General features: G+C 40.7%; 2 protein-coding genes across 3 annotated transcripts; one reads left to right on the forward strand and one right to left on the reverse strand.

Annotated features, from left to right (window-relative positions):
* Positions 1-8,326: 8,326 nt before the first annotated feature.
* TAF13 (TBP-associated factor 13) lies at positions 8,327-95,185 on the reverse strand. Of its 2 annotated transcripts, none has more exons than XM_087660707.1 (6): positions 94,961-95,185; positions 71,334-71,453; positions 44,023-44,060; positions 43,637-43,696; positions 9,541-9,615; positions 8,327-8,743 (listed from the first exon to the last, which is right to left on the reverse strand). In XM_087660707.1, exons 2-6 carry the CDS (start codon positions 71,422-71,424, stop codon positions 8,633-8,635), a joined length of 375 nt encoding a protein of 124 aa, XP_087516833.1. In that variant the 5' UTR covers positions 71,425-71,453; positions 94,961-95,185; the 3' UTR covers positions 8,327-8,632. The 2 variants fall into 2 exon arrangements, with proteins under 2 accessions (XP_087516833.1, XP_087516832.1); XM_087660706.1 differs by having other exon boundaries at positions 71,334-71,519.
* Positions 95,186-120,715: 25,530 nt separating this feature from the next.
* FAS2 (Transducin/WD40 repeat-like superfamily protein) lies at positions 120,716-142,368 on the forward strand. The gene is made up of 12 exons (XM_087701548.1): positions 120,716-120,947; positions 134,382-134,490; positions 135,224-135,250; positions 135,434-135,509; positions 135,590-135,693; positions 136,279-136,502; positions 136,604-136,706; positions 136,837-136,909; positions 139,773-139,885; positions 140,357-140,498; positions 140,602-140,702; positions 140,880-142,368. The coding sequence occupies exons 1-12, from the start codon at positions 120,834-120,836 to the stop codon at positions 141,401-141,403; spliced, it is 1,710 nt and encodes a 569-aa protein (XP_087557674.1). The 5' UTR covers positions 120,716-120,833; the 3' UTR covers positions 141,404-142,368.
* The last annotated feature ends 1,811 nt before the right edge of the window (positions 142,369-144,179 follow it).

Below are 144,179 nucleotides of genomic sequence, written 5' to 3' on the forward strand. Positions count from 1 at the left end.
CCTCATTTATGTTATGGGTGAGAATTTGTTTAGGTGGTTTGTTTGGCTCGGAGATTTCTTTTAACCCTTTTTGCTTATTCTCTCTTTTATGAATAGGAAATAGGATAAAGTATAAGTTGGAGTTTGAGGATGACATGCAAGAAAACCCAAATGAAAAGATTTTTATGTTCCTCCACATTGCACACTCTCATTCCCATGCTCATGAGTTTCCATGTATGTTTACTTTGCTACTTCCTATTGGGAATGTTTTGCATGTGCTGTGTCTACATGGAGGAATACCAAAGAATACTTCAAGTGGCACAGTGACCATAGATGCACATGAGTATATTCACACATGACTTTGTGACCAACAAAGGTGCTAGATAAATTACTTGGCAATGCATACAAGAACATAGAGAACTACCCAATACACTCAAAGAGGTGTCATCTTCTACAATCCTCCTTTATATTCATTTTCTATTTGCACCTCCTATCAGATGAGAATGACTCATAAAGGACTTCACACACATCGCATGTTGAGGATAGAAAATAGCCTACCATTAGCATTAGAGAGGTTGAAGTAGTGAATGAGATGATACCCTTTGATGTAGAGGAGGAGACAATAGAAGGATGCTCTGGAAAGTTTCAAGCCCTACATGTCCTAATGGCCTAGAGCATGTGCAATCATTCGACATATGTGAGGAAGGAAGCACATCCATTCACTAGATATCTGTGAGGATTATAATCTTGTTGCCTTAGTGTAGTATAGTGAGGTTGACTGATGTTGGGAAGTGGAGGAGATAGATCTACATCTCTTGCCTAATTATGTGGTCAAAGATGCAAAGTTTGTTACAAGTGAGTAGATCCTTGAAAGCATTGAAGTAAAGGCTAAGGCCTATGAGCGGTGGCAATTTATCCTAGTGAAGAAAAAAGAGTTGCAATAATTGAAAGGTTCAACTTGTCCAATACGGGAAAGTATGAGGTGTCAATTGCACACAAGGATGTGTTGAGAGTATGAAAGCTCAACTACAAAAACAATCAACAAAGGAAAGTCTTTGTTTATGCAAATGTTGCTTTCTTCTTATAGAAAAAGGGTTCCAAAAAGAAATTTGCAAGCAAGAAAAAATATAACAATGGAAGAGCTTTGGTGAACATTTACATAGGATTGAGAAACTATTAAAAGAGAAAGTTGATGGAAATTTCACTAATATCGAGGGTATTTATAGTGAGTGAGAAGAAATAAAGGGACATTTGGGAGAAATATATGAACTCATTTTGCACTTCTAATTAAGATGGACTTTAGAAAGTCATAAAAAAATTATGAGCTCACCAATAGTAGTGGGTTTATAAAGGAGGGTGTGCATTAGTTAGTTGCTTACAAGAATCCAAATGCTTGATCATTGCAACTAATATGTTTCTCATGACAAAAGGCAAGCAAAGTCCCTTGATGTACAAGTTACCTTCTTAAAAGTTTCTCTTGATTAGCTTTTCAATGAGGTAAATCTGATGAACCATAACATGGATTTATCTTCCAAGCCATAGTTAACTTTACATTAGCAATTTCCTTAATTCTCTTCTTTAATAAATTGTCTAAGTCTTCTTCATATAGCAATTAGAGCTTTCCTAATGTTTTGGGCTATTTTTGTCTGGATAGTGCTTTAATACGCTTATGGGTTCAATGACGCTTATGATAACATAAATTCTATTCATGATTTTTAGTTCGTGTTTCCTCTTGATTTTCCTCAGTTATATGGTGCCCTTGGTATATGATTATGGCCTTGATTATGTTAATTGTAACAAACTATTATATTGATATTTTTGTGCTTGATGTTTTCTTTTAGGTTCTCCTCAACAATGATACTCCCCATACATGTTTTAAGTAGAGGTTCTGTCTTAATTATATACAAACACACTATGAGATGCAAGCACATGAATAACATGAGTTAGAACACAAATATAATGCCTACATATGGTTGATTCTTCATTATGATAATTGCAATCTTCTTTTGTTTATTTAAAGAAACTCTCTAAATTCATAAATTGAACTCACCATGACCTCATGACATGCATGTGGGGGTAAGGCACCTATAAGAAACCATCCATATCATACACATTCAAAGGGTATTGAGAAAACCCCTTTACTTACAAGTTGTAAGATAATAACATGAGCTCTTTTTCTTAAGAAATGTATGGATTTGTTCAAATCAAAATAAGAAAGTCTTGTAAATGCAATCCTATAAACTTACCCTAATTTTTGAAATAAATTAGGTCTTATGTTATTGCATGTGTTACAATTACATTTTTGAATTGCTCCCTACAAGTTCAGTAACAAGGTCATTCCATGTCTTCATTACCTTTCGATATGAGCATGTATGTGCTTAATAATTACAATCAAGATAACGCATCTAGTATTGGTCAATAAGACACTATAAATGTAGATAATGTTAATGTTGCTATTGAGGTAAGCCATGTATGAATAACCCTCTAGTATTTCTCTTCTAAATGAATGATTTGTTTTATTATCTAGAGTTGGATGTGTATCCAATTATTGATTAAGACAATTGACCTAAATTTGGTCAACAGGGCAATGTAAATCTAAATAATATGATGTCATGATGGTGAGTGAGACATGTAGGAATACCCATCTAGTGTTTCTAAATGGAAATGGTACATTTGGTTTTATTTTCCATGAAATGTTGATCTTACAAGTTTATCCATCAACATTTATTCTTATTTATGAAGAGCCTTGCCAAACACACACAAGAAAAATTCTTTGCAAGGTTTTGAGAGCATTGCATGGCTAAGTTGTGGTACTTTGAAACAAAGAATGTACAATATGTTCTAACTGCAAAGCATTGTGGTGGGGGTGGAAAAGTATTGTCACTATTTTTACAACAACCACTACCTCTGTGTTTTATTGAATGGATTATGTGCACAAAGTAAAAAATTCAAACATTGTATCCTTGCAATTGGGCTTTGGCATCTATTTCAGTGGGCACAAGAATTAATGAGTTTTGCCTCATTATGGAAATGATCCTATTTTTCCAATTCATGTAACAATATATTGATGTACAAGGTTGCAAATATAGTTAATACAATGGACGCAACACACGTCAACATGGCCATTCTAGGCAAGTGACTAGTAGTGTTATCTTCTTTCACAAAGGAACCAAGGTACATGTACCGAAGTTAATATGGCAATTGTGCAAAGCACGGGAATGCCTAAATTAACCATGACCTATAATCTTATTAGGTGGATAGAAACTAATGTTGCATTTTTGCCCAATAAATTTGCTTATGATAATCCAAATAGTACTTTAATTTTCCTTGAGAAACATAAAGATATGATACAATTTATAATAAAGAAGAACATCGTTACCAAGGTTGTTTGACATGTTTTTTGTGATATATTGCCAACAGAGAGAATTGTCTCACTCATAAACTTTCGATACTAGATCCTTGTTCTAAACCAACAAAAGTAAATACTTACGATAGATTTGGTATGTGTTGATAAAGATAATCTTCCATCTTTCTATTAGATATCACTAAATGAAACATGCACGGTCCATCATTAAGGGTGTTCTATATGGATGGCAAGACAATGGAAATAAAATCAACTCAAAGGAAATTCTTTTAGATAATCATTGGTGTATGTCTAATACTCATTGAGTTTATAAGCTTGCACTTATTTAAACTTTTTTTTCTCTAGTTTGATATTTTGTGAGTCCACACAATCTGGTCAACTTTAAGAAAAGATAGTGTTGTTAACAAATGATATACTACATCATTTTCACCTTGCAAAATAATGCTTATCTACAACATGAGGCTACTAATGAACCTATAGTACACGGGCAAGATATTTTGTATTAACATGGTTAATGCTTTAGTTTACTACCCTAGGTTTCTTGAGCAAAGAATACATCCATATGCAAACTCTTTGCTCCAATATAATCAAGGCTATTTCTTTCCTATGGAAATGATGCTTTATGCTAGACAAAAGAATGTTTTTCTAACAATACATACATTAATCCCTTAGCCCATGTGCTTCAAAAAAAAAATCACAAAAAATACACTTCCAAAGTTATATACTTAAGCTCTCATTGCTTGGCCACATCATCCTCTCAAATAGTTGCATTGCTTTCATCAAATGGTTGGACAACCCACTCGAAATTTAAAATAATATGATGCCAAGATTACGTTTCTGGAGGCTAAGTGCTTACTCAAGGTTATGGCTTAATGATAATGCAATTCAAGATTTTGGACACTTTCCTTCTTGGGTTTCAAGGAGTCCCTAAAAGAAATTTGTGAAAGTGCTCTAAGCATTGTGAGAGCAACGGTGACAATCTATCAACGGTTGAGTGTGGACAAGGCCAAACACTTCAAGGATGGTATTTCAATTATTTAAGCCAAATTTTTGGGGGCAAGTTCATGCCTTAAGCCTTAATAAGTATTTCAAGACAATTTATGTGGCCTCTATAAAACATGTAAAAATGATTGTGCCCTAAAGATCAACTAAACTTCAACTTGAAAATGAGATATTTATAAGTAAATGCCTTATTACCCTTAGATTGTAAGTTTACATGTCCATAACAACTAAAGGAATCCTTGATTAGCATGTAATGAAAGTCTAAACACACTTCTATTTTTGCAACTAGTTCTTACAATGATCTTTCTCTTTGGCATGTGGACAAATCACAAAAGTATCAAATTCAAGCCTCATCAATATTTAACCATGTCAAGTACCTTTTTAGACAAGCAAAGCCAACATCATTCTTGAAAACTCAAATATTTCATATATATAATCCTTTAAAGCATTTGGCAAGAGTCCTTATGTAGAATTTATAATTTCGACTAAGCCCAACCTTCTTAACCATTAAGGTTTGTAGAATCAATAACACAAACATGTGATGCTTACACATAAGTAGGGGATTAATCAAATTAGAATAAGGGATCTCAGGGTTCAAATAAACTAAGAAATGAAGTTATGATAAAAAAGTGTACCTCCATGGTGTTGAGAAATACGGATCTAGAGCTAGTTAGCTATGGTGGATGCAAATCAAGCACACGATACATGATAGAGGGAAGAGATTGTAACTCAAGTGAATTAGGTTCCAAGATAGATTAGCTTGGACTCATAAAAACAATCTTGAGTAACTCAAATTGATAATTCTAATACATGTTATGAGTGTCAACAAAGTACATGGTTATATAGTTTCTAGATAGTACCATTCTTCCTCATTGTGCTTATGGGATTTTGGACATCTCTTTTCTAGAACATACAGAGCCACTTACAGGCAACCTCTTTTAGGCATACATTCAGCCTCTATGGCATACATCATTTGATTTCTCAACACCCCCCCTCAAATGATGAGTTTCTACCCTTGCTAGCTGGACCAGGAGACTAGCTCTTTGGTAGCTTAGTCAAGTTAAGGCTTAAAACTTCACATTTTGGTAGGGTTCTTACATCCACTATGGAAAACAAGATCCACTAAGGGAAATTCTGTCATTAGCAGCAGAAACAATTTATTCATCTTCTTTTTGGTAATTGTCTTCTTCTTGGTCTTTTGCTCCAGTCTTCGATCTTAGTGAGTTTGAGATGGATACAAACATGTACATTGACATAGCTTGACACGACTTGTTGAGTCTTGGGATACATAGATTTGGGGGTTTCATGTGGCTTTGCAGGATAGATACACTTCTCTTTGGATAGCTTTGGGACTTGCTGAAATGCATTGCTTGATAGTACATTATGATATTAGGCTTGGATACATAGAGTTTGGAGCTTTGGCTCAGTGGCTAGATGACGATGTTTACTGAAATGGATTGGCATTATACTGGCATTGAACTTTCTTAACACTTATGCATAAAACATATCCCTTTCAAAGGCATGGGAAGATCTTACCATTGAGGAAATGCTCAAGGCAATGTCTAATCCCGATTTACAAAATGCTTTAGAGTTATCGATAAAGCACACAATGCTAATGTCAAAAGTCTAGATAATAAATGTTGAAACATATAATGTATGTGTGAGTTATCTTTAATTTAAGAAGCACTTTAAATATGCAGTGACCTTTGTATTAAGGCAAGGTGTGAACAAGGGTGATAAGGAACCAAGTTTGAGCAAAGGCTCAAGTGTGAATGAGCCTTCAAAGGTAGTAAGATTCAACCCTTAGGTTTTTTTTTAAAATTCGTTTGAAGCCTTGGATCACTATGTCGACTTGCTGGAACGTCGAATCTAAAACGAAGGCTTGGATTACTATGTCGACTTGCTGGAACGTCGAATATGATTACTGCCCCGTTGACTTGTGTTAGATCTTCTGTAGATTCCTTTCCGTCATTCTAGTCCTACAGATCTCTTACAATGATGGAGTCTTTGCAATGTTGAATGCTGCAAGTGGACAATCCTTGACTGAGTTTTTCTTTTAGTTAGATCAAGACATCTTCATTCTCCTCCCCAATGCTTACAACAACGATGCTTGACGATGGGAGCCACAGAGCTTGCACCGGGCCTCGAAGGACTTGTAGTCTGTGTGGAGTCGGGACAGACCAATGACCTTGGCAATGGGGATGTTCTCGACACCGAGCCGTTGCTTGCCTTTGGGCTTGCGGTGGGGGGCCCCTACAGCCAATGACACGGTCAGCGACTAAGGGGCAAGCCTCATGCGTACCGTCAAGTGCGAAGATTGGGATGTGGTAGGGGTTGGTCCTGCAGAGCTCAGGTATCTTCTTGAGAGAGACCACAAGGTAGAGGAGCTGGTCGTCCTCGAGCAAGAGGGATCTCTCTCTCTTCAATTTTTTGGAGTGTTCTCATTTGAACAGGGAATCCACAGCCTTGACCACCACGTCCCTCACCGCACACTCTACAGGGGAGCCTTTCTCAGCCTCTACTGTTACCGGCTTGGCTTAGGCCCCTAATGTTGTGATAGATATGAGATGAAAAATAAGCCTAGATATGGATACGACAGAGGGCCTTAAGGTAGGTTTATTTCCTACTATCCATTCATATGTACAACAGGGCTAAAAAAGGACTCTACTAAGATCGAAATAGAAAGGATTTAAAGAGTGCAAGAAAAAAGTAAGGTGCATCCACTAGCTATCTAGCTCAACCATGGCTCTGATACCATGCTGAGAAATACAAATCTAGAGCTCGTTAGCTATGGTGGATGCAAATCAAACACACGATAAATGATAGAGAGAAGAGATTGTAACTCAAGTGAATTAGGTTCCAAGATAGATTAGCTTGGACTCATAAAAACAATCTTGAGTAACTCAAATTGATAGTTCTAATACATGTTATGAGTGTCAACAAAGTACATGGTTATAGAGTTTCTAGATAGTACCATTCTTCCTCACTATGCTTATGGGATTTTGGATCTCTCTTTTCTAGAGCATACAGAGCCACTTATGGGCAACCTCTTTTAGGCATACATTCAACCTCTATGGACATACATCATTTGATTTCTCAACACATGGTAGATTGCATATATAAACTAACTAATTGGAAGTTAGTACTTACACACATCTTTGGATTAAATGATTTTATCTCACTTTCAAAATAGATCACAATTAGCTTAGAAGTCAAACCATTGCATTGAGGATTGACAATTGAAAATGCAAGATGAGAAACTTCCATTATAATCCTTCCATTATCACTTTTACTTTTGTATTTTAGTTCATCTATTACAACTATTTAAATGATATGATGATCTATCTTTTTGTCATGCTCATTCGAAGTATCACCATTTCCATTTTCTTGACAATTGTCTCCACCTACCTATGCCAATGTATGGTTGCTCCTGTTATGATAGTGATACTTGAGTTTAACTAACAACACAAAGTTTACAATTTATCTTTCACTATCTTTACATAGCACATAAAAAATAACGTAATGCTTAAAATCCATTGCAATGGTTCACATATTTAGCATGTGGAATAATCCTTAAGACAACATTACAAACCCTAATTTTGGGTGTTCTTGCTTCTACATGAAGATGCATATCAAATACGATAGTTAGTGCTCTTGGGAAATAGCTTGGGTTTTCTCCTAAGACAATTATCTTCTAAAATAGTTATCCAACTTCCAAAGCTCAGTTATGTACTAGCAATTGTGCGAATCACCACACTCCAACAAAGAAAAAGGTCTATTCATGCGATTTTACAAGTCTGCAAACTTTCAAAATATTCTATTGCTTTTAAGTCAATCCATCTTATTCAAAAGGCTACTCAAGCTTGTCCTTTCCAATGCCATGCAGCTAAGCATATATAATTCAACTTGCCCCACTATACTACTATACTTGCTTGTTGAGAACATCTTGCCAATGTTCTATTTCCTAACTTAACACAACACTAAGAGATGAAACTCGTGACTTACTTATGATGGGTAAAGAACATTTTCTGTACAAAAGGGGCATACAACTCTCACATTCACTCTTGAGGGAAGATTGTGTACGTACATATGGTTTCCAAGAAATGCTTGAGGAGTGGCTCTACCGTAGCTACTAATGGAAATGTGAAGGGAAATGCTTAGTTGGGACTAGATGTTTGTGGTAGCTCTATGCTTTTGAGTATGATGACATCCCATCTATTTCAAGCAATGAATGGTACTCTTATAAATCCCAAATCGTGTCACTCTTAAGGAAAAGAATGGTGGCCTTTAATCTTCCAAAGCCAATTTCTCTTCATCAACCTCGAAAGCTTTCCTTGCTCGCTTGAGCTCCTCATTCATGGCAAGCAACTCTTTCACCCGAGCAAATTTCCGAGCATCCTGTTTCATTCAACTAGCATTAATCTCTCTCTCTCTCTCTCTCTCTCTCTCTCTCTCTCTCTCTCTCTCTTATTATTTGTTTGTAGTCTCCCAAACCCACCATTGAGCCTTGAGGTTTTCATATAAAAGTATCCCAAAAAAAAAAAAAAACATTGGCATTATAATATCTTTGATATTCTGCTGTATGGGATTTCCCACATTAATATATCAATATTCTGCATCCAACAACAAATATCTGCTCTTAAGCACAGAGTAGAGTTACAAATCAAACATGACTCAGGTTGATCAAATATGGTTGAGGAATGCAAGAACCAGCTTGAAAAGCCACTACCCAATGTCTTCCTCTCAAGTTTCTCACAGAACGTATAATAATATAATAAAACAGTAGACTGATTCATATAATATCATTCAAATACATTCATTATGTGTTACATGTGCAGAAGGAGACTCTGGTGCAAGACGCTGTTCTTTAATAATCCAATGGATTTACTGAAAATCCAAAATATTGGGGTCATGCAGGTATTTAAGAAAGCCCTTGTAACAAGTGCTTATCTATGTTTTTGTACAAAGGATTATCTAGATGCCCATTGGATGCTAGCCACCTTTATGATAGATTAAAAGTGTGTTTCAGCTTGTAGACTACATTTTTCACTTTCTTGTAGACCCCAACAGAATTGTTTTAATTTACCAACAACTTATCTGTTTATGTATCTACAATGTGCTGTCCTATCACCATACATAGCTTAAAAAGTTTCCTATCCACAGTCAACCATTCAAGACAAACGAGAATGTTGTACCTTTCGAACAAGAAACATGAGATCCTCTGTTGTGAGCTTGCCTCTTCTTGATGCTATATCTTGTGCTTTGTGTACCTACAACCAATATAAACAAACAATCATGTGTGGAAATGTCATATCTAATTGTGCATTGAATGCAGCACTTTGCCACCAAAGAATAAGAGGATAATAAGGACGACATCAATGAGGATCATTATGAAAATTGAAACAAAGATACATCCTAGAAACTAAACCAGATTGTTTCAGTTTATCTCAAGAAAGAGACCACCATAATGTAGGGTTATGGCAACAAATCACACATCACCAACACCCACTGTCCTCATCTCATGCCCATAAACTGAGTTTCACATTTATGAGCAATCACTTGACCTTTTTAGCACTTTACCCATTTGGCTTTAATTGTGAATTCCACTGTTTCTCCACTGCATTAAGCTATAGCACATAGGGAAGCTCACATGAAACCAGCCTTTGGAAATAATCTAAAGGGCAATGAACATAATTTACCTTGCACACATGAAATAAATCACCAAATAAACAAAAGAGTCATCCAGCAGGAGAGGTAAAATGCTGTTACACAGTACACCACATGATAGGCCCCAAAGATCAGTGCCTCTTGCAGTATTTATTTATTATTATTCAAACCTTACACGAACCACAAGTGACTTGCTGTTACAAACTAGCACTCTCTCAATACTAGACATTCCCATATGCCACGCTCTTCAATCTTCTCCAACACACTATCCTCAATGCTCTCATCAACCTTGACCAAATGCAAGACAAATCTATCTATTCACTCTGACAAGTGCAATGCATATGAATACATACTTTTTTTGAAAGAAAAGAAAATTCAATTAATAACACCTAGGAGAAAAACCCTTCAAACGTTCCATTGGAGGTGCAAACTTGGTCCCACATTGCCACACACTGCAAACAATGTATAATACACACAAATCTCAGTTCCAAACGGATCCGATCTGCTATACAAGCCTTAGCCCTATTCATCATCAACCATGTGCATTGTTTTGACGAGATTGCATACCCAATTTACTATCAAACTGAGTAAATTCAAACCAACTTTGCTGCCACAGCAAACTACCATTCAATTCATGCCCATAACCAACTGGCAATTCATTCAATTCATGCCCATAACCAACTGGCAATTGCTTTGATCATTGCTATACACATTCCGTTAGGTCATGCCTTGCATTTCCCTAATTTTCCCAGACACGTTCCACAACAAAAGTGCAATAATCTCACTTTCTTCATACCGAACTTGTCCAAAGATGTTTCAAATGATGAAACAATTGAGATGAGAAAAGAAATCTGGCAATTAATTGTTCACAAGAGCCAATCCATATGTTGCACTAATTATATAATATAGAGCATCCATGTGATAGATTGCTGCTATCTAAACTGTTCAATGAAAATAGTGTCTTTCCATGTGGCCAAGAACTTTGTCACCTTCATTGTTGGACTAAAACCAACTTAGACTCTTCACATATCCATCCGTAGACTTTAGCATGTCCAAACCCTAGAAAACACAGACAGCATTAAGCTCAAGTTCATGGAGCAAACTGCCAACAAAATCTGCCATGCACAATTCCCATAAAATCACACACTATCCCCCTCACAAATGAAAAGATTCCTCCTGATAGAATTGTGAGAAAATCACTCTTCATGACGGATTGGTCCCAAAACTGCACAAGGCCTGAGATCTCAAAGAAAAGAGAGGAACTCAGCCCATATTGTTGTAATAACTTGTTTCGAGGAGAATTCAATCAAAAACGACAGCACCCTACTGTTAATGGAGTTACAAGCTGCCAAAAGAATTCCCCATGCTAGGAAGAGAAGATCAATTGTAATCCTAAATTTTTGTAGCAAACAAGAGAGGAATGGTTGTTTCCAAACTCGTATTGCTCAAAAGAGAGAGAGAGAGAGAGAGAGAGAGAGAGAGATTAGTTCGAATCTACTTTCATATTCCCCGAGGCTATCGCAATTGGTGTCACATCATCTCGACCTCTCTACGAACCATGCAGCCTCTTCCCTCTCTAGACCAGGAAGCCCCTTGGCATGATTGGATGATTCATGGTCTGCTGCTTTTGGGTCGTGCTTCAGCCAACTAAATATATCAGTTGCTTCAGCCAAGTGTGGTAGAAATCTATAGTACTAACTGGTTGGCTTAACAAAATGCCTTTCTAATCCAAGGTCTTCATTTGGCGAATGTTAATCGGTGCGCTTTCTCTTGCCTCTGCACTCTCCAAGGAAAAGATTTCCAAGAGTTGCTACTCCTTTTATCAGACATCGGCAAAAACCCCCTACCATCAATTTCTTATTTGCCCATTGGTTTGAAACGTTTGGTTACTATTTTCGACCATTTGGTTCCGAGTGGTTGGGCTATCGATGTTGTGTGCAATGAAGCCCAAATGGACTACCACCAAGTGAGAGAGGCATGTTCCACTTGCAAAGAGAGCCGTGGTGGTCGCCCCAGGTAACACATCGTTTGTGGCAGCGTCTCGCAGGGCGCACTGATCTTTTCTTCCTCTCAGCGAGAGGCAGCATCCTCTGTTCATGCCTGAGCCTGTGCCTCTGGGTTCTGCGACCTGCACACGGAGACAGTGCAGCCTTGCCTTTCCACAGACACCGAGAGAGAGAGAGAAGACAGCAGTATGGCTGGCCTGGATATGGATTTTCTAGACCAGACGGTGGTAGCCCTTGGCCCTGATTCCGATACAGAGGAGCCGGAGGATATGGTGCCGTGCACGGAGGAGATGCCTCCGGGTTCTGAACTGCCGCCTGCAGGCAAACGCTCCAAGCATACTTCTGACGAGCCAATGGGTCCCCAGGAACGTTCCTATGCGCAGGTTTCCTCTGATCCTGTGGATTCGCAGGAGATTGACTGGGAGCATTTGCTGGACTTTGCCAATACTCTGCTTGGCGATTACGTCCAGCATAATAATGAAACTTTTTCTAATGCGGGAACTGATGATGTGCTGGAAGCCACGGTGGACCCAAAATCAGTCTTGCGGTCCTTCTCGGTGTTTTATGACCGTGCAATTATACTTTTCTTCACTGGCAGGATCCCAGTGCTTTCACATATTCGCCAGTGGATGCACCATTTATTGCAAGGGGAGTGTGTTGAGGAGATCTTCCTTGGACCTCGCGGCTTTTATGAGGTGCTGTTGAAATCGGAAACACATCGAGCTGAGCTCCTGTCCAAGTTGCCATTATTTTTTTATCGCCGCTTGGTCCATGTTGTACCATGGCGCCCTATGGGCGACTTCCAGCGTCTGCTTCAACGAGAATGCCCGGTGTGGGTGGAAGTGGAAAATTGTCCAGCGGTCTATTGGCCATTGTTGAAGGATGCAATGGCAGTTGTGGGAACAGTGCCGGTTCCCCCAAGCCTCAGGGCTATGAATCGAAACCGTTTATGCATGTTATGGGACACGGCCAGGAAAAGGCCTGCGTGGCTTTGCCTCAATTGTTCTGGCATGCATCCTTTGCATTTTCGCTTGAAATGGGGCAACTTTGCAGGACACTACTTTTCATGTGGTAAATTGGGGCATTTTATGGCCGAATGCCCTGAAAGGCAACTGTCTTCTGAGGATGCGCAGGTTGTGCTGCCTAAGGATGACATGGTGCTTGATGCCCCGACACAGGAGGCCCTTCAGCCACCTAATGTCGTGGATAAAGGCAAACAACAGGTCCTGGGTTTGGATTCTCGTAGCACTGATTGGATTGAGGCATATCAAAAAAAAGGTAAAAAGTTGGATGCAAGCCTGGCGGATCTTGGGCCTAATGCTTCACAGGATTCCGTGCGCACGTATACGCGCAGGAAAGAAATGGTCACTTCACAGCAGGCTGCGCGTACTATGGCCCCGTCTGCCCCCCGTAATCAATCTACAAAGAAAGTCTATACAGACAGCCCCAAGGGCCCACCTACTAAGCTGGCGTTTGATACAAAAGGTAATGTGATTACACCCTGGGATCGGCGTTCTCCCCGCCCCACTCCCAAGGCAGTGGATTTTCCTTCTACCTCTAAAGCAGGTCGCCAGAATTCGTTTGCAGTATTGGCTGATTTTCTGGATGAGGGTGTCCTGGATGCTCTCGCAGAAAAGGTGAAATCGAGGCAACAGGCGCCTCGTTCCTGACTCCCCTTTTTTTTGAAGATATATGAAGATAGCCACATGGAATGTGCGAGGCATTTGCTGTCACCATAAGCAACATGCCATGTGGACTGTCTTGCATGAGAACCAGTGGGATGTATTGTGTGCAGTTGAGCACAAAAGTCACGGTGAAGCAGGAAAAGTTGTGGATTGTCATGGATTCCGTCTGTTTTATGCAGGGACACATGCTACGCACTATTTGGGTGTGCTGATGATTGTCCATGAGAAATACCAGCCTCTTCTTGTTAAAAATGATGTGCATGGCTGCTTTTTGGTAATCGAAGTCTTATTTAAAGGAGAGATTTTATGGTTGTTGGGCCTCTATGCTCCGAATGATCCCGCATCCCGACAGGATCTTTGGTCGACTTTGCAAGGCTCCATGTCACTTGGCCAAAGGGGGTTTTTGATGGGAGATTTCAATATGTGTGTTGACTCTTCTCAGTCCACTTCAGGGCATTCGGTAATGGATACGCCGGAAAGCCGGGTGTGGAATTCCTTTGCTTTGTGCGTACTTAAGCAAGATCTTTGGTCGTGGCTTCACCCTTCTTTTTCAGGGTTTACTTTTCATTCTGCACAATATGCAACTACTTAGTCGCGGTTGGACCGAATGTATATCATGCAGGGTGATGATTTTCTTCCCGAGATGCTGGAAATGAAGGTCTTGCAGCAATATGCGTTGTCGGACCATTTCCCCCTCCAGCTTGAGATGCGGGCACAATCTATTGCACCTTTTATGCAGTTGCTGGATAGGCTCCCTTTACGTTTCAACTCCTCTTATTTGAAGCATCCAATTTTTCAGGGCTATATGCAGCAATTGATTGAGAGGTTCTTATTGGACTTCGCCTCTGAGGGCATGGCTTCATTTGCACAGCTGCTCTCTAATGTGCAGCGGGTTGCTCGACAGTATGGGATTCATCATGCCTCTCTTTGTCGCCGACGTCGACATGCAGCAGAGGACTTACTGGCTTTGGTCCGTTCCTTGCTCCTGGATTCCCCAGATGATGATTTTCTGCTGTCACTGGAGAGGCATTTGGCCCATCTTATTCAAGTGTTTCAGTTGAAATCTTATCAGCAGGCCAAGCTCATTAACTTGACTGACACATTGCAAGATAGTGCCTGCCAGTCTCATAAGTTCTTTCGAGCCTTGCATGCTTCTCCGGCTCGCGAAAATATGACTAGACTCCAGGATTCGGAAGGTCGCATGGTCACTGATCCGCACACCATTATCAATATGTGCAGAAATTATTTTATGAAACTTCTTGGTTCTTCTCCCTCGCCTTCTAGCCAGGTTACGCATGCCCGCTCGGTCTTCTATCATCTGGTCCGCCAGCAAGTTCCATTTGATATGCAAGCCACTTTGGAGGCCGATATTTGCGAGGAGGAGGTTATGGATGTTTTGTTGAACCTGCCTAAGGATAAAAGTCCTCGTTGGGATGGTCTCACTAATGAATTCTTTGAGAACTCGGCCACGCAATTGGTGAAGCCATTGGCAGTCATGTTTCAGCAGGTTTGGGAAACAGGGGTCATGCCTTCCTCATGGAAAGAAGGCCTTATCAAACTGATTCCAAAGGTCCCTTCGCCGTCAAAGCTGCAACACTGGAGACCAATTTCTTTGATGGGCTCGATGTATAAAATTTTCTCCAAAGTGCTGGCAAATCGGCTTCACAAGCACCTTCCAGCTATTGTGCATCCTCTCCAATATGGTTTCATTAAGGGCCGCAACATTCTGCATAATATCTTAAATGTGCAAATGGCTATTGACTATGCGCGGCACTCCAGTCAGGAAGTGGTATTGATTCAATTGGACTTGGAAAAGACGTTTGACTATGTGGACTGGTCTTTCATTGCAGATCTCATGTCTGCTATGGGCTTTGGTACCCGGATGTCCCGATTGATCTACACCATTAGTGCTGCGGCTTCTTCAAGAGTTATGCTCAATGGTGGGGTTACAAAGCCATTTGTCCTGGCACGCTCGGTCAGACAGGGTTGCCCTTTGAGTCCTCTCTTCTTTGCCCTGGCGACTCACCCGGTCCTTTCAATGTTATCCTCAATGGCGACTTCTGCTCAGCTGGCAGGATTGTCTCTTCCTTTGGGGCAGCACTTCATTAGCCAATCTTTGGCTGATGACATCTTTATGATTTTGCGGGCGGGCAGGGACAACATTCGAAAGGCATTAGATGTTTGAACGCTCTTTGGTCAGGCCTCTGGTCTTCGCATCAATGCCTTTAAGTCAGCCATTCTCAGTTACACGAAGCCTGATTTACGGTCATTAGGCTGGCAGGGCCAGGTGGTTTCCCGTGGCTCCATTGTCAGGCATCTTGGATACCCATTGGGGGTGGATGTACGGCCAAAGGACCTGCTGGAGTGGATTTCACAAAAATTGGCGGCGAAGTTTATGTATTGGAAGTGGCAAGCGTGGCCATTCCATGTCCGCCTCAAAGTGGCTCAGACAATTATGCTACCAATGCTAACGTATTTCCTGCCATTGTTGCCGTGGATGCCTACTACTTTGAAGGCTCTCACTCATCCCATTCGTTTCATGCTATGGAAGAAGGATTCACTGCAAGCAGGCATTTCGTGGATTTCATGGTCACATACATGTACCCCTAAACGCATGGGTGGTGGAGCTATTTTGGATGCAGAAACTCATATGCTGGCTCTTCATTGGTCTCTTTCTCGTGCCATGTGTGTGGATCATCACCCGTGGACAATCATAGCCCGTTATTTTCTTGAGGACAGCTGGCTACGCCATGGTAACACACGGCTTCGGGCCTCCTGGTGGCATGTCCTTAATGCTGACTCTCGATTTTCCAGTCCCTCTTCCTCTTTGTTACTGCACTTGGTCGGCTCTTGGAAAGTGGTGCTTCAAAAGGCCCGTTGGCATCCAGTAGGGGACCGCTTGCAGACTAACTCCTTTCAGCTGGAATTGTTGGCAATATCGAGATTACTTTCATGGGAAGATAAACATCAGCTCAGACCGAGATTTAACCGCATGGCCCATTTAGGTGTGACTTCGATTGCGGATGCTACCCTTGCCACTCGCAATGTCCTCGCATCGTTTCGGACTGCTAGGAGACTTTTCAGGATCCCGCGCAGATACCGTGATTTATGGGGAAAGCTTTTGTCGGAGCTTCAGGGTAGGCAACCCTTTCCTGCCCTGGCTGTGGATCGGTCCTTGGCAGGACTGGGACCTTGCAGGCCGGTTGAGTCTGGAAAAGGCCTCTAGTAATCAGGTGTATCATCTTCTCATTCAAGATCACCAATGGCTGGGTGTGAAAGCTAATACTGTTTTGGGACTGCGGAAATCGTTGTCATGGTGGCAGGCAACGCTGATGGAGGGCTGGCTGAATAAGGCCCTTTCAAATGCAAGGCCTTTCTTTGGCCGGTAATGATTGGTGGTCTTCCTCTTGCCTCGGCCCTTTCCAAGCGTCGAATCTCGAATGGCAATTGTTTCTTCTGTACCACTACGGCGGAATCGGCCCGACATCGTTTTCTTTCTTGCCCGCTCGCCAAGAATATCTGGTCACTCTTGTCACAAATCTGGCGCGCACTGGTGGGGTCCTCACTAACTCCTTTCGATTGGGTTTTTGTGCGCCCAAAGTACCCCACACCACCACAGTTACATTTGAAGATCTTATTTCACTTTTTCAGCTACTGGGGATGCTGGCACATTTGGACCACGCGCAATGCTTTTCTCTTTGATTCGGCCTCTAATGTACCGAGACATATTGCCAGGCTTAAAGGGCTCTTGCATTGGCAGCTAGATCTCATCCGGCACTCCGACTTGCTCCCTCGAGAGGATTTGCATTCCTGGCATATGGCAATTGCCTCTAGGTCGTTGCCATGATTGGTGTAACCTTTTTAGTGCATTAGTACAGGGATTTCCAACACGTTGGCCTAGGGCCCTCGTGTCTCTTGTAATCATGTAATCATGTAATCTTGTACCTTTTTTCCGTAATTAATACAATTACCTTTTACGGAAAAAAAAAGAGAGAGAGAGAGTCTCCAAATAGCCAACATTAATTTCTAAATGATTAATCAACTGCTCCTTAATCCAATTTTGAATTTGATTAAGGGTTAATTAATTATTGGCTGATTGATCATAAACAAGTTGCTTATTGCACTAAACTTAAGCATTGGACCTGCTTTATAACTTAAGTCAACTACTTACTAGGCAAAACTTTCAAATGATCATTAAACCTTAGAAAATTTACACATTATCTAGATTCCTTTAGAAATTGCACAATTACCATATTCCTTTTGCCCTGCTCGTGTACCACATAGCATGTAAACTTGTCCACTGCATGCTTAGTGTCAAATACTTCACAATCAATGCAATGTCACCATGCCAAGGGCTAGGGATATCAAATTAGAGTTCATTGAAATTAAATCGTTGGTTTCATGTCTCATTCTAGTGATATTCAAGACTTTGGTCTTTCTAATTTACTTCTTATGGCCATACATTGTGACTTGAATCTCACTTTCCTTTTATTTTTCCCAAGAAAGGAATGATTCTATTTGTAAATCCTATCAGAGTGAAGCAATGTGAAAGTGAATGACCAAGACAAAGAGTGAAAAGAGAGAGATGAGAGAGAGTGAAACGTAGAAAATCTCCAATGAAGAATGTTTATAAGGATGCAGAAATATACATGGATGGAGAGAATATATGTGTATGTCTCCACCTTGAAGATCTCAATCTCTGTCAGCCCCGACTTACTAACTCTAACACCCCCTCTCAAACCCTAGACACAACAGAAGGCTAAGGGATTTGCAATGTTGTCAAAGTAAAACCCGGGGAAGCGCCTTGGTTAACAAGTCGGCAAGATTGTCCTGTATCTTGCAATAGACTAGGAAAATGGTCTCATCCAGAATCTTCTCTTGAATGAAATGGTCTGGATCTCAATATGCTTTGTCCGAGCATAAAACACAAGATTTTTAACCAAGGCAATGGAACTCTCATTGTCGCACTATAGAACAGTAGAACTTGTCTGTGGATAACCAAGCTCTTCCACGAGCCTACAAAGCCACAATATCTCACATGTAGTAGAAGATGCCGCCCAATACTCTGCCTCAATTGAAGAGAGGGAAACTGTGGGTTGCTTCTTATTGCTCCGTGAAACAACACTAGCATCCAAGGTAAAACAATAACTTGTCATGGACCTCCGATAATCCACATCACTAGCCCAATCTGAATCACTCCATCCTGTAAGTACCAAGTCCGTAGCACCTGTACCAGCAGAATAATAGATCCCAAGATCAAGAGTCCCCCGTCAGAACCACAAAATCCTAGGCAACCTACCAATGCATCATCTTGAGTTCACTCATGAATCCGGCCAACAAATCTACAGCATAACATAAGTTAACACGGGTATTAAGAAGCCAAATCAAGGAGCCAACCAACTGCCTATAATGGATAGTATCCGCCAAAGGAGAATCGGAATGAGCTGTAGCCTTCCAATTCGGGTCCATAAGAGTTGTAAAAGACTTGCATCCCCCCATGTCACATGTAGTCAAAAGCTCCTATACATACCGTTGCTGGGAAAGAAAGATCCCCCTCGAAGTCTAATAGATTTCATGACCTAAAAAGTAGTGAAGAAGTGGATATCATCTCAAACTTCTCATGAAGTGCTTCCTTCATCTGTTCAACTATCTCAGTATGGTCAACCGTCACAATTAAGTCATCCACAGAAAGAACAAACAACACACGACCTCCACTTGAGGTGTGTACACACAACTTGGGTTCCGCGTTGGAACACCAATACCCTAATGTCTCCTAGAGGAACGAGTCAATCTTCTCATTCCAAGCATGGGAAGCTTGCTTAAGGCCATAGAGAGCCTTCCGCAACCTGTATACCTTACCATCACAAGAATTGAAGCCTGGAGGTTGCTCAACATAGATCTCCTCCTTCAATTCCCCACTCAAGAAGACACGCTTCACATCCAACTAATAGACCGGCTATCTCCTATGGCTAGCCAAGGCAAGAACTATGCAAATAGTGGCCATCCGAGCTATAGGGGCAAAAGTATCATGGAAATCAATGTCTGAGCGCTATGCAAAACCTTCAGCAACAAGACATGCATTTTGCTTGTCCAATGTGGCATCACTCTGGTACTTGGACTTAAAGATCCATTTGACTCCAATGATCTTCTTATGAGAAGGCTTTGGCACGAGATACCAAGTATCATTCCTCTCAATCGACTCCAGCTCCTAATCCATCGCTTTCCGCCAATGATAATGCTATAAAACCTCCTTCATGAAAATAGATTCTCGATCTTGCATTGCAGGAGTCATCAAACAGTAATTAGTGTAAACAAGCTTACTGTGGTGTCCTTCATTCATCCAAGAACGCCATAGGCCATCCTAGGATTGTCATTCCACAAGGACCCCCTTAATCCCTACATCACAAAGAGTGTCACGAGACCAATGAGGAGGAGACTGGATCTCGCCTTCATCGCTCTCCATCTGCTGAATTTTTCGAAAGGTCCACTAATGACGTGGGAGAAATTAGTGAATCCGGTGGCTAAAACTAAGCTCCTCATCTAAAGAAGAGTCCTCAAGAGGCACAGGCTCCAAAGGAACAGTCGTTGCCACCCAACTATCACCAAGATCACCAAGAGCAGGGTGTTCCTCACCCCCCTCTAAGGATGAAACTTCCATGAACCGAACATCACAGCTCGTGTAGATATCCCGCTTAATAGGATCATACAATTGGTAGCCTTATGACTGTGATCTATAGCCCACAAACACATGGCATTTGGAAGCTGCTTCAAATTTGTCACACTATGTCTTCAAGATGTGAACATAGGCATCACATCAAAAACCCTGAAATAAGAAACATCTGACTTAGATCCAAAGTACACCTCATATGGAGTCATACCAACAAGAGTGCAAGTAGAAAAACAATTAAGGATGTGAACTGCGGTAGCCACTGCCTCAACCCATAGACATTGAGGTGTCTAACAATGCTCCATCATGGTACGAGCCATCTCGATCACACTGCGATGCCATTCTCCTGAGAAGTGTTTGTATTGGCAAACTCCTAGTGAATACCACGATCTACACAACAACGAGCAAACTCATTAGAAACAAATTCTCCGCCCTTATCTGATTGTAAGATCTTCAACTTCTGGCCTGATCGGTTCTTCTTAAAAAGCAACAAATCCTTAAAGTTGGAGAAAGCCTCTGACTTTAACTTCAAGAAATAAGCCCATGTCATCTTGTTGTAATCATCCAAAATTAGCATGAAATACAAGCTCCCTCGAAGGGACACCATCTGCATCGGGGAAAGATTGGTAGAAATAAGCTCTAAGGATGCTCAAGACCACCGCCTCGAAGCCTTGTTGGAAACAACATCACGAGTTTGCTTTCCACGGATGGAAGGCATACAAGGCTGCTAGCTCACCACAATATCCAACAGACCTCGAGCAAGCTATCCCTATGATGCCTTCCGAAGGTAATCATAATTGAGGTGGCCAAGCCGAGCATACAAAAGCTCTCGAACTAAGTTTGGGAGGTACAAAGAAGAAAAGTCAAGGCAGAAAAATACCGCAACTTGTAGACTCCACTCTCCTCATAACTTGACAAAAAATCCTATCTTGATCCACAATCAAGAATCCTTATCAAACTCAACCAAAATGTCGAGTGTACAAATCTTGTGCACCGAAAGTAGATGCTATCCCACACCATTGTCAACAATCCACTCTCGAGTATATGGGGCCATCAATGCAGCATCAGAAACCGTCAAGGTAAAATACTCAACCACCTCCAAGTGGAGGAAAGCAGCTAATGAGGGAGCAGCCACCACTCTAGAATCCTTTAAAGATTTCTCCTTCATCTTCTTGTCCTTGTCATAGCAATCCTTCTTCCAGTGACCTGTTTTGCCATAAATGTGACAAGTAGACTCCTTTTCTTTGTCCTTCTTAGATTTGTCCTCCTCCTTTTTTTAGTCCCTTCCCTTCTTCTAAGAGGACTAACCAACCAAGGCCTCAAATTTCGAAGCATTGGTACCTTTCAATTGCTTCTCTTGGTCCAAGACCATAGAAACCAACTCTTCCCACCGAAGAGTCTAAGACCACCAAACCACTAAAACAGGGCGGTAACTGTAAAAGGAGAGTTATCGCCCTGTCTTCATAAGGTATCTGAAGCTGTCTCAACTTGTTGATATGCTCCCACATGATGACTTGTTGACATTGATGGTCCATATCTGCACTTTCAAAGAAACTCGCTTCATGACGATCACCCGATTGTATATCTGATCAAGCTCCAACTATATCTCCCGAGCCATCGTTAAATGCTCAATATGAGAGAGAACAATTGTAATGCATAGGAAAAATAAAAACGAGTGAATGTGAGCATTGAGTTTATTCCAATGTGCTTGAGCCTTTGCCAACTCCACCTTATCACTGGTAGAGAATTTGGACTCATCTTACGAAAAAGAACAATGAATAGCCTCTGTAACAAGCTCCATGAAAATCATAAGACTCCAGAATGACAAGCATTATGATCCACCATATACAGTAATTCTCACCATCAAGATTTTGATTTAATGGAAGAGCCGGTAGGATAGGCACCTTCCAAATCCATGATCGGATAAAACTCAGTCTCAGTCTCAGAATGTTGGGATAAAGGCCCTTTTTGACCTTCATGTATGGTACACGTATATTACTTAACTGTACATGTGAACGCACCTTTACATGCCCAAGTATAAATACATTTTATTCTTTGTGTGCCAACACATTGGTTGGTATACTCAAATCTAATCGTACTGGTACACATTGGTTGGTATACTCAAATCTAATCGTACTTTCATTCTCTCTGACTCTCCGTCACTCTCACTTTTCGAACTACGGCTCACCTCTCCATCTGAGCTCCAACAAATGGTATCAAAGCACAAGTTGTACACATTTTTTAAGATCAGACCACCTGACGGCATGGACTGCCTGACAAGTCTAATCTGACCTAACAGGATCAACTGAAGGGGCTGACGACAGGCAGAAGACGTGACAAGAGCTGAGCAATAGCGAGTCGACAGGAACGTGGACCAAGTAGCAACTGCTCGCGACTAGGCAACGGACATGGACCCAAGCACCTGCTACTGCACGCGGGGAGGACTCCAGGCGACAAATGTGAGGAGCAGGGAGGCGCCGTGACGCCAGCTCACTACAAGATGCAACAACAAGGCAGAAAATGAGCGTGCGAAGGGGACCATCGTGGAGAACTGTCGACCAGCGGACAGGTGTGAGACAAGCGCGCATGGGACAGACGCCAACGAGCCGTCAATCACGCGAGGTCAACGGACCTCCTCCTCCTCCCTGTCTTTTTTTTTTTGGGAATTTCTCATAACCTCAATTATTTCCTTCCTTTGAAACAAGGTTCACGCATTGGAAGAACAATCTTCAAATCTGTCCAAATTTGAGCCTGAAAATTTGGGGCTTTTCTCAGATTTAATCCCATCTATGCCTGGCAACCACATTTAGGTCAGAATTGCAAACATTACGTGTGGTGACCTCAATCAAATTGGGGATTTTTCCAAATTTGTCGGAATTTCACTCTTTTGAGTAAAATTTTATGACATTGGATCCCACAAAATTGGGGCTTTTCATATATTGGTAAAATTTTACTCAGCTGGGTCAAATTGGCTACATTTATGCACTATTAGACCTGAAATTTTGGGGCTTTGTGCAGAATTTGATAAATCTTTGCAGTTTTTGCTCATGTGGTGGCTGGTTCATGCATGATGGTTCATACACAAACAACAGAGATTTATTACTCTTTAACGAAGAACAACAATGTATATGCTGGTTCAACTTGTGCTTCTGCAGCCCAAAGCATTTAATGTTGTGTTTGTAATAAAATGGCTGCAACTTCTTCCTATTCAAACATCAAGAGTTTGATGGAAATCAAACGATTTGATGGTCATGGCTTTGACCTTTGAAAAGACTGTATACAGGGCATATTATTCCTAAAGGATTGTGAGGATGCTTTGCAAGAAGATAAACCCAAACAAATGTCTGATGTAGATTGGGCCAAAGTTAACAAAAAGGTTGTGGCTTACATAAAGATGGGTGTCATTGATGACATTTTGACAAACATTAAGGGTTTAGATATAGGTTATGCAATATGGGAGAAGCTGAAAACTACCTATGAGATCACCACACCTGTTAATCAGGTGCATTTAATACACAAGTTGGTGAAAATGCGACTGGATGAGTCAAAGCCTACAACTAAGCACTTGAGTGCATTTACTGGCATTTTAAATCAACTCAAGGATGTAATTTAGGATTTTGATGATAAGTTGGGAGCGAACTTTTTGATCATGACACTCCCTGATTCTTCGGAGACCTCAGTGGTTTCTCTCAACAATAACCCCAATCTCTCATATGATGGGGTGAGGGGTTCAATCTTGAATGAAGAAATTAGACGTATGTCTAGTGGAGAAGGCAACAACTCAGCTTATAATGTAAGATACACGGCTGCAAAAAAAAAATGCAAATGCTGGACAAAGAAACAAAAGCGAGAGCAAAGGAAAGAAAAAGCATAACATTACTTGCTATCACTGTCGTCGAAAGGGCCACAACCAACCTGATTGCAAGTATTACAAGAAGAAACAAGAGAGAAAGAAGAATGCAAGAGACAAAAAGAAGAAAGAGGATAAGATAGATGTATCTGAGGCAGCCAAAGGCAAGGAAAAGGCCAATGTGGCCTCCAATGTAGTGATAGAGAAGCTTTCGGATACAGCAGCTGATGTATTATGTGCAATTGATTATGATGCCCTTCTATGTCACATGCAAGATATGCAGATTACCAAGGCTGATGTAATTGATGCACTTTTGTAAGTTGATGATGGTGTCACTCAAGCTTGGATTGTAGACTCTGGTGCCTCTTTCCATGTAACTCCTTGCTTGGAGTGTTTTGCTATGTTCAATGCAGGCAGTTATGGAAAGGTGTATCCTGAAAATAACCATACTTGCAGCATTGATGGGATTGGCATTGTACACTTGTCTTTAGAAAATGGACAAGAGCATGTGTTGAAAGATGTCAAATATGTGTCTGGCATCAAAAAGAGTTTATTATCTGTTAGTCATCTTGACTTGCATGGTTACACTACACTATTTGGTGGTGGTTTGTGGAAAGTGAAAAAGGGTTCCATACTGATTGCAAAAGAACCAAGAAGAGCACTATGTATTGTTTGTGTTGTAAAGCTTTGAATGGCAAGTCTCTTGCAGTTATTGAAATTGACTATCATTTGGAATTATGGTATAAGAGATTAGGCCATATGAGCAAAAAAGGACTTGATGTCCTTACCTCTCTAAAGAGGGTTGATGGAAAAGACTCTAAACTTGACTTTTGTAATTAGTGTTAGTTTGGAAAGTAAATAAGAAATTCATTTTCCTTTGGTGTCTCTCGTAAGTACAATGTCTTTGACCTAATGCATTCTGATGTATATAGTATGCCCGTGAAATCGTCGGGTGGTGTTGTATACTTTGTCTCCTTTATTGATGATTATTCCAAAAATATTTCGGTACCTTTTGAAAAAGAAAAGTGAAGTGTTTGCTGTCTTTAAAACTTTTCATGCATTTGTGACCAATCGGACAGGTAGAAAGCTGAAATGCTTGAGAACTAATAATGCCAGTGAGTTCACATCTACTGAATTCAAATCCTTTTGTGACTTGCATGGAATTAAGAGGAAGCTTACGGCTCCTTACAACCCTTCTTCAAATGGGGTGGCTGAAAGATATAATAGAACTTTATGTCCAACAGTGTGGTGCATACCGTCCACTGCTAATCTCCCTCATGAATTTTGGGGAGAGGCACTCAAAACCGCAGTTCACATTTGCAACTACTCTCCAAACATGTCCTTAAATAATGGCTACCCTGAGGAGGTTTGGTGTCTCAAATCGGCCTCATATGACCATTTACGCATATTTGGCTATGATGCTTTTGTGTATGTTCGAGATGAGCTGGGGAACAAACTTGACCCAAAAATCCATCAAATGTATATTCATGGGCTATGGTGATGAGGGTGAATTTGGCTACAGAGTGTGGTTACCTCAGTCCAAGAAAATTATTCGCAGCCGTAATGTTGTGTTTAATGAGGCAATTTTTTTGAAAGGTACTTTAGCCTCTAATGAAAATATGAAAAATGTCAAATTTCAGAATTTGCAGCCACCTATTACTTCAAATGATGAGCCTCATGGTGCTGTACCACAGGCTGAAACTGATGATCAGCCAGTTATTTTTTAGCCAAATGATGATGGACAGCAAATAGAAGCACAAGGAGGTCATGGACAGCAAGATAGGCTTGCTGATTATGAAAATGCACGTGCTGGTAGTGAAAATGAAGATGCTGTACAGCATGAACAGCATGCTGAAAATGGCTTATAGTACACAAGTCTACACGCGTAAAAAGGCAACCACACAGGTTTGACCCCTCCTTCCATTATGTGATGCTTACAGATGAAAATGAGCCTCTTACATACAAAGAGGCCAAGTGTGTAAGAAGAGATTAAATCTCTGTGTGCTAATGATACTTGGAATCTTGTGAAAATGGCTTATAGTACACAGGTCTACATGCGTAAGAAGGCAACCACACAGGTTTGACCCCTCCTTCCATTATGTGATGCTTACAGATGAAAATGAGCCTCTTACATACAAAGAGGCCAAGTGTGCAGGGAGAGATTAAATCTCTGTGTGCTAATGAACAGCATGCTGAAAATGGCTTATAGTACACAGGTCTACATGCGTAAGAAGGCTACCACACAGGTTTGACCCCTCCTTCCATTATGTGATACTTACAGATAAAAATGAGCCTCTTACATACAAAGAGGCGCTTTTCTACATGGTGACATTGATGAGGAAATCTACATGAAACAGCCCGAGGGCTTTGTAGTTCGTGGAAAAGAGCAGATGGTGTGTAAACTAAAACACAGCCTGTATGGGCTGAAGCAAGCACCATGACAGTGGTACAAAAAGTTTGACACTTTTATGCTATCTCATGGGTTTACACGCAGCCATGCAGATCATTGTTTGTACATGAAAAAGGATATAGATGGCAGCCCCATCATACTTGTTTTGATTGCCGATGATATGTTGCTAGCTGGGAAAAGAAAGACTAGCTTGGATGCTCTCAAAAATCAGCTGAAATCAACCTTCTCCATGAAAGATTTGGGGAATGCAGAGCATATTTTGGGCATGAGGATTCGCAGAGATAGAATGCAGAAATTGTTGTTTTTATCTCAAGAAAAGTACATTGAAAAGGTACTAGAAAGATTTAGCATGGCTGAAGCTAAGTCTTTTCGAGTATCCTTACCTCCTTATCTTAAGCTTAGTAAAGCCAACAGCCCAAAAGACGACGTGGAAGCCAATGCTATGAAGGGAGTCCCTTATGCATCAACTTGTGGCTCTCTCATGTATGCTATGGTTGGTACTCGTCCAAACATTGCTCATGCACTGGGAGTTGTTAGCAGGTTTATGTCAAATCCTAGCAAAACATATTGGGAGGCTGTCAAGTGTATTCTTCGATACCTAAAGGGTACACAAAAAAAAGTGTATCTGCTATGGGCAAGGTGCACTTAGTTTACAGGGTTATTGTGATGCAGACATGGCAAGTGACTTGGACACTCGTAGGTCCACCAGCGGGTATGTCTTTACAGTTGCTAGTGGGGTTGCTTCTTGGTGTTCCACATTGCAAAACATCGTAGCACTAAATACTACTAAAGTTGAATACATATCAGCTCATTTAAAGCTTCTGAGGAAGCTATATGGTTGAGCATACTTACAAAGGATCTGGGCATGTCTATGGGTACTACAATATGTGATAGCCAGAGTGTTGTGTATCTGGCTAAGAATGCCATGTATCATTTACACACCAAGCATATAGATGTGTGATATTACTTTATCAGACACATTCTGAAAGATGGTCTAATCACATTGACCAAGATCAAAACACAGGACAACCCTACAAATGTTCTCACTAAAAGTCTAAGCAAAGCTCAGCATGAGCATTGCATACAACTAGTGGAAGTTGGTTAGAGGTTCACTTCAGACCTTTAAGTGGGAAGTTGTTGGGATAAATGCCCTTTTTCACCTTCATGTATAATACACGTGTATTACTTAACTGTACATGTGAACGCACCTTTATGTGCCCTAAGTATAAATACATTTTATTCTTTGCATACCAACACATTGATTGGTACACTCAAATCTAATCATACTTTCACTCTCCCTCTGACTCTGGGTCACTCTCACTTCTCGAACTGTGGCTCACCCCTCCAGCTGAGCTTTCACACAAAAGACATCTTCACCTACAATGCTTGCACAAAACTCAAAAAGCAGTCCCCCTTTGATTGTGAAAATACAGCCTGCTAGAGCTCTTGTTCACTCGTCTCGCTCCTTTACTCAGCAAAGGCGATAAAAATGTAAAATCTGTACTTGAAGGCCCAAAATGCAGCCTTCTTCCTTCTCTAACAGCAAAAACCAACAGTAGCTTCAGTAAATCTTCTCTTTTCTCGCACGTCCACGCTCGCCTCAGTCTTACTCTGATACATAGTCCTCCTACTCGCACTTGAACGATGAAAACACAACCTTGTTTCATGCTAAAATCTCCTCTTCAAATGGGTCCACCTTAGGTCAATCATTCAATGCTCTGATACCATGTCAAAGTGAAGCAATGCGGAAGCGAATGACCAAGACAAAGAGTGAACAGAGAGAGAAGAGAGAGAGAGAAAGAAAGAGATAGTGAAACGCAGAAAATCTGCAGTGAAGAATGCTATATAAGGATACAAAAATATACACAAGTACAGAGAGAATGTTTGCGTTAGTCTCCACCTCAAAGATCTCGGTCTTGGTCAGCCCCGAGAGCAATCTCCACGATTTGCAGCCTGAAATCTGTGAAAACCAACTAAGGAAAACTGCTGAAATCAAGGCCTATAAATAGGCCAGGAAAAATGCAAAAAATAATGCATGTCTGCAGCATTATATGCAGCCGACTCGACAGCAAATCTGTCCGACCAGCTATCCGTCTGCAGTCTGCTGTCGCCTAACACGTGGCGACTGCCACGTGGGACTCCTGCACCAATCGCTACCTAGGAAGACCTGCTGTACTTGTTGCTTGTCTGGGGAATGACCAACTAATCAGCTCTAACAAATCCCCCCAAGACAAAGTATCCTAAGGCAAGGTAAAACAATAGCCCTATAAGGGACTTTCAAAACAAAGATATACAACAGTAAGGGTAGCCTATTACAAGGCTTGAGTGCATAGCTAATCAAGAGATCTATAGTGACATACCATGTGTGACTGAGAATAAAATAAAGTGCCAAAATCCCAGGTTGAATCTCCCTTTCCTTACTATTCATGCCCCTAACTCATTAAAGCACCATAACATCAATACGTAAGGCCGCAACTATAGCTACAAAATTATAAATACAATTTCCAAGTACATTTTGATTTAACCCCCCAAAAACTATAGGACATTATCCCAATTCATGTGTCCATAGAAGCTGATCAAAACTACAATTGATGTTCACCGCACTTTAAAGATGTACTCAAAGCAAAAATTGCTTGTATAAGGTGTCATAGAAGCATTTTGGAGTTGATTTGGAAGCTCATCTCAATGCAAAGTAGATGTGAAATGAAAGGACTTCTGCAAATTAGATGCATATTGACACTAGCCTTCACAAATGCAAAGAAGAGTGATTAAAATATTAAAGGACAAACACCTCACCTAGTCACAATTCCAACAAACGATTCACAGGAAGGTGGGAGCTAGAATGCTCCTATTCAAAGACAAAAGACACAAATTGGCCCCAAAGCTTATCGCCCCTTGCAGTATTTCTTTAACACTACTAGATCTGTCAAACCAAGTACAAAGAACCTCATTCAGCTTTGAAACCCAAAGTTTCAACCACTAGAAGTCTCTAGCCAGTAAACTCTTCCTGTACCTACTCTTTACAAATCAGTTCGGCTCTACTATCTCACTAAACTACAAGCTGCTCCCACTGTTTGTGATTTAACAAACTCCAAAATTGACCAAATTATTTGCCTTGAAATTTTTGCATGCTCTCCTTGAAAATCACTTGCACACATATCAAGACTACTATCAACTGCAAATCATATGCCCTTAGGAGAGAGAAAGTGTTGCAAAAGCCTGCATGCAACTTTAAATAGAAAGTCTACACTGAATAGAAAAGCTTCAAGCTTTTACTAGTGCCAAACACTTCAACCCAGCCTTGCACATTGATCCGGATCTACATGCACACAAGAGAGAATTCTTTTGTGACAAACTACAAGATAAGAGAGAAATAGAGAATCCTGCAGATACATAGAGGACAGCAAAGATTGCCAGAAAAGCTTTTGCCTCTTCGTCGAACTACCACAATTGCTCAGGCAAATGCCACAGCTGATGCAAAAGCTGCCACCGTCAGTCCCAAAATATGCGAAGTTTAGCCTTCTTTTCTTTTTCCCAACTTTTCCTATGTTGTTGCCCAAAAAAGCATAAGAAACTTCAAAAATCATTAAATGTAGTATCTAGAACACATTATGGCCTCCTTCCCAAATTTAATGATTTTACCTTAAGTTTCACACTATAATGTTCAAAAAAACACAATTAATTAAATGTGCACTTTGCACTAACTTCATAATTAATTATTGGATTTAGGGTTGCGAGAATGCAAATACACAACTTGGAAAAGAAGCTTGAGAGAGCGCAACTCAAAGTGTATAGAGAGATATCAATAAACAAGATTTACAAGACTAAGTATACCCTAAAAGTGAATAAGCATACATACAAGGCCATGGCAAAAAAACCTCCTCATTATGTTCACACACATCACTACCAAAATATAGTAACAAATCCCCCCTGGGAGTGATGTAATGAATGAGAGTTGGCACTCATGTATAGAAAAGTACCATGCCAAGTGGATTAGATCAATCCACAAAGGAAAGTAAGCCCAAAGCTTTGCAAAAAGCTTCAAACTTTTCATAAGGCAAAGCCTTCGTGAAAAGATCTGCAAGATTGTCCTGCAAAAGTCTCTCCCTGATATAATAATGGTACACCTCAATGTGCTTCATACGTACATGGACGATTCCGTGCAACTACCAATGTACTCTGACTATTTGTGAAGCTGGTCGTGAGAGATGACTATTCAACATCCAAATCAACCAAGAGCCATTGTCGGAGGGGATTTTGTCGAAAGGTCGTATCCACCGAGGATCAGAGATAGAAGAAAGTAGAGATAGGAGATGGAAGAGAAGAAAAAGAATAGACAAGAGGGGATGATGAAACCATGAAAGGAAAGATACGCATCCCCACATCTCTAGCCCAGGTAGGACCAAAGCAATGTGCAAGTTAGCCCTATACTGAAAGACAAAACCCTACAAAAGAGATGAGAATCGGCAAACACGGAGATTAGTGGTGAGATGCTCCAAAGCAAAACAAAACAGAAATAAAATCTAACTCAAAATAAATGCAATGAATGTGTATGTGTGTGAGTAAATGCAACGGAAGACAAAAGAATGAAAAAGCTAAGAACAACGAATCCTATGGGCTCGACTCTAAGAGTGCGAAAAATGAATGCTAGACTGACCTAGGGTATCTGAAAGGACCTAAAGATTTGCTAGTCTAAGAAGATGGCCACCACCATGTGCGTCCATTAGTAGGGCTGTGCCAAGGAAACGACTGACGACGTGGAGAGGAAGGTGAGATGGATGCATGAAGTGCAACGGGGTCGAAACCTACAAACCAATCAGCCAATCCCTCACGGATAGTGAAAGAGATAGGCTGTTGAGGCTATACTCGAGCCACATGTCTAATAGCAACAACGGGTGCTGAAGGAGTAAATGAACCAAGAGCGGAAGGCGTAGCCCCACTAGACTGTGTAGTGGTTTACTGAGGCTTTTTAGGTGGAAGACCTTGGGCCTTGGAGCGACACTCCTCGTCCACATAGCCTACTCTCTAGCACTGTGTGCAAAACCGGTTTTTCTTAGGGAGTTGTTGCCAAATATATCTAGATTCTTTGGTTCCATCTGAGGAGCCACCCTTTGATTGGCTTGCCTTCGCATCTTGCGAGTTCTTGCCACTAGTGGTTTTTCCTCTCGAAGAAGAGGCAACCAACCCCCTCTGCTCTGAATAAGGCTAGGATGAGGATTTATTGTGAAGTTGATCATGCAACCTTGCGTAACACAAGAACTGGCACTCAAACTCGTAAAAGTTGGCAATCAAGGTTGGGAAATGATGTGTTGAAGAAATACTTTTCAGGTAACTTATTCAAGAAGAATGTAACCTGACCATCATCTAACTTTCGAGAGCCAATAGTGGCGAACTCGGCAAGTAACCACCGATATTCAGCCAGCTTGACTTCCAAATCATCCCCTTCCTTAATAGAGAACTCTTAAAGCTCAAAGTCGAGATTGATGCGTCAAGTACGATCACAAGCCGCATAGCAGTCAAGAAGATGACTCCAATGCTCTGACGCGAGCGGGAAGTGCTGCAGCTGAGAGTGAAACTCAAGAAGCAATCCCTGCATCAGCTCAAAATTGGTTATGGCATTGCGGCCTCTCCATTGATGGATGTAGTCAGGGTGAGCTAGTCAAGGATCCAGCATAGGCTCTCCATTGACTGATGTAGTCAAGGTGAGCTAGTTGAGGGTCTGACATAGGCTCTAAACCAATGACGAGGTCCCAAAGACCCTAAGACTCAAGCACTTGTTGCATGAAATTAGACCAAGTGGTGAAATTTGACATGTTAAAATGTGTCTTGTTCGTGAAGGCATTCTTGGCCGTTGCAACATGAGTGGTAGTGCTCGGAGATGAATAGTGTGAAAAAGTGTAGTGGAGGTAGGATGGGAGAGTGGAGTACACTTGGAAATGGGCCCCAAAATGCCCACCAAGCATGCGGCTAGTGTGCAAGGTGGATCCATAGATGGAAATGGACTGACTAGGAATGGGCATGGTAGCCACATGAGGAACCCAAGGAGATGAGATGGAAATAAGGGAAGGAGAAAATGGGAATCCTTGCATAGGTGTAACCCAAGGAGAGTGTGAAGACGCACCATAAGCTGAGGATGGAAAACCCTGTGTATGAGTGGCCATGTGAGATGTGAAGCTTGGGATAGTGAGGGGGATGCCCATCACACTCGACCCAGGAGTTATGGGTGTGCTCATTCGCTGAAAGATGAGAGACGTTGTGTTAGAGGATGGCATTCCCCCTAACGAAATACCATAGTACAAAGAGGTAGGGAATGGGGTGGAGAAGGAAAATGTACTAGGAGCGAAGATGGAAAATCCAACCCCTAGGGTGTGTGATGCAGATGTGGAGTGTAATTCAAGGTTTTGGAAAGATGATAAGAGGTAATCAAGGTGTAATATAGAAGAGGATGGGATGGGAGGGAAGTGAGAAGTGTGTATGACATGCTCAAATGAAACAGAAGCTGTAGATATACTTGAATTTCGTCCGCTTCGTGAGCCCCCTCTATTGAAGTTCATATACGCAAAGCCATACAAATCATGTACCTCAAAAGAAGAAACAAGCAAGGATTTTGATTCATGCAACTCAAAAGAATTGTATAAACCTGACATTGGACCTGGTTAAGATGATGAAGATGGATTGCCAAACATTTCGAATGCCGTATATCCTCCATGATTGAAGAGGTGGCCAGCCTCACCAACCGGTCTGAATGTGGTAGCAAAACTGGTAGAAGAGGTGTAAACATCACCGTACTTGTTGCCATAGTACTTCTCAAAGTCCTCCTCTGTCATGTTAGTGAAATCTGGTAAAGGTGGAGTGTCGTCCTCCTCACCGAGTCCATAATGTTGTCTCAGGGTGTTCAATGATGGAGAAGCGTGATAACATATTATAGGAATTGGAGAAGGTGTTTAGGACATTGTGATTCGGTTACGAGTCGTATTATGTGCCTCGCACAAAGACTAGCTCTCCACAATATCCGTAGGATACTCTTTATAAGAGCACCAGCTCTAATACCATGTGAAGAAAATTGCTAGGGTTTGCACTGAGGACACACAGAGTGTACGACCACGACAGAAACACAAAGAGACAGATGTAGACACGGAGAGCAAAACTCAAAACCTAAATGCAAAACTCAAAACTCAAACACAGAAACTTTAACACAAACAGAAGAAGGGAAAGAGAGAAGACAACTCTGAAGTGAATGAATGATGTAAATGAATGTAAGAGTGTACAATGTGCTCAAGGACAGAGCAATGTCGGAGTGTGACGTCCACCGAAGATGGATCCCAAGTGTTGTGACCACCACTAGGAGTAACGAAGTAAGAGAAACACCAAACGCTGATCACCAAAGTGTGAGGAGACTGAGGTAACTGCAGAGGATGATGCCTGATGATGTGAGTGTAGCAACAAAACGTAGCAATAGAATGCCGCAGTAAAATGTCGCAGTAAAATTGCAGCAGTAGAACGCCATAGTAAAACATCGCAGTAGAACGCCACAATAAAACGCCGTTGTAGTACACCGCAATAAAACGCCACTGTAAAACCAAGTGATGGCAACAGTCGCGAAGGCTGGACTGCCACGTGGTGGGAGATTGATGGCTGAGATATGCACACAAGGGTGAGAGACCTACACGGGAGGGATGAGGTTGAATGGGGGCAGTCTATCTATTTATAGATGTGAAAAGGTGCCCCAAAAATTAGGGTTTCCACTGAACTCTCTCGAACTGCTCCTTGTTTTAGGGTTTTACCCTAAAAGAGCATTTTTTAGTGTGCTTTGGGACTATTTAAGAGGGTAATCAGCAAGTAATGCATGTTTTAACTCAACAGGCACAACATCCACTTCCTTTGAATCTCCACATCCTTCGGTATGTACCAAAATCCTAGTTGTCACCAGATTCTAAGTCCTCCTCATCCTCTACAACCATATCATTTGCTTCTTCATCTTCCATATCTTCCTGGCTAGCCCTTGTATCATGGCCACTATTTTCTTCCGATTCTAGCAACTCAAAGGCAGTAGATTCCCGTCTCTTGAATAATTTCATTCTTTTTCCTACTACCGGAAGTTTTATGGCTGTCCCATCCAGCTCATTTGATGCATAAGTAGCATTATCAAACACCTGTCTTACCACATAGGGTCCAAACCATCTTTTGGAAACTTTACGCATGGCACTATGCTGGTTGTCTAAACTGCTATCATAAACCAATACCCAATCTCCATCTTGTATGGTTCTTGGCCTCAATCTATGTCTTTTGTTCAACCGTTTCTTGTTTTGTATCCTTACTACCCTTAACTTTGCAATTGCTGCCTCTATGTCTTCTAACATTCTTTCCAACTGTCTAATGCGTAAGTCCAACAACTCCTCTCGATTTAACTCCTCCTCCCAAGGTAGCACACTCTATGTGATTGTCATCTCTTCCATCAACATGATAGATTTTTGTCCATACATCAATTCTGCAAGCATATATCTTATAACAGCACTATGAGTTGTTCTATCAGCCCACAAAGCATAAGGGAGAAATCATGGCCACTCTTTTACCTTCTCTCCATATGCTTTTACCAATGCCTTCACAATAGGTGGATGACCCCTTTTACTTTTGCAATTTCCTTCAGGGTTATAAGCCTTATCCCCAACAATGCAAAGAAATTATGAGCTTCATCTACATCCAACTCACCCCTATCTACTGTAATTTTTCCCACACCGCCATACCCACAAAAGATCTCTTCTAAGAGAAAAGTACACACGGCATTTGTTGTCTTAGTATATAGAGCTCTCCCTTTCACTTGATAAGTCAAGTCTTCACGGAAAACACAAGATATCTCATTTACCAAAGACCTGTAGGCATCGTGACTAAATCCACCACCCACTTGAAATGAAAAGACAGTGGATATGTGGACCGCAATCCATCCCAATGTCTCACATATGAATACATTTGACATGTCGTACATGTTTTCACAAAGTAAGCAACATCCTTATACATACCTTGCCACCAATTTCTTTCTTTGATCTTTGCAAAAGTACCCCAAACACCTCGATGGCTAGTCCACAACCTTTCATGAAATTCTTGTATAACATTTACTCGTGAAGCTCTATCACCCAAAACTCAAAATGGCATACCCTGTTTCTTTTTAGCATGTTTCCATAAGTATCCATCTTTTAAGAAAAACCCATGGGCTTTCCTCTTGATCTTCTTAAACTCCTCATCTGACCCTTCATTTCTCTTTGTTAATGTACTGAGGTATTGACCAATTCTTAGTCACTCTCCTACATATTTGTCTTCTAGAAACACTTCTACACAAGATGCAAAACATCTAAAGTGTCTTCTTTTTGTTGTCCAAGCTTTTGTTAATGATGTAGCAACACCTTGCATTGCTAAATTCACTCTTACAACATCATTTTCAGCTGCAAGAAAGTCATATTCTTCCTCCTAATCTATCATCCCATCTTCATTCTCATAGCGTACCCGAGATAACATGTCTGCCACTGGGTTATCTCTTCTTACAATATGCTGAAATTCAAGGTTCAAAGATTTGATGTATACAATCCACCGGAGCATAGCAATGTCTGGGTAGCACAACTAGTAATCATACCCAATACCGGCAAACAATCGGTCTCAATGACTACACGAGCACCCATAAAATACTCCTTATCACATTTAAGGGATATCACAATTCCCCATAATTCTCTTTTTACATGTGGATACCTCCTTTGTCGTTCAATCAATACTTTAGCACCAAAGCGAATTGCATATCTTTGCCCTTTCTCATTATCTTGCCCAATTGCCCATCTAATCCCGATTGGGCTTGTATCAACAGTAATAATGATAGGCTTTCCATGTGAATAGTCAATCTTTCTCAATATAGGAGCTGATTTTAAGAGTTGCTTCAATTTCTTCATTGCTTTCTGATGCTTCCTTTCCCAGTGAAATCTCCGACCTTTTCTTAGAAGCTAATATAGAGTATCAGCTACATGTGCAAAGTGAGGAATCCATATCAAATAGAATACACATGCACCCAAGAATCTACGCATCTCTGATACATTCATGCATACATCTTGCATTCTATCAATCCCATCTATTTTTGCCGGTGATGGTCTTCGCCCATAGGGCCCACACATATGCCCAACAATCAAAACCTCCTCAACTCCAAAGACAAACTTTTATCCAAAAAGAGTTAAATGCACCTCTTCTAGACGCGTCAAAATCCTTTCACAATCCACAATATGGTCTGCAACAAACTGTCTGTACCCATGACCATCCATCTCTTCATTCTTTTCATCCACTGCACACCCTTTGATTGGAACATCATCCAAGAAGGGCATTATCAATTGTGGTATAAAATCCCTGAGTACCCTATTCATAGCATTTGTCATATGTGCCACTGAGTTTGTTACACCCTACGAGAGAGTACACATCCATACTAATCCCAAGGGAGTCTTCATGGTTGTGATATCCTTGCTTTCAATTGCAAGCTGAAATTGATTATACCCTAAGTAAAGATCACCCAAAGAATAGATCGCTATGCCTGCAAAAGCCTCTGCAAATTTATCAACCACAGGAGCTGCACTCACATTTCTTATGGTCACTTTATTAACCGGTTGCATGTCTTGAATAAATCTGAAAGCCCCATTCTTTTTTGACACAGTAAACCAACAATTTGAGTACGAGGCTGAAGAGGGCTCCAAGATCTTCATGCGAATCTTTTCATTTAGCAAATCCATCAGCTTTAGCAAGTAAGCTTTAGGCATTGGAATAGGCCTCAAGTTCCATGGTACATGTGGCATAGTAAATATTACCATAGGAGAGACAACATTTGGATCCACACAACCTATTTCAGTTGGCTGAAATGCAAATGCTTTTCCATGCCTAGCCAACATCTACATAAAACAGTCTCTTTCAACAGGCAAAAGAAACCCTTTTGCACTAACTTTCAATTCCTGTAATGTTTCAAATGTAAACTGATGATCTATATCTTTAGGATCTCGTAAGCTTAGCTGCCTTGACACTTTTTCATACAAACCCTCACTTTCTAGTGAAAGTGGCAAAGCAATTGGTTTCACCTTTTTGTCAATTGTCTTATATTTTATCTCCACAAGTGCTTCAGCCCATTGTAATCCTTTCTGCTGAGCAAACAATGCTATAACATCATACATATCCAAAGAACATACTGAGAACACTCTATTTTCAGCCTCATTTTTTGCATGTATAGTTACTGAAATTTCAGCCATAGTGTCATTAATATTTAGTCCATAAAAGATACTTGAAATGCCTTCATTTTCAGCTAATAGTCCCAATGCTCTCAGTTTCTTAGTAGCCCATTTCATAGATATGCGTTCAGCCTTGCACATAGCTTCCATAGGCTTAAACCAACATAAACTATTTGTTGTAAACTGAGAATAACCACTAGTAAATACATGCTTCATTCCATCAAGAGGCGAGTACATCCTCTGAACAGCACAACTATAGCCCTGCATTACAGCAGTGCTTAATGAAAATCCAGGTCTTTGAATTCCCTTGCATTTGGAGCCAAAGGAGACTCTTGAAGTGTATCCTGATTTCTAGGATGATTAACACAAATAGTAAGAAATTGAACTGCTTTCCTCCCATCCTTACTTCTGACTCTTGCATAAGCAAAACCATTATCGAGCACCTTTGTTTCCATACGCACTCCTGTAATATAGGGCTGTTCCAAAATCGCTACATATGAGGAATTATCTTGCATAAAGAAGTGTTGCTCGTCTTGTACATTACCAATCATCACTTTCACATTAGGACATGCAGCATAAAGCTCTCCCAAAGAATTATTTGCAGCCCTCATATGCCAACCATGATTAATATCCACAGGCCATGGACCATTTTCATACAATCCACGCTCAATGACATTTATCTCAGACCCATGGTCAAGTAAAGTAACACAAGGAGTTTCACGTTCTCCTATTTTCACTACCGTTTCAGTGGTAGCTTTGGCCCAATGATTTCTTGTATAATGACTTCGAGGAATAAATCCTAGAGTTTCTTCCCCATATTGTTGCATCTGCCTTACTCCACCATGCATATTGCTACAAGACTGCATTTTCAACCACTTTCTTCTCTTTTCCACATGTTGTTCACTGATTAGGAGCATCCTGCATAGATAATCGAGTACTTACTTCATGCTCATATTCACCCCGAATACCCAACAAACTAGTTTCCTCTTTAAATTGTAGCAATGCACTAGTGGTATCACCAAGAAACTGACGCTTCCTCTTAATTATGTCAATGATCTCATCATGAAATTCTCGCTTGGCAATGCCAAGCACATCTCCCAAGGTGAATTCCACCCGACTATTTAGGATCCGTTCTTCAAGAACCTTCTTAAGATCTGTGGCTGTCTCAATGTCAGACTGCAACTTATATACTAGCTGCTTGCCCTTCTTTTTACCCTCTTGTTTGTTATCTTGTTTTTGCTCTTAACTAACCTCTTCCATAACATGCTCGGGAGGTGGCTGATTTGTAGCTTTAGGCTGATCCACACTTCTTCTTGTCACTCTTTTAGACGAACCTGCATTATCTTCATCTCATTTTTGTTTCTCTTCCACAAGTATATCCGTATTTTGTACATTTGCTAAATATGCATACACTAAATATACATCTACCGGTGATTCCCAACCAGTTATGTCACGAATATCTTGCCTTGCATGAGACATTTCACTATCAATAACCTTTCTCTTTTCTGTTGCATGTAAAGCATGTATCCATATTTCAGCCTTTGAATCAACCATCACTTAACCATGCATTCTATCCAACTGTAGACCAAAAGTAAAAGCATGTACCGCCGCATAAGCATTTCGGACAACCGAGTCTTCCAACAACTTCTGCATACCTCCCTTTCCAAAATTCAAAGCAAGAGGCAATCCCTTTTCTTGTGCATGGATCTTGCCATCTTTCCAAAAGATAAGCTCTCGTGCCAAGGCCTCCTGATAGGCAGCACAATCCTTTCTCTCGTGCTGCAAACTATCACACCACATACATCTTTTTCCTAGCTTAGGGGCTGCTCTCCGTTCTCTTTCCTCTTGTCCTTTTTCATCCAATTTTGCAACCTTCAATTGAAGATCCTGTATGCCTTTGACCAATTCATCTAAGACATCTTCCCTAACAGAGGAAACAATAGCACGTACAGCGATAGGGTTAGCCATAGAAGCGGGTGGCTTACTGGATACTTCAACTTTTTGCCTGTAACAATGGCCAAGCTAGAGACATGCAATCTTTCTCTTCTTCTATGCTTTTTCACAAGTGCAATAACAGCTTCTTTGACATGTCTCCACTCTGTTTTCAAACCTGTCTCTCTAGTCTGATCCTCTAGCAAATCATCAAGCTTCTCTTAAAGCTCAAAATCTGTTGCTTGTAGAAACAATTCAATTTTCTGACTTGCAAGAGGTTGTTGTTCTGCAATATCCAACTACTTAAATAGATTTTCAAATTCTCTTAACAATTCTGTAGCCACAAGACCCTTATTGGGTTGTAAAACCCACTCCTAAAAAGTCTTGCGCGTAATCAAACTAATATCTTCAATATAAATTTTTTCCCTGAGTGTCTTCTTGAAAGCTACCCAGTCAGCATCCTGCATGTATAATTCAGTAATTCGCGCTTTCAATTCATGTACAGTGATCCAAACAAAATACCGGCTCCATGCAAGTTAAGCCACTCCAAAAAATTCCATCTTTTGAGCATAGGTATGTACATATGCAGACACATTCCTACCATCGAATAACTTCATCTCACGCTCAACTACTTGCAGAGCATTCATCACAATACTTTCTGTTTGAGCAAAAGCTTGCATCACTTGTTGTTGTACCTGCATAAGCATATTCATATTTTGCATCAACTGTTGCAAAATATCACTGAAGATTGTATTCGAAGGTTCTCCCATCTTGTCTTTTCTTCTTCTGACGACCTTTCACGTCAGATTCACCAATGTCGCAGGGGGTTTTGTCAAAAGGTCGTATCTACTGGGGATTAGAGATAGAAGGAAGTAAAGATAAAATATGGAAGAGAATAAAAAGAATAGACAAGAGATAAACACGATAAAGACAAAGCACAATGAATTGAATCAATATGTATTGATAGAACCTCGAATCCTTTGTCTGGCACTACTCAAAAGCAATCTCCATGCATTAGATCTCTTGAAGCTCCTTCATAGACCAAAAACGTGCATCAAAATAACAGCTTCCTCTCTGTTACTCGGAACCCAATTCTGATGGCTCCGTTGGCTTCAAAAGGAGAGTAAAACTCCAAGACACCTGATTAGGGATCTCTTCTTCTTCTTCTTCTAGTTCAAAGTGTCGTTTTCTGCCTGTCAACTGCAATTGCAACGCGCGTGATTTCGCCCTTCTTTCTTTTTTATGAAAAATCCCATAACTAGCTTAAAAAGCCACTTGCTTTTTACATGTCATCCTAATCTAAAAGCTTTTCTAACTTTTTAGGATTTTTACAATAAATAATATCAAAAATAGGCTAAAATTATCCAAAAATCTAGTATTTTTGGACAATCCATGCCACGGATACTAGCACTAATGGTTCAAATCACATTGACTCTCTACATTAATAAGAAAGTCGGATGATAATGCACTCCAGAGTTTTTTACACCGTGTCCGCGTAGAGGCACGACAGCGTCTGAGCTAAACACACTCAAGTGCAGTTGTGAAAGCTACTCTATACTCCATTTCACAACTACAAATGGCCATAGTAGACTGCTTCTTGCTCAACCATGATATACATGAGCTACCAAGCATAATAGAAAAACCACTTATGGATACAAGAGTATCGTAACAACCAAGACAATCAAGATCTAAAAAAGCATCTAAATCCGACAATAATAATCCCCACTTAAAATAAAACCTAAGGTCACTTAAAATAAAACCTAAGGTATAGAATACAAACTGAATATCACGCCTCGTAACACATATGAATCAAGCATCCAACAACCTGTTGATAGAGGAAGATATCAAACTCTCTCCAACATCATGAAGGCTCAACTTCAAACTTGTGCCCATACGAGTAGCAATAGACTTGTAGTCTTGAAGCCCAAATCTTTGCAATACCGTCTCAACATACTTTACTTGACACAAAGTAATACCTCCATCACACTACTTAAATTGAATGTCCAAATAATAATGCTATGGACCCAAATCTCACATGTTAAAAGTTAATTCTCAATCTTAAATTTAGCAATATGTGTCTCATTAGGATCAATGAAGCAACATGTCATCAACATAAACCAAAATGATCGGAGACACATCAACCTCATATCTGGCATATAATGTGCTCTCAATGGGACTATTCTAAAAGCATGTGCAATCAAGTAAGCATATATCTTCTCATACCAAGTCCAAGATACTTGCTTCAAATCATACAAAACCTTTTTGAATTTGCATACTTTGTTTTCTTGCCTCCTCTACACAAAACCATGAGGCTCAAAAATATATACTTCCTTATATACATCACCATTCAAAAATCCAATTTTGATATCTAACTAATGCACATACCAACCACTATGAGCTGCTAATGCACAAATGCTATGAATAGTTGTTACACAACAAGTGGAAGCAAAGGTCTCATCAAAATCAATGCCCTTCTGTTGAGCATAGCCCTTTGCCATAAGTCTAGCTTTATAGTGATCGACACTACCATCTGAGCTGCAGTTTACCAACAGCTCTCATTGAACCTTCTTTTGGAAATGAAACACATTGCATTTTACCTTATATGCAGCCTTCACAAATGTGGTGTCTCAAGAGTAGACAATGAAAATACCATGTTAGATTTTTGCATACGCAACAAACTAGCAAAACTCAGATGACCAAAAGCCACATTTTCCATCTCTTGTGCAAATTGCTTATGCTTTACAACTTAACATGCCTAAACAAAGAAATATGTACTACTTTTTGAACATCCTCCATATAATCAAGAGAGATTATTTAACTAACAGGAGCAATACTGAAATCAGCCCAATATCTTAGGGTTGTGGACTTTTGTCATCTAGTATAGATTAAGATACTTACAACCTAAGAATGGCATAAGCATGATCTATGGATGCATCACACAGCTCAAGTTGTTCCTTAAAGGGGCTAGCTCTAAAGAATAAGAATGAATGATCCAACAAAAAACATCAAAGAAAATCGGACTACAGCATTTTGTGCATCGGGGTAAAAGACAAAGTTTGTCATACCAAAGCCAGATTATGGACCAATGTTCCCACTTGACTCCACCTAAGATATGAAAATAGTTGATTGTCTCTATGACCACAACAGCAAGGCCAATAAGAATTTTACATAGACTATGATAACAGTCGGAAAAATAGAAAGTAAGGGTCATGTGGGGAGCTTCCAATTCGGCACAGATTTTCTGTGATATCCATTCAGGAACCTCTCTGAATAATAATGCCAGACCAAACATACGATGTCAATTATCATCACTCAACTCCTTATAGAATTGCCAAGAGATTGTCCTCTGCCAAGGCTGGTAAAAAGAGCATGCACCTCCCCACAAGCGGATGGAACTATCATCTCTTTCTAAATAAAGATGGACTGCTAAAGATGACCCTCACAAGACATTAGACAGCTCTTACATACTTTTGTGACCTCCTCAAGCTTCAAAGCCCATTGTGAGCTTTCCAACCTGAAACATCCATCCTCAAGAGGAAAAAGAAGAAAAGGACAAACCATCACATTCACTTCATACAAACATAGCAAGTTATTGGACACCTTTGAATAATGTTCTTCTTAATGAAAGTCTCATTCTTATCAAAAACCAAAAAGAATCAAAGCATTAGCATTCACTTCAGACGAACAGATAGGTTTTCACAATACAGTGACAAGGTGAACATACTGAACTTCACAATGAGGCAAAAAGCACATGAAGTCTTTCAGGAATGATAGCAAAACTGTTTTAATGGCTGCTGCCACTTAAATATCATGACACAATCATTCTGGACTTACCATTTCTGTGACATATTCGATTAGTATATCTTCAACCAAGGAGACAGTTTCAGGTATTGGCTGGAAAATGTCAACAAAAAGAGGATTAGAATTTCACCTGGACAGAGAATTGCTTCCTTTCCATCTTTACTTACTACCATACCCTATTCTGCTCACAAAATGTCAAGAATGACTAGTGACAAAATCTTCACAGGGCATCCAAATGGAATGACAGATTGTTGCAGGATTTTCTGGGAATTCAACTGTGAGCATATATTGTCCACAAACATTTAGCAGTGGCCCAAGCTGAGGCATTTTAGTCTTTGACTTTTCTACCAGTAGTTATCCAGCCTATTTCCCTTGAAGAGTGCATAAACTGTGTATTTTCTTAAGGGATAAATACTTACATCTGGATCATCACCGAATCCATACATCATAAGCCTTACTGCCAAGATCAATAACTCTGGTTAGTACTTCTAGTCATGATTGTTCAGTGTTTCTATAAAAACCCAAAAAAAAGGACACTAAACCTATGAACTTTTGCTATAAATTTTGGAGAGAGAGGAAGAGAAGGAGAGAGGGAGGGAGGGAGGGAGTCCAAATTTTAACAATGTAATGTATTTCACCTATCCATAGTAAAATCACCAAACAAAAAAGTTTTAAACACTTTTTTCAAACTCAACATAATCATGACAAAACCACTAAGAATTTTAAACCACTGTACTTGGCCGTTCAATAGATGCATGTTTCCATTAAACAAAAGATAAAGGAAATGAGTTGATTTAGTAAGTTTGTCATGTTGTACATCTCATGTATTGTCCTCATAACATTGTGTCATCTGGATTTTCCAGTTAAGACTGCATCTTGCAGTTTGCAGTGTAGATTTCAATTGCTCATGCCTTTACAATATAAGCTTTGCATCTTATGCGTGCTTTCTCGTGTTCATGATTGTAGCCGAGGTCTTATGTGGTTCACTATAGTTGAGGTGTTGGACATGATTCTGTAAGTAAATATTGGGCTACACAGCCTGAAGATTTTATGCTATACTTAGGATCAAAGGATCTCCTTATTGGAAGATATAGCATTATTCCTATACGGACTACCTTACATCCACATTAGATAATTACTGGGTTGAAGTTTGTAAGTGCCCCATAACAACACAATATGCTTAAATATATCAAGGAAATTGAAAGAACGATCAATTGAGTCTGACAATAACAATTATTCAGAAACAATTAGTGAGCTATTATTCAAAAATGATTAGTACCGTAGATATATAAAAGAGAAACACGTGTTACCTCCCCCCAAACCCCCCCACACACCCCACCCCAAAATAAAACAAAAGGAATAAATTTCAGCTCAATAAGTCCCTTAGGGATGAGAGAGTGAGAAGTATTACTCACTCTTGCCAATCACACAAAATGTGCAAATGCACACACACATGCATGTAATTACTGTGTGACATAACCAACTAGCTCTTTAGAAATTTTGGAGCAAGAGGTCAACCGTTCTTCACAGTTGGTGAGTATATAGGCATGGCTTGCCTCACAATCCTGCAATGGAAGAAGAAAAGTAGAAATGCTTCAAATGAGGTGCTGAAAATGTATTTACAGATCTGTGGTTCAAAAAACAAAAGGGAGAGAAGAGGGAAATTGGGTGATTTGATGATGAGGGAGATTGGGTGATTTGATGATGAAGAGACAAAAGATGATGAGCGAGATGGCCATGACGAACTATGGGAAGATCTTCAATTGTTGTACAATAGCTATTAGGAATGGTGAATGCAATTAGAACAAGGAGGCCCCATTTCAAGAATGGGGAGAGAACATGACTCATATCCATAAAGCTTCGCCTCTTGGGAGGTAAGAATCTTGGTAAAAGCAAGGGTGAAATTCTCACAAAATTGAGAGCACAAAAACCTTGCTCCTTATTGATATAGGTTAAGAGATCACAAGGCACCCAACCCTCCCTTGAATCCTGAAAGAAGATAGTGTACCATTGAAGGTGATGTTTTATCAAATATATGGGATATTCTAAGCTTGGGACATGCCAAAAGCACTGGAAAGAGCATTTTAAACTAGCTCATCCAACTGTGAATATGACCATGTTTCATGATAATAACATGGCATGATAACATGGTAGGGTGTAGCTTTGCCAAACATTGCATATGGTTGCTACTCTCTACTTTTTAAATTTTAAGAAATGTCTCTTTTTCGGTGAATAACTCTCTAAAGAAAAGCTAAATAAATCACAAATACAATGGTTGTGTGAACAACCAATCTAATGGGCTATAATACTATATCATCTGAGGGGTGGTGTGAAAAAAAGTGCTTGTCTCAAGTCCATGAGAAGGTCTCTCTTCTCCTCATCCTCTCAGGGCTGCAGTGCATCATCTCCATCTTCTGCAGAGAGTGTGGATGACCTCTCCAAATCCTCGAAAGAGTCTCCATTATGGATAAATCTTGAAGGTCTATAGCATGATTGCACCTCACGGTCCAAATTTACTATGCTATGATACTAGCAATCAACTCCCGTACATAGCAATGTCCCTAGGTCCACTATGCCTAGGAGAAATCTAGAGTGGGGATATGCTCTGACATTGTCCAATGACAAGGAAAGAATGGCTCCCCTAAACATCCTCATAGCCACATGTTGGGTCTCTATGTGTGACCCAAGCTACAATCCCAAGTCGCCACTATGGTCTCTATTGTACCATGGAAAATCATCCTATGCCTCAAGCTACAATCCCACAAACAATGTCTCTATGCCTCCATTGGCGCACCCCATCTTGTGCATATCATTGGGTCCCCACCATATCCAAGCCAAGTGCCAACCACTAAGCTCCTATGAGCTAAATACCATCGAAAGAGCAATATCTTCATCAGCCTAAAGCTATCATGTAGCCACCTCCAAAAATCAAATAAGAGCCGATCTAAGATGCCCTCTATGTACAAATAGGAGATTACTATCAAAGATGTTCCAATCCTGGTCATTTGAAATCCTCCTCCCCAACCCTAGTAGTGTAGCCATAGAAGACCACATCACATGGCCTATCAAGAAATGGATCCCTCCACATCCACTCTCTTGGATCCCATTGTAATCTTTGAAGAGGCCTCCTTTGACAAGCCAAATATTTCCATCCATCCAATAGGGTTTGGGTTGATATACCACTTCCTCTCACAATGTGCCACTACTCTAATCCTCTATCTAGAACATCCAATGAACATTGTCTTGTCAAAATCCTCTCGCTAGAGGTAGCTATCCTCAACCATAACAATGAAGATTTTGTCTCTGATAGTCACGTTGACCGCTAGAAGTATATCCCCTCTAGAAAAGAGACCAACCCATGTCTAAGAAGTGTCTGTATCAATCTTCCAAATTTTACTTGTAAATCTCCTATGGTAGCTCCTAAAATGCAAACTAGTCTCTCACTGCGGTAGCAACCTATAAAGAGAATCTTACCCAACATAAGCCCACCTTCCATCCGAGAGTGCAGCCTAACTCTGACCTTGAATAGTGATTGAAGAGAAGAGGCCACCTCTTCTCTACACCTATAATCAATGGTAGTAACGTAGGTCGAATGATACACATCTCCATCCTCTGATAATAGCAACTATGAATCTAGCCTCAAAGCTCCTCCCTAAGTCTCTGGCCTAATCTCTTGATAAATCTAGTAAATGTTAGGCTGCCATGGTCCTCCATGTGTAGGTGTGTTGCGGTCATCACTCCAACTACCTAGTGTCACATACCCAAAATCCATAGGACTTGTGCCAATCAATTAAGACATTGATGCTTTAGAAAATATCTCCCTAGCCACTACAGTGTCAGCAATACTACGAATACGGAAGCGTATGACTAGATTGAAAAAAAAAAGTAAACAAGGCCAGGGGAGGGGGAGAGAAAGAAAGAAAGAAAGATATACTAACGTCTTTTGAGGTCAAAATCTTCCTATTGAGAGAAAACCATATACAATGCTAGTCATCACTAGATATCAAGGTGTGACATACGAAAAGATAGTCAGTGTAATATATGTGAAAAGAAGCTAAGGTGATGTACAAAACAAAATAGTGCTCATATATGGATACAGCGAGAGGATAAGGTAGTACATGTCTAGCTATGTGGCTGAATGATATCTCTATATCTAGTTCCATCCAATCACGATCGGTGCATAGAGTATGTCATGCATCTTGGATGAAATAGTATGAGGTAGCATCTGGATTGCGCCCTCCACTCAATCAACTACTACTCATATCGGTGGCGGATCTCCCTCAACTCTCTTTGATATAGCATCCCCTCTATCCACAAGTGACGTGCTGCTCTCATCTCCTCAACTCTTAGGATTGTTACCCCTCTTTGTGTGGGTGTTGTGTGTATGGTTGGAAACCAATCTTCCTCCTTGGAAAGGCTGGTAATTCCCTAATTAAGCACTTAATTACAAAAATCAACAAATGAACATAACTTGAAATACACAAATTACGTTAATAATCTTGGACATTGGACACCCTATTGGCCCCAAAACTAACACCTCTTTCGGTATTTCTTTAACTTGATTGCTAATGGAAATGAGTACAAGTTGAGATTCACAATCTCCTTTATTGTTCCAAAAACCCCTTGTTGTAGTAACAATCAGCAATCAATTCGAGCCAATTGCCCCTTGATTTTTCACCCACGACTTGCATAAATGGAACTACCAACTGGTCAAATGCTGCCCCAATTTATAATAAATGGGTTGGCATCTGAATTCCATGTAAATTCCACAAATTTTAGGTGTTGAATTCAATGTACGATGCCTTCACCAATTGGCATGGGTCTTGGGGTGGTTGGCTCAAACTCTAATTTCTACAAAAATGTAAAACTTAAAACAGAGATCTCTTTGCTCTCCACCAAATTTGGCTAAGATCTGATCCAAATGGCTGAGAAATGTTGAGAATGACTAAGCACAAGCTCAAGAAGGTGAGAGAATGCTAGAAGAGAGAGAATTTCCTGATTTTCATGCGAGAAAGGTTTAAAATCTGATTGTTGCCTGTATCAAACAACATTTAATGCTGTTGCAAGCTGCCACGAGACCTCAAATTGTTGTCGCCTATCTCAATCAGCTTTCACCAGCTCCAGAAGGTCCCAGAAATGTTGTCGCTTGCATCAAATGCTACTTTAGCCTCCAGCAAGTCCTCCAAAGCAAAAAACTCAAACTAATAGCTTGTTCTCTCTCTTTTCCTCATCCTGAATGAACTAAATCTCTCTCTCCAACCTCCAAAAACGTTTTCCAATCTTGTATGGGCATTTTTGCCAAGTGGCAGCCTTCTAAACCCATTTTTCAACATTATCCAACCATTTAATTAATTTCAATATTAAATAATCTTGAAAATTAAATTCAGCCCTTCTGACCCTGCCCAAAATTAAATATACCCATCCATAATTAAATTGGCTAGGCCATTTACAACTTGAAGTGGTTCCCAATCTTTGTTGACCCTTAGACTGGCATTAATTAATCAATTAATGCTAGTCCCTAGTCCTACCACTAACACTTATTGGCCAAACCGCTGTCCTAGGGTCAAATCTAATTCCAACTGACCAATAAAATCGAGTCGGCATAACTTATCACAACTTTTGCCTTTGACACCCACTGTATCCTTGTGGTCCTTGGCTTGTTACAATGAAATATATGCCATGTGCATCACATGTGCTTAAGCAATCTTGCACATTTGATTAATAACTTAATCAAATGTTATCAGCAAGACTAAAGCATCTCAAAATTTCAGATCCCCGTGGCAAACCTCCCCCTTGAAATCCTTGCAATCATCCTCGATTACATTTCATTGTGCCAAAGAAAAAGCATACCGCACTGGAATTTCAATAAGGTATCACACTCACAACATTGGCCACTATTGTCCAACCATGCTACATGCCTCAAACCTGTTGAAAATTTCCAATCAACATATACATAACATAAAATTGAAAATCACTCCAAAATTGTTGCTAGAAACTCATTGAATGCATCCATAACACATATTTCTCAACTGTTCTAACTATCAACCATACAAAAGTGTTAATTCAACATAAACCATGGCTAAAACTATCAATGGCATTTACTAACATGCTATTGTTCATGGAACCAGTTGTAAACCATTGAAACTTGAGCATAATCTGATCATAAACTGATCATTTTCCGATCTGAGAACTGATCACAAACTCATTGGATTCATCCATAGCATATATTTCTCAATTGTAGCTAAAAGCTCATTGATGCATCCATAACACATGTTTCTCTACATTTCTGACTATCAACCATAGAAAAGCATTAATTCAGTATAAACCATGGTTGAAACTGTCAATGGCATTTATTAACATGCTATTGTCCATGGAACCAGCTGTAAACCATTGAAACCTGAGCATAATCTTATTATTTTCTGATCTGAGAACTAATCACAAATTCATTGGATTCATCCATAGCACATGTTTCTCAATTGTTGCTAAAAACTCATCGAATGCATCCATAACACATGTTTCTCTATTGTTTTGACTATTAACCATAGAAAAGAGTTAATTTAGTATAAACCATGGCTGAAACTGTCAATGGCATTTACTAACATGTTGTTGTTCATGGAACCAATTGTAAACCATTGAAACCTAAGCATAATCTGATCATAAACTGATCATTTTCTGATCTAAGAATTGATCACAAACTGTTGCAAATGTGACCTTAAATTGATCAAAAACTAAATGCAAAAACTGGCCAACAATTGATGCAAAAATTGATGCAAAACTAATCCCAAAAATAACCATAAATTGTTCTTAAACCAATTAAAAACTGAGCTGAAACTGATTAGAATCTTTGTCTCAAAACTGAGGTAAAATTCATACCAAACTCATTATGAGCTGATGCAAAAGTATGGTTCCAGTGCCCAAGTGAAACTCATTCTCCTCTACATATATCTGACACTGACTACTATACTAACAGCGACCTCATGGTAGACATATTGTCGATACAGTACATGTTGAATACATCCAAGATCCACTATATACGAGAGCTATCCACAATTGGTGGAGTGGAAGTTTTACCTCCCCTTTGAGCATTAGGAAATACTCTGAACCCCTACTTTGTTGAACTTGACTAAGCCCAAACTAAAATCGGCTCTAATTGAAAGGCATCTAGATAAAGCTACAACAACTTAGAATTGGTCTCCCAAGTCGTCCTCTTCCATTCATTTGGCATCCATTGGTGAATAATTCTAAAATTTCACCAAGTATCTCTCGGAAACTTTACCTTTGACCTTTCTTTCCTTCTGTGCCTAAATCTACTCAGGTATCAAAATCTCATCCAGCTCCTTAACCTCAGGCTGAATTTCAACAGACATAACCGCTAGCACATCGTCATGAAAAGTCTCAACAAACTGACATGAAAGGCATGTACATCCGCTAACCTCGAGGAAATTCCATCCCATATGCCACATCAGTAATCTTCTCCAATACCTAGAAGGGTCGATAAAATCTCATACTCAAGTTTGGATACAATCTTTCTCTTCCTTTTGTCTTTTTCACCCTTGCCTTTTGAAAACACAGCAATGCATAATCGCCCTTTGCATGTCTATGACGATCAGCTCCCCACTTTTGCTTTTATTGTGATCTCTGAAGTGCATGTGTTATCTTTATATAGGCTACATTTAAGTTTTCCACATAACGGTCAACCTCAAAGAGATTATCCTTAGTTTGCAAGATAGGTGGTGCTTTCTTGCCACCCTCAACCACCTCAAATGAAGCTTTGCCAATGAAACTATACATTGTGTTATTGTTAGTAAAACCAAGGGTAAATTCTACTCCTACTATGTCTTGTGGTCTGAAACATAGCACCTCAAAAGATCTAACACTATGGAATTTGCATCCTAGAACTAACCGTCTATCTACAGATGGAAGGATGATGAGAATTTCAACCCGGTATCCATATTCTCAAGCAACCCCTTCTAAAATAAACTAGTCATCCGAGGGTCTCGATCACTAACGATCGAATCTAGCATACTATGATACTTAAAGTTGTACTAGAAAAACAATTGTTCCATATGATCACCCTTTATTTTCTTCCTCACCGGAATGAAATGGGCTTGTTTGCTAAACATATAAATGATAGTCCATATCCCATCATTCCTTGTATATGTCCTAGGAAGCTCAAAAATAAAGTCCATTGCAATGCTCTGCCAAGGCCTATCTGGAATAGGCAAGGGCTGCAATAAACCCGGCATCTTTTGTCTATCGTGCTTTACCTTCTAACATACGACACATGTCTTAAAAAACCATTCTATATCATGCCTCAAAGCTAGCCAATAAAAGAAATGCTCAATTACCTTGATCGTGGCATCAATGCCTCTATGTGTCCTACAAGTGGAGGAGCATGACTTTCAATGATAACTCTAGGCCTTAATTGCCTTGTGACATACTCGTCCATGCATCATCAAAAATCCATCTCTTACGACAAAGTGCTCATGCCTCTAGCCATTGCAAAGTTTATCATAAACATTAGCAAAGTCTAAGTCAGCAACATATTGCTCTTTCGTGGTATCCAACTCACTCTGATAAACCATGTTGACAATTGAAATTTATAGCTTACCTAACAATGCATCAGCCACAATATTCTTTGCTTACATCAACAACAAACAAAGACAGATTTTTGGGCAAGCTGCCCCTCTTTTTTGATGGGCAATTGGTGCATGTGGTACTATGGAGGCCCATGGCTCATTTTCAAACAATGTGGGTTGCAGTAGAAAGCTGCCCCATAGTTTATTGGCTTCTGTTAAGGGAGGCAATGGTAGCTATTGGTATTGTATTGGTACATCCCAATATGAGGGCAAGCGGCAAGAATCGTTTATGCATGCTCTAGGACACTTCGAGGAAAAGGCCCATTTGGTTGCACCTTAATTGCATTAGCATGCACCCACTATGGTTTAAGCTTAATTGGGGCACCTTTGCACGTCACTATTTCACTTGTGGCAAGCTTGGTTGTTTCATGGCTGAGTGTCCAAACAAAAAGAATGCTACTCTTACTAGTAATGTGGATATTGATATGATGGTTGAGACAATGCTTACTCAAGAATGGCCTCCACAAAAGGATATAATCCAACATAAGCCACCTGTGTTTTCTTTAGATCCATATGATTTGGGATGGTTTGATGTTCAGTGTAGAAAGGGTAAAAAGGTGGAAATTCAGCAGCCGATGGATTCATCCTCAAGCACTCAAGATTCCTTCCATATATATATGTGTAGAAAGAATAAATCTTCTGAGATGCCACGTACACCTATCATGAACCTATCCAATTTGAAGCAAGCTGCACAACCCAAATCACAAGCTCAACACCCTTGAGAGCATCCAAGGGATCCTTCGGCATGCCTTGTTTTTTATCATAAAGGCAAGGTGATCACCTCGTGGGATCGTAAATATTCTCATTTTCTTGCAATAAATGGAAGTAATCCTTCCCTTGTGAAATCTGCTCGCGCGGGATAGAATGTTTTTGCGGTTTTGCCAGATTTTTTGGATGAAGAAATTTTAGAGGCTTTAGTTGAGAAAGTTCTCAGAGGCTTTAGTTGAGAAAGTTCAATGGAGGCATGAACAACCTCATCCATGAGTTCTTTCATTTCACATATACAGATTGCCACTTGGAATGCTTGTCGGATTTGTTCCTATAGTAAACAACATGACATGTGTCGTATTTTGCATGAGAGACATTGGGATGCTTTGCGTGTTGTTGAACACAAGAGCCATAATGATGCTGGTCATATTTTGGCTTGACATGATTCTGTCTTTTTTATGTTAGTTGCAAGGCTAAACACTATTCCAACGTCCTCATGGTTATATATAAGTAAATTCCAGCCGATGCTTGTTAAGAATGATGTCATGGACACCTCATGGTGATTGAGGTTGTGTTTGAGGGGCAAGTTTTATGGCTAGTTGGCCTTTATGCACCTAATGACTCATTGCATCATAAAGCCCTATGGAGTCGACTTTTCGGAACACTCTCTAATGGATAACACAGAAAGCAAGGCATGGCAGGCTTTTGTGATGGATGTCCTTAAATAGGATCTTTGGTCTTGGCTTTCTCCATTGGCCTCAAGATTTACCTTTCACTCGCCTTGATACTTGACCACGTGATCTCAACTAGATCGTATTTATGCCTTTTTACCAAAAATCTTGGAAATGCAAGTCTTGCAGCATTATGCATTATCCGACCATTTCCCTTTGCAGCTTGACATGATTGGCAGCATGTGGATGCTTTCTCTGGTCTTCTACGTAGGCTGCCCTTGAGATTCAACTCTTTCTTTGCGAGTCGTGCTATTTTCAAGGGCTACATGGCCTGGTTGCTTAAGGGGCTTCACATGATTTTCCACTACAAGGATTGGACTTCTTTGACAAATTGATTTCCAATGTATATGGGATCTATCATGCTTTGCTTAATAGGCAGCGTTTGCATGCTGCAGAAGACATGTTGGCCTTGGTCCATTTACTGTTGCTCCATTTGCTGCATGATGATTTTCTAATCTCATTATGGGTGATTCAGCTTGGTTGTGTGAACTTATTCAAAGCTTTAAGCTGTTGTCTTACTAACAAGCTAAGCTAAGGAATTTTTTTACAGTCTTCAAGACAGTTCTTATCAGACTCATAAATTCTTCTAAGCCTTGTATGCTTCCCCAACGCACAAGAATGTGGTGAGATTGCAAGATGCAAAAGGTCACACTCACAAATCCCTCATGTATTGTATGTATGTGTCGAGAATACTTCGCAAATCTTTTGGATTCATGCCAAATATATTCTTCTCGGTGGATTGCTCAAGCCTGTGTACACTTTTATGCTTTGTTCAAAGATCAAGTTCCCCACGATATGCAAGACTTTTTTGAAAGCTGATATCCATGAGGACAAAGTTGTGGATGTCTTGTTGGGTTTGCCAAATGATAAAAGCTCCAACTAGGATGGTATCACCAATGAATACTTTGGCACCTATGCATCTCTTTTGGCAAAACCTTTGGCTGCCATGTGCCAACAGGTTTCGGCTTCATGTAGCATGCATTTATCGTGAAAAGAAGGGTTGATTAAGTTGATTCCTAAAGTTCCCTCCCCATCCAAACTTACAAAATGGAGACCGATTTCATTGATGGGCTTGATGGATAAGATCTTTGCGAAGGTGTTGGCAAATCATCTCCATAAACACCTACTTCATCTTGTTCATCCTCACCAATATGGGTTTATTAAGAGCAAAAACATTCTTCATAATATGCTAAAGACACAAATGGCCATAGACTATGCGTGGCACATATAGTAGGAGGTGGTTTTGGTGCAATTGAACTTGAAAAGGCCTTTGACTTCTTGGAACGGTCTTTTCCTGTAGATCTCAAGCAAGTTATGGGTTTTGGACCTCGCATGTTTGGGTTGATCTACACCATCTGGCATCAGCATAGGTGCCACCTCCCATGTTATGCTAAATGGTGGAGTCATTAAGCCTTTTTCCCTTGTGCACTTAGTGTAACAGGGCTGTCCTCCTAGCCCACTCTTCTTTGCACTTGCTACTCACCTTATTTTTTCCATGCTATTGCATATTGTGGACTCGAGGCAGTTAGCTAGTCTATCTCTACCTTTGCAGCAACAATTTGTCGGTGAAGCACTGGCTGATGATACTTTTATGGTTTTGAAAGTAGATGCTTCTAATCTTTAGACAACCTTGGACGTATGGGAATTATTTGGACATGCGTCACAATTGCCAATCAAAGCTGCCAAATCTTCCCTTATTGATTGCACACACTCCAATTTGCCAAATTTCGGGTGGCAAGGTATGCTTGTCCAACAAGGAGACATTGTGAGGCATCTCGGTTACCCCTTGGGGGTTGACGTGCAACCAAAAGTTTTGTTGAAATGGATATCTCAAAAGTTGGAAGCCAAGTTTCTTTATTGGAAATCTCAAGCTTGACCATTCCATGTGCGCCTCAAAGGAGCCCAAATTATTATGCTTCCCGTGCTCGCGTATTTCTTACGATTGCTGCCTTGGACCAATGTTGCCTTGAAGAATCTCACCTGGCACTTCTGTTTCAAGCTATGGAAGAAATATTCTATGCAGGCAAGTATATCCTGGATATCATGGAGTCATGTTTGCACCCCAAAATCCATGGGAGGTGGGGCTGTTTTGGATGTGGGGACCCATATGACAGCCCTCCATTGGTCCTTGTTTCAAGCGTTGTGTATTGGTCAACCACCCTGGACTCTTATTGCTTACACTTTCCTTGAGGACCGGGACCTTTGGCATGGTAATACAAAGATTCAAGGTTCGTGGTGGCATGTGCTCAATGATGAGGCTCACTTTTCTACGTCTGCCTTTGTTCTTTTTAACTGTTTAGTGTGTTCATGGAAAATGGTCCTTTCCAAGGCCTGACGGCATCCGATAGAGAACAAATAGGCGGCTAATTCATTGCAGATGGAAAGTCTAGTGATGTCTCCTCTTCTTTCTTGGCAAGGCAAATATGAGGAGAGACCAGAGTTCAATCGCATGGCTCATCTTGGATTGACCTAGATGGCTGATACTGTCAGAAGTGGAGCAGCGGTGGAAGCATAAACATGTGCTGAAATAAACTGCTGAAACACAAGACAAAAAGAGAAAAGAAAGAACACGATACAGATGAGAACTCAGATGTATGCACGGGAAATGGAATCCATATATCTGAACACGAGACAGTCGCATACAACAGTGAGTCACTGGCTGCGTGGGCACTGGCACTGGCTCCTCTCTCCACAGAGTTTGCAGATGGTGAAGATGAAGTGACTGACTGAGGAGGAGCCACTGAGTATAAATAGGCTGAAAAAGTGGGGAGCAATAATGCTGGTCGGACAGCATTTAATGCTGGTCGGACAGCATTTAATGCTGGCCGACTGGTGCATAAAATGCTCCACTGGCATAAAATGCCACAACAGAAAAATACCTAAAATACCTAATAAAAAATGCCTAGCCCAGATCAAGCTCAGACTCACACATGAGCTGACAAATACTCTGCTAACACCCTCTCTCAGATCATGAGTGATCTGATACAATACAATAGTACAATGAAAAGGGATCAGAAACTATACAACATAGAACCACCAAGTAGAACCATGGATACCCAAGCAGTGGGTGATCAAGCCACCACCAAGGTGCCTCGGAGAGAACCTGATGTCGATGTCGATCGTACCAAACATCTGAAAATAGAGAAGATCATAGCATGTCTCTGTGTCCATCATCAATGTCTCGCAGGAGCATACAAGACCATCCTGTCAAAAATGCCTCTGAACATATGTGACCATGGAGTCCCTGCCCTTGGCCAGACCGCCAAAGTGTCCCCTCATGTGAGCTCCAGACGAAAGCCTCCCGCTCTCTGTCAGAGAACCAGCTCAGCATGAACCTGGATGTCAATCCCAGCTCCAGGATTTGATTCCGCCAGACTGAAGTCGATGCGTCAGGGACGTCCCTCTCTGGAACCTGTGCACCTGTATAAAAGTATAGATGAGGCGCGGCTGCCCCATCTGAACACCCGCTCACACTCCCTCTCTGGCACAAGAGAGTCGTGAGGGATGACCTCATCACCACCACTAGAAAGCAGCCGAGGAAGGGGCCACCAAGCCCTTCCCGCGATCCGAAGAAGAGGATCCCTTCCGCGCCTTGGACTTCACCTTGGTCGGAGGATCGGAGTCGGAGTCTGATGAAGAAGAGGACTCATCGGTAGAGTCAGCATCCCGCTTCGTCGTCTGCTCCTTCTTCCTGGAAGCCGCTAACTTCTTGCAGTCCTTCCGCAAATGTCCCTTCTTGCCACAGTGGTAACATTGGGCCTTCGACTTCGCCTTCCCGTTACCCCTCTCTGAAGCTACATAAGCCTCACCTCCATAATGTGCTGGAAGCCGCCCCTGTAATCTCAAGGATGTCTCATGGTTGTCCTCATCAAAGTCTTCAGGAAGAGGAAAAGGACGGAGAGGAGGAGGAGTAGCTCCATAGACGATGTACCATAACCGCTTCTGCACAAACCAAGCTTTCATGACAGCACTCCATGTGAGATAATCAGGTCCATGTAACTTATCATCAGTGGAAGTGCACGGAGGAGCCATATGGAGAGGATAAGAAGAGAAGTAGAGAAGAGATGGAATTTAGAGAGGAAACACAGCCAAAACACAAGCACAGACTACAGAAAATGAGAGTTCACATGCAATATAACCCAAAATCTGATCAATAGAAGACAAAATTTGCTGCAGAAAGTTAAAAAATCAGTCAAAAACTGCCAAAAACAGCAAAAACGGCCTGAAGAAACAGTCACCCAGCCACGAGAGACGCTGAATCAGCAAAACGCAGGCTGTAAACTGGAGAAAAACAGGTAGAAAACTGTCGCCAACAGCTGCAGATGAAAAACGCAGGCAGTAGAGGGTGCGTAGGCAGCAGGCGATGGCAAGACTGCAAAAAACGCAGGCTGAAAACAGCCCCAAAACAGGTCGCCTGGCTGCGACAGCAGTCGTCTGATCAGCAGGGGTACAAAACAGTCCTGAAATCAGCAAGAAAACACAGCAGAAACACAAATCCTGAAAACTGATACCATGTCAGAAGTGGAGCAGCGGTGGAAGCATAAACATGTGCTGAAATAAACTGCTGAAACACAAGACAAAAAGAGAAAAGAAAAAACACGATACAGATGAGAACTCAGATGTATGCACGGGAAATGGAATCCATATATCTGAACACGAGACAGTCGCATACAACAGTGAGTCACTGGCTGCGTGGGCACTGGCACTGGCTCCTCTCTCCACAGAGTTTGCAGATGGTGAAGATGAAGTGACTGACTGAGGAGGAGCCACTGAGTATAAATAGGCTGAAAAAGTGGGGAGCAATAATGCTGGTCGGACAGCATTTAATGCTGGCCGACTGGTGCATAAAATACTCCACTGGCATAAAATGCCACAACAGAAAAATACCTAAAATACCTAATTAAAAATGCCCAGCCCAGATCAAGCTCAGACTCACACATGAGCTGACAAATACTCTGCTAACAGATACCACTCTCTTGCCCCAACGCACTCTAATGTCCTATCACACCGTGAGATGAGTCTTTCAAGTACCTCACAGCTACAATAATCTTTGGGGTAGAGTCTCCGATCTATTACAAGACCAACAACCCTTTCCTATCCTATATTCTAATTGCCCTTGGCAAGATTGGGATCTTCTAGGGCATTTGACAGTTCAGCCCTCTTCAATTGATCAAATTTATCATTTCATGATCAGAGGTTGCACATGGTTGACCACCAAAGCCAGTACACTTTGGGGATTGCGCAAATCGAATGCCTGGTAAAAGTTAACAATAATGGAGAGATGGATCAATAAGACACCATTCAACGCAAGGTTTTCATTTGGAGGATGTTGGTGGGGGGGACCTCCCCCTTGCCTCGACTCTTGACCGCACAGATATTTCTAATGGGAATTGTTTCTTCTATACCACTGTGGTTGAGTCTTCCCTTCACAGATTCATCTCCTACCCTTTCACACGGAAGATTTGGGCTCTTCTCTCAAACATTTGGCATGTTGTGGTGGGGACTACAACGTGTCCTCCTATATTGGGTTTTTGGTAAAGCTAAATATCATGGTCTACTACAACCTCATATGAAGATATTGTTTCAATTTTTCGGATTTTGGGGTCGTATCCATATTTGGGTCTCTCGCAATGCATTTATTTTTTATGCCAGCTCAAGCATTCAACGTCATATTGCGAAGCTTAAGGGACTACTTTGATGGCAATTGACCTCACACAACATGCTAATATCTTGGTCAGAGATGGTCTAGTTTCTTGGCATATGGCAATCAATCTTCTAAGAAGATGAAACCATGAAAGGAACAGCGCGCACTGTTGACCTAAAACAAGCATTACATGCTGAATTAGCCTCTGAAACAGCCCCAAAAATGCTTAATTAATTAATTCCCTAATTCGGTGCACAATTCAAGAGAGTTCTTAAACTATGTGTGGCACGAGGTCCCTAAACTGTCTATAAATAGGCTGATTGCCCTCCATTCAGCCTTAAACTCGCTTTTGCAAGTTTCAAGCCCTCTAGCTTCACTATCCACACTCGCTCACGAAGGACATCTGAATCAAATTTGTCCCTTGTTGTGCACATGCATTAGGCGACTATTTTGAGCCCTACCTTTGCAGTAAACACCTCTAGAGGCTCTCCCCCATTGTCGCCCACCTTCCACCCCTTGCATTTGCAGCCTAATGGCATCACAACCTGTGTTTGCTGCTCACACGTCATCCTCATCAGCACACGCCACTCCTCCAAAAGGCTGCATTTGATACCAGCTTGCTGCATTTGACAGTGTTCCCTACATTTATCACTCCTTGGTGCTCTCCTGCCTGTCGCCTTGCTTGTGGAGGCTACATTGCAATTTTTCTCTCTCATCCACTACCTGTCTACATCAAATCAAGCTTCTTTGGCTGTAATTGCTAGTGTTTTACTCTCAGAGGCTGTGTTTGCTGCGTTTGGGAATCCGTAAGGAGTACAGCACACTCTCCCACTCAGCACCTCTGCCTCGGTCCTCAAGACACGAGTTCAATGTAGGGACCAATTACACACGGAGATCGAGGCAGACAGTCATTACACGTAGTGAGAGACAAAGAGAGTGCAAGAGAAAGCATAGTAGAGAGTAAGCACGTTTTTCGATACAATGACGAGTGTACCACTTTAGGTTTTTAGATAGATATATATATATAAAAGTACAATGTGCTAAGGGTGTGTTCACACACGTACACATATAAAAGGCACGATAGCCCTTTATTTCCAACAACCTCCCACCTAAAGGCAATGTGCCTTAAGAGGAGAAAAGAATCAACTGAGTCTAGGTATGTACAAAGCTAAAATAAATATATCTATCCAACTCCCATTATCTGTCAGCAATGAGCAAACCGCTCTGCTGGAAGACCCTTCGTGAGAAGGTCTGCAAGATTATCATCTATATGCACTTTGAAAAGCTCAATGCTCTTGCTGCCAAGTACATCTCTAATAAAGTTGTACTTCACCTGTATGTGCGTTGTCTTTGTATGACAGACCGAATTCCGTGCTAGCATGATAGTACTTTTGACTATCACAATGGAGAACAAGTAACTCTATGATGCCAAGCTCTCCCACCAGCCGTGAAAGCCATAAAGCCTCCTTGCATGCCTCAGTGGCAGCCACATACTCTACCTCTGTAGTAGACAATGCAACACACTTTTCTAGCCTGCAGATCCAAGAGACTACTCCTTCTGTGAAAGTAAACACATACCTAGCAGTGAACTTCCTACACTCCGTATGTCCAGCATACTCTGCATCCGTAAAGCCAACAACAGATGCCTTCTGCTTTTCAAAGCAGATGCACAACTCCTTTGTGCCTTTGAGGTATCTCATAATACCTTTCACTGCATCCCAATGCTTCTTGCCAAGGGTTGCCATGTATCTGCTAACCACTCCCATTGCAAAGGCAATGTCAAGACGTGTAGCAACCATAGCATACATCAAACTGCCAACAGCTGAAAGATATGGTATCTTGGTCATTTCAGCCTTTTCATCATCAGATGTAGGGCTGTACTCTGCACTAAGTTTCACATATGGAGGCAATGAAACCCCAATTGTTATCCCCCCCTACATATTGAAACGCTACAAAACTTTGGAGATATACTCCTACGTAGATCGATAGAGTAAGCCTTTTGATCTTTCTCTGAGTCTTCGCATGCCAAGAATGTGATTTGCTTCACCAAGATCCTTCATGTCAAAGCTGCCATAAAGACTTTGCTTCAGTGAGTCCAAGGCATGAGTATCTGTGCCAGCAATTAGCATGCCATCAACATACAAAACCAAGATAATCAGGCTGCCATCTACTGCCTTCTTAGTGTACAAGCAGTGATCCACTTGACTTCTATGAAAGCCTTGGAGCTGCATGAATGTATCAAACTTATGATAACATTCTCTTAGTGCTTATTTCAGCCCATATAAACTCCTTTTGAGTTTGCATACCATTTTTTCCTTCCCTTGTTCAACAAACCCTTCAAGCTGTTGCATAGATATATCTTCATGCAGATCACCATGTAAAAACGCGGTCTTTACATCCATCTGTATAAGCTCCATATCCTCAACTGCAACCAAGACCAAAATGGTTCTCAATGTACTCATCTTGACTACAGGAGAGAAAATCTCATCAAAGTCGATTCCATGCTCCTACTTGTACTCTTTTGCAACCAATCTTGCTTTGTACTTTGGTGAGGAACCAGAAGTGACCATGTTGTATGGAAGGGTTTTCTGCCCTTTAGGCAACTGCACCAAGTCCCAAATGCCATTTTTTCCAAGAGATTCCATCTCTGACAGCATGGCTTTATACCGTTTCTTGCTGTCCTGTCTGTCCATTGCTTCCTTGAAGCAAGACGGTTCACCACAGTCTGCCAACATGACATAATCAGCAACATTAATTGCACCAGGAACAAACCTGTCAGGGTGTCTAGTAGCCCTAGACGATCTCCTAAGCCAATGGTCATTGTTTGCTGGTTGTTCCTGCAAATTTCCATTTTCAGCATGTTGTCCTGGCATTTCAGCCTACAAATAAGCATTAACAGCTTGCTGTCCTGGCTGTTCCTGCACATAAAATGGCTCATTTTCATGGGCAATAGCTCACTGATCATTTCGACATCATTTCTTGCATTTACAGGTTCATTTACAGCAGGTATTTGCTGTTGTACAGCGGGCACATTTTGCTGTCCAAAAGGTATTTCTTCCCGGAATACAACCCTATGGACCTCCTCACTCTTTTCCGGTTGTTTGTGCATGCGATCTTCCCGAAAGATAACGTCATTGCTGCGTACTACTCTCCTTTTCTCGGGATCCCACAATTTATACCCCATTTCACCCTCGTCACCATATCCTGGCAAAATGCATTTACAGGACTTTGGGTCAAGTTTACTGTGTTTTTCTTTACGAATGTGCACAAAAGTCTCGCAGCCAAACACTTTCAAATGAGCATATGAAGGACCACGCTTCTTGGGAAATCTCCCCCCCCCCCAAAGACCTGTTTCGTGACCGATTAATCAAGTGAAAGTCTGTCATAACAGCCTCTGCCCAAAAAACATTGGATAATGCAACATGAGACAACATCGTACGGACCTTATCTTGTATGGTCCAATTTGTACACTCTGCAACTCCATTTTGGGGCGGATTATAAGGGGCAATGAGCTTCCTCTTTATCCCTTTGTTGTCACAAAATACCTGAAAGGCCTTGGACACATATTCCCCACCATTGCCAAAGCAAAGCCACTTAAGTGTCTTGTCTATCTGATTTTCAGCCAATGCCAACATTTTTTTAAACTTATCAAGCAATTCATCCTTCCTACGAATAAGATAAACCATACTTTTCCTGTAGCATCATCGACAAAGGTAACAAAATATTTCTTTCCCCCTAAAGATAATCCTAGCATTTAACATGCATCCGAATGTACTAACTCTAGAGGAGAAGATTTCAAAGAAAGAGACTTTTTATGTGACGTCTATGCATGTTTGCCATAATGCAATGATCACAATGCTCAAAATCAACATAACGAAGACAAGGCAAGTAACCCAAACGAGAAAACACTTTCATTCCTGTTTGACTCAAGTGTCTCAACCGGCCATGCCACAAAGAAACACTTGGCTACTCGGTCACGGCAACAACATGATCACGCACACTAGATACATGAAGTGGATACAACGTATCACTTTTGCAACCTCTGGCAATAACCCTAGATCCCTTACAGATCTTCCATTTTCTATCACCAAAGGTGGTATGAAAACCATCATCATCTAGCTGCCCTATGCTAATCAAGCTCTTCTTGAGCTGAGGTATATGCCCTACATGCTGAAGTGTAAAGACAAAGCCATGCTGAAACTGTAGCTGCACACTATCAATACCTGCAATCTCACATGCAAAGTTGTTCCCAAGATGGACAACACCATGTCGACCCCTGTATAGGCGGAAAACCACTCACGATGAGGAGTGACATGAAAGCAAGCACCTGAATCAAGAATCTAGGTATGCATGTCATCATCTATATCTGCAAGTAGAGCATGTGCACCAAAATGTAAAGAGACAAAGAGTACATCACTCCCACTGTCACTATCATGCGTGACTATATTCACCTCCTCAAGTTTTACACTGCTCTTCTTAGACTGACTGTCCCTCTTCTCTTCCTTGCCTTTTCCTTTCTCTTTCTTCCATTTGTAGTAGTCACGTTTAAAGTGACCCTTCTTGCCACAATGATGGCATTCAACATCTTTGCCACATGATTTACTGTGTTCCTTGCCATCATATTTTATTTTACCTTTTGTTGTGATCTGCCCCTAGTATGCAAAGCACTGGACGACTTACTGGATGCATTGTTATGCCGATTCATCTCTTCCATAAGTAGAGCACTCTCTACATCAGCATACAAAAGGATCACATTAGAATTGCTCATAGCAATCCTGAATGTATCCCAACTCTCTGGTAGAGTGCAAAGCAAGAAAGTAGCCTTAAATTCCTCATCAATCATGAACTTCAAGGCAACCAACTGGCTGAAAATGGAGTTAAACTCACTCAAGTGAGTAGACATTGCTGTACCTTCTTTCATACGCAAATCCATAAGCATTTTCAGCCAATACACTTTACTTGCAGCACTCTTCTGTGCATACAGTTCTTCCAGTCTAGTCCATATAGCATATGCAGAATCCAAACCTTCAATGTTGAAGAGCAAGGCATCAGAAATCAATAGCTCTATGGTTGAGCGTGCAAGCTCATTCAACTCATCCCAATCATCCTGATCCATGTCCGCGGGCTTTGCCCCTTTTGTTTTGATCGGCTTTGCCTGCTTCTTTTATAACACGATATTGCAGCACTGTTTTTGACAAACTGCAAAATTATGTGCACCTTCAAGCTTCTTTATGTGCATCAAATTACTGCTGTCATTGCTGCCAGCCATGATTTTCAGCCCAAATGTGACCAAAAAACCAGTAAATGCAGGCCCAAACTGTCACCCAAGTGACCAAGGTACAAACAGGTACCAATCAGCAATAAATGACCACGCAGAAGTACAGATTTCAGATCTGTAATTAAGTTTTCAGAAGCACCGAGAAATCCCAAAATTTCAGCTGCAATTTCTGTTGTACATGTACCCACGGGCATAAATTTTGACAGGAACGGTCAAAAGCCCCAAATTTTTGTGCTCAAAGCATCAAATACACATTTGCATTTTCTCTGTCATACATAGGACAGACCAGTTTTGCCAAAATATAGCAATTTCAGTAAAACCCCCAAATTTTACCAAGTGTTGATGTTCAAATTGCGCGGAATTCAACCTGCATGTACATAAAATGACCAAATGCTGCACAAATTTTGCCCAAATTGCAAAAGCCCCAAATTGCACGGGGTCCAATGTGCCTCAATGTCGAGAAATTGGGTTAATTTCAGCCCAATTTGTGCATGCACATGAAAAGCCCCAAGTCTCGAGGACAGAATGTCACAAATTCCTGCAATTTCCGAAACAGAAATGCTTGTCCTACATCAAATTTCCCAAATCTGGAAAAAGCCCCAAATTTATGGGCCTAAATCTACACAGATTTGCAAACTGTGCGTGCGCACACGAACACCTGAAGAAGAGGAGGCAAATTTAAAGGAGATTTTGAAGAAATAGAGTTTCTAATTTTAAAGAAAATGACCGCCGGGGGGGGGGGGGACCGGCCTGACTACCGTCCATGACTAGTCACGCCGCCTCCCAGACCGCCGTCCCATGACACACGGGACCTGTGCCGCCGTGCAACGCGCTCGTCGACTGTTGCCTGCCACGTGCTGGCTGCTGCCCGCTACCTTGTCCCGTCAGTTGCAGTCACCCTACGCTCGACCCCGACCAGTCGCAGCCCGTCACGCCTGCTACTGCCCGTTCTGTCCGACTCGCGACTGTCGCCCGTCACCTGTCACGCAACTCGATTGTCTGGTCGTCTCCTTGCCACGTGTCGCCTGCTCCTCAACAGTCCAGAAGACTGTTACACGAGACTCTACGTGTCGCCTACACCTCTCAACAGCCCACAAGACTGTTACACCTGTCAATCTACCCCTCAACAGCTTGAGTGAGCCATTGGCTTTGATACCAGTTTGTAGGGACCATAGTTTTTCCATACGTGAATCACACGTCAAACGCAAACGCATATGAAAGTATGAAACGAGTATGATTCAGACCCTAGACCTGAATCATACGTGACCCTAATTTTTTAACATATTCTTAACAAAATATGAGAAAAATACACAACTTTAAGATATAATAAACATGATAAACATGTGCTAATTTCAAAATAAAAGAACAATGCACAACTCTTGAACTTTGAAGACTGAGACTCCAGAGTTTGAGTCAATATAGAAGGATTCATGATTCATCATTCAACTTTCAAGGAATTGACATGATACATGATACATCTGTCATTAAGATTCAAGCCAAGTTGCCCAATGCCAACTGCATAGTAGACTAAAAACTGAAAGGGAACAACCAAAAGCAAAACTGAAAACTGCATAATAGAGTCACATCATATATCATGATTCATGATTCATCTGTCATCAACTAATCTACTCATCATCTTCATCATTCTCAAGAGTGCAGTCTGTATCTCCTCTAGACCCACATGCAATCTTCAGGAGTGTGTGTTTCAGACTGCCTGGATCCAGGGAAAGAGTCGGCAGATAAAGGCGACCACATTCTATATGCTTTTATGTAAAGTCGTCAACATTTTTTAAATTAAAAAAACGTCAAGTCTTATATGGGGTTTATAAACGTCTGTTTTTCAAACGTTTACGGACGTCTGAAATTCATTTCAGACGCGTCTGAAAACAACTATGGTAGGGACTGATTAGGCACGGAGATCGAGGCAGACAGTCATTATGCATAGTGAGAGACAGAGAGAGTGCGAGAGAGAGAAGAGTAAAAAGTAAGCACGTTTTTTGGTACAATGACGAGTGTACCACTTTAGGTTGTTAGATAGATATATATATATATGAAAGTACAATGTGCTAAGGGTGTGTTCACACCCATGCACATATAAAAGGCACAATGGCCCTTTATTCCCAACATTTGGGGTACAATTTTCATTCTTGCACGGTTTGTTTGCTACATGAGCATTGTATATTCAGCAATCATTCATTCATTCAAATTCACTGTATTCATTGTCTCTATATTACCCTAACCCTAATTGTGTTCTTCTAAGTTTATGTTTTATCATATACGCTTTAGTTTATGTTTCTCTATAAGGGTATTTCTTCACATGGTATCAAAGCAAGGTTCTCTTCCACAAAACCTCAATCTTTGATCGGCACGCCCTTCACAAGAAGCAAGAACAACAAGAGAGCAAGACGACTTCAAACACAAATTCACCACATCATGATGATGCTCCTAAGCCTAGCACATCAAGAGACTAAACAAAATGGGCTTCACAGCTTGCCCCTCCATCCAACATAGCCGTCGTCAAACTACCATGGAGTCCACAAACCATACAAGATTTTATGAGCCAAATATAATCTCATTCTCATGTATCGAATTCAACAGCAAATTGAAGGTAAATCTAAGTTTTTCCCTTTACATTTAGTGCACTGGTCTGATGATTTGCAAAGGAAGGACAAAAGTTCCACAAAGGACTGATCACCCTTACGTGGAAACTGGTATGGAGTACAAGCCGTTTTCTACTCCACCTTTCATTCACTCCCATGTCACATATGCATGATACTTCTCAATCTTTTGATTTTACTCCCTCTTTTTTGCAAGGTATCGGAGATGCTCATGATGAAGAAAGTATCTACACCAAGCATGGATACATTAGCCCTAAAGAGGATAGATATTTCAAATTGCACTCAATAAAAGGTAAACAAAAATTGCAAGAATCGACGTTAAGTGCTTCTTCTTCATCTTTTCCTTCAATTTTTCCTTCTCATGGTCAATATGATTTTAGTGATGCATCTATTTCTTCATTTGTATTTAATGGAAAAGAAATCTAATACTTTTCCAAAAGCGACTAAAATGACAAATCCATTTAATATCCCGCCCATCACACCCATTAGTTCCGCTACACCTTCCTTTCAACCTCCATTAAGTGTTACTTAGTCAGCTTGACTTTCAAGGCATTCCAATCAATGATTTTCAAGTTTTGGAGCTCATTATCCAAATTGATATGACGGATCCCATCTTGAGCTACATAGCGGTCAGTCGAGTGTATCCAACACTCAAATGCTACATTAAAATGCCAAAGTTCTGAATGAAATTCGAATAATAGACCTTGCATCAGCTTGATAATAGTGAAGGTATTTCTAGCCTTTCATGAGTGGACAACCTCGTATAGAACAAGTGTGGAATTAGCTTGGGGTTCCAACCCCTGCACAAGATCCCATAGGTTTTGGGAGTCAAGGACATGTCTCATCAGATTTGACCAAGTAGTGAAGTTCGACCTGTTAAAACGAATATTATCATTAAAGGCATCTTTGGTTGATGAAGACGAAGAACTATGAGGTGTCAGATAAGTAGAATAATAAGGAGGTGGTGGAGGGTAAGTAGGAGGGCGAGGTGGGTAGGCATAAATAGGCTAATAGTGTCCAATGGGTGTTGATTGATACGGATGTATTGGGACATGAATGTTTCCATAAAGTGCTCGTGAAGGTGGAGGCATCGAGACATGTATGCCCTACCTAGTAGATGGCTTGGGCATAGCAAAATGGCGAGAAGGTAACTAGTGAGACCCAAGAAAACTCCTAGTCATCTCTAAAACCCACATGGCAAAATGTACCAAAGAAAAATCAGTATTATCAATATTGTCAAAAGGTTGGCCATTTTTTATAATGAGTATCGATCAAAGGCAAGAGGCATAGCACCAAAAGCTAAGACTCAGACCCCCGCTTCTCAATCGGCAACAAGGGAGGCAAGGTGGTAGCAACCCTCAGTAGGGACACTAGCGAGACCAGACCCACATTGCCACCGATTAGCCACTACAATTAACAATGTTCTCAATGCTACAGGGCTTGTCTGACTGGTCTACAAAGGCTCACATCATCTCCGTAGAGACATTTGAGGATACCAATCTCATTCTCATATGCAAGTTGCCTCCTCATAAGGTGACTGTAGAGGCCCACTTGTCACTACCAAGAACTTCAGCTACTCCTTGGATTGTGGATAATGGAGCTACCCATCACATGACCCCCATCACGGATATTTTCCTCTCTCAAGTCCCTACAACCGGGCACATCCGAGTTAGAAACAACTCCTCGATCACGATTCAAGCTCACAATCACATCAGTTTTTCCAATGACCGGAGCTACATTGGATTATGTATACTATGTCCCCCAACTTGGTGTGAACTTGTTATCCATTCAGTAGCTTTACCAATTGGATCAAGCAATCTTCTTCACAACGACCATAGTCAAGGTCCTTGACTCTAAGACTCGTTTAGTGATTGCCTGCAGTGAGGCACAACCTAATGGCCTGTACCACATGACACAATTTCTTTCCAAGCCGACAACCGAAGGCTCAGAGTTCCACTGATTCTAGGCTTTCGCTACTACACAAGAACCTACGAGCACTGAGCATCTTTGGCATTTTCACTTAGGGCATCTCAGATAAAACACTCTTTATGAGTTGTCATGTCGAAAGATGATTTATGGCCTTCCTTGCCTAAAGTTATTGCGAGATGTCTGTAAAGCTTGTCAACTAGGAAAACAACATTGCATCCTATTCCCTCAGCAATCTACACATAGAGTTAAGATACCTCTCACATTGATTCATGTTGATCTTTGTGGCCCGATATCCATCGCCGCCTTGAACGGTACATTGTGCTTCTTTTTTATTGTGGATGATCATTCTCATTACATGTGGATGTCCTTTCTTAAGCATAAGTCCAATGCCTTCATATATTTTTTTGCTTGGGTGCTATTAGTATATAACCAGACTAATTGTCATGTAGGATGCTTTAGAAGTGATAGCAAGGGCGAGTTTACCTTTCATAAGTTTTTCGAGTTTCTACAAGAGCATGGTATTTCTCACCAGCTCAGTTCTACCAACTTCCCCTCGCAAAATGGAGTTATAGAGTGTAGGAACTAGACACTGCAATATGCTTTTCTCGAGGAGTATTAGTGTTTGCATACTCCAAATAACTCCCTTGATCTGCACAAAACCAAGCTAATTCATTGGAGACAAACTCAAAACCCTCCACCCTTGTCGAATCTCACTATCTTAAGCGTCCAGCTTAAATGGTTCTCCTCAAAGATGAGCCAATCGTTAAAGTGAGAGAAAGCTTTACATTTCAACATCAGAAAGTATGCCCATGTCAACCTATCGTAAACATCCACAATCAACATAAATTAAAGGCTTTCCTTAAGGGAGTCCATCCACATCACGCTCCAAGGGCTCCTTGGCCTTCTTGAAGCCTTACTAGGAATCATATTTCTGTTCTATTTATCTCAAGTGTAAGATGCGCATAGCAGATGGCTCACCCCAACATCTAGCAATCCACGCACAAGTTGATAACAAGCTATCTTTCGAAGATACCCATAGTTGAGGTGGTTGAATTAAGTATGCCAAAGCTCAATCTGCAATTAGGCAATGAGAAAAACAAAAGGGCTAGAGAACTCCACATCTTACAGAGCATTTTCCTCTTGCCCTTGGCAAAGCACTTGTCTAGTCTTTCCATCAAGAAACCCCAAAGGAATCCATGTTAAACTCAACTAAAGCCCAAGTCCACAATCTTGCTTACTGAAAGAAGATAGCCCAACCCTCAAACATAGAGAAGCTCCAAAGTGTGAACATTGCCATGACCATCCAAAATCAACTACATATCACCCTTGCCCTAAATGAGAATGGAAGAACTATCACCAATAAGAATGTGCCCGTGCATCAAACACATATGCAATGCCATCTAGAGAAGGCATCATGTGGCGGGAAGCACCATTGGTGACTGTCCACAATCCACTCCTGAGATTGTGGGGCCATCAATGATACATAAGACGAATCCTATAAAGAAGGCTCAATAGCCTCTACATGTAGAAAACCTACTCATGCAAGAGTAGCCACCGTTCCTTTGTACTCTTCTCCTCCTCCTTGGTGTCCTTCTTGTCCTTATTGAGGCAATCTTTCTTCTAGTGACCTATCTTACCACAAATGTGGCGAGTGAACTCCTTGTTCTTCTTGTTCTTATCTAACTTCTTCTACTCCTACTTCCCCTTTCTTGTGGGAAGCCTGACCTATAAGAGCATTAGATTTCTACAAATTCATACCCTTCAATTATTCCTCTTGGTCCAAGACCATGGGACCTAGCTCCTCCCACTTAAGGGTCTCTATCCGCCTTGAAATAATCACAAACAAGAAGCTAAAACACTTGGAGGATAAGTGGCACAAGAAAAAGGCAACAAGAAGAAGAAAAAGAATAAGGAGCTACAATTGATAGAAGAGGAAACATTGAGCGGTCTCTAGTTCAAAACAACCACGTTATAAAGCTAAAGATAACCTCTTGAAAAGGGTAATTAATAAATTCTCAACATCTATAGGAAAGTGTTCCCATTGACACTATATCTAAGAATCACTCTCTTAGGTCTAATTTTTCTAGGGAGCATATTAACAAGTCCACACAATATAACTTATGCACCAAATTTTAGACACACAACAAAAATGTTAACTGTATGAGTATTAGCAAAATACTCACAATCCTTTGTAAACATGCCACGCTTTCGTTTCAATGAAGCCTCAGAAGCCTGATTTGCATTGGGACCAGTTTTCCCCTTTGCACTAGTCATAGCATTTGTTGTGGTAGCTGATGAAGAAACTGCCATAAAATCTTCAAAGATAAACACTAGGAATAACACCTCAACAATGCTCTTGAGTTAAAGGCCTAAAAATTTCAAATTGATAAAGTTAGAATAATGCAACTCACAAAAACATTTGGCAAAAAAAGGTACATGATCAAAGTTGAAAATAAGGTGATGAAAGATTTGTGGTTGCTTTATTTGCAGGTTTTCAAACAAGCCCCATTTCTAATTAAACATCCATGCTGTTATATCAATCTTTCACAATCAAATAACACATTTGGCCACTACATTATTTGCACCTTTTCAAAATAGTGGTAACAGGCACAAGGCTACTATAAATTTACGTTATTATCATACTCATACTAAATAAAATAGCAAATCTGGCCACCCATGCTCTTCAGGGCTCCTATTATCCAAAACGCAGCAGTTTTTATGTGTTTTTTTGCATTTTTGTCAGACTGCAGCAATGTGATAATGTATGCACAAACTGATCATAGATGTTGAACGCAGAGAGAAGAGAAAGAGAGAGAGAGACAAGAACTTTGAGAATAATGGAACGTTGAGCAGTGAACAAATCAGGGTAGAATGGGTACATAAGGTTGTATGTGTATCTTGACAGCCGAAACCTCACACCCTCAGTACAAAACTGAAATAATAGAGACCAGAAAGCAAGTGCCTATAAACAGGCTGAAAGTGGGGTTGGAAAAGAGTAGGTCGGCCTGCCAAAAGAGGGCCGATCAGAGCAGGTCCGCCAAACTGCCACGTGGCAGTCCAACCTGCCTCAGTCAGACCAGCAAAAACTGCCCACCTGCACACATGCTGCCTGTCCATGCGCTGCCTGTGCTGCCCTGCCCAGCCTGGAACTGCCCAGCACTGCTCGCAATCGGCTGGAAACTGCCCATGCCGCCCTACCTGCCCACTTTGCCCTACCTATCCATGAGGTAACTACTAACACCCCATCTTAGATCCTAGATGCACATGAGGCTCAAGGATCTAGGATGTTGTCATAGAATGGCCCAACGAAGAGCTTTGGTGAAGAGGTCTGCCAAGTTGTATTCAATCTTGCAATATTCCATCTCAACTATGCCATCCAAGTTCTTCTCCGGATGAAATGGCAATGGATCTCGATATACTTCATCCGTGTGTGAAACACTAGATTCTGTGAAAAAGCTATGCAACTCTCATTGTCAAATAGGACAGTGGTAGCTTGGGTCTGATGACAGTCAAGCTCTCCAAACATTCTCCAAAGCCACATGATCTCACATGTCATAGATGATACTCCTCATGGTACTTAGAAAGCAAAAACTTGTCATTGATTGGCCAAGATCAACATCTCTAGCCCAATTAGAATCCCTCCATCCCTACAACACTAGACTAGTGTCTCCTTAACCTACAAGATAGAATATGCCAAGGTCGAGAGTTTTCCTAGGAGATGAAGAATCCTAGAGGCAAGCTACCAATGAGTTTTCTTGAGCTCAATCATAAACCCTCCAAGCTGACCAATTGGAAAACATAGATCAAACTTAGTGTTGAGTAGCCAAATCAAGGATCCAATCAATTGTTGGTAGCTAGAAGCATCAACAAGCTGACAATTCTACATGGCCTAGCTAGAAGCTGTGAAGAAATACCCTAACACAAAAAAACAAATAACACTGTACGACAAAGCACAGACTGATAGAAAAACACAATTAGAGTTAGGGTAACTCAAAGACAATGAGCACAGAGAATGAATAAAGTAATATGACTACTGAATATACAATGCTCATGTAGCAAACACACTATGCAATGAATGAATACTGAACCTCAACCTCTTGTATCTCAAGGATCAATGCAGGGGTAATGAGGTGGACAGTGTCTCGTACTCTGAATGGATCCTGAATCGCAGCAAGGCAGCCTCTAAGTGTCGAACAACAGTAAACACAGCCTGTGTGTGACTGGATCTGATGCAAACATCACTCTAGAGAGAGTGTGTGATGTAAACGTAGGCTAAGGAGAGAGAAAATATGCAAACGTAACAGGGAGGATAGAGAAAACAGCAACGACAGGCTGAGCAGAGAAAATCTGCAAATGTAGAAGGGAGGAGAGGGAAAACAAGCAAGGCAACGAAGTTGGGGCTTGCAAATGTAGCAGTATGCTAACGTGGCAGGCTGTACAACAGCAGGATGGGTGGACAGCAACAATTGCCTGACTGGAAACAACAGCAAAATTATGATGGAGAGCTGAAAACAAGTGCCACATGAGTAAAGACTACAATGGACAGCTTGGACTGCAATGTCCTCCACGAATGAGGTGTGGGCAGCAAACTGAAAACACCTGAAACCTGCAAAAATGAGATAAGTCTGAATGGAGGGCAGCATACCTATTTACAGAAAGTTTGGGCCCTCCCAAGTGGGTTTGTGCTTATGGGACACAAACACTCTACGAACGCATTTCTTTTAAATAAACAAGGTTTCTTCCTTAATTAAGCATTTTTGGGGAGTTGTTTAAGTGAAGCTAATGTGTTTTTTAGCTCAATACCCCCTCTCAAGCCCAACAACGGTGCCACGAGAAGTAGGCTAGCAAAGCCCTTTTTACTTTATCTTTTACCCCAAGGTGTCCCACCCCAAAGCAGTTAGAGCATCGAACAAAGGGTGCACATCGGTTGCCCAATGGCCTACTAAGACTACAAAGGCAATGGTTATCTTACCAAGGGAGCCCAAGTGATCACCCCAGAGAGGCTGAGGCATCGAACAAAGGATGCACATCGACTGCCCAATGACCTACCAAGTCTTGCAAAGGTGAATGGAATCAACAATAGACTTTTTTTTTTTAAGAACTTTGTAGTTTTGATAGATTTAACATTAAGTCAAGGTTTCAAAGCAATTTTTGTCCTATTGAGTATCCGTGCCCCAAACGAGAGAGTGATAAGGGATAGTCAGTGTTGGGATAAAGGCCTGGTTAAACCTCCGTGTATAGTACACGCACATTATCTAGCTGTACATGTGAATGCACCCTTGCGTGCCCTAAGTATAAATACATGTTATTCTTTGTGTACCAACACATAGTTGGTACACTCATATCGAATCGTACTTTCACTCTGCTCTCTCTCTCCAGCTATCACACTCTCACACTCACTCCTCTCAAACTTCTATCACTCTTAGCTAAGCTCTAACAATATCCGAGCAAAAAATTTCACAAGCTTCCCAAGACCACAACACAGGCAGCTCAAGCCACAAGGCTTGTTCAGCACAGGTTGTGCTGAAGACTAGCAGTCGGACGACAGGGCAACAGTCAAGTAGCCAGCAGGCGTATGGCGGTAGGGCGACAGCAATTAGACTCGCGACGACCAGCAGTCGCAATGTGATGGGGCAAACGACTAGCAGACGTAACCAATGCAAGCGGGGCGACCAGGCCAACGTAACCACCGTGCGTGACGGTCGCGCAGCGGTGGGTAACAGGCGGCAGACGGGTCCCCGGCTGATAGGTCACGCAACTCGCCTGATGGGTCAACGCACCACCCCCCCTCGTCATTTTTCCCAAATCAAAAATTTCATTTTCTATCAAATCTCTTTTAATTCCTTTCTTTTGACTAGGGTTCACGCGTGGAAGCACGGGTTACATATCTATGCGAATTTGAGCCCAAAAATTTGGGACTTTTCCCACATTTAATCATCCCGTCTATGCTTGGCAGTGACATTCAAGTCAGAAATCACAAACATTGTGCATGTTGACCTCAATCAAATTGGGGATTTTGCCAAATTTGTCAAAATTTCGCTCTTTTGAGTAAAATTTACTGACATTGGACCCTAGAAAATTGGGGCTTTTCATGTATTGATAAAATTTTGCTCAGTTGGGTCAAATTGGCCGACATTTATGCAATTTTGGACCTAAATTTTTGGAGGTTTGTGCAGAATTTGGTAAATTTCTGCATTTTGGCCTGTGTGGTGGCTGGTTCATGTACAAACAGCAGAGACTTATTTCTGGCTGAGAAAGACCAGCAGGGTGTTTGCTAGTTCAGCTTGTGCTTTTGCATTTTAGGGGCATTTACTCTTGTGTTCGTGATAAAATGGCTACAACTTCTTCCAGTTCAGACATCAAGAGTTTGATGGAAATCAAACGGTTTGAAGCTCATGGCTTTAATATTTGGAAAGATTGTATGCAGGGCATTTTGTTCCTAAAGAATTGTGAGGATGTTTTGCAGGAAGATAAACCCGCACTAATATCTAATGCAGTTTGGGCCAGGGTAAACAAAAAGATTGTGGCTTACATTAAGATGGGTGTCACTGATGACATCTTGACTAACATTAAGGGTTTAGAGACAGGTTATGCAATATCTGAGATGCTGAAAACTACCTATGAGATCACCACACTTGTTAATCAGGTGCATCTAATGCGCAAGCTGGTGAATATGCAACTTGAAGAGTCAAAGCCTCAACCTAAGCACTTGAGTACATTTACAGGCATTTTAAATTAGCTCAAGCATGCAAATTTGGACTTTGATGATAAGTTGAAGGCGATGTTTTTAACCATGACACTGCCTAACTCTTGTGAGACCTTGGTGGTTTCACTCAGCAATAACCCCAATCTCTCATATGATGGAATGAGGGGTTCAATCTTGAATGAAGAAATTAGATGTATGTCTAGTGGGAAAGGCAGCAACTCAGCTTATAATGTAAGAGGCAGGGCTGCAAATGCAAAACAGAGAAATAAGAAAAAGAGCAAAGGAAAGAAAAAGAGAGGCATTACTTGCTATCATTGTGGTCAAAAGGGCCACAAGAAACCTGATTGCAAGTATTACAAGAAGGAACAAGAGAGAAACAAGAATGTAGAAGATAAGAAAAAGAAGGAGGATAAGACAGATGCATTTGAGGCAGTCAAAGGCAAGAAAAATGTCAATGTGGCCTCTAGTGTGGTCATAGAGGAGCTTTCAGATATAGACACTGATGTATTATGTGTAGTTGACTATAATGCCCTTGTATGTCACACGCACGATATGCAGATTACCAAGGCTAATATGATCGATGCACTTTTGTCAATTGATGATGGTGTCACTCAGACTTGGATTGTAAACTCGGGTGTCTCTTTCCATATAACTCCTTGTTTGGAGTGTTTTGGTATGTTCGATACAAGCAGTTATGAAAAGGTGTATCTTGGAAATAACCATGCTTGCAACATTGATGGGATTGACACTATACACTTGTCTTTAGACAATGGGCAAGAGCTTGTGTTGAAAGATGTCAAGATATATGCCTGGCATTAAAAAGAGTTTACTATCCGTTGGTCAGCTTGACTTGCATAGTTACACTACACTGTTTGGTGGTGGTTTGTGAAAAGTGAAAAAGGGTTCCATGCTGATTGCAAAAGGAACCAAGAAGGGCACTTTATATTGTTTGCACCGTAAGCCTCGAATGGCAAGTTTCTTGCAGTTGCTGAAATTTGCAGCTACTTGGAGTTATGGCATAAGAGACTAGGCCATATGAGCCAAAAAGAACTTAATGTCCTTACCTCTCTAAAGGTTTGATGAAAAAGGCTCTAAACTTGACTTTTGTAATGAGTGTCAGTTTGGAAAGCAAATAAGAAATTAATTTTACTCTAGTGTCTCTTATAAGTCCAATGTCTTGGACTTAGTGCATTCTAATGTATGTAGTATGCCCATGAAATCATTGGGTGGTACTGCATATTTTGTCTCCTTTATAGATGATTGTTCCAAAAAGATTTGGGTATACATGTTGAAAAAGAAAAGTAAAGTGTTTGCTGTTTTTAAAACTTTTCATGCATTTGTGACCACTCAGACAGGTAAGAGGTTGAAATGCTTGAAAACTAATAATGGGGGTGAGTTCACATCTACTGAGTTCAAGTTTTTTTGTGAATTGCATGGAATTAAGAGGGAGCTTACAGCCCCTTACAACCCTTCTTCAAACGGGGCGGCTAAAAGATATAATAGGACTTTATGTGAAAGAGTGCGGTGTATGCTATCCATTGCTAATCTCCCTCGTGAATTTTGGGGAGAGGCACTCAAAACCATGGTTCACATTTGCAACTGCTCTCCAAACAAATCCTTAAATAATGGCATCCCTGAGGAGGTTTGGTCTGGAAAATCGGCCTCATATAACCATTTACGCATATTTGGTTGTGATACTTTTATGCATGTTACAAATGAACTAAGAAACAAACTTGACCAAAATCCACCAAATGCATTTTCATGGGCTATGGTGATGAGGATGAATTTGGCTACAAAGTGTGGTTACCTCAATCCAAAAAAATTATTCGCAGTCGTAATGTTGTGTTTAATGAGGCAAATTTGCTAAAAGGTACTTTAGCCTCTAATGAAGATATGAAAAATGCCAAATTTCAGAGTTTGCAGCTACCTATTACTTCAGAAAATGAGCCTCATGGTGCTATACCACAGGCTGAAATTGATGATCAGCCCGTTATTTTTGAGCCAAATGATGATGGACAGCAAATAGGATCACAAGGAGGTCATGGACAGCAAGATAAGCTTGCTGATTATGAAAATGCACGTGCTGGTAGTGAAAATGAAGGTGCTATACAGCATGAAGAGCATGCTGAAAATGGTTTACAGCAAACAATAAATGCTGAAAATAATATACCTCCAGATGTAGACCCAATTCCTGAAAATGTTGATCATTGGGTACGCAGGTCTACACACGTAAGAAGGCAACCACATAGGTTTGACCCCTCCTTGCATTATGTGATGCTTACAGATAAGGGTGAGTCTCTTACATACAAAGAGGCCAAGTCATGTGAGTTCAACAGTAAATGGGAGCTAGCTATGCAAGAAGAGATTAAATCTCTATATGCAAATGATACATGGGATCTTGTGTCGTTGCCCAAAGAAATAAAGCCTCTTCCAAACAAATGGGTGTACAAAGTAAAGATAGTTGATGGGACACCCCAAGTACAAGGCGAGACTGGTTGCCAAAGGGTATGCACCAAAGGAAGGGATTCACTTCCAAGATGTCTTCTCACCTATTGTGAAGATGACCACTCTACGTGTGCTTTTTACTCTCATTGCTGTATTGGACTTAGAGCTGTATCAAATGGATGTAAAAACAGCTTCATCCATGGTGACATTGATGAGGAAATCTACATGAAACAGCTTGAGGGCTTTGTAGTTCCTGGAAAAGAGCAGATGGTGTGTAAACTAAAACGCAACCTGTATGGGCTGAAGCAAGCACCACGGCAATGGTACAAAAAGTTTGACACTTTTATGCTATCTCATGAGTTTACACACAGCCATGCAGATCATGGCTAGTACATGAAAAAGGATACAAATGGCAGCCCCATCATACTTTTTTGTATGTGGATGATATGTTGCTAGCTGGGAATAGAAAGATTGGCTTGGATGCTCTTAAAAATTGGCTGAAATCAGCCTTCTCCATGAAAGATTTGGGGAATGCAAAGCATATTTTGGAATGAGGATTCGTAGAGATAGGATGCAGAAATTGTTGTTTTTATCTCAAGAAAAGTACATTGAAAAGGTATTGGACAAATTTAACATGGCTGAAGCTAAGCCTTTTCGGGTACCCTTACCACGTTATCTTAAGCTTAGCAAAGCTAACAGCCGAAAAGATGACGTGGAAACCAATGCTATGAAGAAAGTCCCTTATGTATCAGCTTGTGGCTCTCTTATGTATACTATGGTTGCTACTCGTCCACACATGGCTCATGCAATGGGAGTTGTTAACAAGTTTATTATCCTGGCAAAACACATTGCAAGGTTGTCAAGTGTATTCTTCGATACCTCGAGGGTACACAAAGAAAGTGTATTTGCTATGGGCATGGTGCACTTAGTTTGTAGGGTTGTTGTGATGCAGACATGGTAGGTGACTTGGACACTCGTAGATCCACCAATGGGTATGTCTTGACAATTGCTGGTGGGGCTATTTCTTGGTGTTCCAGGTTGCAGAACATCGTTGCACTAAGTACCATTGAAGCTGAATACATATCAGCTATTGAAGCTTCTAAGGAAGCTATATGGTTGAGCAAGCTTACAAAGGATCTCGGCATGTCTATGGGTACTGCAGTTTTGGGATATGATAGGCAGAGTGTTGTGTATTTGGCTAAGAATGCCATGTATCATTCACACACAAAGCATATAGATGTGCAATATCACTTCATCACACTGATTCTGAAGGATGGTCAAATCACATTGACCAAGATCAAAACACAAGATAACCCTACAGATGTTCTCACTAAAAGTTTAAGCAAAGCTCAGCATGAGCATTGCATCCGACTAGTGGGAGTTGGTTAGAGGTTCACTTCGGACCTTTAAGTGGGAGGTTTTTGGATTAAATGCCCGGTTTAACCTCTATGTATAGCACACACACATTATTTAGTTGTACATGCGAATGCACCCTTACGTGCCCTAAGTATAAATACATTTTATTCTTTGTGTACCAACACATTGTTGGTACACTCATATCGAATCGTACTTTCGCTCTGCTCTCTCTCTCTTCAACCATCACACTCTCACACTCACTTCTCTCGAACTTCTGTCACTCTCAGCTGAGCTCTAATAGTCAAATCCAAGACCTTCACAAAACAAGCATACTAACCCTATCATTACTGAGTGTCGATAGAGAAGGAAAATGGCTAAGGTGTGGGTGACACAAATATAGCAAAGATGTGAAGCAAGCAAAACAAGCAAAGCAACCAAGCAAGCTAGGAAGAATTGCCTTGGAGACTGCCATGTACAATGCCACGAATATGGTGAATCCAAAGTTGACTACTTCAAAAGACCAAAAAGGGATAAATGTGCGCAAATGCATGTTTACATGAATAAAATACCAATACATGGGATAATACAAACGGAGATGCAAGATGTCATACTTATGCAAAATGCAATGCAACGGTGCTACTTGGACAATACCCTCATAGGAAAATTGTTCACTTGTCCAAGTGCCCTTTTACAATATATCATCCTGACAGTACGGATGAAGTTACAAATGTCCATAAGTATAATACAAAAGAATAAATGAATGAATGTCTAAAAACTGTAAGCATCATCACTATCACTATTAAGAGAAGTAGCTGCCTTCTCTCAAACTAAAAGGAAAAGCAAGAGGGAAGCACCCTTTCCCTGTCAATGTAAAGAATTAGGAGAGGGTGTATCCAAGCTGATCCTAGGTAGAAGGAACTGAAGAACCAGTTAGTTAACCACTTTGGTCAAAATGTCTATAAAATTGTCTGATGAAGGCGCAAACTCTACGCAAATAGTGCCCAGCTCAACCTGCTCTCTGAAAAAGTAAAAGTGGACTCCCACATGCCACGTCCGTGGTGTGATGATCGGATTGCCTGCAAGAGCAATGGCACTCTAGTTATCGTAGTAGACAATGGTGAAAGAGTCACAAGGAAAGTCAAGCATTGCTAGTAAGCTCCTCGAATAGATGGCCTCGATGGTGCCATCAAAGAGATGAATAAGTCATCAACGTACAACAAGATAGAGTTGACCCCCTTTGCAGTAGATCGAACATATAAGCTCCGATCATAAGGGGTAGAATGATATCCATGAGTTTGTAAGAACTTATCCATCCTATGGAACTAAGACCGCAGTGCTTGCTTCGGAACATAAAGAGCTTTCTGATGTATCAGCCAACCGTAGTGAGCAGCTAGTGCGAGTAATAACCAAAAAGATAGCAACCACACAGTAGATGTGAAGATCTCTTCATAATCAATACCATGTTTCTGTCGAAACCCTTACACGACAAGGCGAGACTTGTACTTGTCTAAAGACCCATCAGCCTTTAGCTTGGTCCTCAAAATCCACTTCGTCTTGATGACTTTCTTATGGCTCGGATGATCCACTGATTCCCAAGTCTCATTTCGGTCAATACTCTTTAGCTCCTCCTCCATGGCGTCTCGCCATTGAGAGTGTTGATAAGCCTCCTGCCATGTATCCGGCTCAAAATGCGCTATATAATCAACTGTAAACAGTGATGCAAATAATGCTTGAGATACGAGCCACGCAAATCTTCTAGGTTCCTTCCGAAAGAAAATCCGATGGTGGTAAGATCCTCGAATCCTACATCGTCTGCTAGTACCAACGAGGTAACAGGTCTCGCGAAGGGAACCTGGGAGCTGAAGAATCCACAGATAGGTCAAGAGCGGATAGTAGACCGGGCTCAATAGGCACGATCTTCAATGAAGTGGATGGAGGAATCGAATCAAAATCCGGCGCAAAGGATTGTACGATATATCAAAGATGACGTCCCTCCTAACAATGATCTTGTTCGTCCGAGGATCGAACAAACAGTAGGCTTTCACTTCAGAGGAATATCCAATAAAGATAAGGAGATCAGCTTGGGGAGTAAGCGTTCTGATTTTATCATGAAGCGTGCACGCATGTGTATGTGTGTGTATATGCATGACACCGGAAGACTAAAGTGGATATGACAAGCCAAGAGCCAAAGAATGCCTCGTGCAGGGTCTTTTAAGAAAGGCATTGGTTGAGGATGTATATCGCAATGTTAGCAACCTTAACCTAAAGGTGCTCATCACGGAGCTCTACTACAAACAATATAAAGCGTGCCATTTCCATAACTGTCCGGTTCCTACACTCCATGACTCTATTCTAAGAACGGGAGTTGGTAGAGGTGAGCTGACGAGAGATGCCATGGTGCTATAGAAAATCGAAAAACTCGTGGAAGATGAACTCGCCACCACTATCACTCCTCATGCAACCAATACGACAACCCATCTAGTTATGAACCAACAACACCCAAGCAAAGAAATATGTGAAAGCATCGGACTTATGCTTAAGAAAGTGCAACCACATGTATCTCGAATAATCAACCACTATTAAAAAGTACGACGTGCCGTTCAAGGCGGTAGTGGATGTTGGCCCACAAAGATCAACGTGAATCAATCTGAGGTGCCTCAGCTCTATGTGTAGACTGCTAAGAAAATGGAATATGGTGCTACTTCTCGAGTTGACATGCTTTGCAGATATCTCGAGCTAGCTTCACGCGAGGAAGGACCTTAATCATCTCATAGTGAGACAACTCATAAAGAGAGTCATAACCAAGATGCCCTCGGCGGAAATACCAAAGACGCTCATTATTTGTAGGCTTCCAAGATGTGGCTAATGCCACGAAGCTATGGAGCATGAGCCCTCGACTATCGGCTCAATAAGAAAATGGGTCATGCGGTATAGGCCATTAGGCTGTGCCTCACCGCGAGCAATCACTAAACCCGTCTGAGAGTCAAGGACCTTGATTGTGATTACTATAAAGAAAACTCCTCACCCCAACTGGCAAAGCTGCTAAACAAATAACAAGTTCACCCTAAGCTAAGGGACATAGTATACATTGTCCGACGAAGCCAAATCCGAACCCTTTTCAGTGGCAAAACTGATGCAACCTTGAGCCTAGATCTTGACCGAAGAGTTGTTTTTTATGCGAACCCGCCCAACTACAAGGGCTCGAGTACAGAAGATGTCCTCTATAGGAGTCATATGATGTGTAGCTCCATTGTCCACAATCCAAACAAGTGTTGATGTGCTCGGCTATGACAAGTGGACCTCTGCAGTAACCTCATCGAGAGGCAACTCAAAGATGTGGACAAGACTCGCATCGAATGTCTTTACAAAGACAATGTGGGCCTTTGCAAACCAGCCAAACAAGCCCTCTAGAGTTCAGAGCGTTGTCGACTACGATGACTGACTGGTGGCAGTGTGAGTCTGACCTTTCCACTACCCCTTGCCATCACCTTGCCTCCCCTAATGGGGGCTGCCCAACTGAGGGGCGGGGATCTATGACTTGGGTTTTGGTATTGTGTCTCATGCCTTTGATTGACACTCATCGTCAAAATGACCAATCCTATTTTTCTTAGGTACATTCTGCCACCCGGGTTTAAATTGAGATTGGGAGTTTCCTTGTTATGATTCTCTTGCTTGATTTTATTTTTTGATTTTGATTTGAAGTTTAATTTTGTTTACCCTTTCCTTGCTGCCTCTTCTGAGAATGAGCAACAAGAGCCTCCTCTGAAGGATTATTCATATGAAACCGATTGAACAGTCGTGCATACTGCAATAGTTGGCATTCAAATTCATACAATGTAGGTAAATTGGGTAGAGAAACCACTTGCTACACAAAATTGAAGTATTTACGCGGCAACTTGTTAAGAAACAATGTGACCTCATCGTCAGAGAACTTAAGAGTCCCTATAGTAGAGAATTCGGCAAGGAGACGCAGATACTCAACCAACTTGACTTACAAGTCATCCAGGTCAGATATTTTGAAGTTCTCAAGCCCATAATCAAGATTTATTCAACGGGTCCTATCCCAACCGCATAGTGGTCAATCAAGTGTGCCCATCGCTCTGACGCTAACTCAAAATACTGAAGCTGAGAATGAAACTCAGGCAATAAGCCCTACATCAACTCGACGATAGTGGAGGCTTTCCTAGCCTTCCATGAGCGGATGACCTCGTATGGAACAAGTGTGGCATCGAAACCCCTGCATAAGATCCCATAGGTTCTGTGAGTCAAGAACATGTCTCATCAAGTTCAACCAAGTTGTAAAGTTTGACTCGTTAAAACAAGTCATGTCATTGAATGCATGCTTGGCAAAAGATGAGGTAGAACCATGAGGTGTCGAAAATGTAGGGTAAGATAGATGTGAAGGATAAGATGGTAATGGTGGTGGTGGTGGTGGTGGTCGTCGTCGTCGTTGTCGTTGTGTCTGATAAGGAGGAGGAGGAGAAAGAGATGGGTAGGTAAAACTAGGCTATGAGTGTCCAATGAGTGCTGATTGATACAGAGACACTAGAACATGAATGTTTTCATAAGGTGTCGGTGGAGGTGGAGGCACTGGGACACGTAAGCCCTGTCCAAATGTCACCTAGGATACAACATAATGACCAGAGGGTCCATTAGATAATGCCATGGAGGCAAACTAGGACACCAATTGATCCACACTCAAGAGAGACTAGGGGGAATACCCATGCTGCAATGATCCCGAAAGTATGTGAAAAAAAGGTGGAACACCACCCGGCTAAAAAAGAGATGAGATCCTAATGGCTGTGCCTAAGTTTGAAAAATCCCTAGGGATGGTGAATAAAAACACACGTAATCCTACGTGAGATACAACATATGGTGCACTTAATGGAGGCTGAAAGGATGTAGCATCAAAATAAGAGAGTAGGAGGGAAGGGAGATTAAATGGATTTGTGATAGGTGTAGATGTGGGAAACAATGTGGATTCCTTTTATCCATGAAATGCATTAAATTGAAATGATGATGATGATGATGATGCACCTACTTCATTTTGACCTTTGAAAACAAAATTGTTTGAAGAAAAAGAAGAGGAAGAAATGCTCACAATTTCTTATTTCAACTTCTTACCTAATCTTAAGTTCATAAAGAAATATATGTCTTCCTCATTACTCATAAACCAAAAATTGGTTTTCAAATGTCATGCATCATCAAAATCATCCATACCAATAGGAAAAGGAAAATCATCATTAACAGAATCTGAAATGATAGACATACCTGGCACTGAAGAGAATAAGTATGACGGCAATGGAGTGTACTCTGTATCAATTTCCACTTGCGGATGGCCAGTCCTAAGTGGAGATCTCGCCCTTTCTGCATGATCAGTAGATTGATGTACCGAATCTAAAGGGTAAAATTCAGATTTACCTTCTATCTGCTACTGATCTCTATGCATCATAATGAGATTGTACTCAGCTACAGTGATCTCATAAGGCCGTGGAACTCCATGGTAATCCAATGTCCATACAGCCATGTCGGAAGCTTATGAAGCAAGCTCTAAGGCCCACTCCAACTTATTCCTCGATGGATTTAGCTCAGATGTGAGAAGTGGTACGGAAGTAGTCTTCGAAGTCATCTACCCTTCTATTGTTCCTGCTTCTTATATAGAGCTTTTAGATCAAGACCTAGGTTTCTCTCAGAGAACTCGGCTCTGATACCATGTGAAGAAATACCCTAACACAGAAACACAAATAACACCGTAGGACAGAGCACAGAGACTGATAGAAAAACACAGTTAGAGTTAGGGCAACTCAGAGAAAATGAGCACAAAGAATGAGTATAGTGATATAACTACTGAATATACAATGCCCATGCAACAAACACACTATGCAGTGAATGAACACTAAACCTCGAACTCCTATATCTCAAGGATCAAGGCAAGGGTAATGAGCTGGAGAGTACATCATACTCCAAACGGATCCCAAATCGTAGCAAAGCAGCCTCTGAGTGTCGAACAACAATAAACGCGACCTGTGTGTGGCTGGACCTGATGCAAACAGCCGTCTAGAGAGAGTGTGTTTTGTAAATGCAAGTTGCGGAGAGAGAAAAACTGCAAATACAGGCTGAGGAGAGAGAATCTGCAAATGTAGTCTTAGGAGAAAGAAAATCTGCAAACGCAACAAGGAGAGAAAACAAAACAAGTTGAGGAGAGAGAAAATCTGCAAACACAACAAGGAGGAGAGAGAAAACAAGCAAGGCAGCAACTGGGGCCTGCAAACGCAACAATATCCTAACATGGCAAGCTGTACGACAGCAAGATGGGTGGACAGCAATAGTCACTTGCCTGGATGGAGGGTTAGAAACAAAGGCCACATGAGTGAAGATTGCAATGGACGGCTTGGATTGCAATGTCCTCTGGGAACGAGGTGTGGGCAGCAAGCTGAAAACACCTAAAACTTGGAAAAACAAGATTAAGGCTGAATGGAGAGCAATATACCTATTTATAGAAAGTTTGGGCCCTTCCAAGTGGGTTTGTGCTTATAGGGCACAAATAAACAAGGTTTCTTCCCTAATTAAGCATGTTTTGAGGCTTTTTAAGTGAAGCTAATGCATTTTTTAGCTCAACAAAAGCGTGACAACCAATGAATCTACATGGGTTGTCGCCAAATCAAGGATCCAATCAACTAACGATAGCTAGAAGCATTGACAGTCAACAAATTTGCATGGGGTGAAACCTTTCAATTATGATACATAAGAGTGGGGATGAAACAATATCTGGTCATCTTGAAGGTAGTCAAAAGCTCTTGCATATATGGCTATCAAGAGAGAAAAATCCCCCTCTCAATCTGCCATATCTCATGACCTAAGAAGAAATGTAAAAGACCCATGTTGGTCATCTCGAACTTCTCTTCAAGGGCATTCATTCACTTGACCATTTGGGCATAATCACCTATAAGTATGAGGTCATTCATAAATAAACATGGGTTACCAACCGACTAAAGTGGAGATACAAATTTGGGTCGAAGTTTGTCCTCCAATACCCCAACCTCTCCTAAGGAAGGAACAATCTTTTCATTCCATCTATAAGGAGCCATTTAAGGCCATAATGAGCCTTTTTCAACGTACACACCTTACTATCTAAGCTCAGGAACCTAGCAGGCTGCTCAACATAGATCTCCTTCTTTAAATCTCCATTTAAAAATACCGATGTTATATCCAACTCGTAGACCTACCATCTCCTTTGGTTGGCTACGCTAAGTATGGTATGAATGGTGGCCATCCACATGGTAGAACAAATGTGTCATCAAAATTTGCACCTAGCTTTTGAGCAGAACCTTTGGCCACCAAAGCAAGTATTATGTTTGTCCAATGTGCTATCAGAACAATATTTAGTCTTGAAGGTCCACTTCACTCCAGTCACCTTGTGGTGAACAAGCTTAGGCACAAGCTCCCACATGTCATTGCACTCTATAGCCTCTAGCTCTTGTTCCACGGCCTTCCATCGATGGTCATACTTTAGTGCCTCACCAACTGACGTAGGTTCCCTATCTATCATGGCATGGGTCATGTGTTGAGGTAAAAATGTATTCTAAACTTAATTTTCTCTCAATTATAGCCTCAAAACTCAAAATTACCAAACTTATATCAAAAAGAAGTGTGATCCTACAAAGTATCTATGTCCCATAAGCCGAACCCTAGTTTGGGAGGACCCATCCATCTATAAATATACATGCAACCCACCACTCAGCCCTAATCTCGTTTTTACAAATTGAAGTGCCTAAACTCTATTGTCCACATGCCACATGTAGGATATCTCAATTCAAGTTGATGTGCATTGTTGTTTGCTATCGGTACCTGCTATGCAACCCTCCAAATCAGCTGGCTACTAGTTCAGCCTGCGTTTACTGCTGTACAACCATTTGTTGCTACTGTTTGGGACATGTCAGTTGTTACCTCCTTGACACGTGGACTGTTGATCTACATTTTGTTATTCCAATCCCAATCTACCCATCTATCAAATCACTAATTTGGCCACACCTAAGCTACATTTGTTGCTGCCAGACATTTGTCCAAGAGACTCTAGAGTTCACGGGTCAATATTTCACCTTTGCATAGTGTGTTCATTACATTGAGCATCGTATGTATTCAACATTCATTATTCATTCATTGTTTTCTTTAGTGTTCATTGTCTCTAAGTTATCCTAACCCTAACTGTATTCTTTATCAATTTGTGCTTTGTCGTACAATTGTGTTTGTTATCTGTAGACGAGTATTTCTTTACATGGTATCAAAGCTAGATAGTCAAAGAAGAAACCTAGGCATTTAATTGGAGATCTCATCATCAAAAACAAGTTCATTAGAGGGAAGATGACTTCAATCATGTCAACACTGCTTTAGTCTCTAGAGCCCTCCATGTAGAGACCCAAAAAGGTGTGGGTTTCACATCTTGCTCTACAAGAATCCCACATAGAAGAGACATCAAACTACCATGGAGTCCAATCACCATATGACATTACACAAGCCAAGTACAATCTTATTCTTGTGCATCGGACTCAAATCTATTGATTTAACAAGAAGGACAAATACTCCACATGGGACAGGCCATTTCACTTTGAGAAACTAGCATATGGAGTACAAGCCGTTATTTTCTACCCTGCCATCCACTCCTATGCTAAGTATGCCTATTTATAATTCATCTTATCCCATTCCTACTTCTTTGAAAAACTTTGGTGATACTCAAGAGGAAGAAGAAATAGTGCAATCAATTCGTAGTAATTTAAGTTCCAAAGAGGACAGACTTTTGTATATAAACACAAGAAGAGGTGAAAGAAAAAAAGTTGTAAACTCTTCTGTAAGTTTTCCTTCTCCTAACTTTCCTTAAAGTTTTGCTTCTCAAGGTCAATTTGAAGTAGCTGAAACTTCTCGTTCTTCATTTCCATCTTCACCGACATTTCAACTTCAAAGGACGAATTCAAAAAATCAATTTAATAAATTCACTCATAAATCATCACCTCAATTAAATTTCTCACCTATCCCACCCACTTTTTCTGCCCCATCACCATTCACTTTTGCTATACATCGGCCATTCTTCAACACTTTCCTTCTCCAAACTCCAAATTTTAGCAACAAAAGAAAGGGAATATTTAGGTAGAGACAAGAGGAGGATGTGGACATGTAATGTGAATACCTAGCACCTGTCTAGGCACATTTTTAGCAATCCATTGAGAGACAAATCTTAGCGACACTGCCCAACACTCCCATGGAATGTTCCGAGGTTTCTCGCTTAGGGTTTCTCGAGTGCGTCTCACAACGGAACGTTCATGGTCAAGCCCACTGGGATTGACCTAAAATTTGGGTTCCTAGTGTCAAAGTCTCTTGACAGCATTCTAGCATTGGGTCTTGGGCATCCTACTTTTCGCAAAGATACTCGAGCCGAAGTAGATCCATGCCGCACTTGGTTCAAAGAGAATGTGAAACGAGAGGGATGCGCCGCTCAATCTCTCTACCCATAGATAGCACCGACATGAAAACACAGCAAGCAGTCCTTTTGACAAACAAGTTCCTTAACTTATCTTCAAGTTAATCTTTGTCTCTTGCCCATACACGAGAATTTATATATCCCTTCTGCCCTGCAAAAGTAGCTGGGTCCAAATCACATGGCACCACAATTTCCATCCTTTATCTAGAATAGGATCTTCCAACGACACAAATATTGGGGCCACGAAGGTCTTCAACTCCATTCCGAACTTGGTAAGGGGTGTCCAAAGCTCCACCTGACCCGCGAGCTACCTAGGAGTGAAACATTATTCACATGGTTGGCATTTTCAACACTCGAACTTCGGCCCATGAATTGAGCACTCTGACTATCACAATGGAGAACAAGTAACTCTGTAATGCCAAGCTCTCCCACTAGACGTGAAAGCCATAAAGCCTCCTTGCATGCCTCAGTGGCAACTACATACTCTTCCTCTATAGTAGACAATGCAACACACTTTTGTAGCCTAGAGATACAAGAGATTGCTCCTCCTGTGAAAGTAAACACATACCCAGAAGTCAACTTCCTGCAGTCTGCATGACCAGCATAGTCTGCATCCGTAAAGCCAACAACATATGCCTTCTGCTTTCCAAAGCAGATGCACAACTCCTTTGTGCCTTTGAGGTATCTCATAATACCTTTTACTGTATCTCAATGCTTTTTACCAGGGGTTGCCATGTATATGCTAACTACTCTCACTGCAAAAGGCAATGTCAGGACGTGTAGCAACCATAGCATACATCAAACTGCCAACAACTGAAGCATATGGTATCTTGGCCATTTCAATCTTCTCATCATCAGATGTAGCGTTGTCCTCTGTACTGAGTTTCACATATGGAGGCAATGGAACCCCAATTGTTTCCCCCCCTCCATATTGAAACGCTACAAAACTTTGGAGATATACTCCTGCTGAGATAGATAGAGAAAGCCTTTAGATCTATCTCTGAGTATTCGCATGCCAAGAATGTGATTTGCATCACCCAGATCCTTCATGTCAAAGCTGCCATGAAGACTTTGCTTCAATGAATCCAAGGCATGAGTATTCCTGCCAGCAATCAACATGTCATCTACATACAAACCAAGATGATCAGGCTACCATCTGCTGCCTTCTTGGTGTATAAGCAGTGATCCACTTGACTTCTATGAAAGCCTTGGGACTGCATGAATGTATCAAACTTATGATACCATTCTCTTGGTGCTTGTTTCAGCCCATACAAACTCCTTTTGAGTTTACATACCATTTTTTCTTTCCCTTGTTCAACAAACCCTTCAGGCTGCTACATATAGATGTCTTCATGCAGATCACCATGTAAAAACGCAGTCTTTACATCCATCTGTATGAGCTCCATATCCTCAGCTGCAACCAAGCCCAAAATGGTTCTCAATGTAATCATCTTGACTATATAGTGAGCTCTATGTGTATGTCTTCATTATATTTAATTTTAATCTACAATTTTTATCTGTATACGTCAGTGATGCTCTAGGGGTAGGTATGTTAGAAGGTAGCTTGATGCTCGAATATTCATGCTCGATTTTCTAGCCTTGCTCGATTTCCATTGCTCGCTTTTCTAGCCTTGCTCGGTTTTCATCACTCGCTCTTTGGTTTTCCTCCTCTCCATGTTAGGATAGGCCAAAAAGGGTTCTTATGCATCTCATCATTTGTATCTGCAAGTAGAGCATGTGCACCAAAATGTGAAGAGACAAAGAGTGCATCACTCCCGCTGTCACTATCATGAGTGACTATATTCACCTCCTCAAGTTTTACACTGCTCTTCTTAGGCTGACTGTCCTTCTCTTCCTTGCAATCATCTATTTTCTTGCCTTTTCCTTTCTCTTTCTTCCATTTGTAGTAGTCACGTTTAAAGTGACCCTTCTTGCCACAATGATGGCATTCAACATCTTTGCCACGTGATTTACTGTGTCCCTTGCCATCATATTTTATTTTACCTTTTGTTGTGATCTGCCCCTAGTATGCAAAGCACTTGAAGACTTACTGGACGCATTGTTCTGCCAATTCATCTCTTCCATAAGTAGAGCACTCTCTACATCAACATACAAAAGGATCACATAGCAGTCCTGAATGTATCTCAACTCTCTGGTAGAGTGCAAAGCAAGAAAGTAGCCTTAAATTCCTCATTAATCATGAACTTCAAGGCAACCAGCTGGCTGAAAATGGAGTTAAACTCACTCAAGTGAGTAGACATTGTTGTACCTTCTTTCATACACAAATCCATAAGCATTTTCAGCCAACACACTTTACTTGCAGGACTCTTCTGTGCATACAGTTCTTCCAGTCTAGTCCATATAGCATATGCAGAATCCAAACCTTCAATTTTAAAGAGCAAGGCATCAGAAATCAATAGCTCTATGGTTGAGCGTGTAAGCTCATTCAACTCATCCCAATCATCCTGATCCATGTCCGCGGGCTTTGCCTCTTTTGTTTTGATCGGCTTTGCCTACTTCTTTTGTAATAGGATATTGTAGCATTGTTTTTGCCAAACTGCAAAATTATGTGCGAGAGAAAAGTTTATTGTAGTTACATCTCATGAATATCTTCTACGTTTTTTCCTAAGAATCTAATAATTTTCTTGTAGATTCTGAATCATTGAAGCTTGTACAACTTCATTTCTTGTAAGTTCAAGTTCTCTTTGAGTCCCATTGGAACAATTGAGGTAGATATGTCGAAAGTTGTGGAACTAGGAGCATCATTGTTTGGGTGCTTTGGACATTCCCTTTTTAAATGACCTAACTCCTTGCAATAGAAACAACGCGGAACTTTGTCACTTGGGGTCACACAATTCTTGGTTGACTTTGCCAAGATTTACTTCTTTAGACCAAGTTGTCATAGGACCCTTTTAGCTGACCGAAGTGGTCCTTCATCTCGGAAACTCTGTTTCCAAATTGTCCTCTTTTTAGATCTGGATTGAGATCCATGGACAATCGGGTTTGCTTGTAATACTAAAAAATACTCCCAAGCTTTGACATTCTGGTAAGACCCAATCTATATTAATTGAGAAGAAAAACTTAAGAGAAATTCATTGCAAGTTATAACCGTCATTCCTTGCTAAAATATCTCTGATCACTTATAAGTTCTAGGCTCAAAATTGATGCAACTCTTATTACTCGGGTTAACTGTAGTTACAAGAGTAAGGTTAATTCCAATACAAGTTGTATTACATGTCGATAAAATTTTCTAGGATTTCTAATCATCTTGAAGAGGTGTAGTGGGTTCTAGGTCTTCGTCTTTGTCTGACAAGTTGCATGGGAGAGTTATCTACCATTGGTCGAGCATACGCTCAATGATACGGTCCACACCTCTACCAAGCGAAACTTATTTGAGAGAGTTTATGGGCGACCAATTAGCAATATCTTCAACCATGCTTTGAAGACCTCTACCAAGAACTATGTGGCAAATCAACCAATTGTGGATATGGATAGATTGTTAAAGCAAGTTTGAGAGAATATCCAAGAGATGCATCTAGTATTTCTCATAAGTAATCTTGCGGAATATCATGGATCTATTCCTACTACAACCCCGTATCAGGAGGAGCCACAATTAGCCAATGTTGACGGACTTAAGAAGTTGGTGGTGCCAAAACAAGTGTTACTTCACATATACAAGAAGGATACATGAAGAAAGGAACTCCAATATTTGCTCCATTTGAATTCAAGGTTATCCCATACACAAGGCATTTGGTTGGATGAGTCCCAATTTGGTGATGACTCTCTATCTTTGCTTTGGATCTATTAGGAGGCTATGCATCTAGGGACAGCCACAATTCTAGTGGGGAAGAATGTAGTGCATCTAGGCACTGCACAAATAGGCAGGCAATGGGATAGGTGGAGATGGATGCATCATTTTTACAAGAGCACATTCAAGAAGGATTCGAGAGCACATGAGAGAAGAATTGCACGAGAGGTGAGACACACATGTGGAAGACAAAGGCAATAGTAGGTCATGATGTGTAGGTCATGGGCAGCAAGATCACTACTTGTGGATCATGGGAGCTAGTCCAAGTTTTGTGCAAAGGCATCTTAAAGAAATGGTGACATAGCAACATTTATTAAATATTAGTGACGAATTTTCAAAAGAAAGTAAGGGTTGATTTATTTAACTAACTAAAGGAACAACTGTGGAAGACTTGACGAAATTAATGATGAGTTGGCTAGACAAATCCCAAAGCATAGATAAAAACAAGATGGTGGTGACCCATGAGGGCATCGAGGTGATTTATTGTGGCGGATCAAGTGATCAGCAATGCACATCTTTTTTTTTCTTCTATTCTTGTCAAGTTGCAAGGAGCAACAAGAAGCAAATTTACTTGCATATAGTAGAGTGCATGTAAGATTGAGGTGAATCTAAGTGTTCATAGGTTGATCAAGGTGAAGACTATTTGAGGCAGATCAAGATGGAGGGGAGAGTTGTTCCAAATAGGATAGTTGGGGTGACTTCGTGCATTCAAAGTCTTGGTCATAGCTTGGGCTCTTGAAGCCAATACTTGTAAAAATCTCTATTTTACCATTATACTAAAGGTGCAAGGATCTATTCTGCTTTGCTTGGATTCTCTTTTCTTTTATTTCAGTTGTGAATTAAAATTATGAGTCTTGCAAATTAAACTAGCTACAACAGTGCATGTATTCTTGGAATGGTGTGGCAACAAAGAGGCAATGAGCTAAGGATTGAGGGCTAATGGCAGAGACTGAAATGATGGCAATGATATACATGTGCCTCCAACAAAGTCATAGTCCTACTACGGGCAACCACACAAAGATGAAAAGAATTGTTCGTCACATATGAGGTGGCATTTGATCACAATGGGTGGTGCAACCACTTGAGTTAACAAGCAAGGATCTATATCAAGTCGTATCAAGTGGTCACACCACTACTTGCAACCAAATGTTCCCTCCAGTGTGACAAATAAGTCCCCTCACTACATGAGTCAACTAGATCCTTGCTCATGAGCTCAAGTTCTGGCACTACTGATTATGACCAATTTTCCCTCCAATGTGATAAACAATCCTTTCTTGTGTGGTCACCTTATGCATTGCTTGTTGGTAGGCCATGGTACTACAGAGCCATGCATTGATTGGCACATATGTAACGGTGGTGACCTTTCACCATAGAGGAAAGACCCATACCTTTAACGTAAAGGGGAATTAGTCCCTCGTCTCAACTTCAACCACTCCCAAAGTAATCCAAAATTACCTTTCAATATACTTAGTATTTACAAAAAGTCACAATGTTAATGAATCAGCTGATAATGTGTTTGAGTTGGATAAAGAGTGCATAACATTCCTAAAGGAATCTCATGATTGTTTTTTGTAGTCTTTGCCAGGTGGATTGCCAGCTGAAAACCAAAGGATAGTACCGATGATTTAATCAATAGTAACAATCCACTGAACAAGCCGCCTTACAAGGTGAGTGCATCCCAACCGAAAGAGATTATGAGTCAGGTATAGGAACTGTCGAAAATAGTGCTAATTCATCCCAGTTCATCTCCGTATTGCTCTCCTATCTCTTTCCTTGAGAATCTATATTCTCATTTACAACGTCCTCATTCAAGTTTAACCTTGGTTGTTTCAACCATATTTGACCAGAGTCGATTCTAGGCTTTAGAAGCTTTCGAAGTTTCTAGGTCTTCTAAGCTTCCAAGTTATCTTCCTAGAGCTTTCTTCCGCCATATCTATGATGGCAAAAAGCTCGTGCATATAAATAGCAATGGCTAAAACAAATATACATTCATAAGGTAGAAAAAAAAGACAGCAAAGCTCACCTTAGCTAAGCAACTCGTTGTAGTTGTCCCTGACTAAGCTCATAAATCCGGATTCTGAACTCTGAGAGCTTGGCGGCGGGCTATGGCACCGTGGCACAGACTCAAGCAGCCAAGCTCACTTGCTTCAGCGAACTGGCAGAGAGAGAGAGAGAGAGAGAGAGAGAGAGAGTGTGTGTGTGTGTGTGTGTGTGTGTGTGTGTGTGTGTGTGTGTGTGTGTTTTTTGAAGGGACTCGCGAAGAGAGAACAGATTCGTAAAAGTTCTGTCGATTTCAGAAATCACTTTTTTGAATATAGCGCGAGTTTTTCCTATTTATTAATTAAAACTCTCCTTTGTTTTTATTTTAATAGGAAGCGTTAAAATATGCATTCCACTTAAGAAAAGAAGAAAAGTATATGCGCATAGGATTCACGGGTAAAGCACCTTAGATCAATTGCCAATAGGGTTCTTAAATTCACTTTATATTTTAAAAAACCCTTAGGTTCTTACTCAATTGAGGAGGAGGGTCAAGGCGAGTCTAAGGAGGAGGAATTCTTGGTCTTCAAGAGCCTAAATACGGTTCTACATGGCCTCCCTTTGTGTCAATTTGCGCCAACACTCCTCATGGACTTTGAATTTCCAGAAGGTTGCCATCTCCACTTCATTTCCAACTTCCAGGCCTAGGTTAAAAGGGTGAGTGGTAGGGTTCCCTTCCTGATTGGACCTATTCAAAATGGAGTGTACCAACTCATGAAACAATGCTTCTTTCCTTTTTTGCAACTCCTCCTTTTCCTTCTTTGTTAGCTTCTTTCTCACCCACTAGACTAACATTTTGGTCTCAACTTTTGCCATAGCTCCAGTCTTCTTGCACGCTTGCATGTCAAAATCTCTCATTAGTTTCAATAATAAGTTAATGGTTTTATTATTAAATACAACCTCATTCCTATCTAGCCAAAAATTCCCCAGAGTAATTCCATGTACGCAAGTCAAGAGTGTGGAGAGGAGCCCATTGGCTTCATTGAGCAGCAGTTCCTTTCAAATACAAGCTATTGGGTCACAAAGGCAGGATTGTTTTGTGAATCTTGAGGATGTAGGGTGAGTTAGTGGGGCGATTCAGGAAGAGGTGAGGCTAGGTTTCTTTTCCTTCATTACACCTCACGCAAACTCCAAAGCCTACAACAAGCCTTTCTACCTTTTCCTACATTTAAACAACCTTATAGAGAGACAACCAAAGAAGAAGGGCAATCTTTGGGGGGCAGGGGGCTCACCCATATCTAAAAGGAATCTAAATTCTCACTAACCATTTGGTTACTTTATGTGTGCTTATGGATGAGAGTCAACTTGAGGGAGCAACTTTGTATTGATGTTTTGTGGATTTTAAGAAGGCTTTTAACACCGTACCAAGGGTTGGCTTATGGCAACGAATGCAATAATTAGGGGTCCCAAATGATCTATGCATGGGAATTTACAGGATATATCAACGAGTGGTGTGCCGCCTTAGAGGTCGCAAAGAGCTGTCACAAGTATTTGAGAGTAATATGGGAGTCAAACAAGGTTGCCCACTCTCCCCTACATTATTTGGTTTATGCATTGATAAGCTAGAGAAAATACTTCTCATGGCTATGAATGAAGAGGAAGCCAAAAGCCCACATATTGGTATGTTTGCCATCTTACTCCTGCTTTGTGTAGATGATGTGGTATTCTTTACATATACTAGGGAATGTATGCAACAGTTCATGGGGATTCTTGAATGGTTTTGTCAAGATAGTGGTTTGACAGTGAATGTATCAAAAACAAAGCTAATAGCTATGTACACCAAGCAATCAAAGACCCCACCAAAAGTACATTATGCGTGACAGTATATAGAGGTAGTATCTACTTTCGAATACTTGGGGATTGAGATACCTGCAGACCACATATGGCATACATGTGTGGAACGGTGATTAGCGACAGGAAAAAGCAAGTATTATCACTTTGAAAACGACTACAACTGTACAAAGACTAAATGCTAGAAAATATGATGTGTGATTTTTAATGCATATGTTCTACATACGATATTATATGGAGTGGAAGTGTGGGGGGGGAGCATCTCCTCATCTGCATGGAACGACATTGAGAAGTTGCAAAAAGCTTTTATTCGTAGATATTTGGGCATCAAAGGCACCACACCATATGTACTTATGCTTTTGGAAATTGGCCGTCGGCCAATTGAGTTACATACTATGATCCGAGTACTAAGATATGCCACCCAAGTACGTCAAATGGATGACAGTAGGCTCCCCAAACGGGCATGGGATGATAGCATACGCCTACAGAAAACGTGGAAAAGTAAAGTGCTTTCAACTAGATGGATGTTGGATATGCAAAAATGGTTTAAAGGGTGGGGAGTGGATAGATATCTAGATATGGCATCCGAAGATATATGCATGGACACATTTCAATTAGACCTCTTACAAGCATATCAAGCAAAACATCAAAGCAAGGGAGCAAATGGCAAACTTGCTTATTACAATATGCATATCAATCAGACCTCTTATGAGCGTATTAAGCAAAACATCAAAGCAAGGGAGCAAATGGCAAACTTGCTTATTACAATATGCATATCTATCCTTCATGTTGGGAATCCTACATGTAGGCAGAGGCACACATGCAGCCATACATAGCCAACCTGCTCTCAGTGGTATTTAGATGGAGTATTGCATGACTTCAAACTCGATCACACACTTTATTGATCAAGACAAGTGCATGGAGTGGACAGGCAAGAGAGACAATGTTATGCAAGTTGTGTGGACTACAGAGTGTCAAATCAGAGGAGCACGTGATTATGACATGCATAGCATATGCACACATATGGGCTGACTTTGATATCCCTTTATAGGGGCCACTTCACCAATTTCTAACCACTACTCCTATATCGAAGTTAGGGGCTCTCATCACCCGCATGTTACGCTTTCGGAAGAACCATGCTGCATAGATCATTCTTTCACTGTATCTACCCTTTCCTACCATGGGGGAGGAGAATCATTGTATATCTGAAAAGGTCCCATGGGTCATAATTTGGCCTTCCGGGATGATAATAAACTACACTACTCTACTATCTCTCCCTCATGCTACCTGGCTCCTGGGTTCTACAAGAAAGAGATGGTAGGCACATGGATGTGTATATATAAAGCAAAAGTGAGAGCTAAAGCATACGGTAGGACAGGAGCGGGAGCCAAAGTGTTGGCCAGACAAATGGGGTCCTATACAAACACATGGGAGAGAGAGAGAGAGAGAGAGAGAGAGAGAGAGAGAGAGAGAGAGAGAGAGAATGAGGCTGCTGAATAGAAGCATTGCGAAGCAGAAGCAGATGGTGGTATCTCTAGGGATGAAGAACGTGTAGGCAGCAATAGTGCGACCGTGGCAGCATTGGTGGCTAGGCGACAATAGCACATGGCACATGCACTAGCATTCTTGAGTCATGGCAATGCACACGCACAGAGAGAGAGAGAGAGAGAGAGAGAGAGAGAGAGAGAGCTAAATTATAAGTTTTCTTTAAAATATTTTTAAATAAAACACTTTTTAAATCATTGAAAAAATACACAGAGAGAGAGAGAGAGAGAGAAAATGGAGAGAGAATGAAAAGAGAGTGAGTGAGTGGGAATGGGGAGAGAGAGAGAGAGAGGGGGGGAATGAAATGAGGGAGAGAATGGAGACAAAGAGAGAGTGTATGTGTGTGTGTTTTTTTGAAGAGAGAGAGATATAGAATTAAAATAGAAAGAGAGGATTAAGAGAGAGAATGGAGAGAGAGAGAGAGAGAGAATGAAAATAGAAACTTGCATGTCAAATCCTCCTTGTGTGCCTGAGGGAGAGAGAGATTTTAAAGAAAAAATAGAGAGAGATGAAACAAAAATAGAGAGAGAGAGAGAGAGATGAGATTTTATAGAATAATTCTATGGAAAAAATATAGAGAGATGAAAATTAGCATATAGAGGGAAGAGAGAGAGGGGAGGTTTTAAAGCAAAGCAACATAGCATTCCGCGTGTGCCAAGCACGCAAGGAACATTAGTTGCTATTAAGCAAGCATTATCTCTAGGAAGGGTGGGGAGGAGCAAGAGCTTATTCTTATTAGCCCAACATATATAAGCTAGTTTGAAAATTTGCTTGCAATGAATTAGGTTGAGGTTAAGGTCTAGCCATACCTCCTTCATTCACTTTAAGAGGGTAAGATCATCTTTGTTGAGCTTAAAGGTTATCCTCAATTCAACTTTACTTGTCCAATCACTAACCTTGAAGTTCCAAAGATTTGACCAAAGCTGAGTACCTTATTCAACTTGGCAACTCTTCAAATATTGGAGTTAGCTATTGAGGGTAGGGAGATGCTATGACTAACCCAATAGAGTGCCTTTGACTAGTTTTTTAGAGTGAGCGGGCCCTTGAGCTTCTACCAAGAATCCCATATCCTTTTGACAGGGGGCTAGGCCCCCTTGGCCTTCATTCTATGTGACATGGCAAGTTGTAGAGCCTCGGGCATTTCTCATACTATAAATATTTTAGTTTATCCTTGACCTATTGTTGTTTGAGGGACTTGAAGTATTCTTTAAAGGGTCTATCCCCCTTGTCAACTCACCAATCCCTCGATTGAAGCTGGATGCTTTCTACTTCAAGAAGCTCTTCTTGCCTAAGCTTAAACTTTATGCTCCGTAATTGAGGTTGTAGGTCAATCTCCCCCCCCCCTACTATTTTTTCTAATGCAATAAGTTCAAGGTAAATTTTAGGCAAGTGCTCCTTTCTAACTTTGATAAGGGTTGCTTTAGATTTTCTTAGGAAAATTTGGGATTCCCTAATGGCTAGAGCCTAGAGGGTCGCATTTGGCAAGGAAGTTGGTCTGCCACATTCTTTTGATCCCTAGCCAAACATGTCCAAATTTGAAGAGGTTAGCGTCCAACCCTAGGAGTATCTAGGGCCTCTTTAGACAGAGCGATAAGGACTAGCTTGTGATCTAAGAGGACTATTGACTGGAATAACTTCTGGGAGAGTGATTCCCAAAGGTGTTGAGCATCCCAACCAAAATGTAGCATATGTCATGTCTAGTTTTGCATAGGTAGGGGGGTCTCTAGTCATTAGACCAAGTGAGCTTTAGGTGGGGGTTTGTGTCGACTAAGTCATGGAAAGATTTGTTCTCCTATGCCACTTTTTCCATCCCACTAATGGATGAACCTAGCCCTTTAAACCTATCTACGAGGGAATCTACCATGTTGAAATCCCTAACTAATGTTATGAGGTAGGTGACGAAATTCAAGAAGTTTCATATTTTGGCATGAGTGCTGTATAGACCTAGGGCATAGAAGATACTATTGCAAATTCTTCTACAGTTAAACCTACCACCTGAACCTTCTGTAAACAATTAATCTTTGGTTTGAGATTTTCTTGATGTAGCCAAGTTGATTACTCTTGCTTTGATTAGCTTTGTCAAACCCTTCAATTTTTTTAAAAAAAAATCTAATATTATTGTACATAATTTATTACTAGCTTTAGAGGTAGAACCCTTACCTTTGAACCCTTTATTGGTAAACTTAGAGTGCTTCCTTTTGTTACATGCAAGATTGTTGATTGGGTGGGGGGAGTGGGGGAAATCTTATTAAGAGGGCTTGCCTCGTATCTTGTTGGCAACAATTTCTCCTCCACTCGAGATTTCTCATCATTCGAGAGACCTTTTACCTCCTCTACCTACATGTTACTCATATCAAAATTGTTAATTTCCTTTTCAAAAGCATCCTCCTACATGGGTGTGTCCAGGAAAAGTTGAGTTCTATCTATGAACTCATCATCAAAACTCTCTAATCACACTTCCTTATTCAGGCATTGAGTCTCCTTAACATTTTTTGAGTTATTTGAGTCAAGTTGTCATTGTCAGTCTGATACACAAGATTGTCTTTGTGAGTCCAAGCTTCCATCTTGGAACCTAATTCACTCGTGTAACATTTGGTCTCTATATTATCTATGTCATCATGAGTCGTGTATTCATTTTCCATCCTCCATAGCTCTTGCCATGCTCTAGATCCACACTTTTCAACATGGTATCAAAGCTCAGTTGAGCATGGCCCAGCTCTCCTTTCACTCCTCTCAGCTCCTCTTCATCTTAGTCTAGCTTAGTTTGAGTGTATGATCCCCATTCTTCACTTGAATCTCACAGTCACCTTGTGGTAACCATAGCCAGACTATACATACCTCCATTAGACCTTTTAGATCTCCCTCTACAATCCATGTCTCCACAAGGTCCCTTCTAGGCATATCTTCATGGACTTCCTGAGCTCCTCTTTGGCACCTCAATCGGTAACATTCCTGCTCCCTGGCTTCGACATTGCTGAAATTCGTCGCGCTACCCTAAACTGCGATTGCAACCTATCATACGTTCTAATCTCTCTTTAGGGCAATTGAAGGTTTATATATAAGCTACCTTCCACATAAATCTTGTGTCATATGATCCATTGTAGCAGTTGCAATCATCAAAAAACTAGAACTGTAGAAAACCCTAATAGACAGACACCATTGACATTGACTAATGACACTAACTGAAAGAGGAAAGCATCATGCTATTGCATTGCTCGTAATGAAAGTACAATGCTTTATATTAGTTGGGTTGTTCCACTCTCCTCACTATGTATATGGGATTCGGGACATCTCTTCTTAGAGCATACATCATTTGCTTATCTTCTAGCCTCCTTAGGGCATACATCTAGCCTCTATGGGCAAGCATTATTTGCTATTCTCAACAATATGTAAGTCCACCATCATTTCGTCCTTCTCTAAGTAGGTGTTCTATAATGTTGTCTCTGATGGGCAGTCCGCATGGGACTTATGGGCTAAGGTTTGCAATGTCGATGACAACAAGCAGAACCCCACTTCTCAAATATATTGGTTGAAGCAACTCATGGATCCTTGCACGAAGGAGGGCACTTCCCTATCAACCCACTTAAATGAGTTTCATTTTATTATCAGCCATTTGTCTTTGCAAGGGATTGAATTCAAGGGTAATCTTCCCCCTTTGTTCCTCTTAGTTACATTGCCTCAATCATGGAATATATTTCGTATTACTATGTGTGGCAACATGCCTACTGATGGGTTAAAGTTACAAGATGTAGAGGGTGCACTCTTCAATGAAGATGTTAAAAAAAAGAACATTGATGCTTCTGGCACCTCTCATGCTTTGACAGTTAGAGGAACTAGTGGCACGAGCGATAATGATAGTCGTCGAAGAGACTCTCAGCAATCTCATTCTTAGTCATGTCGACAATCTCGCAGTAAGTCCTGTGGTTATAAGTCATCACTGAATTATCATTAATGTCTGAAAGCAACACGTATTCAACCACAATGCCGGAAAATGCATAAGAACAAGCATAAGAAAAAGGGAAGGGGAAAGTACATGACAAAAATGATAATCGCAACATTGTCTCTAGCAAGTCCAGTGTTAAGATTCAAGAGATTAATAATTTGTAGATTTATTTTGATGATAATTTCATGCTTGTAGCTTCTTCTCTTGGTACCTCATAGCTGGCTAATGTTTTATCAGGGTGTACTCAATGTTAGCTAATAGATTCAAGGGCTTCCTTTCATGCGGTCCCTCATAGAGAGTGGTTCCACTCATATCCCACCTTGATTGGATGTGTCCATTTGAGTAATGACTTGGCATTAGAGATCATTGGTATTGGTGATGTCCAGTTGCAGTTTAATTTACTCTTCACGATGTATGGCAGTTTTGCCAACTCTCACGAAGAGCCTTATCTTTGTTGGCACTTTGGATGATGCAGGTTATGTAGTTTCTTTTGGTGATTCCTCATGGAAGATTACACGTGGGAATCTTGTCATACATGAAGAGTAAACTAATACCATACACACATAGCACTACAAAATGTATTCCATGATTCAGGCAATGTAACTAAGAGGAACAAAGGGGAAAGATTTTCCTTGAATTCAATCCCTTGCGAAGACAAATGATTGAGAATAGAATAAAACTCATTTAAGTGGGTTGACATGGAAGTGCCCTCCTTCATGCAAGGATCCATGAGTTACTTCAACCAATATATTTGAGAAGTGAGGTTCTGCTTGTTGTCATACACTTTGAAAATCTTATCCCATAAGTCCCATGTGGAGTGCCCATTAGAGACAACATTATAGAACACTTACTTAGAGAGACACAAAATGCTAATGGACTTACATACCTCATCCAATTCAGCCCAATCCTTTGCCTCAATATGTTTGAGCTCGACACGCTCATGTTTCAAAGGCTTAAAATGCTTTTTTTGCACTAAAACTTGCTAGATTTGGGCCTTTCAATAGCTATAGTTGGTGCCATCCAACTTGTCAATATTAAAGGTAGGACTATCATTGGAACCACTAGCCATATTGAGACCAAGAATATACATAAAGTGGCAAAGCTAGCTGCTGTAACAACATGCAAATCAACCACAAAACCTCTCCCATATCAAGTTGAAAAACAAGTGGTATCAACTAAGTAATGAGTTGTCCGTGAGCTTAACGTAAAGAACTGTCAAATGGAGGTAATTGCTCACATAAATAGTGCAATAAACTCTAGTTACAACATGCTGAAAGTGAAGTGCAATAGTAAGAAATCAATGCCAAAGAGGAGAAATCACTAATATAAGACAAATTGCAACTAGCATGGAATAGTTTGAGCTAGTAGTGAGTGAATATGTGGCTGGCACCGAGAATTGTCAAAGGATCAATGTGTCAGACTGAGATACATTGCATAGGCATAACCATCGTGCATAGAGTAGGTCTCACGGCGGGTAACAGAAGAGATCACCAACCAAAGGCACAATGGACTAAGCAATGTAATGGAAGCTCAATACATAGCCAACTAAGATGCATACATTGTTGATAATGTTGTGAGTAGAAATAGATGGCAGCCCAAAACCAATGTTAGATCAGCCCACTAAGCGTTAACTGCGTACTTAAAGCATGACAAGAGCATATACATGTCACCAAGTCCCACGATCTCACTATAAGACGATCAATATTGATTCTAAGGACAATTTCATACTTGCAGCTTCTTCTCTTGGTACCTCTAGTTGGCTAATGCTTGGTCAAGGTGTACTCAATGTTGGCTAATAGATTCAGGGGCTTCCTTTGATGTGACCCCTCATAGAGAGTTGTTCCACTCCTATCTGAGTTTGATTGGATCTGTTTATTTGGGTAATGGTCTGGCATTAGAGATCATTGGTATTGGTGATGTCCAATCGCGATTAAGTTTACTCTTCATGATGCATGGCATTTGTCAGCTCTCACGAAGAGCCTTATCTTTGTTGGCACTTTGGATAAAAAAGGCTATGTAGTTTCTATTGGTTATTCCTCATGGAAGATTACATGTGGGAATCTTGACATACATGAAGAGTAAATCTCATGAGATGCATGGCATTTGCCGGCGCTCGTGAAGAGACTTATCTTTGTTGGCACTTTGGATGATGTAGGTTATGTAGTTTCATTTGGTGATTCCTCATAGAAGATTACACGTGGGAATCTTGCCATACATGAAGAGTAAATCTCATGAAGAGTAAACTAATGCCATACACACACGGTAGTACAAAATGTATTCCATGATTCAGGTAATGTAACTAAGACGAATAAAGGGAAAAGATTACCCTTGTATTCAATCTCTTGCGAACACAAATGACTGAGAATAGAATGAAACTCATTTAAGTGGGTTGACTGAAAGGGAGAGAAGGACCGAAGCTTGGACTCGAGAGCTATGACGGGAGAGCAAGAGCAAGAGAGAGAAAGAGAGAGAGAGAGAGAGAGAGAGAGAAGAAATGGGAACTCCAATAGTCACAATGTGTGACCGGGCCTTCCTTTATTCAAACTGTCACTAAAAGAATAAAGAATAAAGTGACGGTGACAGGCGCCCGCCACCTACAGTGTGCAGTGGCGGTGATTGTCAGTGTAGGAATACACAGGCGGCTAGGCAGAGGTGCCTTTACCCCCAACAACCTCCCACTTAAAGGTGAATCTATCCCAGTGAGGAGTGAAAAGAAAAAGAAAAAAGACAGTACAACATGTACACATGTACAACAGGATGAGGAAAGATGTTATCTCATCCCACACCCATCAACCTCTTGAGGAAGGCAAAGCGCTCTGTAGAGACGCTTTTCGTGATCAGATCTGCAGGATTCTGGTCAGTCGAGATCTTGACAAGATCAATAGACTTATCCTCAATGACCCCACGTATGAAGTGATACCTCACCTCAATGTGTTTCGTCTTCACATGGAAGACCGGATTCTTGTCTAACTAAATAGCACTCATAGAGTCCGAATGCAGTGTAGGATAGCATCAATACCAAGGTCAGCAACTAAATGACCCAACCAAATGGCCTCCTTGCAAGCCTCAGTGGCTGCAAAATACTTGGCCTCTGTAGTAGAAAGGCCGTGCATTTTTGCACCCTGGACATTCAAGAAACAACACCTCCAGCATAGGTGAATACATAGGCGGAAGTGGACTTCCTACTATCTGCATGTCCTGTATAATTAGAGTCAGTGTACCCCATGACTCTTCTATCCTGGCTTGCCATAGCATATGCACATATCTGCAGTGCCCTTCAGGTACCTCATGATACCCTTCAGGCATCCCAATGCTTCTTGCCAGGTGTAGCCATATAGCGTGCCACAACACCAACTGCAAAGGCAATATATGGACAAGTGGCTATCATGGTATACATAAGACTACCCATTGTGGATGCATAGGAAATCTTAGCCATCTCGGCCTTCTACTCTTCTGTCTGTGGACAATCAGCCTGTGATACCTTCACATGAGAAGGCAATGGACAGCCAATAGGCTTTATGTCTTGCATGCGGAAGCGCTCAAGGACTTTATGAATGTACTCCCTCTGTGACAAGTAGAGGAGTCCTTGATGCCTGTCGCGTGTAATGCGCATACCAAGTATGTGAGTGGCCTATCCTAGATCTTTAATCTCAAAGCTCTTCTTGAGTTGAGCCTTAAGAGCATCTAGCTCATCATGAGCTTTCCCTACTATAAACATATCATCCACATAGAGTACCAAAATCAATAAAGAATCATCACGAGCTTTCTTTGTGTAAAGATACGGATCCATAGCACTCTGGTTGTAGCCCTATGACTACATAAAGGCATCAAACTTATGATACCACTCCCTAGGTACCTATTTCAAGCCATAAAGACTTTTCTTCAATTTGCACACTAGGTGCTCCATGCCAAGTTCTGCAAAGCCCTTAGGCTGCTCCATATAAATCTCATCATGCAAGTCCCCATGTAAGAAAGCCGTCTTGACATCCATCTGGTATAAATCCAAGTCAAGCTGAGCAACCAAAGCCAAGACTAAGCACAGGGTGGTCATCTTAACCACAGGAGAAAAGACCTCATCAAAGTCCACACCATGCTCATGCTTAAAACCCTTTGCTACCAATCTAGCTTTGTATGCCGGCTTAGGGTGTCCAGGGGTATTTTTCAGCTTGTACATCCACTTGCATGGCAAAGCCTTCTTGCCCTTAGGCAAGGAAACCAAATCCCAAGTCTCATTCTTATGCAAGGAGTCTATCTCAGACTGCATAGCCCTCTCCCAGGAGTGACTGTCACCCCTGTGCATAGCCTCATTATAAGTGAAAGGCTCTCCTACATTTGTAACCAAGATATAATGCATCGAGGGTTGAAATCTATTAGGTGGACATCTGTCTCTAGTAGACCGTCTCACGGCAAGCTCCATTGCCTCCCCAGCTGCCTGTCCAACACCCTGACCATGAGCATATACTGCAGCTATAGGCTGTCCAATTGGTTGTGCGGGAGCTCTTGGCTCCTCCTGAAATATGACCCTGTGGATCTCAACAACTCTCTCAGGTTGCCTATGCATCTTGTCTTCATGGAAGACTACATCATGACTGCGGATGACTTTCCGCGCTTGCGGATCCCAGAGACGTTAACCTATCTCGCCTGCATCCCCATAACCAAGGAAAATGCATTTAACACTCTTGGGATCCATCTTACTTCTCTTGTCCTTGGGCACATGGCAAAATGCCTCACATCCAAAGACACGGAGATGCACATAAGAGGGAGGTTTTCCAGTCCATACCTCCTCTGCAACCTGGAAATCCAAACCACTAGAGGGTGATCTGTTTATGACATACACAGCTGTACTAACTGCCTCAATCCAAAAGCTCTATGGTAGGCCTGCATGGCTAAGCATACTGTGTACACGCTCCTGGATGTTTCTATTCATCTGCTTAGCCAAACCATTCTAGGGGGGGGGGGTTGGTTTTAGGGGGCGATTAACTAACACTTAATACCCCTCTCATCACATAACTGCTCAAAAGCATGTGAGACATACTCAGATAGATGCTAGCCTAAAACTAGTGTTAGATCAGCCCACTAAGCATCAAGTACGTACATAAAGCATGACGAGAGCATATACATGTCACCAAGTCCCATGATCTCACTATAAGACCCTCAAGATTGGAAATGATGATAATTTTTCATACTTGAAGCTTCTTCTATTGGTACCCCATAGCTGGCTAATGCTTTGTCGGTGTGTACTCAATGTTGGCCAATAGATTCAGGGGCTTCCTTTGATGTGACCCCTCATATAGAGTGGTTCCACTCCTATCCCAGTTTGATTGAATTTGTATGTTTGGTAGACTTACATAGCTCATCCAATTCAGCCCAATCCTTTGCATCAATACGTTTGAGCTTGATACGCTCATGTTTCAAAGGCTTAACATGCATTTTTTGGACTAAAACTTGCTAGATTTGGGCCTTCCAATAGCTGTAGTTGGTGCCATCCAACTTGTCAATATTAAAGGTAGGACTATATTGGAACCACGAACCAGATTGAAACCAAGAAGATGCACAAAATGGCAAAACTAGTTTCTGTAATAACATGCAAGTCAACTGCAAAACATGTCCCATATCAAGCCGAAAACAAGTGGTACTAACTAAGCAATAAGTTGTCCACGAGCTTAACGTAAGGAACTATCAAATGGATGTGATTGCTTGAATAAATAGTGCAATAAACTCTAGTTACAACATGCTAAAAATGAAGTACAATAGTAAGAAATCAATGCCAAAGAAAGGCAATCACTAATACAAGACAAATTGCAACTAGGATGGAATAGTTTCAACTAGTAGTGAGTTAATGTACGACGGAAGATTACACGTGGGAATCTTGCCATACATGAAGAGTAAATCTCATGAAGAGTAAACTAATGCCATACACACACAATAGTACAAAATGTATTCCATGATTCAGGTAATGTAACTAAGAGGAACAAAGGGGGAAGATTAGCCATGTCTTCCATTCCTTGCAAAGAAAAATGGATGAGAATAGAATGAAACTCATTTAAGTGGGTGGAAGATGAACCATAAGCAGTTATAATATTTATAAAATTCTACATGACAAAGAGGCACTCACTTATCTCATCATTTTTTTGCTAGTGGAAGCAAATTACCTTACTACTTTTTTTAATTTCTAGTTTTAGCCTTCTTTTCGAAACAATTATTAGAGACATAGTCGTTCTCATGACAATATTAGCATCCCTTATTGTCACTAAAATTTTGCTATAATCGAGTAAAACCTACAACTTGCCCTCTCTAGCTCTCTCTTTCTTGAGATCGTCCTCCTGTGTTTTGTTATGCACCACAAATTTGACTACAATCACTACCTTAGGCTTAGTTATGACCTCTACCTCTACTAGTAGAGTAACGCCTATTTAGACTTGCTTTTAACTTGATAAGAAGAGTAATCCAAGCCAAACTTATTCTCATCAAGCATTTATATAGAAATTCAATTTGTAAAGTAATGGATATCATGCTTGGTGTTCATAGATGACCTAAAGCTCAAGTACTCATCTTCAAGTCCATCTACACATGCTCACATAGTATCATCATCTTTAGCTCCTACACTTGTAGACCCAAGAGATTCCACAATACTCTTGATCTTTAATGCATAGTCATTGATGGAACATATTCCTTCTTTTATGTTGATTCAACTCGAAATCAAGCTACAGCTTTGTGGCCTTTGTTCTTTTCTCAAAGAGCCTATCCAAATTCTCCCATGCAATATTGTGGGTTTCAAATTCTTGCAAATAAACCATTACACTATTTGTAACCCTATAATTAGTCAATACATCACTTTGCTCTCTATCCCCGATCCTTCTCAACTTTTATTTATCATGCCATAGCATTTCATAGAGGAACTTCAAGTGCCACTGCTATATCACCTTTAATATGATTCCAAACGCCTTTACCCTTTATCATCTTGAACTTCCAAACATGATAATTATTATCATCAAGCTTCTCACTCTGTACACAATAAAAGAATAGAAAGAGTTTTAAAACATAATTATATATATTTGCACACATGCATATCTATGTTAACATGTGTAACATGTACCTATTATCCATGATGGGCCCATAGGAAATAGCAAAGGAAATATATTTAAAATTTTGAGAGTCATAATTCGATATTTTTCTCAGATTGACAAGGACTGTAGCCACCTTTCATGGAAGTTACAACGTGAACAAGAGTTATAAGCCATATTAATTGCTAGTGTTAATGTGTATAGTATGGATGGTCCAAAAATATTAGATTTTTGGGCAAAACTAGAATATTTTAGATATTATTTATTGTAAAAATCCTAAAAAGATATGGAAATTTCTAGAATTGGATGTCATGTAACTTTTTTAAAATGTGATTTTTAAGCTAGTTTTGGAGATTTAATATAAAAAAAGAAGGATCGACGAAATGGCACACGCTACGATCGCAGTTTACAAGCAGTAAACAACACTTCGAACAGGGAGAAAAAGAAGTAGTGATCTAAAAGATTTCTAACCAAGTGTCTTGATGTTTTACCCCCTTTTTGAAGCCAATGGAACCATCAGATTTATGATTTGAGCATCAAATCACTGATTTTTCCAAGATCTCTCCACATAGAGCTCTTCTTCTTAGCCACAATCCTTATTCTCTTGTTTAGCTATAAATATGAGACATGGGGAGCATTTAGGGAGGCACAAGGAAGCACAAGGAGACCCAGAGAGAGAGAGAGAGAGAGAGAGAGAGAGAGAGAGAGAGAGAGAGAGAGAGAGAGAGAGAGAGAGAGAGAGAGAGACACACACAGAGAGAGAGAGAGAGAGAGAGAGAGAGAGGAGTTACCCAAGAGGCTGCGAGGGAGAGAGTCAACTCAATTCCTAAGCCATCTTCTCTTATGCTCTCCCATCTTGAATCTATTTCGCCTTCTTTATCTCTCGAATCTTCTTGTGAACGATGGCCCCCAAGTGAAGAATGTCATGTGCAGATGGCAATCCCACAACCAGCAATGAACCTTCGAGCGAGAGTATCACTGCCAATTCAACTACGATACAAGATATAAGTATTACATTTCCAAATTGTTAGATGCTTTCTTTGATTCCCGCATGAGATACATTAGATCCCATACTATGCCACATGAGAATAGGTCATTGAAAGATATAAATTCAATCTTTATAATTGTAGGGTGCATATTGAAGTGCAGGAATTAAAACTATGAAAAAAAAAGTCGCACTCATCCATGTATGATAAATGCATCTACACCTAAGTGGCGGACGAAAATGTTATTGCGTCTATTTTTGCATTGTTTGGAAAAATGCACATGGTTTTGTTGGTTGATCTAACAACATCCTAAATGCTCTTACATTCATCCGATTGTTGGATTGTTGTTTGGATGATTATTCCAAATGCTTGTGATTAATGGTAAATTCATGGCAAGGGTCTATGATGACAAATTGCCATGGGGATAAATGAATGTTTTCTTGGAAAATGAAATTAGGGTTGACTGCCTTGATCATGCTTCATTCTTAATTGGATTAATCAAAGAATGATATTTTGCACAGGTGGGTCACCTCCATGATCACACCGCGGATAAACCCGAAAAGGGCACTGCTCGATTCTATTCTAGATAAAGGATGGAAATTGTGGTGCCATGTGATTTGGATCAGCTCCTTCTACAGGGCAGAATGGACATATAATTTCTCATGTATGGGCAGGAGGCAAAGATTAACTCGAAGATAAGTTAAGGAATTTGTTTGTCAAAAGGACTAGCTCTGTTTTCGTGTCAATGCTATAAGTTACGTGAACGAACCATGTTCCCTAAAAGGATTAATTAAGGAAGCTGATTTTAAATGTCACACATAATTGTGGTAGAACCTAATTAGATAACTACAGAATGCCTATTAAGGGAAGCGGGTGGGCAGAACTCCCGACGGGTCTGTCTTACGTCAGGGTGGTCTCAGAGAACTGGGCAGCTTCTCACAAGGTTTTACCAACGACTGACCCTTAGTAAGTGTTAGGTTAGAACCTTGATTCATGCCATTTTAGGGGACTGGAATGGAACTATACCCTACGAGCAAAGAGGCTGAGCGACGCATCCCTCTCGTTTCCCATTCTCTTTGAACCAAGTGGCATGGATCTACTTCGACTTGGGTATCTTTGAGTAAAGTAGGATGTCCAAGACCCGTTGCTAGAATGCTGTCAGGTGACCTTGACCCCTAGGAACCCGAATTTCAGGTCGATCCTAGTGGGTTTGGTCGCAAACATTCCATTGCAAGGGGGACTTGAGAAACCCTAGGCAACAAACCCTGTAACATTCCATGGGAGTGCCAGGCAACGTCACTTAGATTCGTCTCTCGATGGACCATTAAAAATGTGCCTGGACAACTAATAGCCGAGCACGTTATAGGAGGCCACCACATAGCAAATACAATATTTACATATTTGCACTAACCATGCGAGACTTCCACATTTCCCTACATTGTTGCTGCCTTGTGTGAACACAAGCAACGTAGCTTTAAGAAAAGTATTGTCAACATGAGCAGTGTAGCTGTAAGAAAAGTACTTTCTTTCATTGATGCTACATGAACCAATCCTAATTGTACACATCCTCTACATAAGATAACATGAATATGTACATGATTATAAATTTTACATATAGGTACATAGATACACACACATATGACACACGTGCACATACACGTACACACAAAACTGTATGTACATATGTACTTACTTACATACATACATACATATCCACTTGAGAGAGAGAGAGAGAGAGAGAGAGAGAGAGAGAGAGAGGGAGAGAGAGAGAGAGAGAGAGTGTGTGTGTGTGTGTGTGTGTGGTGTTACATATATTTGTCTATATATAATTACGTGTATATTTGTCTATACATATTCTTGACTATGTAATTATAGAGTAGGATAGAGAGCAAAGAGAACAAAAATAGTGTGGGTAACACTTGGTTACAATAGGACAAGTCACGATGTCTCATCTTTCTTCACCTCATATGTATCCATGTGTATATATGTGTATGCACATGTGTATGCATTGCAGATATATGTACATGTATATATTTATGTGTGGATGTGTGTTTTTATGTATGTGCATGCATGTATGTGTTTTATAAGTGTGTATTCGTGCTCTCTCTCTCTCTCTCTCTCTCTCTCTCTCTCTCTCTCTCACCATTTTTCCTCCCTTATGAATGTTTATGTGTATGAGCATGTATGTATATGTGTGTGTATGTATACATACATCTATGAGTGTATTTGCATATATTTATACATGCATACATATGTATGTGTGCATGCATTGTTCATGTGTTTTTATAGTCTACGTGCATTTACATGTAGTTTTAGATTGGACATAGATTGCATGAACATGCTCAATCATTAAAATTACTAAGTCATCCCATATATTCAATCGAAAAAGAAATTCAACTCTCTTTTTATAGTATGCATACATTCTCCTCCTTGTGCCAAATAGGCTTTGAAGCCTTTTGGTTGGTTCAAAATCCCCAAGGCAAAGCTTTCAATGATATATAGAATAGATTTGTTAGGAGGGGATTTTATTTGGCCCTAGCATCATCCAAAGCTGAAATTAAAATTGGTTCTTGGCTCAATAATCGACTTCAAGGGAAATTTGGTGTACAATATGCCCTAGAGGGCAGATTTTTACCTTGAAGAAGTCTTACAATCAAATTGCCTTGTATGGATCAGTTTCCTTGGATTGTTGGCATGGCTTGACAACCATAGTACTTGTAGAATCCCTTGAGAAAGTTTCGTACATGCCTTCCATAGCCACAACCAATGGAGCACTCAAGCTAGAGAAGGAGGCATGTATTCTTTGGGATAAAAAGGCAAAGGATACTAGATGTACTATATTTGGTGGACCCTAATGTTATGGATCTTTTGATTGACATGCACTTCTTTGAGCAAATAAATAACACAAGCAAAAACTACAAATGATAACCTAAATGTGTGAAAACCTTAAATTTTTCCTAACAACCAGAGAGATCCACCAAGTGCATGATATAACACCAATCTCGACGAACCTTACTGTTTGTGTTGAATTAGGGTTATGTGGTGCCTATGTTTGTTTCCCTCACAACCAACTAGTATCATCACATAACTATGTAGTGAATAATCTTCATTGACCTCAATGACTTTGGCTGAATGATGAGATACCACTCTGTAAGTATTTGAAGCCTAATTTTTTTCAACCTTAACAACATTGGCTAAATAAGGGCACAAACTAGATACCATTATGTAGGGTAAGGGAATCAGCTTGGTGGCATCTACTTCCTCAATTCTAAGCAATTTTTGATATACATGTGGCATCACCTCTCTTGCTTGAATCAAGCAAATACCCAAACAAATTTTGGTGAGGTGATTGGATGTTGCTAAGATGTGTAAAGGATATGAAGTCTATGTTATGTTGAAAATATCGCCCATGGTTTTGTGACAAGGAGGTCAAATCTATGATGAGGCATGGCAAAAGTTTGAAATTAACTTGTTAGAAAATGAATTCATATGAAAACTTGTAGAAGAATTGGTGAACAAATGCCACAAAAGAGGGGGTATTTATGCTATGTTGGGTGGGCCATCTTGTAATCGAGCCCCTTGTCCTAAGGGTCTAAAGACTAATATCTTTTAACGTCAATAGATTTGCTACCTCAAGTGGCAATGCGATGGTATGTTAAGCCTAAGGTTACGTGTCTTATTCTCACAATGTACTAATGAAGGCACCTTGTACAATGTGAAAATGTGATTATGGCTTCACTTAGTTGGTCACTAAGATGGACATTATAATGGGATCACATGTCAAGTTGTGTTGAAAAGCACGGATCTAGAGCATGGTAGGAGCTATGGAGGATGGAAAATGAAAACGCAATTCATGATGACATAGACAATATAGAGATCAACTGTTACACGAGTGAATTAAGTTCCAAGATGGAAGCTTGGACTCATAAAGACAAACTTATGTATTAGATTGACAATGATAACAATGACACTGACTGAAAGAGGAAAGCATCATGATATTGCATTACTCATTGTGAAAGTACAATGCTTTATAGTAGTTGGGTTGTTCCACTCTCCTCACTATGCATATGGGATTGAGGACATCTCTTCCTAGAGCATACATCATTTGTCTATCTTCTAGCCTCTTCAAGGCATACATCTAGCCTCTATGGGCAAGCATCATTCACTATTCTCAACACCCCCCTCAAATGATGAGTTCCTACACTTGTTGGCTTTTGTCCCCCCTACATGATGACACGGCCCGGGAGACTAGCTCATAGGTAGCCTCGTGAAGTTAAAGCTTGAAACTTTACATATTTGGTAAGGGTTTTGTTTTACAAAGCAAATCCACTAAGGGAAATAAAAATCCACTATGGAAAATATACTTTCTTTAAAACAATCTGTCAGAGTTGTTGTTGATGGCGGAAGCATCTTCTCTTTCATTCATGAACAGATTTCTAGTGGTTACCATTCTACATTTGTTGTGCTCTTTTATGGTGGAAACATTCATTGGCTATATGGCTAGTCTTACCATAATAATGACATGTCATTTGATCTTTGTTGTTGAAGTTGAATCCTCGGCCTCGGCATTTTACTCTAGTAGCTCCTTTGGTGTATAAGAGATTTTCCCTAGATTATGGAACACCATCTTTTACATTCTTGTTCTTCTATTTATTCTCTTCATCAAGAAGAGAGTGCTCAATATCTTTTCGTGACAAATTAGGTATGTTGCTAAGAGTAGAGACATGATTTTCATAAGGATCTTGGTTTACACTAGCAAGGAGTATAACAATGGCTTCATCTTCATCTATTGTTTTCTTCGGAGTGGCAAGTTGAGGTTTTAGAATTTTGAATTTCTTAATATGCATAGTCATTGAAGTGATGTTTTTTATATTAAGCTTATAGAACTACATCAACAACTTGACTTTAGAGTTTTTGGCTTGACTTTCAAAGATCCTATCAAGCTCATCACAAGCCTTTTTAGCATCTCTCATGCCAGAGATATGGTATAATATATAATCAAATAGTCCCCATGCAACGATGCATAGAGCCTTGTTTTTCATATTTTTCCACTCCTTTGTCTTAAGCTGTTCTTTTTCAACGAAGCTGTCTTCATCGTCTTCCTTCTTGCTATCTGCATCATCCTCAAAGAGGTCCCACAAGTCCTTTCACATAAGATGATACATGGTCTTCTCCTTCTAGGCATGAAAGCCTTCTCCATTGAACTTGGCTATTTGTTTGAGTTTTGCCATGTTGATCAACTTCAAGCAAGCGAGATGAGACCAGCAATGAGTTGATTCTTAGATGTGTCAAAGGGCACAAGAAATAGTAGTGTTAAACAACACTAGCTAGTATTAAGAGATACTATGTAGTTGAAGCTTGACAATGCTTGAATGTCTTGTTGAGCGAGTCTTTAATAGATCTTCAAAAAATCTTCTTATTGAGTTTATACTTGCTAGAAATTGAGGTGGGATTCACTTTAGAGAGAGTGTCAGACCTCCAATGCAGTGTGAAGATTGAGAAGTGTGAGGCGGAAGAGGAGCTTCATGTCGATGCTGCTTAATGGTCTTTCAAATCTTCCAAGCCTTCAAGATCTCCTCTCCTTACTGATTTGATGCCTAAATGCATGCTGGTTACTAAGTAAGATCTCTAAACCAAGTGGCAGGAACTCCAATTGATTGAGAATAGTGAGAAAATGAAGTGGTTTTGAGCTTGCAAATCAATGGCTATGGTCTCTGTCTATTAGGGCTTTCTGCAGGTCTAGTTTTTTTATGATTGTAGCTGCTACAATGGATCATATGACACAAGATTTATGTGGGAGGTAGCTCATATATGGACCTTCAATTGCTCTAAACTTGCAAGACAAATCGTGCTGCGTGGAGAGAGATCGGAACATATGACAGGTTGTAGGTGCAGTTCAGGGCAGTGTGACAAATTTCAGCAATGCCAAAGCCAGGGAATAGTAATGTTATCGATTGGGGTGCTAGAGAGGAGCGTAGAAAGTCTATGAAGATATGCCTGAAGGAACCTTGTGGAGATATGGCTTGTAGAGGGAGATCTGAGAGCTCTGATGGGGGTAAATATAGTCTAGCTATGGTTGCCACAAGGTGACTATGAGATTTAAGCGAAGAATGGGAGTCATATACTCAAACTAAGCTGGATTGAGATGAGGAGGAGTAGAGAGGAGTGAAAGGAGAGTTGGGCCATGCTCAGCTAAGCTTTGATACCATGTTGAAAAGTGTGGATCTAGAGCATCGCAGGAGCTATGGAGGATGGAAAATGAATACATAATTCATGATGATGATATAGACAATATAGAGATCAACTGCTACACATGTGAATTAGGTTCCAAGATGGAAGCTTGGACTCATAAAGACAATCTTGTGTATTAGACTACCAATGACAACAATGACACTAACTGAAAGAGGAAAGCATCATGATATTGCATTACTCATCATGAAAGTACAATGCTTTATAGTAGTTGGATTGTTCCACTCTCCTCACTGTGCATATGGGATTCAGGACATCTCTTCCTAGAGCATACATCATTTGTTTATCTTCTAGCCTCTTTAGGGCATACATCTAGCCTCTATGGGCAAGCATCATTTGCTATTCTCAACAAGTTGGTAGTCAAGGGTTTAGGCACCCCTTGACCACAAGTTTTGATGTGAGCCTCAATATTCAATTAGTAATCTTTCCATGATAATTCAGGATTGAACTCTTTTGCAATACATTCCAACTTGTTGATCTTAGCCCACCTTACACTGGTGACCTCGTCTTGCAATGAACGTAAGGAAGAAATGAGGTATGCCCCATACATCGACCATTGTGATAAGGTCCTTCAAGTTATACTAGTTCCAAGATGGGGATTGCGGTATTGAAGCAGGAACACTGTAACAGAGGATGTGCTTGACAACCTTCTCATTGGAATTGTTCTTGTTTGCATGCCTATAGTTGTCAATGTCCCTTTGTAGGTAAGTTGTGCTTGTGATGTTTGCAATCAAGACAACCTATTTTAGCTGGTATAGAATTAAGATGTAAGGCATGTGTAAGGTGTACATAGAGAACAAGGTTGATTCTCGCATCTTGATATATTCACTAAGATAGATGTTGTTATTGTAGGCACCATGGCCAAGTGGAAATAAGAACCGAAACACTACATTTTCCAACGTGATATATAGACAGAGTGAGCTTCTTGTAGGCAAGCCATTTGTCCTAAATGTTGCTGTTATTTCTATGATATGGTTAATATTCCATAATATGATGTTTGCAAACTTGTGTTGATCGGTTCTTTGGAATGCCTGTCATCGGCTTGGGCTCGACTATATTGTTAAGGAAACTGTAACTTGTTTCATTCTTGTGTTCTGCTTGGAGCATTGGGTTGAATGGATAACTTTCACGATGGAGCTATAGAATCCTTTCAATGGATTGCCTTTTGAGGATGCAAAGTCCTATCCTTTGATGTGGATATTTTGCTATAGCCATATACTTTTGGATTGATGGATTATGTAGCATGTTGAGAGTAAACACATCCGCAATATCGAGATGTAGTCAAATTAATTCTAGTAGATGGTTGCGAAAGCGATCCATCATTCCAAGAGACTAGAGGGTTGTCAAGAATAGATCAATGGTCCAAGGTTTTGTTGGTGATTGGTCTTGTTGTTTTGCAGTCCGAGATGGATGTATCAATGATGCTCAATAGTCAAAGTTGTAACAGCTTTGCATTGAGAATTCGTTTTGTGCAGTTTGGTAATAGTGAGACCACGTAGTCGTTTCTATCTTTGCTTATAAGACACGGTCGGCATTTCATTATCATCATGTTAAATCTAGGTTGATGGCATGTAAGTATGAGAATAGTGCTTGATAAAGCATTTGTTACTTGTATGTATTTTGTAGATGGTTCATTCTTTTGTGATACGATAGCATGATGTTGCAGCATGACTATACCATAGGATGCGCACATTGTTAGTCTTCTAATGATGTTTTCACATTTTGTTGCCCAAGATGATTTGAATCGTACCAAGTTGCAACAAAGGGGTTTAATGATGTTTTTTTACAAGCCATTGTTTTCCTTTTTCTAGAATTCCTAAAGGATGCCCAGTGAATTTGTTTTTGCATAGCATCCATTCTTGCTGATGAGAACAATACATTTTTATCATTCAACTACATTACACTTGTTCATGAAAACAACATTATACTTTGTAAATACGTATTTTTAAAAAAATAAGAAGACTAGTTTATCTCTTTTACATATGAGAATGATGATTTTCAAAAATTTCACATTATAGTAATTCAATAAATGAAATCAATAAACATCAACAATACTTTAAAAAAAAGGAAATGAAAAAACATGTTATATAGTATGCTAAAGAGTTGGCACAAGTCTCTTGGGGGGAAGGTGCCATTTCCCCATCCATTCAAAATATTCTGTTTGTTCAAGATACACGATTTCGGTTTTTTCAGTACGTTTGATAGATCGTTACGCTTTTGTTTTTGCCATACATTCAAAATATCGTTTTCTTTTCCATTCATTTAACCACTAATTAACTATCTCTCTCTCTCTCTCTCAGGTCTTGCCCTACTAACTAAAATATTTGTTTTCTTTGCCTCTAACACCCCCCGAGTCCCTTGCTAGCTCCCAAGCCTTGCACTAGCTTCACCTTGGTTTGCCTCAACTCGTCTTTTACAAGCCCTACACCCCACCTTAGCTTGCCCAAGTCATTAGCCCATTGCTTTGCCTTTGCCTACCCAAGTCTTCAATTCATCCAACTCTACCTAGTGGTGGTGCTAAACCTAGTGGTGGCTTCGATGTAGTGATGATCGAGTCTAGCTATGGTGGGTCTATCATGCATGCAAGCTATCAAAGGCAACCAAAAGGGTGTGCTTTGCAAGGACTCAGCTTGGCTAGGTCATCAGCCTTTGCAATCACTAATTGTGATTTCTTATGATCAATTAATCACTTGCGATTCCTTAAGGTTGCTATTCCATCCTCACTTACGTACTATAGCTTATGAACTAACTATTGCATATGAAATAATGTGATTGTATATCATGATTGAGACAAACTAATTGACGAACTTTTGCACTTACTTTGACTAACGTGATTGTGCATCATGATTGACATAAACTAATTCACAAACCTTGTCACTTACTTTGACTAAAATGATTGCGACAAATTAACTCACGATCCACAATTCATAAAGATCAATGAGATGACTAATTGGATGCGTTGATTCAAAGGTTGGATATTTGAATTTCTATTAACGAATGATTCACATAAGTTGTGAATAATTCGAATCGGGCAGGCCAAGGAGATGAATGCAACACAACCTGAGAGAAGTTTTAATTATTGTTTTGCTTTTTTGGTGTTCAATGTTCAACATTTGCATTAGAGGAAAAAGTAATTATAGAAAAAAGTAAAATTGCTCTTGTTCCTATTGTATGGCACTTTGAGTTGATTGTCAAGCAGACGGAATTAGAGCCTTGTTACCAAAAGATTCCAATGGCTTTGAGAAAGAGGACGATATCAGATTGCATTGATGATTGGTGAATACATTGAGATTGTAGCATTTTTGAATTTCAAGTTTGTTGTCTTGGTTGTCCTTTTTGGCCTGAAGTAGGTCATATCAAGAAGAAGCTATGTATCATCATCATTGTCTTGCCCAAAATTCATGGTATGCGCTCCTTAGGTTGTCGTGTGGAAATGTCTATGGGTGCGAAAACACTTGAGAGAGAGAGAGAGAGAGAGAGAGAGAGAGAGAGAGAGAGAGAGAGAGAGAGGGGTGCCGGATTTATATTATTGTTTTGCTATTTACATGCTGCTTTCAATGTTCAATGATGAAAAAATAAATAATTAAAAAAATATTTGTATACGTATGTGCTAATCTACAAGGGCTTGAGCCAGCAATATTAGAGGTCAATGGCACGAGGAAGATGAAGATCTCGAGCTATGAAGTGCAAAAGGAGATGGAAGTGGTGGACATGGTGGTGCCATGTGCATTGGAGAAGAGGGTGTGGGCTTCACTGCTTGTGTGGGGAAAGGGGGAGTTATGTCTGAAGACATATTGGATGTTGGTGCCATACGTGCTGGAGAAGAAGGGGTGGACATCGCTGTTTGTGTGGGGGAAGGGGGAGCTATGCCTTGAAGGTGTATTGGTATGTGGGGGATATGAATTATTTGGCAATGAAGCATGATTTAAGAAAAATCGTTTGTTAATAAAAACATGTTCCGATGGTTTATTCTCCAAATAATGAAGATAAACGAGAAAAAAGATAACTGAAAAACGCTTCAAATAATTAAGATAAATGAGAAAAAAGATAACTAAAAAACGATGAATAGCTGAGTGAGTGAAAAAATTGCTATGCAGGAAAAAAGGAGAAGGCCAAACGAAAGACACGATTGTGGGCGCGCCCAAAACGACAAGATGCCCTCAGCCCACGAGACTACTTCCCGCCAATTTTCGGATGCAGATGTTCTGTCTCCATCCTTCCTACTCCTGTCCGGGGACTCATTTCCCGTGCTCTGCGTAAACTGTGGCATCCCCTCTCAACATGAAGGGTGGGACTGTGCAGATCACCTGGCATGGCTCGGACCCCGTGCTCTCACTCGACTTCCATCGCCTCTCTGGCCTGCTCGCCACCGGTGGTGCCGACCATGACATCAAGGTAAACATTCCTCTATTCGCTGTTTTTTCTAGCCTTCATTTTGGCCGCTCTTCTCTCTGTAGTCGTGGCGTCTTGCCCTGTCATTGAACAGGGATTAGGATGATTGATTTTTTTCTAACCTTCATTTTGGATGATCTTCTCTCTGTAATTGTGGTGTGTATATAGCCTCGTCCTGTTATTAGTTAGGGTTTAGGATGCTGGTTTTCTGTGTGTGCGTACGTGCACCTACCCACCCACAAGCTCTAAATGTAAATTGTTTGCTCCCATTGCATCATGCCTGTCCCCTTAGGTCATTCTGTCTGATAAAAAATGAACCTTATAAAAGTCTAGTGGTTGATGCCTCGCTAGTATAAGCAAGGGAGGAAATTGTGCAATGTTTGACGTGCATCCAAAAGAAAATTTACTTCGACAGTACACTCCTGATAAATTTTAGCAGGTTTTGATTCATGTGCTTGTGCAAGTGTGCTTATATGTGTGCGCATTCTTGCATTGGTGTTGTCTAAATCTGCCTCTATTGAATGTCACCCTTCTTGCAGTCACACATTATTGGTAATTTGGCCGGAAGGTGCTGGCCTGCCGAATCCTTCACTTTCTGAAGTTTTATTGTTTGTAGACTTTTATTGGTAAGGCTTTAGGCCTTTTGTTATGCTCCTCTAGATTGATTTCATTGCAGCCTTTGTTTATCGGTCAAATTCTAGGCTTGAATTCTAGTGTTGCATCTATTATTGGTCAAAAGTACTAGACTTTTCTTTTTTCATCCTTTTGCTCAGTGTTGCCGAGAATGGTGGATATGATGAGGATTGTGATGGTGATGATGGTGGGTGAGTAATAGTTGCCTAGTGCAGGTCTAAGAAAGACAAGGACGAGAAGAAAATAAACTAGCAAGAGCAATGTTTCTGCATAGTGAGCATGTTGTGCGGCATAAACTTTATGTCAAATGGTGTTAGAATGCACCTGAGCATCTCCCACATACATGTTCCTTCATTGGGTATGTAGTGATTTCTTAACTAATATTTATAGAGGCAAAGGTGTTTATGTGTCAAGCAAAGAAGAATCCATTCTTTTTGATTTATGCAATTCTAATGGAGAAGCCAAAGGATGAAGCCCGAAACACATTCCTAGCTTGATATGTGGAGTTTAAAGATGTATTTGAAAAGAAAAGTGCAGAAATGCTATTGAAACATTGATCTTATGATTGTGCAATAGATTTACAAGAAATAGCTCAACCTCCTTTTAGATCTTTCTATAAGCTATCCTAAGATGCATCAGTAGAGCTCAAGAAATATATTGATGAGAATCTTACCAAGGGATTCATGTGTCATTTAAGTAGCTCTTTCTATAAGCTATCCCAAGATGCGTCAGTAGAGCTCAAGAAATATATTGATGAGAATCTTACCAAGGGATTCATAAGTCATTCAAGTCTCTAGTGGATGCTTTGATTCTATTTATGAAGAAAAAAGATGGATCTCTCTATATGTGGATGGATTATAGTGTGAGAGTGCGCAACGGAAGAATAACACGAACACAGAGGAGGAGAGAGAGACAGCAGAAAATGAAGGAAGAAAATTTGCACTGACTGTAATGAATGCTGAATACAAAACTGTGGACTGATCAGCCCCTGCACGCAGCCCAAAGCGTCAGTGAGGGCACCAGATCAGGCTGATGATGACGGCAGCACTGAAGACGGAGGAAGATGATGGAGTCGGAGTGTGCATCTGCCAAAGGAGGGAAGATGATAATACAACTGACTGGCAAGTGGAAAATGGCTATAAATAGCCAAAAAACCCACAAACTGGCCGACCTGAAATTTGAGGCCATAAATATGTCCGACCAGCATTTAATGCTGATCTGACCAGCATTTAATGCTGGTAAAAATGCCAGGAATGCTCAGAAAAATCCCGGAAAGGGTGGACAATGTCCGGCAGGTGAGGCAAGTTGATGAATGCAAAAACTGCCCCGGGAAATGCACATCTGAGTGCTCTAGAATGAGCTACCTCCTCCGTCAAAACAAGTGATAGACAAGTCAGAGCTCCTAATGTCCTCGTCTGACTCAGACTGAAGCTCACAGGCAGGAGATGACAAGGCATGACAAACATGACTGCTAACACCCCCTCTCAGATCCTGGATGTGGCAGAAGGCCAAGGGAGAAACGGATCCTGGGGTGGCAAGAGGAATGCCAAGGTCGATGAAGTCCGTCGATGTAGACTGTTGCTGAAGGAGCTCCTCACGATCCTGGGAATCCCCCTCTAAAACACTAGGGGCCAGGGAATCCACAGCCGCATCACCGAGATCGTTCCCCTCTGAAAGGGATAGGGGGTACGAGGGAACCATCGGAGGAGAAGGTGGGGGATGGGAAGGAACCTGTGGAATAGAAGGTGCACAAGCGGGAACGGGTGTAGCAATAGACTGCCTCGGAGGACCCTGCATCAAAGAAGGGGAATGGAGCCTGTAAAGCCCGCTCTCCTGCCAACCTGTAGATAAGACAGCTCCTGTAAAAGAATCCTCAATAACAACGGCATGCTCGGTGAAGATCACTCGTGTGCCAAGCCTCGTAAGGCCATAAACTGAGAGGAGGGGAATGCCCAAATCCGGAACATGTAGGGCCTGTGAAAAGGAGCTCAAAGGTCGGTCAGTAAACAAAGGCAATGTGCCAACACCACTAATAGGCAGCAATAAAATGTCACCAACAGTGACTGAACCCTCTGATGGACGGAGATCCTGTAACAAATCACCTCGGGGAGTCATATGACTCGAAGCACCACTGTCCACTAACCAAGGCTGCGCAGAAGACACTGCAGCCACGGAAGAAGGATCCTCCTCCAAAGCATGGATATGAAGGAACACTGACTCATGGGTAACAGCTGGTGTAGAGGTAGAAGAAGACTCCGATGTAGATCCACCCTTCGCTCCCGGACGAAGGTGAGGGTACTTCTTCCAACATTTCTCCTCTGGATGTGTCCCTTTCCCATAGTGTGGGCACTTCGGTCGCTCTGAATCTGAGTCAGAGCTTGAAGAACTGTCCTTCTTCTTAGCCTTTGACTTCTTCTTCTTCTTTTGTCCTCCCGAACCTGCAACAAAGGCTCGAGTGGAGTCGGATCCACTAGCACTGACCTCTCTAACTTGCTCGTTATGCTCCAAGACAAGCGGGGATAGCTCCTCCCATAGAAGCTTTTCACAGGTCCTCGATGTAAGAAGGCTGGTGTAGAAGACATCAAACCGAGGCGATGGCAGCTGAGTCAAAAGAATCATAGCCATGTCTTCAGAAGATATCGTCCGACCGAGGGATGCAAGCTCATCCCTCATATCCTGTAATCTGTTGATGTGGTCCTTCATGGAAGGACTATCATCAATAGCGAGCATCCGCAACTTCTTTTCAAGAGATATCCGGTGGGCAAACGTCTTCTGTTGATAGAGAGACGCGAGCTTTCTCCACACGTCCGCTGCAGTCTTCAACCTGTGAACATGAACAAGGACAGAATCCTGCAAACTCAGAAAGAGGAAAGATCGGGCTCTAGAATTGAGCCGATCCCATAAGGCTGCACGATCCATGGATATCCCATCTGCGGGATCCATCTTAGGCCGGGGAATAGGAACAAAAACAAGCTCCCAAAGATCGAAGGAGTCCAAGATACACTCCACCTTGCAGGACCATAGAGAGAAGTTGGAGCCATCCAACCGATCCTCTTTGGGCAGCTGAGGAAGTACGGATACCTGTACAGGGGGTACCAAAGGCTGCATCGTCGGCCCACTGGAAGGGGATCGCCGAGATACATGAATAGAAGGGGGACGAGAACGAGGAATAGACTCCATATGACGATCCTCGCGATAGAAATCACGCCTCCGTTCAGATGAATGTTGAGACAAAAGCTCGTCATCTGAGTCATCAAAACCTGTAAACTGATGAGAAGACATCTTCTAAATCTGCAAAACACCAAACACCAAAGAAAACTGTGCCAATGCCGAAGAATGACCACCAGAAGGGTCACCAACCACCAGAAGAACCACCAAACTCCAGGAAATCAGGTCGCCTATCACCAGGAGGTGAAAACGCAGCTGTGTAGGGCACAAAATCCGGAGGAAAGTTGCCAGGCACCAAAACGCAGCCAAGAAGAGAAGCGCCAGCTGGAGAGAAGCCGCCAGGAGGGAAAACGACCACCTTGGATGCAAAACGCAGCCTGTAGTGGAGTCGCCCAGCTGAAGAGAAGGCCGTCCAGCTGAAAACGCAAGGAGACAGGGGCTGGTTGATGATGTGGCAGCCTCTGGAAGGGGCTGATGCAGCAAACGCAAATATACAGACCACCTGGAAGGGCCGCCTGGCTGTTGGAGAGAAGGGGGGCAGCAACAGATGATAGGTGTGGTCTCTCTCCAGTCGATGAAGACCTCCGTGCTCTCAGTTTGGCGATGATACCATGTGAGAGTGCGCAACGGAAGAAGAACACGAACACAGAGGAGGAGAGAGAGACAGCAGAAAATGAAGGAAGAAAATCTGCACTGATTGTAATGAATGCTGAATACAAAACTGTGGACTGATCAGCCCCTGCACGCAGCCCAAAGCGTCAGTGAGGGCACCAGATCAGGCTGATGATGACGGCAGCACCGAAGACGGAGGAAGATGACGGAGTCGGAGTGTGCACCTGCCAAAGAAGGAGGGAAGATGATAATACAACTGACTGGCAAGTGGGAAATGGCTATAAATAGCCAAAAAACCCACAAACTGGCCGACCTGAAATTTGAGGCCATAAATATGTCCGACCAGCATTTAATGCTGATCTGACCAGCATTTAATGCTGATCTGACCAGCATTTAATGCTGGTAAAAATGCCAGGAATGCTCAGAAAAATCCCGGAAAGGGTGGACAATGTCCGGCAGGTGAGGCAAGCTGATGAATGCAGAAACTGCCCCGGGAAATGCACATCTGAGTGCTCTAGAATGAGCTACCTCCTCCGTCAAAACAAGTGATAGACAAGTCAGAGCTCCTAATGTCCTCGTCTGACTCAGACTGAAGCTCACAGGCAGGAGATGACAAGGCATGACAAACATGACTGCTAACATATAGAAGACTCAATAAAATTACTATAAAAAAGCCAATACTCTCTTTCCTCCTTGGACGACTTAAGAAAGTAAAAGTCTTTACCAATATAGATCTTTGTGGTGCTTACAATCTTGACATGATAATGGAAGGTGATAAATGGAAGAAGGCTTTTGCACAAGGTATAGACATTTTGAATATGTTGTCATGCCATTTGGTCTCATGAATGCTCCAATAGTTTTCCAACATATGATGAATGATAGCTCTCGAGAATACTTGGATGACTTTATTGTGATCTATTTAGATTATATCTTGATCTTTTACAAGAATCAAGAGGAGCATGAGTATGACGTCAAAATAGTCTTAGATAAATTGTTGGAAGCAAGCTTGTATGTAAAGTTAAAAAAGTGTTATTTCTATCAAATTGAAGTTGAGTGTCACGAGGATGTGAAATTTTAATACGTTTTAATCTTGTCGATAATATTTGATTAAGTTATTAATTAAATATGTAAAGTTGTTTAGCACATGTGATGTACATGGTAGTTATTTGATGATAACAAGCCAAGGACTCCGAGGATGTAGTGATTATCAAATGTAGAAATTGTGATAAGCTATGCTAGTTGGACTTTGCGAGTCAGATGGTGTTAGCTTTGGCCCTAGGACAATTATTTGGCTAATAAGTGTTAGTGGTGATATTAGGGATAAGCATTAATAAATTAATTAGTTCCAAGGGTCAATAGAGGCTGGGGACCATTTTTGGTTGTAAATGGCCCAGTCAATTTAATTATGGATAGGAACATTTAATTTTGGGCAGGGTCAGAAGGGTTAAAATCAATTTTTAGAATTATTTAATTTTAAAAATTAATTAAATGGTTGGATAACATTGAAAAATGAGCTTAGGAGGTTACTACTTGGCAAAATGCCTATGTAAATTGAGAAAAGGTTTTTGGGGGTCGAGTCTCAACCATTTAGTTAGTTTACAACCCAGGAGAGAGAGAAAGTTGCTAGTTTATTTTTTGATTAGAGAATAACAATTTGTTGTAGAAGACAATAATTTGGGGGCCTTAGTAGGTAGGGGATGGTAAGAAGATACCTTCTAAGAGCTGGCAACAACGTTATTGATCAGATGTCAATATTTTGGAGGTGCTTGGCACCAGAGTTGATATATTAAATATAGATTGGAGCAAATAGTAGGCAGATTTTAGGGTTTTCTTGCGAAGAAAATCAGATTTCTCTCTCATATTGGCTTTCTCTTATCTTCTCTAGTAATTTCTCAAAAGATTTGAGCATTTCTTAACTATTTGGAGCAGATCTTCACCAGATTTGGTGGTCAACAAGAGGATTTTTGTTGTAAATCTTAAATATTTGAAAAAATAAGGGTTTGACAGTCACCTTAGGACCAATGCCAATAGGAGAAAGCATCGTATATTGAATTCAATACCTAAAATTTGTATCATTGTTAGGGAATGGAGATAATAGTCCATTCATTGTTAATCAAAGTGTCATTTGACTAGCTTGTGGTTCCAATTGTGCAAGTCTTGGATAAAAAGTCAAGGGAAAAATGGCTCGAATTGCTTGTTGATTGTTATTATAACAAGGAGCTTTTGGAACAACAAAGAGGATTATAAAATCTCAACTTGTATCCATTCCATTAGCAATCGAAGTTAAAAAAACATCAAAAGGGATATTAGTTTTGGGGCCAATAGGATGTCTAATATCTAAGATAATTAATGTAAATTGTGCATTTCAATTTATGTTTATTTTTTGATTGTTGTAATTAAGTGTTTAATGAGGGAATTACCACCCTTTCCAAGAAGGGAGGTTGGTTTCATTGAGTTTTTGGGGTATGTCATTTTTGAGAAGGGAATTTTTGTGGACCCTAGAAAGGTACAAACTATTCTAGAGCGGAAGACTTCTTCATTGATGCGAGATATTCAATGCTTTTTGGGATTTGCAAATATTTATTGAATCTTTATCAAGAATTACTTTAATACTACTGTCGCTCTAACCAACCTAATTGGAAATGATAAGTTTGTATGGGATTAAAATGTTGAATAAGCTTTTCCAAGATTAAAGCAAGCCTTCATCTCAACACCCATTCTTATCTATGCAAATCCATTGAAGCCCTTTATCATGGAGACAAATGCCTTAGATTTTGTACTTGGAGCTCTTCTATCCTAGATCGATGATGACAATCATGTTTATATAGTAGCTTTTCACTTGAGATATTTCTTTGCTTTGTAGAATCTATTATGAAATTCACAATAAATAACTTCTAGCTATTGTGGACTCCTTGGAGACCTAGTGACACCTACTTGAAGGCGCTCCTTATAAAATCACTATCCATATAGATCACAAGAATCTCAAATATTTTATGACTTCTCGTATCTTCAATTGTCGTCAAGTAAGGTGGAGTGGTTTCTTATTTAGATTTGACTTCATCGTTACTTGTAGAGCTGGCTACCAATAAGGAAAGCAAGATGCTTTATCTGAAAGATCCTACCTAGCACTTAAAAAAAGAGGATAAAGGCCCATGACCAATAGAATTCAATAGTTTTGAAACTTGAGCAACCAAAGCTAAGGGTAGTTATCGACAAAGTCCCAAAAGGCTTTGGATTCTTATCAAAGATCAAGAAGAAAACAATGCTTTGGAAGGGACAAAGCATTGAAATAGGGCCAAAACCTCTTGAAACGCGTTTCCTGGACTGAAATATTTTGTAATCTTGAAATGGTGCCACGTGGTGTTTCAAGCAAAACCCGAAACGTTTCAAAATTTTTTTCGGAACATATAAAGTCTCCATGGAATAAGATTCAATATTTATGATAAAAAATTGAAAGTTTGTGTCCTTATAAGAAAACATAAATTTTTAAAGGCCATAAATGTGCCATTTTGAGTATAGATCAAGTGAAATCGGATCAACCATTTCAATCACAACCTTTACAAGCAAAAAGGGACCCAGCCTTCAATCTTGACCTTTCATAAAGGCAAAATTGTGATTCTTCTACATGTGAACATTAAAAGAAAACAATTAAAACAAGGATCATGGCCACAGTTTGGTTTCAACTACAATCTATCAATCAAGACCAACACTTATGACAATCAATTATGATCAATAGAGACTTTGAGCTTTCTCTCTCTAACTAAGAACTCCTTTCATCTTATAACTTTATTAATATCTTTTAACTTACAACTATGAGTTTTTGTATATTGATAAATTTAAGTTTTTAAGTAAAAGTTAACCTTGTTAACTAGGATATCATGTAATGTTTGTCTTTCCTTGATGATATGGTGTTTCTATTTTTGTTTTGGTTTCCTTGAAAATTCTTGTTCTTGTTTCCATTCCAGGTTTTCTTTAACTATAACTTAATTGTAGCAATCAATAATTTACCTTAAAATTCTTGGACAGTAGACACCTTGTTATCTCTATAATTGGTACCCCTTTCAATATTTCTTTTATTGACTAATGGGTCGGGTATAAGTTGATACAAGTTGAGATTCCACAATCTCCTTGGTTGATCCAAAAGCCCCTTGCTATAGATGCAATCAACATAGAAAATGGGCCAATTGCTCCTTGAGTTTCACCCAAGGCTTGCTCTAATTGGACCCCAAGTGGTCTAATGCTGCCTCAAATTCACAATGGATGGGCTAGCACCTGAATTCCTTGATAATTTCACATATTTCAAGTTGAATGTAGTGTATGATGCCTTTTACTATGGCATGGGTCCCAAGGTGTTGTGGAAATTTAGGGTTTACAGTAAAATTTTCTTTGTTGTCCACTAAATCTGATTGAAATTTGTTTCAAATGGTTGAGATAAGCTAAGATCTTGTGAGAATGGGCTGGAATAGGTGAGGGAATGTCAAAGAGAGAAAATTAGGTCTATCCTTGAAGTTGCTGCTTATTGCCAAAGAGGCCCAAAACTATTGTTGCTAGCCTCAAGTTGTTGTCTCTTGATCTTGATGGTCCTTCTCTTGCTAGCACCTGATTCCCTAGGCTCTTTGGTTGTTTTTTAAAGTAAATGGATGAAAATTGGTCTCAATTTTGAATTGCAATACCTTTTCTCTCTTTCACAAGTTGAAAAATTGGTTTGAATTGTGATTTGCAGCACCTTCTCTCTCTCTCTCTCTCTCTCTCTCTCTCATAAGTTGGAAAACTGATCTAGATGTCCTCCAATAGCCCAAAAAACGTTTTCTTAGTTTGTATGGGTATTTTTGCCAAGTGGTAGCCTTCTAAACCCAATTTTTAGCATTATCCAATTGTTACATTGATTTTTAGAATTTAATAATTCTAAAAATTAATTTTGATCCTTTTGATCTTGCCCAAAATAAAAATGTGCCCATCCATAATTAAATTGGCTAGGCCACTTGCAACCTAGAGTAGTCCCCAACCTTTGTTGACCCTTAGATTGATTGACTTAATTAATGCTAGTCCCTAGAGTCACCATTGACACTTATTGGCCAAACAACTGTCCTAGGGTTCAAATTGGCATCAACTAACTACCAAAGCCCAGTTGACATAACTTATCACAACTTTTGCCTTTGACACCCATTGCATCCTTCGAGTCCTTGGCCTGTTATCATGAAATAATTGCTGTGTTCAACACGTGCTTAACAACCTTACACATTTGATCAATAACTTAATCAAATGTTGCTTGCAAGATTAAACCATCTCAAAACTTTATGTCTCCGTGACAATACTCTACCTCGCATTAGAAATTTGGATCACCATTACTTTGCGTTTCCCTTTAAGAATGTGATTGCCTTTTAAATCTAAAACGATTCAATGAAGTTGCCTCCCATATAGTTTGTATTAAACTATTGAATGAAAGATAAGGTTTTCAATCTATCTTGAGTACCCTTTTACCATCCCATCATTGTTTTTTGTTGGTTTATTTAGAGTCAAGTTATCATAAACTAGCTATTGCAAGAAGGGTGTATTTGTTGTATTCATATTATGATCAACACCATAAGAAGCATTTCCATGACCAATATTCATTCCATGAGTCTTATACATTCCAAGGGGTGTAGATCCATTATTATACATGTCACTTTGTTCCCCAAGCATCATACCTATACTACCATACATGGGGCTATGCATTCTACTAGCCATACTTGAATACATTGGACCTTGCATTCCATACATTGATCATTGCGTATCATAAGGATTCGCACTATATATCCACACATGCTATTCCTGACCAATCAAAGCGTGAAATATCATATCACCACCAAAGTGTCCCAAGTATCCCATTTTAGCATGCATCTTGATTTTCACTACCACCAAATTGTCACTAATTGATTTTGCTTATCACCAACTTTAGGTGCATCTTGAGGTTGTAGTGGCTACTCTTTGAAAGCTTCTTGCTCTCCCAATGTTTTAAGGTAAAACACCTTCTTCTTGCTCTTGTTGTCCTTCAAAGAGTTCAAAAATCTCATGAACTATGCATCCTTTGCCAATTGGGCTAAGATGTCTGCTAATGGCCTAAACCAAGCCTTAAAAATTTAACTTGCCATCATATTCTTCATGTCCTAGCTAGTCATCAATATTTGGTGGTCTAGAGGGACCCACTTATTGCTCAATATCCACATTTTCAACTTGTTGCCTAAGTCTTTTCCAAGATTAAGCATTGCATTTTTCCTTTCATTATGTGCGTTTTCAGACTTAGAAGCATCATCACTGCTTGCTCTTATCTCATTGTATGAAGACATGCATGCTATAATGCACTCAATCACAATTTCAGCAAGAATGCAACTTCTTTTGCTTGCACACAAGTGCGTTAGGTCCACCTACTCAAGGGAGTCGTTGATCCCAACAATGCACCATGAAACCAACGTTGCTTTTGAGACTAGGGTGGCAATGACCCTGCAATTGGATGAATCATGAATTTCATTGAGATTGCTTCAATCTCCTTCGCTATTCAAATGCCTCTTGCTGTTACAAATGATTAGCAACTCTAGCCCTGAATCTAATTGGGATGGAGTGTGATCTCTTGGAAATACTGAAATTGTGCACTTTTCAGCCTGTGTTCCAAGTATCGGGATCTTCAATCTTTGAGCATGGGTCTCGAGATGGTTGAATCCGTATTTACTACTGTACATTAGGATTTACAGCAGTAAACACTCTTGCTGTTCACCAAATATGGTTGATTTCTGCTACAAATGGCTGAGCTTACTAAGAGGGAAAGTGCTATCACTCGCTCCAAGGGAGAGCAAAACTTGTTGGAGCCCAATCACCACAACTGTTGCCAACTCTTGTAGACCCCTATGCAATTGTCACCTGCTGAAAATGCCCCTCCCAATGATTGGAGCAACTCCCACAGCAAGCGTCTACAGCTGAATAGTCTTTTTCCTACTTCCTTCAGCTTCTCTTGAGCTAGAACGAGTTCTCTCCAGCCTCCAACAGCCTTCTCCCCCCTTGCATGGGAAAGTCTTTTGCCAAGTCCGAGCTTTGCTAACCCATTTTCGGCAATTTTGAGCCATTTACTTAATTTCAAAATTAATTAAAATGAAAAATTTATTCAACCCTTTGTCCTCGCCCAAAAAATTAATTGTGCTTGTCCACAATTAAATTGGCTAAGCCATTTTGACCCCCAAATGGTCATGTGTATTATTTGATCTTTAAACCTTCATTAATTAATTGATTAATGCCTAGTTTCTAGTGTCACCGATGATACTTATGGGTCAAGTAATTGTCTTAGATCCAAACTAACATTAGGTACCACCTAGGACATGCCAAGTACAACTTGTTACAACTTTTTCCTTTGGTACCCATTGACTTCTCAAGGTCCTCGGCTCGTCATTGTGAAACAACCAATTTGCACATCACATGTGCACATTTACTCTCATGGGAGTGGGCTAAGGGAGAGCATTGGAGATTGTCCAAGAATGGATCTGAGTGCAGCAAACTGCTGATGTCCAGCAAACTACTATTGTCAAAGGAAAAACTGATGTAGAGGGCTGAAGATAGTAGGGTGGCAGGCTGGATGTCAGTACTCTGCAGTCCTTGGGGTTGGAATGACAAAAAACACAACAATGTACTGCCTAACAAAGGACTCTAGAGGGTGATGAGGGCAGATGATGTCAAAATGCAGACCAAGATGGGCTGAAATGTAGGTGACAACTTTGGATGGGGTAGTAGATGATTAGACAGCCACGCAATGTAGTCAGGCAGCACCTCTAGGGGCAGGTGGCAGACTAGTTGCAAGAGTGGCACTTGGTTGGGCAAGGTGGAGGCACCAGCTAGCGGGGTGGCTGCTCTTTGAGGTAGGGCAGTAACCTAGCAAGAAGATGATTGTGAAGGATGATGATGGAGAGCTGGCACCGAAAGTGAGGGGACAAGGGATGAAGATTGGATGCCCATGACATGTACTTTTATGGGAGATGCTTGGGCATTTGTCCTATTGTCACAAATAGAATGCCTTTTCCATGAGTATTCATTTTTGGGGCTGTCTTTGTGGAGTTAAATTAGGACTACATGCATGATAATTTTCTCTTAATTAAGTCTTTAATTTTACCTACTCAACATATCCTAGGCATGGTGCTTTGGACTCAGTTATGCAAAGTTGTTTGAGGTTGGTGCTCAGAAGTATCGAAGTCACCCTTTGCAAAGTTCAAACCTTGGACAAGCCATCAAAAGACATTGCAAGTCTTCCCATAGTTGACTTACTCCTACAAGCCAAACTTCAAAGAACATCATCTTCATATGATCTCCACCACAATGAATTAACCCTTGGTATCCTGCTGAATCAATGATGGCTGCAAAGAGGAGTTAACAGCCAACATAACTCTTGATCCATGTGAAACATGAGTGCTGGAAAAACTCAATAGTTCTCATGCACGCAGGAGGAACCTGCCAGCGTGTTTCTTATGTAAACTGTACAAAACATATCCCATTTGCCAGAAAAGACTGTACACCACATCTTACATTGCTTAATATGGGACGGATTTGCATTCCATTTGACTATCTTCATTGTCAATCAGTGAATAGAAGCTATTCTTGCAAGGCCTTCCTTTTGGGGCAGCATACTTACCTGCCTGAAATCTCTCCACTTTGGATCTTATCACTTCTGCAAAATCAGCCCTTGCAAGCGAGCAACAGGCCTGCACGGGGGATATGCTTGCTGTTGAGAAAGGAAAATATCCCTGGATACAACCAGTTTGCCCAGTGCATCCAAATGCGAACTAGAAGCAGACTACTTTTATTGCTCTCTCCCATTTCGGTTTTGAAATTTAGCTATGTGGAATTACTACATTGAGTGCTGGTGAAAACATTCTTTGCATGCAATGTGTACGTACTACTGTAGTTTACATAAGCATGTATTCTCTTACACTCAAATGACTGATCACTTCATGATGTTAGAAGGCAGTGTTTTATCTAAAATTTGTACTTTTCTTTCTTTTACTGCAGATGTGGAATATACAGCAAGCTGAAAATGCTCTACTTCCTTCTGCAACTTTCCATAGTAGCTTATCTTACCACACTGCTGCTGTAAATGTTGTTCGATTTTCACCAGCAGGTATCTCATTTTTAATCACTACCACAAAGTGCTATTTTTGGGTCCTTGCCTTGTTTATTTTCCTGAACAGATGTGTCAAAGTCCCAAGATTTCAAAAATTAAGGGTTTGCCTGAAGGATGTAGATAAGCAAGTCAGCTTTTAGTTCTACTATGGGAGCAGAAAAAAATGAAGCACTAGGTATCGAAGTGTGCTCGCATGTTGAAGTCATGTTTCCTGTTTAATAGAATTCTGGTGTGGCCTACCTTTGAATGGAAGAACAGCTTGGCACCAGTATGGTGCTTCTCTTTTATATTCAAAGAGTTCAGTGAGACTTGGAGAAGTTTCCAGTCTTTTACTTTACGCATGTAAGTTTGCACTTCGGTGTGGCAAAGATGGCTTTTTAAGCTGTCCTTGGTCACATTTACTTTGCCTATCTTGAGGTGTGAAAGAGCCAAAATTTACAGGCACCAGGTTGTCAACTTCTTTTGTTTTGGTACTATTCAGGCCTTTAAGTGCCTGTTCTCAAGTGTTTGGATGTTGGATTGTGTCATATCTTTCTGGATTGATATCAATTTATTATGTGAATCATGTGTTTGATTCCCTTTCAAATCTTGTCTTTGACACATGTTTTGGAAGCTCATGTAAATGCAACCTGGTATATGCAAGCTCTCATTAAAAGTCAGCTTCAACCAAGTTGTGAGTTGCAAGTCATAATATAGCAGACCAGATCTTATTTGACACTTTATTTTGCAGGAGATCAACTTGCTTCAGGAGCAGATGGTAAGCTGCAAGTCTTTTGCAGACACTAGTCAGTCCTAGGTGATACAGCAAAGTATGGTGATGCTCTCAGCAACATCTGACCTGTGCAAAAACCTCTGAGAATCCAATTGTCTTGAATTGCTTTGATGGACTTGGGTGCGGAGCACATGGTACGTTATCTTGACATGATTATAAACCATGCAGGTGGAGAAGTGCTTCTTTGGAAGCTGTCTGAGAATGTTGATACTCCAAACACATGGAAACTTGTGAAGAACTTGAGGTATTAATTTTGTGGCAGGCATTTTTCTGCTAAAAAGAAATTATGAGCGAGTTCTAAATGGCTTGTTACTACCATCACAGATTCCATGTCAAGGACGTTTTAGACTTAGAATGGTCACCTGATGGGAACTCGCTTATATCAGGATCTGTGGACAACTGTGTTATTGTTTGGGACACCTTGAAAGGTATTGTGTGGTGCATAAGCTTTTGGACATTGGATGTTAGCCCTTCGAATGTTTGACAGGGTATCTATTTTATTCAAAGAGGTTGTAACCTCTAAGCAGGTTGATACTCCCATTGGATACCTTCAAATCTCAAATAACAGACAAAACCTAAGTTGCCTTAGATGTGGAATTATATATGCTGCTCTAGACATCACCTGCTTTAGATTGGATCAGTGCAAGTTGCTTATAGATTTCATGTTCCTTTGAAGGAACTGTATGGCTTACGTTTCATCTTTTCATCTTTTTCCTTTAGCAATACCATAAAACTATTCAATCAAAAGCATTGTCCTGAACAGAGCTAACATCCGCCTTCAAAATTAAACTGGTTAATAATTATGCATAAGGTTATCAACTGAATGATTGTACAGTACTCACAGACCTTGTCCTGGCATGTATGCTGTTGTGGTTAAATCTTCCAGTTGAACTGATTTTGCTAGCCACAGATTCTAAACTGCAGCTCTAAAGCTCAGACGGACTGTTATACATCTAAGGTGGCCTCTCCACACAATTTTGGGATATATAAAGAAGCTTCCCTTATGCTTGCAGGTGTCCCTCAACAAATCTTAAAGGATCATATGCATTATGTGCAAGGAGTGGCATGGGATCCCGCTGGCCAATATTTAGCTTCTTTGAGTGGCGATAGAACTTGCCGAATCTATTGTAATAAACGTCCAAAAAGCAATCCTCATGAAAAGGGGACGTTTGTCTGCCAGAATGTTCTTGTAAAGATAGAAGTCTCAAAGCAAGAAAGTGATCTTCCCAATTCCAAGGTACAATATAGATGTATTTTACTGAAATTCAAGTTTATAGTCAATATATGAATGTTCTGTCCATAAATCGATCCTTTGTCTTTGTCTATTTTCTTCCTCAGGAAACAGCAGTTAAGCAGAATCTTTTCCATGATGAGACATTGCCTTCATTTTTTAGGAGGCTTGCGTGGTCCCCGGATGGTTCCTTTTTGCTTGTGCCTTCTGGTAATCATCGACCTTATTTACTAGGGTAATGGCCAATTGGTTTTGTAACATGCATTTAGCTCACTGTCTTGTTTATCTGGGTTCACGATCTTCTCAATAATTGATCTATTATTCTCGTGGACTATTCTAGGTGTTCACAAACTGCCATCTGATTCTTTGGCAACAAACACAGCCTTTATAATCTCCAGGAAGGATTTATCAAGGTTGGTGAACAGGGTGTGATTTATTATATTTCAGCTCGTGTTAATTGATGGGGGTGGGGATCAACTTGTTGCCCCTTAGTATCTCCAGTTCTTTTTTGATATCACGTCCATTTTACTGCACAGATGTTGTGATCATTGCACAGATGAACAGTTTAATCATATTTCAGCGCTAAGATGTTTACTTCTCTTAATCTCAAGCTTATGCATCTGTTTTAGCTGTTGAAATTTTACTGTTGAACAATAACAAAGTGAATTGCCATCTGGAATGGGGCTGAAGACAGCTCAGTTGTTAGCTCTTTAAATTCTATGTGTTTGCAGGTGTTTCGCTACATCTGAACATAAACTGATGTGACAGCTGAGTTCGAGCAAAGTCTTGGACACATTAGGCTGCATGCACTTGTTCTCAAACATCTCAATGTACAGAGCCTCAATAATCCTTACTAGCTGGTGAGGTGGTGTGAGTTATTGTCCTTTTATCCTGGCTCCCACTTTTCAATCGACTGCTGATGTTCAATGTTCGAATGGACATTCAACTATCAACTCCAGTATTTGCCAATGGAAGGATTTATCTGATTACATTTTTGATAGGGAACATATATGTATAACGATTTTTCAGGCTGAGTTGCCATTTTAGGCAGCATGATATTTCAGTAGGGGGAAGCACGTTCCTATTTGAAAAGTGGCTTGCTGTTTGCCATTTCAAAGAAGCTGCTCCCTCCAATGCTTTGGAGTTTGCCCTGTATTGCTCCTATGCCCTCTTGAAGGAGTGGGGCCTTTAGCTAAGTAAAGTCCAAAGTGGACAGTGGTGCTCTGCACTATCCAAGATGGGCCATACCTCTTTGTACCTCTATGATGGTCTCTCATGATGTCTTGAGAAACTTTAACCACTAATCTAAGATGCTGAAGGCCTAGTGAGAGACCCCCTAGGAGGTAGCAACCAAATAAGGAATAAAAGACTCGTAGTGTGATAGCTGATTGATAGCCAACTCTAGTTTTTACATGTCCCTAGGTATGGAGGTCCAGTACTCTGATTGTGGGGTCAAGGTCTTGGGAGCTTTTTGTGGTATATATTTTTTGACTTCACATGGTGGTGTGGGAATAAGATCATGTCAAGGAGCAGCATGCTCCTGAGATTGATTTGGGTGTTCATGAAGTTCAGATGGCACATTCAGTGAGCAAAGCCTATTTTTAAAATTATGAAGCGTGGTTGATCTATGTATTTTGTTTATGTTCTAGCCATGCTCAGCCCTCAACCTATGCACTATCCTAGCTAGCTTGTCTTTGATGGCATGTTTTCAAATGAATTGCTTTATGCAAAATTGCAGTGCTCAAAGAAAGGAGTGTGTGGAGCAAAGAGGGGTAGTAGGCCCCACTAAGGTTGGGTTCAGACGAGTGGCGGAAGAGATATATCAAAGGGGCGTGCTTTTGATGTGGCATCTCCCAAATGGTCGAGACTTCCCTTCTCTTTTTGCTGGACCTACCCTCTTTCTACCTCCCCCTCCCCCTTGGAAGAGCCTTGGTACTAAGAAAAAACCTCTCTTTACCTTCTTGTAGCACATTGTGCCTCCGGCTTCATTGTTCAGACCAAGGGGGTGGAGGGTTGGTCATGGTTTGTAGTGCTACCGCCTCCATCTGAACCCAGCCTAACTTAGAGTCTAACTTCTTGGAGCAATGCCTGATTCTGGTTTAAAACAATTGGTGGTCTCATGTGTAAGCCATTGTACTCCTAACTTTTAGCTAGGATGATTCACATTGACTGAGCAAAGCCTACTCTTAAAGATGTTAAGTGTGGTGGGTCTAGTTCTAGAAAAAGGAAATTGGAGTAGGATTAAAGTCAGTGAAAATGCTAGATAGAAGCACAGGCACTGGACTGCATTCTATGTAGATTCTAGCCATGCTTGGCCCTCCACCTGTGCACCATCCTAGCTGGCCTGTCTTTGATGCACGGTTCCCAATGAATAACTTTATATCAAATTGCAATGCTGAAAGAAAGGGGTGTGTGGAGCAAAGAGGGGTAGGAGGTCCCACTAGTTTCATGGAGCAACGTCTGACTCTGGTTCAAAACAATGAATGGTTTCATGGTCTAAGCCCTCGTACTACTAACTTTTAGCTAGAATGATTCGGCCTTGTTCGTGTGTATCACTAATTTCTAGCCCTCTGATGCTTTGGCAATAGCATTATCTGTGCCACCATCTACAGCATGAATGGTTTCATGGTGTAAGCGCCTATCCTACTAGCTTTTAGCTAGGATGATCAGCCTTGTTCCTCTTCATTGCACTTGCCATCTTCACAAGCATAGACTAACGAAAGAGAGGGGAAACAAAGTACTGAAGTTCTGAATCTGTATCCTGGAAACTGAAGACATCTTTAATTTGTAACTTTCTGAAAGTTAGGACTCTGGGCACTTGTTCTCGTTTCTGCCCTGCAAGCCAAAAAGCAGATTTTCTGGTATCATTCATTGCTTATAAGAGCACACAATTGGTAATTTGTGTTGACTGCTGTAGGCATTTGCAATGGCGGAGCTAAACTAAGCGATATTTCTATGATGATTTCTGACAGCCAAATATTTGCTTCAGATGATTCATTCTTTACACACATGAATTTAGCCCCAGCTAGTTTCCAAAGGATCGCATTATAGTTGCAGCTTTTGATTATATCTCAAAAAGTTCTGTTATTCTTGCAGCTGTCGACTTTATTAATGTTGGCATGTATTTTGCTCCCCTCTTCACACATTCAGTTGTGGCATGTATTTACTTGCTTTGCTTTGACTGCACCCTTCTTTCATTTTATGGCTGGAATCCTGCCCCATTTTTTCTTTTCTTGAAGTCAAAATGTAAAGAATAAGAATGTTTGGTGTCTGCAGGCCAGCTGTACAACTTCCTGGAGCTAGTAAGCCAATTGTTGCAGTTCGCTTTTGTCCAGTGGTTTTCTCTCTTCAGCCTGACAAGGAGCGGCATTCGGAAGATGATTCAAGTGGTAATGCAGATATCACATCTGTCAATTTTGGAGACATGAAGCATTTTTTACATTGCTAGACTTATTGGACTATAATATCCTACTGATCATCCAAGCTTCTGAAACCTGGCAGGGAGTGTGAATTGTATATCATCTAGTTGATTGAATTGTGTAAGTGACTAGAATTTGTGTGGGGTGGAGGGGAGCCAGTTGCTCCTTAGCTCATAGTTGCTGCTTAGTGCATTAAAAAATGTCTTAAATATAATATGCGGCTGACCATCCAAGCTCCCGAAAGGTGACAGAGAGCATGAATTGTGGAATCCTCTAGTTGGTTGAATTGTATAACTGCTAGAATTTTAGTGGGTTGGTTGTAGGGGATCCAGTTGCTATTTCACATATTTGCAGTAGTCATATTTAAATTTCTCAGTTGTAATTGTGGTCAGCATTCTGCCATTTGTCTATTCATGTGATCTTTGTTTCTGTTTCTAACAGACACTCCAGCTTTTAAACTTCCATACAGGCTGGTTTTTGCTGTAGCCTCACTAAACTCAGTTTTCATATACGATACACAAAATTCTTACCCTCTGGCTGTTCTTGCTGGACTACATTATGCTGCAATTACAGACATTGCATGGTTTGCTTCTCCATATTATTGGCATCCTTGTTTGGCATTTTCTCTGTATTTTAGCATTTTTCTTACACACTCCTAACTGAGTTTCTTTTTGGCCAACATTCAGGTCATGGGATGCTAAGTTCTTGGCAGTGTCATCTCAAGATGGCTTCTGCAGTCTGGCAACTTTTGAACATGGAGAACTGGGGAATCCACTGCCTTTGAGTGGTAAGCCATATGTAATATTGGGGTCTGATTTTTGGTTTCTATTGCAAATTGGGAGTTGATTTTGCAAATCAACTGCAGCATTACTGCTTTTAATGTTGAGGGTGGGCAAGTGCATGACAGACATGGTTTGTTGAGGGTGGGCAAGTGCATGACAGACATAGTTTGTTGTCTTAACAGAGTTGCCTTTTCATGTTGCTGAATTTCTGCCCCTCACTAAGGAAGGACAAGCTGACTCTGTGAGCAGATCAGCCAAAGATCTTCCAGTATTGCCAGAATCTACAAGTAAGGTACCATGTCAAAGGCAGTTGGTCAAGAATCCTGTGGTACCTGACGCAATAGAAAGTGGAGCAGTGGCAAAAGAGGGGAAAGATGACTTGCAATTGCAGCAATGCTTAACTAATCAGGAATCCATGTCAAAGGTACAATGTGAAAGCCAGTTAGTCAAGAATCCTGTGGCACCTGATGCAATAGAAGGCAGAGCAGTGGCAAAAGAAGTGAACGATGAGCGGCAATCGAAGCCATGCTTAAATAATCAGCAAGCAGACTCACCAAACATGCATACATTAAACGGCGACAAGCCTTTAATCATGAACACACAGAAGGATGCTAACTTGCAAACAGGTTCTGTAAAACCAAGGCGTATAACTCCTGTTGCCATAATCACTGATACCACAGTTCACAGTAACAAGAATCTGACGTGACTAGCTTACCACTCAACCCAATCTATTCAGTAAGTAACAAATTGCTTGGGACAATGAGCAAGGTAACCTGAGGGAGGTCTTGTGCTAACAAGGTGAGCCCCTGAATACACAGAGAAAAGGGTCTTGCATCATATTTTTTGCTCCCCTTGGAATGATTCAACACATGGAAAGACCCCTGCTAGTCATTGAAGCAATGGCTGAGATGAATTGTATGCTTGCCATTCAATGGCTAAGATGCACTGCATTGTTGTGTACAGAAGTCTTGTATGTTTTGCATAAGCAAATTGTGACCGGTCTCTGCCTTTCTTGCCTGTGGCCTAATTTAAGCTGGGGTGGTAAGTAAAGGTATACTCTATACTAGAGCTGCCTATCTTTTCCAGCCAAAGGTTGGAAGGTGGTCTTGCAAATGCCATCCTTATGGTTCGATGTCCACACACCTGGGTTGTCTTACACTCTTGACAATCTCTCTCGATCAAACATGTTGGTAATCAGGTTTTACAAAGTTGCTCTGGAGCTGGTGGTATCAACTTACATGGTTTTGGGAGAAAAGGCAGTTCGTTCACAAACTGTTTTGGTTACTTTCTACAGAATTGTGCTGTACACCTATTTCTTTACTCTATGTGATCGTAATATCTCATGAGATGGTTCGGTATGTGAGCTTCTGAATTGCTAACAAAAAGTATTGCTTAAATAACTACCAGTGTGTAGACACACATTCCAACAAACTAGTTGGAACTGTAATGTATCAAAATTATCATGGCAAAATATCTGAATAACCACATCCTTCCGCAGTCTGTATAGTACTTAGTAAATAGTGATAATGGAACATTACACTTGACAAGGCTTCGTAAATAGCAATAATGGAACATTACTCTGACATGAACAGGATATAAGAATACTTGACAGAATCTTGACAAAACTTTGTAAATAGCGATAATAGAACATTACTCAGACATGAGCAGTACATCCTTGGAAGTCCAGCAATTTGATATGATCATGTTCTTGCTAATCAAGCATCCTCTGCATATGAAGTCTCAACCATTGAAAGCTTGTGCACCTATACTACCCGGCATTGTGAAGTGCATTATATTGTTGTGCTCTCTGTGGAATGTTCTCACTTTAATTCTCAAACTAATGAGGTCCTCCCTTGGCTTTGTAGGTGTTAGCTCTTGGCATGGAGTTTCTTCTTCCTACTTTAATCTATTAGAAGGTAGTTCTGTTGTCAAAGTCAACAATCCTAGGATAGTGGGATAACTTATGTTGATTGAAGGGTTGGATGCATTGGAGGTCCTCTATTTGGGGAAAGGCTTCTGAATACTTATAACTTGTACAGAATATGATTCTGTAAGTCATGCTTACATGAAGATATTTGGTTAATTAATAGCTTTAAAAATACAAAATCAAGGCCTTAATAGAATTGTTCTAGTTTGGCCCTGCCCCCAAAATATGAGCCACTTGTAAATACATGCATACTTCAGTTCTAATATCGACCCAGCTAAGCCTTTCGCCTTTTCGCCTTTAACCTTGGAAAACAAGAGTATTCCTTGCTTCCCAGATTTCACTTAGTATGAGGAGTTGAACTGTTTGCGTCACGATTGTTTGGGCCCTAGACCCATTGTTCCCTTTTCCAAAATACAAAATAACAGCACATCCCCCTTTTGTGCTTTTGTGTCAGCTTTGTCAGCACCTCTTGCTTGGCTTCGCAAGCTATACTACCATTCCAATGGAGATGAACTAAAGTCTCTTTTACCCATGGTAACTGCAAAACCCATTTCAGTGGCACTAAAACATGAGATGCCCTGAGCGTAACAATTGATTGAAACATGATTTTTAAATGGATAAAATTATATTTATTCTTGCTTTTTTGAGGTTTTTGGACAGTATATATAGGATACATATAATTTGTAGATATGAAAGGATTCAGATGGTATAAATATGTAATTTGTAACTTGTTATTTATAAAGAAAACCATTTTATATTTATTTTTCAAACCTCACTTGGCATTTTGCTTGGAACTTGTCCAAAGTTGAAACATTTCAAGGTCAAATGCAATGTTTTAGGGGCAAAACATTTTTGGGGTGAAACATTTTGTGGTTACCTTGCTTTTCCTTACAATTGTATTTGCCCTCATTTGTGCCATATTGAGCCAACACATCTTCTATGGTTATCACTATCATATCCTATCACACAAAAACATTGTCTCAACAATAATTTGCAAGGCCAACTATTCTTGAACATTCTTTGTAGCTCTCCCTTTATGAGGGATACTCCCCATAAATTGTTCTCCGAAATTGGAGTACAAATTTGCAGCTCTTTCTTAATTATCTTTATTCTAAGCATCTTGTTTAGATGCTTTCCTTGCATTTGTAAGAGAACAGTGCCCTTTTTCCATTTGCTAATTCCTTGGGCAACATTGATAGTTTGAACAAAGTAGATTTTGTTAGATTCCAACTAGTTTGAGGCATGTTTGTAAGACTAGAGCAAGACTTGCCACTATAGCTTTTGTGAAGATTTTAGAAATCACCACCATTAGGGAAATCGGTCTCTAGTGCTCCAGTTTAGATCATTGCAATTGTTTTGGAATTAAAGCAACGACACTCCTTTTTCATGATTGTGGTAGCACACCTTACTTCGAGTAATTGTTGATCAAACCAGCCATGTCATTTTTAAGCCTTTGGTAATATTGCATGAATAATTTCACAATGATCCCATCATGCCATGGGGTCTCATCCTTTGCAAAGTCTTTCTTGAAATTAATTCGAGATGACTTTCTTCA

This window comes from Lygodium microphyllum, chromosome 20 (assembly GCF_053477565.2).
Source record: "Lygodium microphyllum isolate KBCC chromosome 20, Lygodium_microphyllum_v1.1.10, whole genome shotgun sequence".
Classification (NCBI taxonomy): domain Eukaryota; kingdom Viridiplantae; phylum Streptophyta; class Polypodiopsida; order Schizaeales; family Lygodiaceae; genus Lygodium; species Lygodium microphyllum.

What these genes read in the sequence shown, in the direction of transcription:
- TAF13 (XM_087660706.1), bottom strand. Translation starts at nt 71,460, where the DNA reads ATGGCAGTTTCTTCATCAGCTACCACAACAAATGCTATGACTAGTGCA. An exon ending in TGGCATGTTTACAAAGGATT is followed by an intron (nt 44,061 to 71,333) that starts GTGAGTATTTTG and finishes TGATCTTGGCAG; the next exon opens with TAAGGCTTATGATGTATGGA. An exon ending in TCGAATATGTCACAGAAATG is followed by an intron (nt 9,616 to 43,636) that starts GTAAGTCCAGAA and finishes TATTGGTTGTAG; the next exon opens with GTACACAAAGCACAAGATAT.
- FAS2 (XM_087701548.1), top strand. Translation starts at nt 120,834, where the DNA reads ATGAAGGGTGGGACTGTGCAGATCACCTGGCATGGCTCGGACCCCGTG. An exon ending in TCCAGGAAGGATTTATCAAG is followed by an intron (nt 136,910 to 139,772) that starts GTTGGTGAACAG and finishes TGGTGTCTGCAG; the next exon opens with GCCAGCTGTACAACTTCCTG. An exon ending in GCAATTACAGACATTGCATG is followed by an intron (nt 140,499 to 140,601) that starts GTTTGCTTCTCC and finishes GCCAACATTCAG; the next exon opens with GTCATGGGATGCTAAGTTCT.